The sequence below is a fragment of the Acomys minous genome, assembly GCF_964271855.1.
Source record: "Acomys minous genome assembly, chromosome: 13".
Lineage (NCBI taxonomy): Eukaryota > Metazoa > Chordata > Mammalia > Rodentia > Muridae > Acomys > Acomys minous.
In genome coordinates this window covers 56,862,202-56,984,097 of record NC_140495.1, presented here as the reverse complement: position 1 = coordinate 56,984,097, position 121,896 = coordinate 56,862,202, and the positions used below count along the sequence as shown (strand labels likewise).

General features: G+C 48.6%; 1 protein-coding gene across 6 annotated transcripts; it reads right to left on the bottom strand.

Moving 5' to 3' along the window:
- Positions 1 to 906: 906 nt before the first annotated feature.
- On the bottom strand, positions 907 to 118,803 carry CRACDL (CRACD like). Of its 6 annotated transcripts, none has more exons than XM_084753638.1 (10): positions 118,785 to 118,803; positions 44,096 to 44,175; positions 37,250 to 37,418; positions 31,517 to 31,652; positions 31,009 to 31,170; positions 27,738 to 27,950; positions 21,225 to 23,190; positions 3,739 to 3,908; positions 2,595 to 2,739; positions 907 to 1,700 (listed from the first exon to the last, which is right to left on the bottom strand). In XM_084753638.1, the coding sequence occupies exons 2-10, from the start codon at positions 44,163 to 44,165 to the stop codon at positions 1,558 to 1,560; spliced, it is 3,174 nt and encodes a 1,057-aa protein (XP_084609764.1). In that variant the 5' UTR covers positions 44,166 to 44,175; positions 118,785 to 118,803; the 3' UTR covers positions 907 to 1,557. The 6 variants fall into 6 exon arrangements, with proteins under 6 accessions (XP_084609764.1, XP_084609765.1, XP_084609763.1 ...); XM_084753639.1 differs by lacking the exon at positions 118,785 to 118,803 and adding an exon at positions 118,211 to 118,474; XM_084753637.1 differs by lacking the exon at positions 118,785 to 118,803 and adding an exon at positions 117,027 to 117,648.
- Between the last annotated feature and the right edge of the window lie 3,093 nt (positions 118,804 to 121,896).

Here is a 121,896-nt window from a genome sequence, read left to right as displayed (position 1 = left end):
AGGAGACATAAAATCAAGTTACAATACAACGTATCGTGATGTCGGACTAAGTTTGAGTCTAGCTGAACTAACTCCCATGGAGGATCTTGTGGAGAGAACAGACTGGAATTGTTTTAAAACAACTAAGGAACTTTGAGATCCCAGCTTTTTTGTTCTAGCCCAATTTTGCCACATTCTGCATTCCTTACTAATGTGCCAGTGAGCAATATGCAGGTTGGATTAATGAAATGCTATAAAAATATTGATTGCATCCTGCTTATATTTATTTATTTTTATTTACTTACTTTTAAATTTCTGTCAATTTGAAACAAGCCAGGGTTGCCTGGGAGGAGGAACCTTTAATTGAGAAAATGCCTCATTAGCTAGCACATCATCAAGCCTGTAAGGGAATATTCTCTTGCCCAGCTCACTTCCTAGTGGACATCCCTGGGCAGATGGCCCTGGGCTATAGAGGAAAGCAGGCTGAGGAGGAGCAAGCTGGAGAGCAGCATTTCCCCATGGCTGTGTTTCAGTTTCTTCTCCGAGTTCCAGCCTTGGCTTCCCTGAGTGGACCGTGACCTAGGGTGTCTAAGCCAAAATAAACCCCTTCCTCTCCAAGCTGCTTTTGGTCACGATGTTTATCACAGCAACTGAAAGCCAACGGAGACAGACAGCCTTTATGAATTTTATACTTGTACAAGGTTATGATGCACAGAGCAAACGAGGGCAAAAACCCTACATATTCTTCTTTCTTTCCAAAATGAACACCAATGTTTCGTTTAAACAGTAAAAACCAACAAACCAAACCCCCAAAACTCAAACTCCCAACCAAGCCAGGGTTTCCAGTGGAGTTGTAGGTTGTAGGTATTCCACTCAGTATTGGAAGATGTTCTCTGTGAGAAAAAATAACATTTACACACAAAGCAGTAACATCTTTGAAACCTTTTATTAAACAGGCAATGCAGTGTGCAGTGGTTCAGGACACAGGTGCCTAGTGGAAAAGTTTAAAAATTATTTTTGGAAAGGGTCTAGGAATTGACAGACCTTGCCACATCCCTCTCGGGGCGGGTTTCTTCAGGAACCTGGATCAGTAGCAGCTATTGTACCTTTGTAAAGGACATCCCTGTTTTACCACAAACATCATGCCTGTTAGTAAACGTGAAAGACGGGACAGTGGTCCATGGCAAGAAGGTGGCCAGAAGTGACAGCGCAGACCTGGAACTCAGGCAGTTCCTGCTCTCTTCTTAAAGGGCACTCAACATGGGCGTCTCTCTTCAGTTCCATTCACTGCCTGTCTGGGGCCTCTTTGCCACAGGGACCTTAAAGGCTCACACTGATACCTCAGCACAGGAGTGCGCCCCTGGATTTTTACAGCGTTCTTGCCGCAGACCCTCTGGCCTAGCACTGAGGCTGGTCCTCTCTGTTCCGCCCGGCTCCCCTCTCTTCCCGGAGCACATCATAATCCGTTGATAAAAATCAATCTTAAGTTTCATAGTCTGTGTGCCATGAGTTATTGGCAGTTTTAAAACTAAGTGGCCAATCAACGCAGTGGACATCCTTCATCAGCAGGCTGCCAATCTATTTTATGATTTGGGGCATGTCACTCCAAGCTTGCGATTTCTTTCTGGCGAGTTCCATCCAGGATGGCTGATCTGTGCTAGCGTAGCTGGCTCTCTTCAGCTGATGCAACTCCTTCTCTGCCGTGGCCACAGCCTGAGCTGCTGGAAGAGAGAGAAAACAAACAAAAGCAGGAGACGGGATGGGGATTTTCACTAAGTCTCTCGTGTAGCTTTAAATATATGCTACGGTCTCCACCGTGTTCCAGAACACACAGTCTGTTAATATGTAAATGTGCGAAGATTTTAAGCATCGAGTATGGAGCGTATATTATTAAGAGAGCCTTGCAGCAGGCTTAGATGGTTCTAGAGGCAAAGTGAGTGAAGAAATGTTCACTGTGGTCTAACCACAGGACTTGGAGGCGGGCTGCACATGGGAGGGAGCCTGACACCTTCACAGCCACCCACTTAAAGATGGCTAGGACAGTAAAATCTTTGTGTCACTAACTACAATGCAAAATAAATAAAAATTTAAAAAGATGCTACCTCTGGGGATGTCACTCAGTAACAGCATATTATCAGTGTGCAGGAGACCCTGGGCTCCATCCCCAGCATCACTGAGAGAGAAAACAGACACATGCTACCACAGCGAGCTCATGTTCAGAACCGGCAGAGAAAGGAGCCCGTATTTTATGATTTCATGTTCCCCAAAAAAGCAAATCTTAGAGAGACACCAAGTAGGTTAGTGCTAGGCTACAACAAGGGAAGGGTACGTGATAAGTAGGTGTGTGGCTTTTTTCGGTGGGAGGGGGATGCTCTATTCTTAGATGGCCACCATGGTGTCAGGACGCTACAAATCCACATGATCTACTGAAGCGCACTGAATTTCAAGTGGGCGAGCTACGTGATGAGTAAATTCCATCTCAATAAAAGCTGCATTAAAAAAAAAAAAGACAGCTCAACATCGCAAAGTGATTCACCAAAGCAAACTGCAATTGCAGGAAAAATCTGGTTCCTAACAATACCAAAGTGCTTGGAAATACAAGCCAAATCTCATACCCAAGTTCTGATGGGACAGTGAGATCCCTCTCTGCAGTCCCTCCTTGAGGCTCAGCTTTGACCCCTGCCTTGGGGTCACAGCAGGCTTGGCGGGAGTCATCAGGAAAGATTTACTTCGGACAAAGTCACCCTGCTTCACAGACTCCTATGGAGACACAAAAATGGCACATGCTGTCCAAGCGTACAGACTCAGAGGCGTAAACACCACAGTGACTAGATGTCCGTCCCGTCGCTGGCTTTCAAGATGTCTCTCCCAAGATGAACCGTGCTGCCGCTACTTTCTAGGAAGCGCTCTGAGCACCAGCTCACCGATGTCACCCGTCAAAATGACATGGAGCCTCCTCCCTTCTCCCTACAACACAGCCTCAGCCCCAGGTGGTTAGACAGCAAGGATTCTATGCGAAGGCCAAATGAATTTGGTTTGGAAATCGTTTTGTGGCGTTGTGATGACACACGGTATAACGGCACAAGCTGAAGTGGGCTAACACTTCCTTTTTTAATTTCCCTTCCTCTGTACGGCGTGAGGATACAACTGAGGATTGCACTAGCAGAAAGGGAGGCACATCCCAGCGCAGGGCAGGCTCCCTTTGCCACGCAGCAGGACCCCACTTACCATGCCGGGTACTAGAAGGACAGGGTCTGCTTCTAAGCACAGATGTTGGGGCTGGTGAAAGCTATTTTCAGTTGAATACAACACACAGCCCTGGATTCAGGCTGTGCAGTCCCAGGTGAGGACAAAGGGATGCCAGCAGGCAGTGCCTGGAACAGGGTTCATTTATCACCGCACAATGAGCTGACATGGAGCCAGTGACAGTGTTAACGCATCTAAGGGGAGACATTGTTTTAACTATCTTCAATTTTTCCAGAGGCTGAGCTGCTGTGTTGTTGCCTAGGAGCCCAGAGGAGAGGCCTGTCTCCACTGCATTCCTGACAGCCCACACAGGCAAGGAACAGGCAGATTGCTCCTCTGTGGGGCCTAGAATCTGGCATACTGCCTTTGCCTCATTGGTCGCCAAGCGCATGTCAGCAGTCACCATGTCAGCGCAGTCTCTGTGATGTTCACACAGGACCTCTGTGATCATAGCAGTACCTGACCCCACCACACCCTGAACAGCACAGAAAGGGTTAACTGAGCCCTTGGCACCTTGGCTTGCTTTCCGGTCTCTGTCTTCAGGACCCGTGCCCCAGGCTTCTCTTCCTGACTGACAGGCAGGTCTGGGGGGCCTCTTCGCTTCTGCCGGGCCATGGTGATCCAGGGTGGGGTGGCCTGCCCATCAGCCCCAGGGCCTGTAGCAGCAGGAGGCTGACCCTTCTCTGCGATAAAAGGGACAAGGTTAGATAGACCGTCCCTCGGCCTCTCTTAGGTCCCATGCCCAGCATCTCTCCCAGGCAAGGGGCGCTGTATTGCTTGAGGTGGGGCTGAGGAGCTGAGTCTAGGAGAGACCCCACATCCCCTTACCCCCGACCACAGCCTCTCTGATGCCCTTATTTCTCTTCTTCTGCAGACTTTAGTTTTTCTAAAGATGCCTTAAATAGGTTATCTCCTCAGGTCTGAGCCACCAAAAAATGAAATGTAACTGCCACCCCAACATGCATTTTAAAGCTAGGTTCTACCAGGGCATTCTTTCTGCATGGAGGGAGAACAAAGGTGTGAGCAAACACGGTGCCTTTGACAGAGTCTTCGTTTGGGACCAGCGCTGCTCCCCCACTCCTGATTTACTCGCTGTGCGCAGCCCATGCCAGTCCTAGCCACATTCCCTTTGTGAGATGTGATGCCATTTCTTTTTTAAAAAACTATATTTTATTAACTTATTCATATTACATCTCAGTTGTTATCCCATCCTGTGTATCCTCCCGTTCCTCCCTCTCCCCCATTTCCCCTTTCTCCCCTCCCCTATGATGCCATTTCTAAAGCCACTTCATGCTTCGTTCTGTCTTCACCTGACACAGGAAGTGCTGCGGGCCTGCATGTTTAATACAGACTATGTTTCTTTTCTCTTGCTGTCCACAAAATCTTTAGAGGCTCTCTCTGGGATTTCTTTTCTTTTCTTTTCTTTTTTAATTTAATTAAAACAGTTTAAAAAAATTTATTCACTTTGCATCCCAATTGTAGGCCCCTCCATTGTCTCCTCCCGGTCCTACCCTTCTTCCTCCTCCTTCCTCCCCCTCCCCTGGTCCTCAGGAAGGGGAGCCCTCCTCCCCTATCACCTGACCCCAGCCTCTCAAGTCTTATCCAATCTGCTTGTGTCTTCTTCCTCTGGAAGTGATCAACTAGTGAGCAACAGAGTCCATGTCAGAAGCAGCCCCGACTCCCCATATTAGGGGACCCGCAAGGAGACTGCTGCCAATCAGCTACATCCAAGCAGAGGGTCTAGATTTTTACCAAGCACAGTCCTTGGTTGGTGCATCAGTCTCTGAAGTACCCAACCCCCTCCTCCCAGATTTGTTGGCTCCATTGGGCCCCGTGTGGAGCTCCTGACCTCTCTAGGTCCTTCCATCCCCCAACTCTTGTACAAGACCCCTACACTTCACCCTAAAGTTTGGCTGTGAGTCTCAGCATCTGCTTCAATCCGTCCCTGGGTGGAGCCTTTCAGAGGAGCTCTACGGTAGGCTCCCGAGCCAAAGACCCAGAAATGAACCCACACACCTAGGGACACTTGGTTTTTGACAAACAAGCCAAAACCATACAGTGGGGAAAAAGATAGCATCTTCAACAAATGGTGCTGGACTAACTAAATGTCTGCACGTAGAAAAATGAAAATAGATCCCATATTTATCACCTGGCACAAAACTAAAGTCCAAGTGGATTAAAGACCTCAACATAAAACCAGACACACTAACTCTGTTAGAAGAAGTGGGGAAGAGCCTTGAACTCATCGGCACAGGAGACAACTTCCTGAACAGAACACCAACAGCTCAGGCTCTAAGATCAACAGTTAATAAATGGGACCTCAGGAAACTGAAAAGCTTCTGTAAGGCCAAGGGCGCTGTCAACAGAACAGACTGGGAAAAGGTCTTCACCAAGCCGGTTTCTTTTTTCTTAAAGGGTCCTCTTTGCCACCTCCTGTCATACCTTTACCCTTAGTGGACAGGGGTTCCCCCCAAGTTCTCATTTTGCTTGTCTCACCCCCCCATCCCCCCATCCTCCCACCCCCCCCCCATCCCACTGAGGCAGCTGCCTCACACGGGAACCAATGGGAGCTTCTCTCTGGGTTTCCACTTCATTCTCTCAGCTAACAACATATTCTGAAGAGTTCTGGTAAGACTAAATTCACAACCAGTCTCTCACCTCCTCACTTCTCAGTGTGAGGTAGCTAGCCCTCCAGCCACCTCTTAGGCCAAAGGCACAAAACAAGGTTCTGGTAAATTCTTAATGCCATACACTTGGATAATTTCATTTGAGCATGGAGGGGGATGGGAAGATAAGCTGTTAAGAGCACTGGCTGCTCTTCCAGAGGGCCCGGGTTTGAGTCCCACGTGTGGTTCACCACCACAGGGGTTATGTCACCTTCTTTGACCTCTGTAGGTACACACATGGTGTATAAACATGCAAGCAAAACACTTGTACGCATAAATTTTTAAAAATTAAAAGAAACAAGCAGAAAAGTTATATGGGACTGCACGGAAGAGGGATTGGTGTGAGGTCACTGAGGGAAGCAGGGGTCTGAGGCTGCCCAGAGGATGGACCAAACCCAAGGCTCATACCTCGGGGGGCACTGCTGTGACAACTTATGTTTTCTTTCCTGGTCTTTGCATGGAAACTGTGGCCTCGCACACAAAGCAACTATGTTAAGCTTGGCAGGAAGTAATTTTTTTTTCTTTCCCTGTATCAGGAGTGTGCCCCAGATTTCCATTCCAAGCAGAGGGGTCACCCCTGAGTTGCCCGTCTGTAGGGTGGCAATGTCTCCACCTGTACCAGTGTGTGCCCGTGTTTCCATGTCCACATGCTGACCCACAGGAGTAGGTGAACCCTGCAGCTGCGCCAGGCAGTGCCAGGATGAGACAGGGGACTTATGCCAGCAACTCCACTACGCACTGACCCAGGCTAAGCTCCCTCACCAGCCATTTCTTTCCTTCTTGTTTCCTATATGCGCCCCCCCCCCCCCGCAACTTGGACACTTCCCACAATACCAAGCCTTGGGGATGCCGCACCCTCTGCCCCAAGTAAGTATGGGCAGAGCTGGGTGACAGGTCTGTGACACAGGCCTGACTGACTATGATCTATGCCCTCACCCTCTGCTCTGAGTCTGTGCTCCACCTAGGCTAGGGAAGGCTAGAGAGGCAGTGGGAAGCATACGGCAGCCTTCAGGGGCCGAGGAGTTTGTAAGTGATCCCCCCCCCCCCCGCCCCCACCACTTAAAGCGTTAACTCTCAGGGTCAAGGTTGCACCATCAAATCTTTTCTGTGTTTAAATCTGCTCAGAAGGTCAGCCCCAGAACACTGAGCATGTGTCAATTCAAATAAAGCCAGAGGCGAACACTCCTTTATTTGTCATCCTTCCTCAATAGACAGACTTTAGTCTCCTGGGGATTTAGTTAAATACTTGTGACATTTTAGTTCCTCTTCCCTGAAGGACAAGGGCTTTAGGTTGCCAAGCATGCCTAGGTCTGTAACTGACACCCCCATAAACAGCCACGCATTTCTCTGACTGAACACCAGAAACCACTTGTTGGACCTTTGCTGAGGGCCGGGGAGGGGCTGACTCCCCAGAGAGCTGCCAGGGAACAAACAGCTGAACACTTCAGAGGGCAGGGGTGGGGAGTGGGGAGCTCACTCCCAAACAGCCCCACTGCGTGGTGGGGAAACAGCTTGTGAGCTGAGGAAGCCATCACTACGCTATAAGGACAGGACTCCACCAAGGAGCAGCTGATAAAATGGTTTGTTTGGTTTTTTTTTCCCTCAAAATTCCTTCCTTCCCTGTAACATTCTCTCTTCCCTCAAGATCTATTTGGGGAAAACAGACGTAAAAGTGTTAATCCTCAAGACAGCCTGTCCTGGGGCTGCGTTTACAGCCTCAGCCTAGCAATGTGCTAGCAATGTGCCCTGGGTGCACTGCTACACCCTGTACACCCTGAAAGAGGGTGTGTAGGTATGAGTGTAGAAACTCCACAAGATGACCCGCTTCTCTACCTCCCACATGTTTGTAAAGTCATCAAAGTAACCCTCCCCCTCCTCCAAACCCTAGCACGGAGCCTGTCCCCTGTCCCCTGTCCCATTCCTTGTCTCTGTCCCCCCCCCTGCCCCCCCCCCCCCGTCCTCCTTTCCATTGTGTGCTAAAGAGCCACAGGTTGCCACCACAGCTGCCATCATTGTTATTTTGTTGCCAATAAATAAATAAATAAATGTAAACACAACCACTTTATTGATTTCTGTCTCCCCATATCTTTTGAAACATGGGGAAACTAAAGCAGTGCGCTTATGACTTAGCTTATGGACGTCTGTGACTTAGCTATCTGTATTTAGAAACTCTACAAGGAGCCACCTCCCCCAAGTCCTAACCACTGAGCCATTCCGGGGACGTTCGGCCCACAGACGGCACACACTTTCCCTCATTTTGATTTACTCATTTTTTTTCTTGATTTTGGGGGCTTATTAAAATTCAAACTTAGCCGGGTGGTGGGTGGTGGCGCACACCTTTAATCCCAGCACTCGGGAGGCAGAGGCAGGTGGATCGCTGTGAGTTTGAGGCCAGCCTGGGGTATATAGTGAGTTACAGGGCAGCCAGGCCTACACAGAGAAACCCTGCCTCGGAAAAACAAAACAGAACAAACTGTACTGTTCAAATTGTACTGTTTGTTTGTTTTGTTTTGTTCCAGAAAGAATCCTAGAAGTGACCAGCTGAGGGCATGGGGGGGTGAAACGCAAATGCTGGGCCGCACCTCACATGACACCTGGCACAAAGCTGAGCCTGGAGGCTCAGAGCTGTCAATCACACAGCTGTGGGCGGGAGGCAGTGAGCTGCAGGACGTGAACACCAAGGGCCCCTGCTCTTTGGCTGAGAAATTTAAGCCGGTGTTTTGGTCCGGGCAAACTCGAACAGAGTTAGCACGATGTCTTCACTTCCTAAAATCTTGGTGTGTGTTGTCCTTCTTGAAGCAACAATTTGTATGTGTGTGCGCACATTCACGTGTGAGTGTGTGCCTACAAGTTCATGCCAGGCCAAAGGTTGACAGGAGTGTCTTCTTCAATCTCTATGATTTCTATGTGCCTTAGTTTCTGAGACAGCGTCACTCATCAGCCAGCCAGACTACGCTGGCCAGGGAGCCCCAGAGGGCCTCCTTTGCCCCACCCCCACCCCCAGTGCAGGGAGAGTAGGCTAAGGGGGAGGGGGAAGGGCGGGGTGGGCTCTGCGGAGTCAACTCAGGCCCTCATGCCAGTGAGGCAAAAATACTTTAGCTGACTGACATCATCTTCTCAGCGCCTAAACTGTCCTTGCAAGACTATCCACAGCTGCTTCCCAGGTATCGAAGGCTTCCCTAGGGAGGAAGAGGCCTGAGTGGGCGGACCAGCAATCACGTCTCCCAAGGGGGTGAAGACGGGGGGGGGGGGGGGGGGGACGGGACGGGACGGGGACGGACACACACCGTACCTCAATACTCCAGTAAACAGCGCACAGCCCTGTCTGCTTGTTTTAGGTCCCCAGCTACTGTTCTGATTTACATGTTGGGCGTGGGGACTACAAGCAGATGCAAAGGGGACTTCTGGGGCAGACATGGACAGATACATCGCCTCGTGTTTGCTTCCAGCACGAAGAACTTCAGCTCTGTTCTGAAAGCTTTCATTGATCTGTTTATCTGTCCTGGCTCACAGACAGATCCTGGTCAACACACTCTCTCGGTTTTCAGCAGCCACTGGGCAACCTAAAAACAGAACTCAGGCTTACAGTGCCTGCCGCAGCTTAATCTAAAAATCCTGAGCCTTCTGAAAGCGGCCAAGGGCTTTCCACAAAGCAGGCTCCCACGTAACACAGAACCCTGTGCTAGACTCCAGTGAAACCACCAGTCAATGCCCATTGCTCGCCAGTTCCCTGGATGAGGGCACTCTCCTTCCAGAATGCATTTGTAACCTCAGATCAGATGCTTCTGAGATTATCTGGACACACGCATTTGGCCGGGGGAAAAAATCTGAGTTCCTTCGTGCCCATGTTAACAGATGAGATACAACAGGAGGACATTCAATTCCTGCACTGTATACATTTCCTCTATGTGGTCTCTTTAGTGCCACACATTTGAGCTGTGTGTGTGCGCGTGTGCGTGTGCATGTGTGTGTATGTAGCCCAGGTGGGCCTCACACTCACTGAAATCCACCTGCTGCAGCCTTCCAAGTGCTAGAATTAAAGGTCCCACCTTGTATTTCCCCTAACTTTGAAATTCACTGCTCTGCCCAAAAAGTGTGTATGGATTTTCTACACCTATATTATTTTTCAATATAAAGTACGTACAAACAAGGGGATGTAGGCTCAGTTTTCTTAACAAATATATTTTATTACAAACTTATTAAACTAGAGTACATCACTTATAACCCGACTAGCCTAAACAAAAGGAAAAGGAGATTAAAGAATACAACAATGAAACTGTAAGGATATCAGTTCTGAGGAACGATTCTCCTGGTGTAATCACCAGGATTTCCTTTGCAGGAACCTGGAGCAACCAAAACCTGGAACCTCAGCCCTGAAGCCTTCCCTCAAGTGGTTCTCTCTAGGAGCATCTTGAAGTGGAGCAATGAACAGCCAAAACTATCCCAAGTCTCCAAAGGCCCCGCCTCCTGGTTTTGGCTCACATTTATATCTCCTATCAGAATTTGTTCAAGGATGTTTTTCAGTTGGTTAACAACCAATCTCCTCGACACGGTGGCTGACTTCTAAGGGAATAAACATCACCTGATCTCTCATAAGTCTTTTTCTCATCCTCCACTTGTGACCTAAACAAACAACATGTTTATCTTTCCTTCAAGGGGACTCCAGGGGCGGCCCAGGAGGTAAACTGTCTACTGTGCAAGCATGGGGACCTGAATTCAGATCCCTAGTTCCCACATGAAAAAGCCAGATATGGTGTCACGTGCTTAAAATCCTAGTGCTAGGCAGGCAGAGACCGGATGACCGCTGGAGCTGCTCACAGCTGGTCTTGACCAACTGGTCAGTTCCAGGGTCAGTGACAGACCCACTCTCAAAAAATAAAATGGAGAGCAACCAAGGGAGATGCCCAATATCTGCCTCTGACCTTCGAGTGCACACGCACACACGTGTACATACACAGTACACAGGGACACAAACACATGCATATGACACATAAACACACAAAAGTAAATAAAAACTGGGGGAAACAAGTAAGAGCCTCTGGACTCACTAGGTGCTAGACATGGGTCGGGAAGATTCTAGCTTCCTGTCCACATGGAGAGATAGGGTGGGCTCAGAGCTGCTTCCACAATGGAGCGAGGAAGGGCATCCGAGGACTCTGAAGGAAGTCTCCTCCCTCACTTTTCAATCTCTTTACCCCTCAGCCTCCAAGGCACCCTGGGGCCCCCCGTCCACTTGCCTTTCTGATGGCTGTCCCTTTGACTACTCCCTAGCTCCCAGGGAGATGGCTATCGTGTCTAAAATCTCTTTCCAAGCCTCAGGCAAGGCCACAGGGACCACATTGTCCTCCTCCGTCCCTTCCTCTCAGGCCAGGAGGCACAGCCAGGGGCCCCTTGCTTGACTGCTTCTTCAGTCTCAGGCTTCTTTTTTAAAAATATATTTATCATTTATTTTATATATATGAGTGCTCTGTACACACACACACACACACACACACACACACACACACACACACACACACACCAGAAGAGGGAATCAGATCCCATTACAGATACTTGTGAGCCACCATGTGGTTGCTGGGAATTGAACTCAGGACCTCTGGAAGAGCAGTGGGTGCTCTTAACCGCTGAGCCATCTCTCCAGCCCCGGCCTCAGACTTCTATTGTGGTTTTAATTCCCATCCACAACCCAAACTCACCTCTGCTTGACCTACACAGCTTCTCTAACAGTCTTCAAACCCAGAGACAGGGTGAAGGAAAGCCTCTGGATGTAGGTAGAGGCACTTGCTGCTAATCCTGAAGACCTGACTTAGACCCCGCCCCCACACACCTCAGGACCTAGATGCTGGAAAGAAAAAAACAGCTCCCAAAGTTGTCCTCGCTCCCCCCCCCCCACATATGCACCATGAGACACCTGCCTGTAAGTGTATATACACACACATCAAATAACTAAATTATCATGATTTCTAAACGCCTTTGTCACTCTCAATGGTCCTGGCTTATATATCCAGGATGTCAGAGAGCTGCAAGGACCCGACTAGTTCTCCGCCCTTTGTGTGGCCGCTGGTCTCTGTAAGGTACTCCGCACTTTTTCCTTTGCACAGGGCACACCTTCAAGCTGGAACCCACAGAAGGAATTTTCTGTCTTCACAGCGAAGGGCCTACTTTGTCCCAGTCTGTTGCATTTCAAAGTTCTCCTGCCCAGAGGTCAAACTTGCTGAGAAGGTGTTTACAAAACAACAAATGACTCATATCTGGGCAAGATACGTGGCGTGAAGCCAGGAACCTGGTCAGCCATGTGCGGGCACATTCTCCTGGGGCATCCTGAGGGCCAGGTGCCTTGTCAGGATCTCTTCCTCGCTCAAGGCAAGAGCTTGCTGCCCGATGGCTAGCCAGGCAAGACCGGCAAGCATCTCAGACTGGCCCAGCCCAATGTCTACACCTCACAGTGGGGCACCTGGGAGCCAAGATGTGTTGGGGTGTGTGTGTGTGGGGGGGGTGGCGGGGGTTGCTAGGCCCAAAGGACAATCTTTTTTTTTTTTTAACTGCCACCAACTAACTGTGCAATTAAAACTAGTCTCTCAGGCCCAAAGCAGCGTCCCAAGCCCAGCTCTCAGCCCAGAGCCAGCAGGTCCCTGTCACCTGCATCAGCTAGACTTGGGATCTTGTGAGAACGCATGATATGGGGGACAATTATTTGAAAATAATTTTGAATTGCAGCAGAATAATGGGAAGACGAAAACTACTGTGTTGTGTGACATCTTCTCCCTACAACCTGAAAGACACACAAACACCCTCTGTGAGAGAGAGAGAGCCTTGCCCTCCTGACCAGTAACAACGGGAACCCCATGAGAACTGCTGCCAGTGACCAAGAAGGAGATGAGTGACCACTTTCAGGGATGACCCTTGTCTGCAGAGTGAAGATCTCCCACCTGGCACACAACTGGGTCCTCCCTCACCAAGGCTTAGCGGGTGGGTAAGGCCTCCCGACCAAAGAGGTGGTAAGAACCGAGTTCCGCTCCCCTTTACTTCTCGGAAAGGCACTGTTAATCTTCTGTCACTACAACAAAGCACTGGCTGGACTTACTCTAACTAAGGAAATATTTATTTTGGCTCAAGGTGTGTCAGGGTGTCTACGCCCACTTGGCCCTGTTTCTTCGGGCCTGTGGCAGCAGAAGACATGATGGCAGAAACCTGGGGCCGAGGAAACCTGTTCACCTCTTGTGACCCAGGAAACAAAACAGGGACAGGAAGAGACTGTAGTCCTTTTCTTTCAAAGGTTCACCTAATCTCCTTCCTGCCAAAGGTTCCTTCTACTCCCAAAAGGCTTACGAGCTGGAACCAAGTCTTCAACACGTGACACGTGGGCCTTTGAGAGGCATTCAAAATTCAAACCCTGGCAGGCATGGTGCTCAGACATTCACAAGCCTCCTCAGCATGTATTTTTCAGACCCCGACCAAGAGGCTCATGGAATAAAGTCACTTACTTGCCAAGGATCACTTGTCTAGGCTGGTTGGTCTTATTTTATTTATTTAAAAAAAAATTGTTTTTCGAGACAGGGTTTCTCTGTGTAGCCTTGGCTGTCCTGGACTCCCTTTGTAGACCAGACTGGCCTCGAACTCACAGTGATCCACCTGCCTCTGCCTCCCAAGTGCTGGGATTAAAGGTGTGTGCCACCACAGCCCCGCATGGCTGGTTGGTTTTAAATGTCAACATGTCATGACTCAGTTGAAGGACTGTCTATGTCAGGTTGGCCTGTGGATGAGCCTGTATGGGTCTTATTTGCCTTAGTGGATGTAGCACCTTCTGGTATCAGCCCAGATAAAAAGGACACGGAAGGAGGAGGATTCTTTCATTTAATTACTGGTATCAGAAACCAGTTTGGTTTAATTTCTGTGTCTCCTCCCGCCTCCCCAGCTCATGTTCCCAGTATGGACAGAGGACAAGTAGCTCTTTCGGAACCTTCTAGGGCTTCAGTGCCAGGCTGGACTCACTACTGGGTCATGGCCTCTCTGGTGCGAGCCATTGCTGGACTATTCTAGCTGCTGATGCACCCAGCCTCAAGGCCTAGGCGATTAGTAGGTTCTTGGCCTTCCAAGGGCGCTACTGCTCTTGGTGGGCTCTTGTAACCATACTGAGTAAGCCCTTAATTCCTCTAGAGACTCCCAATGCCTATGGCCACTGTGTAACAAAGCTAAGATGCGAACACAGCCATTCTGACTTTTCATCTTCACTTAGAGTAGTAACATGCACACCATATTAAGGGGTGCAGTCCCATGAATTTCTGGTACACCCACTTCCTCCCCATTGAACTTTCACTCTGAGTGGCCAAGACAGAGTTACTCATCCTAGGCTCTGTAATTCTACGGCGTGGACGGGCTGCCCTGTGCCCTGGAGAACGTTCACCATCTTCTTCCCTCCGTTCTATCTGCTTCGTGATGATCCTATTTGTCTCTAGAGAGGTGCAAATGTCCCTCGGAAGCCAAAACTGCCCCAGGTGGAAATGGGAACTCACAGTCCCTGAACTGAGTCAAGGAGAGTTTCCTGTTCTCTGAAGGCAAGGCGTCTGAGCTGGGGCTCCCTTCTCAATGACTGCAAGGCCAGGAGGACACGTGGGTGTGGGAGAACAAGAGAGCTCTTTGATTGACACCTGCCACTCTCTTACTGAGCTTGTCCTATGCTTGACAGATGTCCAGAGGGATTCTGGAAAATTCCTGACAACTTTTAGGCCTCTTGGGTTTCAGCAGCTCCCTGGGAGTTCTCTTTTCCTCATAATAGCTCATCAGAGAAGGCATCGGGACGACAGTAGGTAACAGAGAAGCCTTCTCTGCCCAGTGTCCGTAAGTAGCTGGGATTAGCAACCAATCCCTCCAGGGTCCTCAACTACAGGAAACACATGGCCAGCATCCCGATGAGTATCTCCTAGGAGACTGAAGAGTATGTGAGGTGTTCATGCCTGCCCCAGTCCCCGCCCCGGGGGAGGGGGCAGTCCCAGAGCTGTGACTCTGCTTGTCATAGGAAGGCCTACAAGGCTCCACCATCACTACTTTGGGGCAGGTTGGTAAGCGGGTCCTGAACTTCTGTATCCTGCACACACACACACTGTCTGATGCTCTCCATCTGTGGACTGGCACCTTGGTCTGAGAAGAATCCTGGCCTCTGTGTGTTCTCTGCCACTCAGATGAGAAAACTGACACTTCCTTGGGAAAATAGTTGTGTACTGTGAAATAACGCCATGTGTCACAGAGAAAATGCCTTTGCTGTTCTGTGTTCCCATAACCCATATTGGCAACAACCTCATTTTACGTACAAAGAAATACACCCAGAGTTTGAGAAACTTAGCTGAGTCTGGAGAGCAAACCCAGCAAATCCATGTTGCTCAGGTTAGAGTTATGTGTGATTCCCACGCAGAGTGTGTAATGTGTGGGACGTGTCGGGGCAAGGTGTGCTTCCGTGTGTGTGTGTGTGTGTGTGTGTGTGTGTGTGTGTGTGTGTGTGTGGCTGGAGGGGAGCGCCCAGGGCCTGAGGGGAGGCAAATAGGTTTAGAATGCAGAATTGCTCACCCTGGCCCTAATCTAAAAAGCCTTTGAGTGCCTACAGGAGCTATAACTCTCCTCCACATGTTTGGAAGGCATGGAGACTTTTTAAAGGGGAACAGCCCATGGTGATTCTGGGCAGAGAACTGGACGGGGGTCAGGAAAGGGTCAGGTTACCCATGGGAGTTCTGTGCCAGGGGTCTATGGTGTGAGAACACCTGCCCAGTATTTACCCTGGCCTGGGTTCAGTTCCCGGTGCTGAAAAAAAACAACAATGTGAGACTGGTGTGGGCTGAGGGAAAGTAAGAGCGCCTTCTGTGGAGACGGTCGAAACTCACTGATCAAGTTGGACAACATGACTGACATTTTTCTTCCTTCCTGTCGGGTAGGGGTGGGGTGCAGGCTAACCAACACCACCTAATACCCAGGAGGCAGTGTGTGTGTGGAGAACAATCTCTACTGTGCTGGAAGACCCGTGCAGTTGTCACGGGAGACAATCTAGAGCCACCTAGTAAACAGCGCACCGGAGTCCACTTTTGGGGAGAGCCCACAGTGTGACTCAGAAGTGAGAGTGGCCAGAATGGTGACCACAGTATAGTAACAGTCTTTGTTAGAGTTTCTATTGCTGAGATAAAAACATCCAGGCCAAAACCAACTTGGGCAGGAGAGCATCTTACACATCTACACCACGGTCTATCACAGAAGGAAGCCAGTGCAGAAACTCAAGGCAGGAACCCAGAGGCAGGAAATAGTGCTGAGGACATGGAGGGTGCTGCTTACTGGTTTGCTCCTCATGGCTGCTCAGCCTGCTTGACTATATTTCCCAGGACCACCAGCCCAAGGCTGGCACTGGTAACGGTGAGTTGAGCCCTCCCAAGTCAAACGTCAATCAAGAAAACGCACCACAGGTTTGCCTGTAGGCCAGTCTGGTGGGGGTTATTTTCTCAATTGATGTTCCCTCTTATAAAAGGACTTTAGCTTGTGTCAAGGTGACATCACACTAGCCAGGACAGTGACCAAAGAGAAAAAAACAGACTCAAAACAAGCACAATGCCCTTCATCAGGTGGTACACATAGTAGGCAGTGCTTAAGATGACAGGGCCCGAGCCACTCAAACTGAAAATGAAAGAGGTGTTTGATTTACTGTGGACTCCAAATAGCAAATGGCAAGCCAATGTGGGTAGCATGTTGTGATGAGAAAAAAAGTCAATCATGTGCCTATCCCAGTATGTGAGAGGCAGGCCTGCAGCATGGCTCTTCCTGTAGGGCAGGGTTTAGATGACACTCAGAGAGAGGTAGGGAGGAGGTGTCTGTGTCTTGTATATTTAAAAAGTCTCCTAGAAACATTATTTGTTAACAACCCAGTACTAACAGTGCAGCTACATGATGAAATTGAGGTAAGTGTTAAGTGCAAAGCTCACTCAGAGAAAACCATGAAATCAGGGTAGAACTTGGCAGTTGAGGGCGTGCAAGGGCCTGGATTCGACCCCCCAGAACCATGAAAATTAAGCAACAGCAGCAGCAACAACAACAACAACAATAGGACAGTTGGGGTCAAGAAACGTTGAACAGTTAAGTTTGGCTTTGAAGACTAGAAAAATCAGAGAACTTACTGGAAGAACAATACATAGAATGCCAAGAAAACACTGTGCCTGCAACACAGGATAAAGAAAGGAGTGGAAACCTAGATGTGAAAGGCACCGGCTGCTTCTAAAAAAGAAGAATTTTGACTAGACAGTCCTTTGTGGCTTCTCTGAAAATGTGAACTGAAGTCTAGCTTACGTGTTTATCTTGTTACAGAAACCATTTTGTTTATCAGCGATAACGGAGCCTGGAACATGTTGAGATGTGTGTGTGTGCTTTCCGATAAATATAGAAATGCAAAGTCGCCTCTTGGGTTATTCTTACAATCACTTCATCTAAGCCAGTGATAGCCTTGCATCTCAAGACTAGCTGTGACTTCCAGTTTGCTGTCACTCTTCGTGTTATTTCTTAGAATCTACTCCCCCCCCACACACACATTCTAAACCCACTAGGGTCACTCTTGGTTGCACTCAATAAAATGAAAATTAGAATAAATTTTACGCACTGTGAAATTCTCCCTTTTTGTTGTTAAGTCCTGAGCTTTAACACATGCTTGGATTCTTGTGACTGTCACAGATAGGATACGGACTAGAGAGAGCTAACACGCTAAAAAATTCACTTGTCCTAGCCCTTCGTGACGGGCTTCCCAGCCACCTCTGGGAACTGCTGATCCGTCTCCTTCCAGATTTCACTTGGGAGAGGTCGCTGAGCTTGGAGGAGGTTGGGAGTCCCTGATCTGAACTCTTTCTCCGCAGCGAAAATGTCCCCATTTCTGAGAGAGTCAGACACTGAGGAGCACAGGAAAGGCCAGAAAACAAGGCCAGCAGCAGCAGCAGCAACAACAACCACCATCCTCAAGATACACATGGGTGTTCTTCCAAAAGAATCAGGCTAGGCCAGGGAGACTGAAGCGTGCGCGGCCTTGGCGTGTGTGAGGTGGGCTGTTAGGTTTTGTCAGCTGAGCCATCAAGGAAGGAGGAACCTCAGTAGAGAAAAATGCCTCCACCAGACTGACTGACAGGGGAGGAGGCAGCTCGCTGGAGGCAGCGCCACCCCTGGGCAGCTCCGAGGACAGGAGCCTGGAGGCAAGCCAATGAGCAGCTGTCTCTATGGCCTCTGCTCCAGTTTCCTACTCCCCACCCCCCAATTCCTGCCCTGCTTGAGTCTCTGTCTTGGCTTCCTTTGATGATGGACTGTGACCAGGGTGTGTCCGCTCAATAAGCCCTTTTCCCTACAAGTTGCTGTTGGTATTTTTATCACAACAATAAAAAGCAAATTAACACACAAGATAACCTCTCTACCTTCTTTTTTAAAAAAAAATTATTTTGAGATAGAATACTGCGAGGCTGCAGTGGCTGGCCTCAAATCAGCCTGCCTCTGCCTCCCAAGTGGCTAGAATTACAAGCGTGTGCCAAAATACCTTGTTCACAGCAAACTTTTCCTGCTTTACGTGTTTCAGAAATTTTCAAAACATGACACCACCTCCTTTTAAAAATAATTCCTACCATGTGTGCATAAAGCTGTTTCCTGACCTGTAATTTAGATTCTGAAATGGATTGGTCCGACAGGACGAAGGATAATGTCTGGGGAAATGAACAAGCTCGCTAACCATTGGCCATTTTCCTCTCAGGGCAGAGCAGCAAATTGTGGCTCAGGTCTATAAATAAGCCTCCTGGGCTCCTGTGCTTATTACAATTTCTGCGCCTTCTGTCCTCATCCCGTGCTGAAAGGTCTCTCCTTCCCTTCCAAGGGAACACATGGTTTATAAAGATGGACAAGGAAAGCATCAGCGCAGGGGACAGGGCAGCTGCAGTCACCTGAGCAGCGTGTACAGCTGTGTACCCAGCTGGGACACTCTTTCGACACTCGCACTTTATGACGCATGCCTAGGAGGAGGGTGGGACACACAGCAGCCTAACTGTGAACTCGGGCACCACAAGAAAAGAAAGCGCAGGAATTAATTACCGGGTGGAAACAGATGACCGGCGTCATTAAATCTTTCATTGGCTACATGTTTTATGTGAAGCAAATTGCCCCCAGCTGCTGTAGTTTGGGAGCGGTGAGAATGAGTGTAGACGTCCTTCTAATGAATGAAACCACGGACAGTGTGGGGACCATTCCACACGGGTGAGGCTTAACCACACAGACCCGAGCTCCGGCTCTGGCCGGTCCCAGGCAGCCTGCAGACCACAAGGTACGGTCGAGAAGACGGGGACCAGACAGCACTCACGGCCCTGGCATTTGTCTCTCATATCACACCCTCTGGGAGGATGGGCTCCTATCAGACTGTTAGGAAGGATGAGTCCTCTTCTTGTCCCTTCTCAGGAAAATATAAACCATTACCTGTGCCCAGGAGAGGAACCCAGATGCTTTCACTTTGGAAATCAGTTGCTATGGATTAAAAACTGTCAACGGGCAGATGGGTAAGATAACTTTCTACTTAAGCAAGGTCCTCACTAAATGAAAAAAGTCTCACCTTTTTGTAAAGCAGAGCAAAGCACAAAGCACACCATCCCAGGCGAATTCATTCATTCATTCATTCATTCATTCATTCATTCATTCGACCAGGGCTCCACAGTTAGGCCAACCTTGCTCCTGCCGCTGCTTCTCCAGGACATCTTATAGAGTTGAAAAGTTCATACGTAACTAAGGGGCCAAACGTCACCCCTGGGGTTTCTCCCTTTCCAGTTCTACCTGGGACCCTGAGCCCTGCTCAGTACCAGGCCCCTGAGAGACATTTCCAGTACCGGGCTATGAGCAAATGGTACTGAAATCAAGATTTCACCTACAAAGTGACTCTCTTTGCCATTAAAACAGCTTCCAAAATTGCTCTACAGCTGCCTCTGTAACACACTGAAAATGTGCAGAGCGGGCCACCGTCGGGGACTGGACCCGTCCCTCAAACTCCCTTGCTGATGTCGCGACTGAGCCAAGGGCTCTGGGACCAAGAAAGCTATCCACCCAAAGGGCTGGAACCTTCCACACCCCGAAGGAACTAACTCCATGCTTTCCTCACTTCCTAAGTGGACACAGAGAACACCAGCGTATCTTTGAACCTGCGTTGGTGATGTTTTCCCATGTCTGCATCTGCCTTCCCGGGTGCTGGATGTCTCAACAGAGCCACCAAACTTGGCCCCTTCTCTGTCCCACAGTGCTGTACTTAAGTGGACTCTTGGACTTATGGGAGCGACTTAAAAATAGCCTGGAACAATTTAAAATAAAATTTGCCATGGAAAAGACCAAATCTCTCCGTTACTGGCACAAATGTGCATGCACCCCCCCCCCCCCACACACACACACACACACACCAGTTGTACAGGGTTATTTCCCATTAACTGGATGAGCCAGCAGTGAGTGGCTTCTTTAATTGAGCTGCAGATACCCACTTCGAGCAGATTTCTTTTGATCCAGAACATCATAAATAAATCAAAGGGGGATAAAAACCACCTTATTTTGCCCCTGTTCGTCTTAAAGACAGTTCCCTTTAAAGGTTATTAAACAGTGTCCCAAACCTAACGCCTTCTCCCTTGGGGGACAGGAAGTAAAGGCTGACCTTCTTATGAATCGGGTCCTGCACAGTATGACTGCCATGTGAGGCTGTTCTGCAGAGGGGAAGACATTTTCACCTGGGGCATAAGGTCAGAAGAACCCTCACAACCCAGAAGGAGATTGGATCCAGGGAAAACCTGCATCAAAATTAGCACCCACAGTAGCAGAAGCATTTGCACCCCCATTTAGAGCCCAGGAATATTGCACAAAATCAGTTTTTAGATTTTCTCTATTATTTCTACATATGATTTCCTGTATGTATCTGTTTGTAGCATGTGCACGTCTGAGTCTGGGTGCCCTGCAAAGGCAAACAGGATGTCAGAACTCCCGATGTGGAGTTACAGGCAGTTAGCTGGGACCCAAACGCTAGTCTTCTTCTGGGGCAGCAACTGTGCTCTTAATCACTGAGCCATCGCTATAGCCCCATTTGGTTTTCCAGCGATAGTGATTGAACCCTGCGGGCCTGTGCAGGCACGAGCTAGTGTGAGCCTCAGCTCCTTAACTCTCAAAATGTCAGCGGTGCTACGAAATCTCTACCTTTTCTTCCAATTCTCTTTGTACTAAGGTCTATACCTGTTCTTACAGCCGTTGTGGTTACCCCAGCAACACGGTCCAGCAAACACAGCTTCCCTCTAGCCCGTCTATTAGAACGCGCCTTGCTCTTACCAGCTCCCTGGTGGGGTGCCTTCTCCTTCCGGGGCTCAGGAGGCAGGATGACTGGTATGAGTCTCTCGGACTCCTGAGGGCTGGCATCCAGGCCTGTGGGTGGGTATGGCAGGGTGAGGCTCGGCAGAAGCGGCTTCCTGGGTAGAGGTGGCTTGGTACCAGGCAGCTCGGGAGACCTAGTCTTCCCTTTGCCTTGCCCATTGGGGGACCTGGAACCTCGCAGTGCAGGGGCAGCTCCGGCATGGCTCTGTTCATCCTTGGGGAACAGAGTAAGGCCTCCTCTCTCCAGCCTGACTTCGGCGCTGTACCTCTTGATGGCTTTGGCCTCCTGAGCGGAGGCGTCTCTGTATTTGAGCGAGAGTGAGGTGGACCGCAGCTTGACTGGGAAGGGGTTCTGTTCCTCCTCAGGGGCTGGCTCCTGCACCGAGGAGGCACATGGCTCAGTATCCTGGAGGCTCTTGCCTGGTCCTGCCTGGCCGGCCCCCATGTCCCCTGAGTCTTGAGGGTCACCACCCATTGCTTTCTGGTCCTGGGGCTCTGGCAGCGCCTGGAGGTCATCAAGAGCTGCCTCACTCCTCCAGGCAAGGCCGCTCCGTAGCAAGGGCGCACGGCCCCCTGAGGGAACATGCCCAGAAGGTTCCAGAAGACGAGAGCTGTTGGCACGGGCACGGGCCCTGCTCGAGGTCACGGAGAACCTCTTAACGCTGCGCTGGGGTTCAGCGCTCCGCTCACCCTTCCTGGCCTGGGCTGTCCTCTCCGGACCTCCTGAGATCGCAGCCTGCGCAGGCCTGGGGCGGGCCGGGGGCACAACTGCTCTGTTCTGAACTACGGGGCGGGGCTCTTTCAGAGGAGACTCTCTGGGAGACCCACTGAGGACCGAGGCCTTGTGCTTCAGGCAGCTCTTGGGTCCCGGAGGGCTCCGGGCAGGGACTGTGGAGGACTCTGTCCCCGCTCCCTCAGGCCTGGGTACCACCAGGGTCAGCTCCTCCTCCTTTTGGGCACTTTGGTTCTGTCCTTCTGTATCTGAAGGTGCCTCCAAGTTGGTGTCTGCGATCGTCTCGGGAGGTGGTGTCTCTCTCTTTGGAGGTAATGGGTCCCTGTTAGGAGTCTCCATGCTCCCTTTGGACGGCGTCACATCCCCTTTAGAAGGTGACACGTCTCTCTCTGGGGGTGCCGTGATTCTCTCAGGAGGCACCACGTCTCCCTCAGAAGGTGACATGCCTCTCTCTGGAGGTGCCATGATCCTTTCGGGAGGTGCCATGTCGCTGTTGGAAGGTGACGTGTCTTTCTCTGGAGGTGCCATGTCGTCCTTGGAAGGTGGCATGCCTCTCTCAGGAGGTGCCATGACACCCTCAGGAGGTGGTGTGTCTCCCTCAGGAGGGACAGTATCCCCTCCGGGAAGTGTTGTGTCTCCTTCAGGAAATGCTGTGTCTCCCTCAGGAGGTGCAGAGTCCTCTTTGGAAGGTGCCATGTCCCCCTCAGGAACATCAGTAGATGGTGGGGTTTCCACATCTGCAGAAACACAAGCAACCTCCTCAGACGTGCTCTCCACTAGGGGACACAGGCCCCCGGGGGGCAGCGCTTCCTTCTGGATTTCACTGCGAGGAATAGGGTATGTGGATGTTTGTGGCAGAGAGGCGGACTCCGAGCATGGGACTGAGACTGCCATGGGCTCAGTGACCTCTGGCGTAGCTGGGCGGCTGGAGGGTTCGTCTCCAGGACCGCCTCCATCCTCCATGCTTGCGCTCACTGCTGTACTGTGCTGTAGGCGAGCACGCCTGGCACAGGCCCCGCCAGGGAGCAGCAAGATTGCAGGTCCACCGAGCTCAGGCCTTCTGCCCAGCATGAGATCCCGCTGCCCAGCACCAGGGTTCTCTGCTGTGCTGACCTGGAGTGACGGTTTCTCTTCATAGTCTTCCTCCTCCAGGGTCCATGACAGGTCACTCAGGGACTCAGACTGTGCCCTCTAAGAGAAACAGAGGTGACAAACAGACAAACATCACGGTGCCGCAGATATTTGACAGCCTACCCCTTCCTTGCTTCCTCCAGGGCTAAAAATGTGGTTTAGGAAACACAGTAGCTCTCTCAAAGGCTGGTGCTGAAGTAAATGTCCACACACAGGAATCTTCAGCTGCCCTTAGGGTTTTACATGGACACTTGGCTCATAAATCCAGCAGAACAATGGCAGTGAGGCCCTCAACACAAACGCCACTCCTGCAGCATGGGGGGGGGGGCGGTCATATAGCACACTTTTAATCCCAGCACCAGGCAGGCAGAGACAGGCAGATCTCTTTGAGTTTGAGGTCAGCCAGCCTGGTCTATATATCAAATACAATACCAGCTAGAGCTATATACAGTGAGATCCTGTCTTTAAAACAACAACAGCAACAACCCCAAGAAAAAAAAAAAAAACAAAACAAAAACCAGTAGCTCATGCATCCAAATGGGTGCCTGGCTAGGGCCAAGCAGAGGGAGTAGGAGCCACAAGGAACAACTGTCTCTCCTACTTTGCGGTCTCCGTTGATGTCATTTCGTCCTACACTTATCCGAGTCAGGTATGGGTTGCTGTTGTCTCTTTGCACTTGGGAATCCAAACCAAGGAAACCTTGGTCAAGACTGAACTAACTGGTGGTAGGTGACCAGCGTCCCAGGTGAGCAGGCACTCGCTGGTCCTAGGCTCAGCACCCAGGCATAGGACATGGCTCTCCAGGGATGTGCCCTCCTCGAAAAACCCAGATAAAATTCTTTACAGGTCATGTCTATCAGATCAAACATGGTAAACTGTGAGCCACAGAATAAAAATCCAAAACTTTCCGTCTTAAGCTCCCTGCTCTTAAACACTCCTGTCAAGCAGGGATCCCGCCACGGTGCCAGATGCTGCCTCCAGCTCTCTGCCTCCAGGACAGACTACCAGCTGCTGCCAGACTCCCTCAAGCTTTGCCTCCTGTGGAGAGACTCGCCCGAGCTTCTCTGGCTCTCTAATGCCCTTGTCACCTTACACAGCCTCCGGCATATTTTTTTCCTCTGAAAGATTGCTGGGATTTGGATATGGCCTGGCTTGCTCTTTGTTGAAACACACTCCTTTCAGGAAGAAAATGAAAATCAAGATTGACTCAGGCCATGCAAAAACACTCTGTGAAGATGAGTCAAAGGTTAAGGGTCCTGCAGTTGATTCTTAGACCCTTTGCGGCCTCAGACTTGGGCACTGTGCAGGTTGTTGCTTTAAGCACACCCTGCCCTTCTGGTTTCTAAGGTAGGCGATGTGGCCCTGGGTGCGTTAGAGCTGGTTCATGTGGCTGATGTTTTATTATTATCTTTGTGATGCGTGGGATCAAATCCAGGGAACTCTTCTAATCCTGAGCTACATCGCCAGCTGTGACTTTAACGTTTTTCCAGCTGACATCTCCTTGCTAAAGATCACGAAAAGTCTGGGGTGTTTGTGACCACACCTAAGCTAATTTTTCCCAAAAAATTCACAATTCTTTTCTTCTGGATTTCAAAAGAAGTTGAAGGAAGACATCTATACAAGATTTTTTTTTTTTACCCCCCAGAGCGGCAGGTTCTTGACGCGGTCATATCACTGGTCTTTTGCTTCTGTAGGAAATTAGTAATGTGGAGGCCTCCATGGGACATGAGGGCTCATGATTTCAGATGTCAAAGAACCTAAACCAATTCAGCTGACGCGTGGGGATCCAGCACGGCTAGAGCGCCTTCCCGATGAGCCACTGGCTGCTACAGGAGGTAACTATGGGAGACAGGGCAGGATGAAGGCTGGCATTGGGAGCACTTGGGTGCTGGGTGGAATCCAAAGGGTAGCTTCTGCATGACCTGGGACCTCTGGCTAGCTGCAGCAGAGAGGCGGTCAGCCTCCCCATCACTGCCAGGGTACACTGTGTCCACTCCATCTAGACAGTCTCCCTGGCATTTCCTCCTGTAAGACGTCAAGAACTTTGGCACTCTGGAACCAGAACTGCTCAGATGCACCAAAGATGTAGCATCAGTTAAGGCCAGCAGTATACCTGTGTCACCCTGCCAGGAAGTACACAGGACATTGTACAGTAATCCCTAGGCGGATGGTGCTGCCAACCCATGAGCAGTACAGCGGGCCCGACAGGAGGCACCAGTCTCTGTTTGAGCTCTGGATCCTAGGTTTGGCACCTCTTCCTGTCACCACACAGGACCTAGCCATCCAGTCTCAGTGCTCCTATTAAAATGTACTGTCAGCATTCCTTATTCTTGGCACTGCCTGGCTGGGCCGGAGGACCAAGTGGTATAAGGACCTTCACAGGCATCTTGCTCCAACTACACCTGGAATCGCAGGCAGAGTGTGGCTCTGTGTGGCAGGGTAAAACACTGAGGCAATAACCAGCAGCTAACCCCCCCAACTTGTGCTGGGGGTAGGGCCAGGGGCTCAACCAAGTGCACTCAGATGCGTTTCTACTTTGTAATAAGAATCAGTCTTGATAGCCAGGGTTCCCTTGTGGAAGACAGAGGTTTCTTCTTTTAGTAAAAATACTTTTTATTCTTTTTTCCCTTGTCTTTTTTTTAACGTGTGTATGTGTCTATGCTTGTATGCTGTGTGTACATGTGTGTATATGTATGTTTGTGCATATGTGGGTACACTGTATGGACGCATATGTTTATAGGTACCTGTGTACTCGATGCCTGGCATTATCCTTAAGCCATCTTCCACCTCATTTAGTGAGGCAGGGTCTCTCAATCAAACCCAGAGCTCATTGATATGGCCCGGTTCACACAAGTCAGACCCTTTGATGGTAGAATTAGAGGGACTGCCACATACACACAGCTCCAAACACTGCTTCTTCCATTTGCACGGTACCTGCTGAGCTACCTCCCCAGACCTTATTTTTTTTTCCCTTGTACTCTTAACACAGTAGATCTCAACCTTCCTCATACTGTGACCCTTTAATGCAAGTTACTCACGTTGTGCTGACTCTCTCAACCATAAAATTATTTCATTGCTACTTCATAACTGTAATTTTGTTACTGTTATGAATCATAATGTAAATATCTGATGTTCAGGATGTCTGATACGTGACCCCTGTGAAAGAGTCATTTGATGCCCCCCCCCCCAAAGGGTCATGACTCACAGGTTAAGAACCATCACTTTAGAGCTTATAAAGGATTCAGAGCCTTAATGCCATGGAGTGGAGAATTTACACCCTGGTGACACAGCCGAAAATACCCCAGCAAGGAAAGCTGCGTGGATTGGAAGGGGTTAATGTAGGAGCTCTGGGAGTGCCTGTGTGTTGGGGCTTGGGAAGATGAAGAAAGAGGTCTTGTGTGCTAAGGGGGACTGAAAGAGAAGGAAGGGTAGGATCCCGCTGTCCACTGGAGCCCAAAGAATCAGGTCTCTATAGAAGTGTCCTGTGGTTGGACGGTAGCCGAAGGGGCGGGATGCGGCCCTTTGCTACCACTGTACCACGGCAGTCAGCGTGGAAGCCTACAGAAGGCCATCAGGGCGGGAGGCAGGCCTCTGTGGCTGCATGTACTGACGGGCAGATGCCTCCAGTGCAGCTCCTGAAGCTGAGGGACGGTAGCGACCACTAGGAAAACAGAGCCACCTCTGAGAACTTGAGAGAGCCATGCCTGCTCTCTGTCAAATAGGGAAGGGGGAAAAAGAGAGGACAGAGAAGGAGTTTAAATTAAGGATCAACTGTGTTTTCAGGTTTTTCCCCAGGTTGACTTAGAATGGATTTTTTTTTTTTTTTACAAAATGGGATGAGAGCTGCAGCAATGCTGAGGGTGGGGAGCAAAGAGGGATGCTGCTGTCCGCTCCACAGCAGCTCCACGCCACAGGAGTTCAGGCATGTCTGGAGCGCATCAGGTTCCCACGGCATGTGGCTCTGTCTACACACTGGACACACAGAATGGATACAAGTTTCCCGGTAGCACTAATCTGAAGGTAGCCCCCGTACCCCAAAGTCTCCCTCCAGTACTGATTCCCGAAGCACCTCCCACATGCCAAACAGAAAACTCACTCTCTTCAGGAAGTCCCTGAAACCAAAGAGGGTCCCGCCATTTGTCTCTAGCTGAGATGTCTAACCTGTCAGGAAGTCTCCAGCACCTGTGATTGTGCCTTGAGGTCAGGACAGAGGAGATGCTACTCTTTCAAGTCCTTCTCAGTGTGAGTCATTCTCCCTGGCCATGCCTGCCCTGTCCCCTGCCCCCCACCTTCTCTAGAGCCGAGGCACCTAAGCCTGGTCAGGATAAGAGGAGTCCAGGAATGGAAGGTGTCAGGCTTGACACATGACACGGTGGATTCGTGGTGTTTGTGGAATGGACAAACCCACGCAGGTACTAATTAATGTCTGAGTGGGATGTTTATCCAAGGGAGAGATGTCCGATTCAAGGTTCAAAAGATGAGCAATACTGCCATTCCCAGTGTGACCTTATCTGCCATGGAGGTGCTCAGAAGGGACATGAGGCTAGGCAGTGGTGGGACTGTCACGCTGCCCATCTCACCCTACACAGAGGAGGAAGGACAATTACCGAAGACAGTCGCCTCATTTTACTTGACCGTTGGTTGCGGGGCTTAACCAGGAGCTTGTGTTTAGCGGCAGAGTTATCCAGGCAGGAGGAGAATTCTGGAGGTTGGCTGAAGTCAACTGAAGGTGTCTGGCTGACAAGCAAGGTCCGAGAGGAGACGGGGGCATTGCTGCTCGTGTGGTCAGGAGACTGCGGCCCGGATGAGGACACTAGGATCTTCATGGTAAAAGGAACAAACACACTAAGCATTAGTTTAGTGACAAGGGGCTGAGAATGCTGTTTTACCATCTCTCCTTTGGTGTGCTTCTGGGCTATATTTAGACTGTACCTGGGAAAGAATATTTTCAATTGGTGCTTGACAGGGAATGTTTTAGTTTTTGGTTTTTTGTTTCAGTTTTTGGAGACAGGGTTTCCCTGTGTAGCCCTGGCTGTCCTAGGCTCACTTTGTAGACCAGGCTGGCCTCGAACTTACAAAGTGATCCATCTGCCTCTGCCTCCTGAGTGCTGGGATTAAAGACATGCGCCACCACGCCTGGCCCCAGGGAATGTTTTAGAATGCCCCTTTAAAGCAAGTGACTAAGAGGTCAAAGGGCAAGGGCAACGCTAAGGCCATAAGATTTTCTTAACAACAAAACAGACTAGCCCAGTTGTCTCCAGGGGTAAAAGAAACTGCTGTTTTCTTCAAGCTGGAATGTGGCCCAGTAGTGAGATATCAGGGTGCAGGTCACAGGAAGCACCAGCCCCCTGAAAAGCTTTTCATTTGATAAGCTTTCTTTGTTCATTCTAAAAGGTCTTTACAGCCTCGCGGGGAGCCTGGCTTTCTACCACCATATGGTGAGCTCACCTCAGGGAGGAATGGCAGTAAGCAAATGTGCCACCAGTAGGGAAGTGGCTTCTGGCAACGTGGAAGAATGAGTAAAACACCCTAAGACACCTGCCCCACTGAACACAGCGAGGCTCTTCTTGGGAGTGCCCTATTGGTAGGCAGTCCTGCAAAGTTGCCTCACAACAAAGCGAAGATGCTATAGCACCTGCAGCCCAGATGTGTGTGGTGGGGTCTCAGTCAGGGTTTCTACTGCTGCAACAAAACCCCACAGCCAAAAGCAGATGTGGGGAGGAAAAGGTTTATTCTGTTTACACTTCCACATTGCTGTTCATTATGGAAGGACGTCAGGACAGGAAAACAAACAGGGCAGAGACCTGGAGGCAGGAGCTGATGCAGAGGCCGTGGAGAGATGCTGCTCACTGGCTTGCTCCCCGTGGCTTGCTCAGCCTGTTTTCCTGTTGAACTCAGGACCACCGGCCCAGAGATGGCACCACCCACCATGGGCTGGACCCTTCCCCACTGTTCACTAGTTGAGAACATGCCTTACAGCTGGATCTGTAAGGATCCACAACTGAGGCTCCTTCCTCTCTGATGACTCTAGTTGTGTCAAGTTGAGACAAAAATCAGCCAGTGCTAGGGCAAGAGAGAGAGACTCTCTGGGATGTGCTGGGTTTTGAGAACAACCCTGTCACCTTTCAACAAGCAGGGAAGCACAGACATATGAAAAACAAAACAAAACAAAAACCTGCACGATCCTATTGGAACACCTGACTAAATATTAGTGTTATATTTACATCATTTGTTTGCTTGTTGATGAGATAAGGTCTGTCACCGTAGTCCTGGCTGTCCTGGATCTCAATATACAGACCAGGCTGGCCTTGAACTCACAGAGATCTATCTGCCTCTGCCTCTCAAGTGCACTACCATCCCCAAATTTTGGTTTCCTGTGATGAAAGTAGACTGGGTATACTACCTAATAACTGACAAAAACCTCAGCATTTATTTTAAGATAAACAGTAATAACCACAGGAACAAAAGATTTGGTAAGTGCTGGCCCAGCATGGGTAGTCCCCATTCGGTTTATTAAAATTTGCACACTGCAGGGGAGATCAGGTTTGGAGCTGAGCTCTGTCTTCAATGAATGAAGCTGCGTCCCCATCCTGCCAGATCCAGCCAACTGCAGGTAAAAATGGCTGCCGCGCGAGTCGGAGGAGGGTCAGAGACTCAAGGGATAGAGGAAGGAGAGTAAAGTCAAAGATGAGTCGCAGGCGGCTCCCGACAGAGCTGACGTACACCATTTTACAATTCTGAAAAAGGGACATTGCAATTGCCCACCGGCGTGTTTTAAGTTGCTAAGAGGTGCAGTCTTACTCCACAGAGTAAGGCAACAGGGCAGACCAATTTCCTACCATCCAGCCCTTCCTTAAGTTGAAGAGCAGGGGTGCGTAGCCTACTGTCCCCAGACCCTACGCTTCTGTGAGCGAATTCGGGGAGTAATTCTCTAGGCAGCTCCACGGGGGGTTCCCAAGCCTAGAGCAGACTTAAAACCAGCCACATCACATGTCCTGACTTTTTATTAGTAATATTCTGGGAGCTCACAACTACAAAAATAACTAGTGCGCACTGCGTGTACACACACTTGTGTGTGTGTGTGTGTGTGTGTGTGTGTCTGCGTGGTGGGGTGGGGGTGGGGGTGGGCTTCTGCGGACCAAAGTTGAGTGGTAACTGAATATAGTTCCAAGCAAGCCAGAAGTGGTAATTCTATACTTTCATTGTAAGCAATGCCCTGGCCAGGCTAGTGGTAAGTGTGATCCAAGGATGCTCAAGACAGGCATGCTGCACAGCTACCAAACACTGCTCTTATTTGTTTCTCAAGGGCTAATATAGTTTGGATCATTCCAATTTCATCTGCACTCAGCAAGGCAAATTAATATGGAGAAAACAGCCATGCTTTCTCATCTAGGTATGAATATGTTATGGTGGTATTAATATTCTTACCATGAACGAAAATGGCACCATACTGGGGTGTTTATTCCTGAGAGAGAGTCTTTGGGGAGTGAAACCTTTAGGATCACTTCCTCCAGTGGCCAAGGGCAGACACTGCTGGTCAAACTTCCTGGCCTGCCTTTTCCCCAGAGGGCCTCATGTGACTCATGTGACCAAACCAACAGGTTCCTGGGGTCAAGACTCAGGCGCTGAGCTGAATGCTTCCCCCGTGTTTACTGTTCAGTTTGCTCTCTGGCCAATGCCATGAGAGCAGGGGAGGTGCTCAGCAGCTGGGTCTGGGCATCTGCTCAGCTAAGAACGACAAGGCACAGAGCTGACGTCATCAGACTGACCACACAGCCACACAAAATGACAGTACACAGTCTCCTTCTCTTGGAGAGACCTGGAGGGCCTCCAGAGATCTTGGGGCGCCTAGGGGCAGGCCTGGATGAAAACACTTGCCTTTATACTCGTGCCTGGACCCACATCGTGCAGCAGGGACGTCTCTGGGGGGCTCCGGGGCAGCCCGTCATCCTCAGAGCTCATGCCGGTTTCTTCTGTCCTCTTGATAGGAATGCCTCCTGGAGGCGGTGGCCCCATTTTCACATTACATTGTATCTTTAACTAGGTTGAAGGAACAGTAGCCATCCTTAGTATTTTTTTTTTTTTATCAATAACACCTTCCAACAAATTTTCCTGCTGACTCATTCATTCAGGAAATCACTTCAGCACCCCTGTGCAGCGCAGAACACCGACCCGCATGTCTGTCCCGCTGCTCCCTCACTGCCGTCCTTACTCATGAAGCAGTCACCAACAGTGAGTCACAAGGTGACTAACTTGCCTGACAGAACTGTAAAGAACCCAGTGAGTCTACTTTCAGTTGTATAAAGTGCTAAGTTGAAATCACATAGAAAATTCTGGAATTAACCCTGGACAGACACCCAAGTGACAGCGTAAAGCAAACCCTTACCTGCAGAGCCTTGATTCGGTCACACACATTTTCTTGGGAAAACACCCGCACAGGCCGAGCAGGGTCCTGTCCCGATTCAGGAAAGAAAATACTGTCGTGTGAGAGGGCACGGTTGCCCAGTGTGCCCCTGGACTCCCTAGGATAAAAAGAGCCACTGTGAGCTTTTGCCTGCCTCCATCTGTCCCTGATCCTAGGGACTCAGAGGGAGAAAGTGGATGAACGAATGGCATATCCCCCATAAGCCCTCTGTCACGCATAGTTAGCAGTGGCTCATTTGTCCCCGTTGCAGTCAATCACTAGTCATAACCTACAGAAGGGCATTTTCCTAAGAGACTTGAAGGTTGCAGGAGACTTTTTTGATTAGTGGAAAAGTCAAAGTTTGGAGGTGTGAAGTCCAAGGACAGCAACCCTGGAGGAGAGGTGTCTGGCGTAGGCGGGGTTCTGTGGGAATCTGCCTCAGATGTCCTGGGAGCGTGAGGTTGTGGGTTGTGAGCTAACCCCCATACGCTGGAGGCTGTCGGAGCAGCAGCATCTCCCCAAGATGGTCCAGACCACAGAAACAAGACCTGCAAGTCTGTAGAGCTGCTCCCTGCGTGGATGACCTGGCACCGTTTGTGTATCCTGCTGCTGTGCTTGTGACCCAAAGCATGGAAGGCCAGCTCTAAGCCCAGGGACCCGAACTCACAGGAGACTCATAAAATGCCCTCAGAGGATGTGGGAAGTAGCTGTCAGGCTTTCCTAGGCTGCTGAAGAATAGGTGGAAGGAGATGACTGAGGCCCTCCGTTAAGGAAGGAAAAGACGCCTCTGTGTGCACGGGACACCTTGTGCCCACCAGCCCCACTCTGTCCTCCTTCTGGCATCCCATCCTCTCTGAGGCATTAGGGACTCTGAGATGAGGCCCGCCTCGCTGTATATCCAACTGTGTTAGCAGTACTGTGGTGTGTGCGCATGCACACACACACACACACACACACACACACAAGGAAAGTGCGTTTTCACTTAGCACCCCAGCTGGATGGTGCTTCCTTCCTAGCCAGCCTGCAAGAGGAAATCCAGAGTGCTCAGAAAGGTGGCTCTCAGAAGTTACTCAGAAAGACTCAGCTCAGAGAGTACACACCGAGGACAGACAGCTCGGAATGCTAAGGCCCTACGCACACCTCGACTTTCCTCCTACAGTCCACAGCCTGGGGCCATCCTCCTGGAAACCATAACTACTGGACAAACACCTGCAGCCCGGGTGTAACTAGAAGGCAGCAGGAAGAGGCCTGGGAAAAGACAGGGAGGGAAAACCACGGAGAGGCCACAGGCACATGGTCATTCGTTATGCGGCGTCTATGTATTGGGAAACAACACACGTGGCCCTCAGCAGATGTCAAATCCAATGTTCATGATGCAGGGCTGGGCAGGTGACAGAAGGGGGTGAGGACTCTGCACTGGCACGGGCTTTCCAGAGGACAGGAAGTGACAACAAAACACACGGGACAGAAGAGTATGCTACTGCAGCTGTGTTTGAGTGGAGGGGTGTCGATATGTGCAAACATGTGTTGAGCGTGTGTGTGTGTGTGTGTGTGTGTGTGTGTGTGCTAATGATTTTTAAAATTAAAAAAATGGGTTCATGACAGATACACAAAAGTGGCTTCTTTATGTTGGACTGAAAGAACTAGACAGGGTTAAAGGTGGCAACACTTACAACTTTGTCGTTGGAAAGAGGCAATATGTTGTACAACAGACACAAGATCAATCAGAAAGGGAACTCTTTAAGACTAGCGGGGGGGGGGGCAGCACAGGGGCGGGGGGGGGGGGAAGCCTAATTTTAGGCAGACACGATGGCACATGCGTGTAATCCCAGCGTGGGGAGGCAGAGACAGGAGGAGCACTGTGGAAACAGGGAAAGAGAAGAAGCCGCTCAGCTGCAGGAGGGAAACAGAAAGCAATTTCATTAGAGGCCAAATTTCTCAGTGTAACAGAAAACAGAATACAAAGGGATAAGTTTCATCTGTCCTGCAATTGGAAGCGAATGAACTGCTCGGAATTCTCTCAAAAGTAAATCCACTTCCTAGCTCAACCCGGTAGTGGTCTCGAAGAGATGAAAGCCAAGCAGCAGTCACGGCCGCTGCAGCCACACTGCGACCTCTGAAACAGCTTTACCCTAAAAGGAAGGAAGCATGACTTGTGAAAAAGAGCCAAGACAGGAAACACACAGCTTTAACCTGGGACCTCTCACTGCGCAGGGCCGGCAGGGGACCTTTCAGAGAGGGCTGGGCTCCTGACCTGAAGAGCCAGAGGGCCACTCGGGAAGTGACTCTTCAGAGCCCAAGGTGAGACGATCAGCAGACACTGTTAGCGATTGATTAAAGCACTGATCGCTTTATATATTTGAAGGCAGTGTGTTTGGAGCCGATTTGTAGGTCAGTTGGTAGAGAGAGGGCATGCCAGCTTGCACAAAGCCCTGGGTTCATTCCGTGGTACCACGTGAGAACAGGCGTGGTGGCGGACACCTATAACCCCGGCACTCTGAAGATGGAGGCAAGATCAAAAGTTCAGTTGCCCTTGGTTACATGAAATTCTATCTAAAAAAAAAAAAAAAAAGAAGAAGAAGAAGAAGAAAAGAAAGAAAGGAAAAAAAAAAAAAAGAAACCACATGGTGTTCGTAATGATCCTTTAGGGGAAAAGAAAGAGAACCAATTTTGTGGTCACAATTAGAAGGTGGGAGGGTACTAGGCACTACTGTGGGAGCAGAGCAAGCAAGCGCCATTTTGTTTTCCCTGAACAGATTTTATTGCAGGCTGCCATGATGTTGACAAAGGGATGCTACTTTTTAAAAAAAAAAAATATTTATTTATTTTTTATGTATAGGAGTGCTCTTTTTTTTTGCATGTACACCTACATGCCAGAAGAAGACATCAGATCATATTATAGGTGGCTGTGAACCGGGAATTGAACTCAGAACCTCTGGAAGAGCAGTTAGTGCTCTTAACCCCTGAGCCATCTCTCCAGCCCCGGGAAGCTACTTTTTCAGTTTTTATTTTAGGCTTATTTAACTTAAACACATATGAGGGTTTGCCTGCATATATGCACAACACATGCATGCCTGGGGCCCGTGGAGGTCAGAGGACATCCGATGCCCTGGAACTGAACAGATGGTTGTAAGCCACCATGTAGGGGCTGGGAACGAAACCCAGGACTTCTACTAAGGGCAGCAAGTGCTCTTAACTGCTGAGCCGTCTCTCCAGCCCCTGATAAAGGAAATTTCTTCCTAGAAGACACTCAGCAAAATGCAGAATGAATAAAGAGATGAGAAACGGCACAGTTTTGCCCTGAGGAGTTAAACCATCCAAATGTTTGGAGCAGCGGGTAAGTGTTGGTGGAGTATTGACACTGACCACCCAGGATTAGTGCTCAATTGCGGTATCAATAGAGGTGAGTTATCCAAGAAGCGAATCAGGGTCAGACCACGCCCACACCGCTGCAAGCTCGAGCTCAGCACGCCTCCAGAACAGTGGTCCTCAACCCTGCGACCCTTTCATACAATCCCTCATGTTCTGGTGACCTCTCCCCACCATAAAATTATTTTGTTGCTTCCTCATAACTAATTTTGACATATGTGACATGCAGGGCCGGGAGAACACAGACTGTGGCTCAAGTGCACCAAGAGCAGATAGAGAGAGCAGGGCGTTCTATAGGCAAATGGACCAAGGGGGGCCATCACCCAATGAAGCCACTAGTGTCACCCAGCACAAGAAGTGGTCTGCCTGTGCCTTGTAGAAGCTGCTGCAGATACTGGTGGTAGATTCTCAGAGAGACTGAATACAGGGGGTCTTTTCCTCAGTGCTGGCCTTGAAAAATGTCATCGTTCCTTCCAGGATGCCATTGTACCCCATGGCTAATCACCCTTACGTTTTTCTTTTTATTTTATCTTTAATTACACACGTTCGGGGGTGGGGTGGGGTGGCATGTGAGTCCAGATGCCTGTAGTTACAGGTAGGTGCCCATGGAGGTCAGAGGGGTCGACTCTCCTGATGCTGGCACTGTGAACCACCCCATGTAGGTGCTGAGAACTGAACTCAGGTCCTCTGGATAAGCAGCATGCCACCTTAACTGCTAAGCAAACTCTCTACTGGTACCCTACCCTCTTTCTTTTCTTATTAACTGACGTCAGTCATGTTCCTACTGTGTGCTGGTCCTACACAAATATCGAGGGTCCTGCCTCACTTTCCCTGGGTTCCTACAAGGAACATGCCAGATATGCAGGTGGTTTCCTCAGAGCCTGGCCCTCTGGCTGTGCTTCTGTTTGTGGCTGGCTGGATTGCTCCTAAGAGATGGGGTGGGCATCAGAGTTCCTATGGAGCTAGCCAGGACTCCCAGCGCCCGTTTCCCCCAATGGTGCACAGTCTTACAAGGTACTCAAGTGGCCACTCTGCTTCTATCTCAGGGAGAAGGGGTGGGGAGGGAACGCAAACTGCTTTTCCATCTCCAGTCATCTAGCGCCACCAAGTGGCCAGTGTGATTTCTCCGCCTCTAGAGACAGGCTGCCGCGTCCCTGTCTCTGGAATGCCTCTCTCATTCTTGCTGGCACTTATCCTGAAATAAGAGTTGACGTTTAAAAGATATTACAAGCTGCATCCTCTTCTCTTTAGTCCAAAATATGACTGCGGCTGTAACTGGGGTCGATGCATGACTGTACTGGGATGAAACACAAGCCACGAAATCAAAGCTTTGTCCACCAGGGTTGCCTGAGTGTCCACCCCAGTGTCTGATTTTGTTGAGCCCAGATAAGAAGCCGGTTCCTCTCCACCTGCTGGCCTTGTTCTCTCGAATGGGCCCTCATTTGATCAGCCCGCGTCCAAGTTCAGGGAGATGCCTGTTTACGGTATTGTGTTCCAGGTCCTTAAACACTCTTGGTTAAATCAAGCCAGGGCGAGCATCCCAAGCCTGACCTTTCTGCTGTGAGATACTGGGCAGGTTCCCAAGTTGCTTATGGCTGGATTTTGCTCATTTCTGCTAAGTCTCATAGCATCATTTTATGCAGCTACTGTGCTCTTGGTGGGTAAGTGCACACATGCCACAGTGCCCAGGTACGTGTCATGGGGCAACCTCAGGTGGCAGTCCTTGCCTTCCGACTTGTTCGAGACAGGCACTTGGCTGCTTATCGCTGCCTCTAGCCCAGCTCACCCATGAGCTTCTGGACAGTGTCCTGTCTCTGCCTGCCATCTTGGCACAAGAGCCCTAGAATTACAGACCTCCATAGAACCCTCTCCCTGGGCACTGCTATAAAGCTATTTTTAAAAAGAGCTTTAGAATTTTTAGTTTATGCTTGTGAGCGATTCTCCTGCATGTATATATGTGTACCACACACTTGCTCGGCACCCTTAGGGGAGATCAGAGCTGGAGTTACAGGTGGTTGTGAGCCATAATATGGGGGCTGGGAACCAGACCCAGGCCTCTGCAAGAGCAGCAAGTGCTCCACACCCCTGAACCATCCCTCCAAACCCGATTACTATGAGCTTTTAAATACTTACAGCACCCAGCAGGTCTCAACCACACAGTCAGGTACCCCCGACCTTTTTCCTCCCCTGTGTTTGAAAAGTGAATGGACGTGCCGTGTACTGAGAATTCCTGAGGGGATCCCCCAGGATGGGAGGGGGTTGCTGAGGCACTGAGGTAAGAGTGCTGGACACCCCCTGTGCCCGGTGCCCCCCTCCTCAAGCCAGACACACGTGAAAGCGACTTACTCCAGCTCGTCTTCAGAGTCATAGCCCACCGGCCCTGACTCGATGGGGATGACCTCGCTCTTGGCTGGATTCTGCTTCCAGGAAGTGTTTCCTGTGGACGAGGGGGATTCCTTCCTCTTCTTCTTCCCAAACAACTTCTTGAAAGTTTTAAATTTGGATTTTTTCTTTCCTATACAGATGAAAAAAAAAAAAAAGACCAGGAGTGTATTAGAGTACAGGTGTGTGATGGGCACAGATGACAAGAAAGGAGGGACTCGATGTACTTCAGACACACACGACACGTAAGGCCTGCACCCCTAAAACAAATACTGATTTCTATCTTTAAAAAAAAAAGCTGGTCCAGTGCTCATGCTGGTGAAGACAAGTGCCCTTCTGACTGAGGCCTCCATCCCAATAGCCACTGGGCTTCCTACCCACAGGCCACAGGCCACCAAGCTCATGTCCCTGTTATCCGCTGCACTGGTCACAAAGCCACTGGCCACTGCCACGCGTGTTGCACACGTGCCACCGTGCCCTTCCTGATGAACACCCTGAAGGAACACCCAACTGTTTCTCAGTCCCAGGGCCGATGAAGGGTTTTGGATTTGTGTTGACGGTTGATACTTATTTTACTGTATAAATATAATTTATCATTTGTATCAAAAATTAAACTTTCCTGTATATAGATGTTTTGGCTTGCATGCATGTCTGTACACCGCGGGCATGAACTGCCCAAAGAGATGCAAAGAAAGCATCGGCTTCCCAGAGGCTGGAGAGATATATATATATAGTTATGAACTGCCACGTGGGTGCTGGGAGCCGAAGGTGGGAGAATGGCCCATGCTCCTAACCTCTGAGCCATCTCTCCAATTAGTAAATGAGCCAAGAACTCTGGACCTGATCAAAGACTCAAACCCAAGTGGCCTTCATCTCACTTGACACCGTGTTCTTTAAATCTCCAGAACATGCATAATAAATATTTCACACACAATGTACATATAGCCAGTTGGGTGAGCTGAAGGCTGAGTGATAACCCAAGCTGTTTTTAAAGGATATTTTTATTTTGAAAATTGTGTTTTGGGGTGGGTATGCAAGAAAAATTTGTGGCTATTCCTACAGTGGAAAGGCTGTGTGGCCCAACTGAGCTCCCCAGGTGTCCCTCTTATTCCTACCCCCAGGTGTATCAGACCCAGGAGCCCATGGTTCCGCCTGGGCAGCTCAGCCATGTTCACGCCTTCCCTCCCGAGTATCTGTAAGCCAGGATGGTGGAAGGAAGCAGAACCAGAGAGCACAAGCATGCTGTGTGACACGGCAGAAGTTTGCTAAGTTTGTAAGTAAGTCTCAAACAGAACTGATTAAAAATACATGAATAATAAGGAGAGGATCCTCCTAATTGTCTTTGTGCTAGACTCCCCTTGGGAATGTCACATGACTTCTCGCCTTCACGTGGGGAACAACCTGAGACTCTGCCAGCAAGAGCAAACGTCCCTCCAGAGAAGACAAACGCTCTACGGCAGTTTTCTCAACGTCCGGTGGAAAGTTCCCTTCACATCACAAAATGTTTATCTTGTGTGCAGATGGCTCCTGGTCCACAGTTCGTGCCGCAAGACTCTCAGGAGACCTCTGCATTTGATAGGAGGGCCACCTGGCCTTCGAGCAGTCAACAAATTATTAGGTGTCCCTGGAGACCTGCACAAGCAAACAGCTTTGCTGCCTTGATACGCAGGTGCTGCTCAGGGCACGAACAGTGGGGCTAGGAGCACGGCTACAAATAGCAGAGCGAGATGGCCGTGCACTTTTATGCCAGTGGAAAAAAATCCATCTTCGGGCGACCTGGCGCCCTCATCTGGCCTCCCCAGGCACTGCGTATGGGTATAAACATCACACGTAGCTTAGGAGTTAATCCGCCATCTCCTTCCTGTTTATTCCTTCCTCTCCTAGGCTTTGTGACCCAGGTTCTTAAATGGTTACAGGACTGATCCCCTTTCCTGCTTCTGCAGTCTGTTTTATTGTTTCACATGTGTAGGGACTTATCTAAATCTTAACATTTCAAATTTACTGGCAAAAAAGCTCCCGCCGCCGAGACACACTGTCGGGCATCGGTAGTGTCTGTAGCGGTGCCTCCTCCTCTTCCCTTGGTCAGCTGCGCCAATGGCTTGTGACAAGGGTTAGGCACTTCCGGAGCTCCTGCACACGAGGTGAGAGCTCCACCACTGAGGGGCACAAGCCTACACTTCAGGAAACACAGGTCCCTCTAGACCGGCTATGCCCTACACATTATAAAAGTTTGCATTGTCATTATTATTTGGTTAGACGTATTTTCTGATTCCGTGATCATCCCTTTTTAGATCTGTGTGTTATACAGAAAGGCATGCCTTTGTTTCCAAGTCCCTGGCAAGCTTCTATCTCTTTGTTATCAGTTTCATTGTGGTGAGATGAATGTGCTCTGAATTTTGTTCTATTCAAATCTGTTGAGACTTACTTTATGGTTTGCCATGTTGACAGTTTCCACAGATTTCCCATAATGCATCTTCCATAAGAAAACGATGCATTTTCTTTCTTGTTTTAGAGATGCCCATTTGGGCACTACCGTTTTCATTTTGAGTTTATATTTTATACCTCTACTAATTTTCAAAATAAATTTGTCCTAACAATTTCAGAAAGGGGGGGGGCGGGTGTTATTCTCTTTCTTTAGTTGTCAATTTCTATGTCACAGCTTTTAAGGGGCAAACGCAGGTCTTTGTCAACGTCTCTGCTCTCTTCGGTCCTGGCATCCATCCACCTCAGGTTTGGCCTTCCCAGCTTGGTAGTTACTTTTTCTGTGATTCACAGTTGTGTGGGTCCTACTGTGCTGTTAAGGAATCAGCCCTGACTCTTCTTTTTGCTCCTGCGAAGGCAGCTCGCTCTTCCTTGGACCTAAGACTCTTAATTTTAACATTGGCTTTCTACATATTTCCCACTGTATTTTTACTGCTTTTTATTTATTCCTCTTAGGAGTCATTGGGTTTCTTTTATTTAGCTAGTTACTTTTTACTTAGGTATGTATGTCTATACACATGTGGTACCTGCAGAGGCCAGAAGAGGGTGCCAGGCGGACTGAGGCTGGAGTTTCAGGTGGCGTCCTTGGGAACTGAACTCTGATCCTATGCTAGTAGCGAGCGCTCTTAGCCACTGAACCGTCTCTCTGCCCCTCACTGGGCAACTTAAATCTGAGGGCTAAGCTATTCTCTTGTTTTTGTTTGTTTGTTTGTTTGTTTGTTTGTTTTAACAATTCTAGAAAATTTCCGGACATCCTCCTCTCTGAGCCCCTGTGGACAATGCTGAGGTTGCCACTCAGCGCTCTCTCTCTCTCTCTCTCTCTCTCTCTCTCTCTCTCTTTTTGTGGTTTCTCTTCTTTTTATCTGTCCACTCTGCACTCTGTATGGTTCCCTGTGCTCTTGAGCTGGTGCAATCTGCTCTTACATGGAACATTGAAGTTTTACTAATTATATTTACTTTTTAAAAATCCATGTTTTAAAAATCTGCAATATCATTTATTTTGGGTTTTTTTTGTTGTTGTTGTTTGTTTGTTTGTTTTGAGACAGGGTTTCTCTGTGTAGCCTTGGCTGTCCTGGACTCGCTTTGTAGACCAGGCTGGCCTCGAACTCACAGCAATCAGCCTGCCTCTGCCTCCCGAGTGCTGGGATTAAAGGTGTGTGCTACCACCAAGCTACAGCAAACATCTACAGACCAGCACAATTACTTCCTCAACCAAGATGCGGAACACACGTCCGTCCCATTTCCTCGTGCTTCCCGTTCCTAACAAGCAGCAGCCCCAGATCTGCTTCCTTTAGTGGGGTCACCGCGTACACATCAGGTCATGGAATGCAGCCTTTCGGTTCTGGCTTCCTTCACTTAGAAACTCAATCACATTGCTATTAAACACCAAGTCTGTTCTCTTTTTACTGTGAGTACCATGCCATTATATAGGTATATTTGTTGGTTGAACCATGGGGCTGACTGAAGGCCATTTGACAATCACAAATAAAGTCACTTTCAGTTTTTATGTAAATCCTAGACTTCATTGCCCTTAGATTAATACTTCAGTGTACGGGTGTGTGTGTGTCTAACTTCATAAGAAACTGCTAAAATGTCTTTCAAACTGGCTATGCCATTTTTGTATTTTACAAGGAAAAGCATCATGACCAGCACTCGTCAGGATTATTATAAATGTTTTAATTTAGTTCAAAGCTATAGTATTTAATTTGTATCACCTAATGAATACAGATGCTGCCGTTTGTCCACATTCTTAGGCAAGTCATGTTTAAAAGCCCCTGGCCAATTTTAAATTAGGCTAGTTTATTATTATTTATTATTAATTGTTATTTTGCTTTGGATAGTTTAAAATATATGCTGGATATAAGTTGTTGTTGCTTTTTTTTAAAGCCAGTGTGATTTTCCCAATCTGTGACTTATATTTTTGTTTTCTAAATAGAGTTTTTGCAGAGAAAGGTTTTAAATTTTGATGAAGTTTCATTCATAAGATTATCTTTTATGGATTAAGGTCTTGTTTTAAGAACCCTGGCCTAGCTGTAGGTAATAAATGTTTTATCTTACCATTCTTATAAGAGGCTGCAAGGCTTTTTTTTTTTTAAAGTTTTTTCGAGACAAGGCTTCTCTGTGTAACATCCCTGGCTGTCCTGGACTTGGTTTGTAGACCAGGCTGGCCTCGAACTCACAGTGATGCGCCTGCCTCTGCTTCCCGAGTGCTGGGATTAAAGGCGTGCGCCACCATACCGGGCTTGAGGATGCAAGTCTTTACCATTCATCTCTGTCACACTCTGAGCTGTTCCGGGTCACCTGTGAGGTGTAGAGTGGTGATGCTCTTCCTTTCCTTCTCTCTCTGTCTCTTTCCTTCCTGCTGTGCCTTCTCTTGCTTCTGTTTCTAATCTTAGTTTATCTTACGTTTACAAATGTTTTGCCTGTGTGTGTGTGTGTGTGTGTGTGTGTGTGTGTGTGTGTGTGTGTACCATGTGACACATCAGATCCCCTAGAACTGGAGTTACAGATGGTTTTGAGTCACCATGTGGGTGCTGGGACTTGAACCCGAGTCCTCTGCAGAGCAACAAGTGCTCTTAACTGCTGAGCCATCTCTCCAGCCCCATCCTTCTGGGTTTGTTTGAAAAGGGGTCACACTACATCCCAAAGTGGTCCTAAACTGCCTATGTAGCTGAGGATGACCTTGAACATCTGATGTCCTGTTTCCATCTCCCAAGCCATTGTAGGTAAGGCAGTGCGAAGGTCTTTCAAGGAGGCAGTTTGCTTCTGCACTGCACCTGGGGTCACGTCTGACCTGGGAGCATTACTGACCCTAGAATCAAGGGTTGGGTTCCCTGGATTATCCAAGTGAGACAAAGAAGCTACAGATGAACAGAAGGGCTCGGTTATCTGTGGGCCGCACCCACTGCAACCCTGTAGCTCGTCAAAGGGAAAGCCTTCTGTCAGCCGAGTCTCCTCAGATCCCATATCTTGCCTTCAATTCCCACCCACCCCACATCCTACCCAACAAGAAAGTAAGATTCAAACTGTCAGGGTAAAAGGCGAAAGGAAAATGTGCTCACTTATCCCTCTAAGCTACCAATTTCCTTTCAACTCATGTCCCCTTCTAGAATTTTCAAATTTTAAGAAGGAAATAAGTTCACTATTATTTGAAACAAAAATACAATAAGTTGATTCTCTCATTTTCTAAAGCAGATTCCTCGTGGTGACCTATGCAGGCCAAACAGACATCTGCTGAAGCTAGTTTGTGGGACACAAAATACTTGTTTATGTTTTTGTATTTCAAAAATAATAATTCAGTGTTCCATGACATGATACAGTTTAAATGACCATTTTCCCGCCTTGGGGGTTAGTCTTCAAATACCCTCAGCTCACATTTGGATTTATTTGGTACCTACTCAAATTTGACAGCAAAATGGCCCCACTATAAACTGAGCATTCCATCTTCATATACGAAACAGTGTTTACTGAAAGAAGTGTCTGAAGGTAGCACCTGGTTGTAAGGTTTATTATCATGGGAAGTTATTCTTCCTGACCGAAGTCAAAGAAAATCACTCCTGAGATTTTTTTTATTTAAGCAACAGAAGGTTGGAGACCTTTGTTAAGTCTGGTCTATAAAGCGAGTCCAGGACAGCCAGGACTACAAGAGAAACCCTGTCTCGAAAAAACAAACAAACAAAAATAAGGTGAGTAAAATAGCTGAGATGGATGAGAATGTGCACCGAGGGAGATCAGCGTTTTTCACAACTGTATCAAGACATAAAGAGCAATCCCATGACCAGACCATTCTTGGAATGTGTTCTGAAGCGATGACTCGGAAGCCTGGACGTTGACCTGGCAAAGGCTAAGATAAAGGTCTTATAAAAGTCGTAAGAGAAAGGTCAAAGGCCCTTTCGGTGGAATGACTTTCTCTGGAGTGTCAGCTCATCCTATATTTTACAAAAGCTCCTATGCATGCCTTTGGGAATCGTTGGATGATAAATGTCGCCATTTAGCCTTGGCCTATATATGTAGCCCAACCTGGCCTTGAACTCGTGACCTTCCTGCCTCTGACACCAAAGTGCAGATATTCCGGGTTTAGCCCCTGATCCTTTGCTTTCAAGTCAAACACAGTGCCATATTTACCTCTAGGAAAAGGAAACATTTAAACCTCATGCTTAGGCAGAGCAACAGGAGAGCAGTTCTACCAAAGGGCATTAAGTGGTAAGGCTGTTGTTCTCCCAGAGACAGCGAGGGGCTGAGGACGGCTGAGCAGCCAAGAAAGCCACAAAGCACAGCTCCATGCAACCAGACAGAGCTCTTTGCAGAGCGAGGAAGTTGGGGCCTCACCTGTGCCGTCCTCCCCGAGGCCTTCAGCCGCCTCCCGGAGCTTCATGTCCGTCATCCTTGTGGAAATCATGTCCAGCTCACTAAAACCAGAGGGAAATCCATGTTAGAGAAACATGCTGAGCAGATGTGACTGGCAAGTGCCATGGTGGGGGGGCCTGCGTCTGCCTGTCACCTCACCTGCACAGAACTCTGAAAACTTGGAGTCCAGGGCAGAGAGGAGGGCAGGACAGGCGCAGACCATGACCAAAGCCCCATGGGAGCAGCCACAGAAGCGTCTTTCTAAATGCTGGTGTCAGCAATTTCACAGAAAACATAACAGCAATGGAGGTCAGAGAGTGTCACAGTTCCCCTCAAATTATAAGAAACTGTTTGTTTTTCCTGGAGCAAGTTTGGAAAATGTGGAGAGTAAAATAAAACAAAAAACCAAATCACTCATAATCCCACTGACTAAAGATAATCTTAAGTGTGTTTTAGTATCTTTCCACCCCACCTTTCTACAGACACGTGTTACCCACACACACCCCGAGGACCTTGGTTTTCGGAGCATACTGCTTGGTTAAAATTCCTTCTGAGTGTCAACATGAAAGGCTGCACAATATGTTAATATGATTTACATGGAGTCTTCTGGTTTTGAACTTGGGAAAAAATTCCAAGCAAACAGAACTACGGTGAACATCTGGTGAACCCCATATAAAATTACCCTCCCTCACTGTACCCCACGCTCACTAGAGCATTTCCAAGTAAACCACCCTAGTTACTATATCCGTTTCATCCATATGGATTTACCTTCTTCCTAAATAAAAGTATCTGACTGACTCACCCGTAGTCCTGCTACCTGTGTTTCTGCCCCCCATGCCCAATCCAAGACAGCACACTCTCCCTCCGTGTATAGCACACTCTATCTGGAAAGGCATTTTGACTGGGAGCGGCTATGGATCCTCATACTGAAAAGACACCTTCAAATGTTTGATTAACCGATTCATAGCTCTGCTTTCACAGGAGGTGAAAATGATGAGAGGATAGAACACATTTAACAGAAGGAATGGAACGTGCACAGCGTTCTGTGCTGGAGTTGGCACTAATATTTAGATGGCCTTTAATATAAATGTTAGTGTTTGCCTCCCACCAGGCTGGTTTCTTTTAAAGTTCTTCTTCTTCTTCTTCTTCTTCTTCTTCTTCTTCTTCTTCTTCTTCTTCTTCTTCTTCTTCTTCTTCTTCACCATCATCATCTGAGACAGGGTCTCACTAAGTAGCACTAGCTGGCCTGGAATTTGCCATGTACATAAGGCTGGCTTCAAACCCACAGAGATCTGCTTGCCTCTTTTTCCCTGTCTTAATTACGGTTTCTATGGCTGTGATAAAAGACCACGGCCAAAAGCAACTTGGGGAGGAAAGGGTTTATTTCGGTTTACAGTTCAACAACACAGTCTGTCACTGAGAGAAGTCAGGACAGAAACTCAAACAGGGCAGGAACCTGGAGGCAGGAGCTGATGCAGAGGCCATGGAGGGGTGCTGCTTACTGGCTTGCTCCCCATAAATTGTTCAACCTATTAGCATATAGCACCCAGGACAACCAGCTCAGGGGTAGCACAGAACACAACTGAGGTGAGCTCTCCCACACCAATCATCAAGCGAGAAAAGGCCACGGGCTTGCCCGCAGGCTAATCTGGTAGGCATATTTTCTCAGTTGAGGTTCCCTCTTCCAAAGCTATTCTAGTTCATGTCAAGTTTACATAAAACTAGCCAGCACATTCCTGGCTGCTGGGATTAAAAGCGTGTGCCACTCACCCTTATTATTATTTTTTTCATGTGTGTGTGTGTGTGTGTGTGTGTGTGTGTGTGTGTGTGAGAGAGAGAGAGAGAGAGAGAGAGAGAGAGAGAGAGAGAGAGAGAGAGAGAAAGAGAGACAGAGACAGAGACAGAGACAGAGACAGACAGACAGAGAAAGACAGAGAGAGAGAAAGAGAGAGACAGAGACAGAGACAGAGAGAGACACAGACAGACACAGACAGACAAACAGACAGACAGACAGACAATGTGTGCAGGTGTCTTTAGAGGCCAAGAGAGAGTGCTGGGTCCTCTGGTGCTGGATACAGGCTGCTGTGAGCCATCTGCCATGGGTTTTGGGAACAGAACTTGAGCCCTGGGCAAGAGCAGTACATGCTCTTAGTTAATCTCACCACTCCAGCTCCCTGGATGATTTCTTAAAGGAGCAAAGAAAGCTCTTTTCTTTTAAATTTAGCCTCTCAATTTTCATGTACTTTGGCTTTGTGTAAACATCTGGCCTCATATCAGTTCAGTCAAAAACCTTTTGATAGGACCTCACACTCCTGGTCAGTCACCTATCATAAAGCAAAGGTGAGGTAGGCACAGCGCTTGCTCACATCATTGAAGGCCACTCCCTGTGTTATCACTCCCTGTGTTCGCGAAGCAACAGATGCTGCACTCAAAGAGGTGAATGCTCGTGACATGCCTTCTGCCAGCCAAAGGCCTCCAAGACGCCAGCTACCTCTGACTGTCTGTGTGGCTTGTACAGTGATAGTATGGAGGCCAAGAAGCTACCAGGGAACTTGGGGTGATGGGCGATGGAGGAAGAACCAGGGAACTTGGGGTGATGGGTGATAAAAGAACCCAAAGGCAGCAGGGAGAGTGAACCTGGTGATGTTAAGAGTCGTCAACTGTTAATTAACCTGGGTGATCACCTGCCTGGGCTGTCACTGAGGTAGAAAGATGGAAGGATAGGGGGTTTCCATCCCTTGAACTTGTCATCAGTCACAATGACACAAATTACATACAAATTAGATACATAACATCAGTTATCTCCTGTAGCCCTGCAATGCTCTGTTTCGCCAGTCTGGAGTTGAGAAAGCACATCATGTTAGCTGACTTATTAGCTTGCCTGAGGGGGTGAAGCAGACTTCATTCTGAATGCTCACACGGACTGTGCTTCGGAGTTGCTGGGATACAGTGACAGATGAGAGCTACAGCATCCCTGCCTCTTTCAGGTGTTGCCCTGGCGACGGGGAGAGCCCTAGGTGGTTCTGTTTATGCACTCTGAGATGTTCTGGACAGAGGGAAGCCAGGGAGTTGTAAGCATGGACTCTCCCACTGACATGGCCCTGCCCACTGAGCAACCCTTGCCTGAGCCCAGGGCTGAGGGAGCAGGAGTCAGGCTGAGGGAAGGAGTTTGAGAGGATGTGTCTGCTAACTGAGAAGGTACAACTCTACACAAACCACGGTGTCACCGCTGGCAGGTGAAGAGTGTCATTGGCGGAAAGTATGGGGGTTATGTCTGAGCGTGTGCATAAGCATCCATGGGTAGGTGTGTACCGGGGGGTGGGGAGGCACCCTCTTTTCATCCTATGATCCCAGAGGAGCCCAAAGGCTCAGATCTATTTCTCCAGGGTTGACTGATGGGGCTGTGATAAAGCTGCCTAGGGCAGTGGGTTCAGGAGCAGGTAGAGGCACTGGGGAGCAAGAAGGGGCCTAGTCCTTCTATCCTCCCTAAGAGTTCATGCAGAGGTACCATGAGATGCAGAAACATCCAGGAGACTCGAGAAAACAAATGGTGCCCATTGATAAAGGAGCTACACACAGCTGCCTTCCTACTCCAACTGCCTTCCTACTGATACATGTGTAAGGCAGTTGAAAAGTAAAGAGCAACAACCTGGATATTGGTGTGTCTTGGGGTTGTGTCTTAATTCTAAAATAACCAGCACTGGGCTCATAAAGGGGCTCCCCATTTACAAAAGACAGACAGTAATACTTTTAATCCAGGAAGACTGTGTTAATTGCTTTCTTCACTGCTCTGACAAAATACCTGACATTAAGGAAGGCAGAAGGGAAGGTTTGTCCATCACTGTGCGGTAACCATGGCAACAGGAGTGTCAGGAAGCAGCTCACACCATGCTCACAGTCAGGAAGTAGACAGAGGTGGATGCTAGCACTGAGCCCACTCTCTTCTTTCTGTTTAACCTAGGACCAAAGTCCACAGGATGGGGCCACTCACATTTAGGGTGGGTCTTCTCCCGTTTTGTTAAAACCGCTTTTGAAAGCATACTCATAGACTCACTCCGAGGTGTGTCTCCATGGTGATTCTAAACCCATCAGGATGACAGTGAAGAGCAGAAGCCATCACAGGACCAGAAGCCAGCACAGGACCAGTAGCCAGCACAGGACCAGTTACCAGCACAGGACCAGAAGCTATCACAGGACCAGAAGACAGCACAGGACTAGTTACCAGCACAGCACCAGTAGCTAGCACAGGACCAGTTGCCAGCACAGCATCAGTAGCCAGCACAGGACCAGAAGCCAGCACAGCATCAGTAGCCAGCACAGGACCAGAAACCAGCACGTACAAGAGCTTACTGAGCACTGCTGTGGGTACCACCACAACTCATTTGTCACCAGGTAATTCTTCTCTGTACAACTATGCCCCCAGCATACATAACTGCTGTATCTTAGTATGGGTGTCAACTTTATCTCACGAAAACCTAGCAAATGGCTCGCTTTAGGGTCGCCACTATCAGTCATGGGATGGCTGACACTTGACCTTCCTAGTCCTCACTCAAGTTGCAACAGGGCAACAGATTACATGCACCCATCATCTCAGAGGAGTGGCTGCCGAGAGCCCACCGCAGACCACACAAGTGGAGAGAAGCCTCTATCACATGGCCATTCTAGGGGGAAACATCACAGCTCTAACAATAGACCACCTCCGTTGGGCCTCGTGAGGACTGTGCCCGCCTCTGGAAAGCCAAGTGCAAGTCCACAGTAAGCAAGCTCATCTTTGGCTCTCTACGGGAAAACATGCTCGCCTCAGGAACTCACAGTCCAATCTACCTTTACCACCGGCCCACAGCAGGCAGCTGTGCTGCCCAACCCCTGCCTTTGTTTTTCTGACAGCTGTTAAATCCCAATCAAAGAAAACCACCCCTTTAGACTAAATCTGGACTTCAAGGGCCTCTTCAAGGGTTCTGATTAACTCACAAGGGTGCTGTACTCCTCCAGCCCCCCCTGCAGTGTGTAGTACTTAATGTGTTTGTGGGTACCCCCAGACTCCAGGGGAGTCCCGTTTCCAAAAGAAATTTCAGCGTGGGGGGCTTGTCTCCACTCTGTGGCCACAGGCTCCTCCCCGGCTAACAGCTGAGCTCTACCAGTAGCTGCAAGTTCTACTAAAAATCCTATAGATTTAGCCACGTGAAGCACAGGTTCTAATGTGTTATCTTAAATGTTCCAATTCACTAAACTTACATACACAATGGAAAAAACATTTGTGCACTAAAGACACACATCTAAGCATGCAATTAATTATGAATGAAAGTTTTGGTGTTCGCCCTGCGGAGCAAGTCTACCCCCTGTGGATGCTTTCAGTCACCTGGACCTTTTACAATGCACCCCGAGGATGGCAGCAGGCACCGGCCAGCCTTAGGGGAGGCTAGTCTAAAACAAAACAATGAAACAACTTTAATCTGGTCTCCTTCCATCTCTGTTTCCAGCACTCCTCCTCCTACTAACTCCTCTCATCCACAGCAAGGCTCTCTGGTTATCGAGCTCTCTGTGCCCAAAAAGCTTCATGCCGTTATCTGAAATAGCATTATTCTCTGAGAAGCAACAGCATTTTAAGTGGAAAGATCACGGACAGCAAGTAACTGCCAACCTCAATTCTTTTTTTTTTTTTTTAATATTTATTTATTTTATATGAGTGCTTTATCTGCTGAAGAGGGCATCAGATCACATTATAGATGGTTGTGAGCCACCATGTGGTTGCTGGGAATTGAACTCAGGACCTCTGGAAGAGCAGGTGGCGCTCTTAACCACTGAGCCATCTCTCCAGCCCCCAACCCCCAATTCTTTTTTTTTTCTTTTTCTTTTTCTTTTTAAATTAATTTATTCTTGTTACAAACCCTCAATTCTTAACTGTGAAAACTGATACCTTTTAGTTTTAAAGGTGGGTTAGGCCGCCGGTAATGTGGTTTGGCCTGGACAAAAAAAATCCCAAAATTGGTAAAAGAAAGTAGATAGGGTTCTTTTTTTCCCACTTATCCCCTTTAAAAAACAGGACTCTTTGTTATAATTGTTAGGTATAAAATAAATACAGATGCAATACCTACAGCAAAGACAGCATAACAAAGAGAGATGGCCTGAACTGTGAGAGTGAGGCTGGCGGGCCGCAGAGGTGGCTCAGGGAATAGCTCACTGTGTATGTAAGCGGGAAGATGGAGCTCAGAGCCCTGCGGTCTGCAGACTCCGTCTACGTGCTGACTGTGTGTGGAGCCTGCCTGCCTGTAGCTCCAGTGTTCTGAAGGCAGAGGCAGGGGATCTCCAGAACAAACTGCTGGGTGCACCAGTTGTACAGAGGAGCTCTGGGATTAACTAAGACCTGTGTAGACGAGCACCGTAAAGAGTGATGGAGGAAGGCTTCCACTGTCAAACTCAGGCCTCCATATGCACATTGCACATATGTGTTTCCACACACACATGAACATGAATACACACCCATAGACACATGCAAAAAAAAAAAAAAAGAATTAAGACACTATCAATTTAAAGCTGATTTAGATATGTTAGGATAAGTGTTGTAAGGCCTAGATGAACCACTAAAAATAACTGAAAATGTAGGTGAAAATCAGTACAGAAGTCACATGCATGCTAGACAGCACCCACTTCATAGGAAAGCAAAGGTGAAGACGCTACAGAGGAACAAGGCGCTTATTACATGACCTGGAGCAAAGGAGAGGCAAAGCAGCACAGATGAAATGCCAGGAGGATGCTCAATGCAAATGCACTTAGTCACTCAAGAAGGAGAAAGTATCAGACATATTTAGGGCCTGGGGAGGTGGTTCAGTGGTTTAAGAGCCCTGGCTGCTCTTCCGAAGGATCCACAGGGAGGCTCACAAACATCTGTAACTCCAGTTCCAGGGGATCTGATGCCCTCTTGTGGCCTCTGCAGGCACCAGGTACCCAAGTGGTACAGAGACATTCATCAAGACAAGATAGCAATATACATAAAATAAAAATTAAACTAAAAAAGAAACAAGTTTAGTCTCACAAATACAAGTAAGTTAAAAATAAAATGCCATATTATACAATCAGCAGGATGGCTATATTAATGATAGACAAAATAAACCTCAAAACAAAAGCATTCTTAAAGATAGGAGGGCCGATTTATGACGCTGGAATTGTGCTATCAAGAAAACATAGAAAATATATATGACCTAATACAGCCTTACATGACATGATGCCCAAATTGACAGGAGTCACAAAAAAAATAAAAAAGCAACAGTCATAGTTAGGGACTTCAATAATCTGATTATTTATCACTTTTATTAGTATATATTAGTTGTACAAAGCAACTGGTTTCCTAGGATACTTCACACGTGGACATAGGACATTGTGATCATCACTGCCCTGCCACTCGCCACACGCCCTTGCCAACTCTGTCCTCCCACTAGCTCTCCTTTGTTCCCATGTCTTTAAAGAAAGACCTACAAACACAAAAAAACACATGCTTATCTTGTGAGTGTGTGTGTGTGTGTGTGTGTGTGTGTGTGTTGGGGTTGGGAAAGGGTTTCTTGTAGCCTGAGCTGGCATCAAATTTGCACATACTTGAGGTTGGCCTTAAATTCCTGATCTTCCTGCCTCCACTTCCCAAGGGCTAATAATACAGACACGCATCACCACACAGGCAGCACAATCAGCTTCAGTTACGTCAATTTTATGCAAACAATGTGACTTTGCTCTTTTAAATATACGTCACACACACCGTTAAAATCTCTCTCCCTCTCTCTCCCTCTCTCCCCCTCCTCTCTCTCTCTCTCTCTCCCTTCCCCCCTCTCTCTCCCTCCCCCTCCCCCACCTCTCTCTCTCTCTCTCACACACACACACACACACACACACACCAACACATCTGCTGATTGGCACCCAGGTTGACTCAGTGACTTATAAAAGTGCTACAATAAACGTGGATGTGCAGGCCAGTACCTGACTTTTAATAATTGATAGAACAAACAGGCAGTGTGTCAACAGGATATAAAAGCCTTAAAGAACAACACTAACTAGACTGATCAGGAATCTACACCTCACCCCACCTGGCAACAGAAAACATAGCAACAGAGTACACAACCTCCTGAAGATCACAGCAAAGACTCCAGAACACACAACACTAGGTCCTAACAAGTCCACACACAATGAAAGGGGTTAAAGCGGGCTGGAGAGATGGCTCAGCAGTTGAGAGCACTGGCTGCTCTTCCAAAGGAACCAGCACCCACATGGCAGCTCTGTCTGTAACTCCAGTTCCAGGGGATCTGGCACCCTCATACAGACATACATGCAGGCAGACCACCAACGTCCATATGTTATTTTAAAAAAGGGTTAAAGTGGAATAAAGTATGTTTTCTAATAAAAATTAAGGAAATCAGATATAAAAACATACGTAGGAATTAAACAATATTCTGGACTGACTAAGATAATGACTCTATATTAATACCTGAAAAACTGGTTTTAGAAGAAAATTTCAGAGATTAATGTGCCATTTAGTAATAAAACTATCAATCTACAAAGAAAATACATTTATTATAAACATGAAGGTTAAGCCATATAAAAAGAGAATCCATATATTCCTGAAGCAAAAATTGATGAAGTGGAGAAATAATTGAATTATAACAGTTACTTCCATAACTAGGATTCTCTTTCAATAATTGATAGACCAAATATTGAAAATTCACAATATACAAGTTTTTAAAAAAAATAATGTATTTTTATTTTAGGTACATTGGTATTTTGCCTGCATGTATGTCTGTGTGAGGGTGTCAGATCTTGGAGTTGAAGACAGTTGTGAGCTGCCATGTGTGTGCCAAAAACTGAACCTGGGTCCTTTGGAAGAACACTCAGTGCTCTTAACCGCTGAGCCACCTCTCCAGCCCATTTTTTTTTTAACTTTCAAAACCCTTATTTATTTATTTATTTTTATTTATTTATTTATTTATTGGTTTTTTGAGACAGGGTTTCTCTGTGTGGCCTTGGCTGTCCTAGACTTTGTAGACCAGGTTGGCCTTGAACCCCCAGAGATCTGCCTGCCTCTGCCTCCCTGAGTGCTGGGACTAAAGACATGTGCCACCACACCTGACTCATACAACTATTATTATTCAATTATCTAATGCCATTTAAAAAAATGTTTTAAGCCTAGAAGTGTTAAAAAAAAAAAGTCTTGAAAAATAAGAATAAAAATTAAACACCCACTCTTCACTCTCAACTCTTATCCGAGGGGCTGCAAAGATGGCACACAGGCTGAGAGCTCTCACTGTCACCAGAAATGCCTGTGACTGCAGCTCTGGTCTCCACATGCAAAGGCATAGGCAGCACAGACACCCTACACACACACACACACACACACACACACACACACACACACAAATCTTCAGCTACAAATAGATCTCACTGAACTAACAGACATAAGTTCAGAGATTAGAAACAGAAACCAAATGTAAATACCTACTGTGATAGCCAACTATTTTTTACAAGGATTGCCAAGATAATTCGAGGTGGAAAGGCAATCTTTTCAACAATTTGTATGGGGCAAGTAGACACCTACACGCAGAAATGTACCCGCAGTCCCACCTCACCACATGCGTGTCACACAGACGCAGATGGGACGTCCAGCACACAGAAAGGGGGACTGGTAAGTTCTGACTTCATCAACATGATATGCTTTTGGTCTCAAAGGACTATGAATGTGTAAAGACAACTGAGAAAGTGAGAAAAAGACTTTGCCAATCATATATCTGATAAGGGGATCATTCTATTTAAAAACAGAAGCGTTGAATGGGAGCTTGAGCAAAGGAAGGCACATGAAATATTCTTCTTCTTTTTTTGTTTTCATATTAGAGTTTCTCTGTGTAGCCCTGGCTGTCCTGGACTCACTTTGGAGACCAGGTTGGTCTCAGACTCACAGCAATCCGCCTACCTCTGCCTCCTGAGTGCTGGGACCAAAGGCATGTGCCACCAGAAATATTCTTAATGACACTAATTATTAGGCACATGACAAGTCAGAACCACAGCAAGCCGCTGCCTCCTCACTAGAACAGCTGTACTCAAAGACACGGACATTATGTGTGTGAGAGTATGTGAAGAAACGAGAACATGAATTCATTGCAGGTCAACATGTTAAATGTCGTGGCCACTTTGGAAAAGTTTGGCAGCTCCTCAAAACGTCAAGCATAAATTAGCATGTGGTCACAACTCTGATCCTAGGCACCAAGTAGAAGAGAAATAACACTATATAGCCATAGAGGATTCTGGGAAGATGGCAGAGGAAAAAGAAAGCAATTACAATAGGCAGAACCTGTCTGGTGTAACTATTTTGGATCTGCATTCTAGTAAAGGCTTATGACCTCCAAGAGGGATTGTGGATGGCTAACCGGTTCATTCCAATCATGGCTTGCTCTAGGCATTAGCAACAGCTGCTCATGTGCCAGGTTCCCGGCCCCACGGCAGACAATGCATGTGTTCCGGGAGCATCTTGCAAACAGCTGGTAAGAGCCAGAAAGGGCAGAGAGGCCTCCACTCTTCACCCTGAGGATGTTTGCTTTGGGTCACAATGCGACAGAGGAAGAGGTAGAGGCCACTTCCCGCCTCTTTTCCTACTTCCTGTACTTTTGCAAGACTCCTTCCAGCAACCAGGTAAATCCCCCAAGGACTGAAAGAGCCCGCGCCCTTTTCCAGTCCTTTTCTTTGTGTTGTTCCTTGTAAGAGCTGGAAAATTAGGGCTGGGCCCTTCAATCCAGATGTGGTGGTGCATGCCTTTAATCCCAGCCCTAGGGAGGCAGAGGCAGGCAAATCTCTTTGAGTTCCGGGCCAGCCTAGTCTACAAAGAGAGTTCCAGGACAGACAGGGCTGTTAAACAGAGAAACCCTGTCTCGAAAAACAAAAACAAACAAAACAAAACAAAACAAAGACTCGGTCCTTTAAAACCATCCGCCTATCAGTGAAATTCGTCACTGTGCATGCCCAGGGAAAGGTGCACGCACACTGCACGCTGATCACCAGCACAGGACAGCCTCCAGCAATCAACCAAATGGCTATTGTAGAAACAAAACAAAACCTAAAACAACAACAACAACAACACCTCAAAGAAATACTACATTATGGGACTGCAATGCCCAGTTGTCAGTAATAACAAGATCACACAGGATGAGGAACAGAAAAATATGGCTCAGAGGGTAAAAAATAAACCAATTGAAAATGCCTCTGAAAAAGACTCGATGTTGGCTACCCCAGACAAAGATTTTAAACAATTGTCTTAATGAGGCTTAAAGGCTAACAAAAGACGTGGAGAATATTAAGAAAACAGTGTACAAACAATATTGAAATATCAACAGGAAACCTAAAGAGGGAGACAAAGAGAAATTCTGGAAATGAAAAGTACAAGGAACGAAGCAAAAAACTGACCAGAAGTCTTTGAAGGCATAATTGAGCAAGCAGAAGAAGCAACAAGCTTGAAATTAGGATAAGGCAAATTAGTGAATCTAAAGAAAAGAAAGAAAAAAGATGGAATAAGAATGAACATAGTATAGAGGACTCGATGAAACTCCCCAAATTTGGTAAAATAAATAAATATAAAAGTCTAAAAAGCCAAATTAAATCCACAAAGGCTGAACTCAGTCCAAAAACAAGACATACATTGTTACCAAACTATTGGAAGACAAAGATAAAATGTCTTCAAATCAGTAAGAGACCTGAGAGGGGCCACCTTCCCCTGTGACACTGGAATAGGAGTGACATTATTGGGACATTATTAAATTCTATTAGAGTTAGTCACAAGTCTTTATCACAAGTATCCCTTTGAACATTGTACAAGAAACACAAAGTAGACCAAAGTAGACCCAGAGAGAGGAGACTGTGGGACTGTGGGCAGCAGAGGTAATGGTAGGTCACTGCTAATGGGCATACGATTTCTTCGGGGGAATTTAAAATGTTCTAACATCAGATTATGTTCACATAAGCACAACTGTTGAAACCCCCAGACTGTACTGTGTAAAAGGCTACACAGGATGGTATGCCGGTTACGTCAACAAAGCTGTTGCCAGGAGGCGAAAAGGACGAAAAGAGAACCTGACACAGTTTGTTGCCAACAAACTCATGCTAAAACAAGACGGGGCTGGAGAGATGGCTCAGTGCTTAGAGTGTCTCCTGCTCTGAATGAGGACGCCATGCCCTTATCAGACAATTGAGAACCATCTACAACTCCAGGCCTGGGGATCTGACACATCTTCTGGTCTCCAGGGGCACTACACAAACATGCATAAAACACACACACACACACTGATACACACACACACACACACACACACATATATGTATATATATACATATATATATAAACTCATATATACACACTTGCACAATGAACTCACACATATGCACTCACACTCATACACATTCCTATATAAACACTCAAACACATGCGCTCACACTCATACGCACACTCACATACATTTGCATACACTCATACACTCACTTGCACATATTCATACTCATACATAGTCACACACTCTCATTCATTTATACACACTCACATAAGTGCACTCACATTCATACACATGTTCACACACTTATACACATTCACACACATTCACTTGCACTCATACACACAAGCTCACACACACTCATGCATGCTCACACACATTCACTCACATGCATCCATATATGCACACACCTATATACACACATTCATATATACACACACTCACACACATATACACACTCATATGCGCCCACTCACACTCACAAGCAGTCATTCACACTCATATGTATACACTCATACATACAAGCTCATACACATGCACACACTGAGTCACACTCATACACACCGACATACACACAAATTTAAAAACAGCTCCTAGAGGAAAGACGATGGATGTGAAACAGATGGGGATGCAGTCAGGAACAGAGAGCGATGCAAACGTCGGGTGGTGGCAGGATGGATTCGAACCAGAGGCCCCTACACAAACAGCACAAGTCCACACCCAGCCCTGCTCCTCGTCGCCAGCTACCCACACGCTCCCAGCCCAGAATCTTCGCAGATGTTGTTCCCTCTGGCCTCGCTGACTCTCCTGATCCCCAGACCTCAGCTTTGACCTCCTCTCCCTTGGCAGGCTCATAGGCTCCTCAGGGTGAGCCAGAGTCTCCTCCAACAGACTGCAAGCGCCCCTGCACCTCTCCGCCCACAAAGCAGACCTGTTGTCTGTGTGTGTGCTGGCGTGACTATCTGACCAGGTGCCTGCTTGCAGATGTACACCTGCTCCCAGTGCGGGTACACTTCACCAGTCTCTCCTTCTCTTGGGGGAAGGAGACAAAAATAAATTATGACTTAAACTATTGTTCTCTGGTGAGTCATGGGAGGAACTGCCTGCTCCTTTTTATAGAAAAATAACTTTCACATTATCGAGGCAAATGGAATGTGCAATTCTCACAAAGTTCTTGCGAGAAATCTTTGCTGAGAAACAGTGCCAGCTTGCTGCTTAATGATATTATTATCCCCAGGAACAGAGGACCTGGACAGCTGTACCCATGGAGCAGAGGCAACGACACTGGGACTGGATGTCACTACAGCCTACGTCTAAGGGCGACAGATGCCTGCCTGTTCTGAAGAGGAAACCTGGCTGTCTGTGACCCTTCCCTATCTGTGTGTCAGGAAGTGGAGGAGGCGGTGACAGACCTACACCAACAGGGGGTCCAAAGCAAGGGGTTGAAATGGGAGGACACCAGCTGCTGCTGATAAAGCTTGCACTATGCAGGGAAGGGAAAGTAAAGGAACCAGATGCTCATCTTAAAAAATAATAATAATGAAGGTTGCCTGGAGATACAGCACACCTTTCTTTCTAAGTATGTAAATTTGAAGGTAACTCTATGGACGGGGGAGGAGGGCAGACCTAGGTTAGGGACAGAACACTGCTCAATGAATGAACAAACAAACCACTTCTTAGTAACATTCAACAGAGGAAAGGTAATTTCCTATTAAAAATGCCATGGCATGTGCATACCAGTCCCAATTCAACCGCCATGGCCACCTAGCATTCCCGGATTTGAGGGATAGACTTTCAAATCTGTGACTGACCGTGCCTGACCATGCCATAGTAAGTTCATTAGCCCGAGAGGCTCTCCTGTTTCCCCCACACCACAGTCGCAGGGAGCCGCAGCCTGATGGGCGCCCAGGGCCTGCTGTGCGAGAGTAAAGGAAGATTGGGGTGGGGAGAGCCTGGTTTAGAGCCTCTGCCTCTGTCCCTCCCTAGGCTTCCTTTCAGCTGTGGGCAGGGGAGGGACAGCAAAGGCACAGAGAAGAGAATGAGGCATCAGGCCACAACCCTTGGGAGTGTTTCTTTGCAAAGAAAACAGGAGAGCTCAACCATCCACAGAATAAACAGCAGCGCGTATGAGCACACAAATAGGAGCTTACGTAAGACAGATGACTATTTTCTGAAAATTGCGTAACAACTGATTTGGTGGGATTCAGAGACCCTATAAACAGATGAATTAAGTTCCTTAGTGGGATCCACATGGCTCTCCAGCCTCGCACACACACATATACACAAGAGTCCACGTGTGCCAGCAACCTTTACCACGCAAACACACCCCAGTGAAGTTCAATTCTCAGATGACAATGCATGGCAGCTTCCACAAGACCAGGGGCTGAAACATTAGTTTAGACATTTTCAGGTTATTAGCATAGGAAATATATATTTCTGACCAAGCCATTACTTCAAAAATAGCTAGGCACAAAGGCTCCAAACTTTACAATCTTACTTTAGAAATTTTATTTGCATAAATCTTAATGGGAACTATAATATGAGCGCATGGTAATGTTGGGGTGTGTCTTGCAAAGATGCCTTTAACATGAAAACTTCCTGTCTCCAGATGTGAGCCATACCAAGGGCTGACTGCTGAACATCTGTATGATGGATAGGACCCCGGAATCCAGGCACAAGGAACATTTCTGCAAGCTGGCTTATTTTGAACTTTCTGTGTATATTAAGGCAATACACCCCTTACTCCACACATACACATGTGCTGAAATTAACACTTGAGTTTTCCAGAATATTGCATATATGACTGGCATTCCTACAGTCTAGCAGATGCACAACTGAGGAGATTTATAAATAGGAAGACACGATCCACAGCCTATTAACAAGACAAGCCACCTTGGCTATCCCGGAACATTCAAAACAGGCAGACTCAGACATTAAGTTTACTATGTAACTAAGTAACAAAAAGTCGCTATCAGTAAACTCCCTATGAAACAGCAGCAAAGATGAAGGTCCATATACACACAGCTTTTCACAGTATAAGACAATATTCATGTAACCAGGCATGATGGCCCACACTTTTGATCCCAACACTCAGGAGACAGAGGCAGGTGGGTCGCTGTGAGTTCGAGGCCAGCCTGGTCCACAAAGTGAGTCCAGGACAACCAAGGCTACACAGACAAACCCTGTATTGAAAAAACAAAAAAGAAACAAAAAACTCCAACAAAACAAGAGACAGTATTCATAAGAGATCCCTGAGTTGATGGCTCATTATTCCTGTATTTCCTATAGAAAAAAAAATGAGTCCTAAGGGGTAGACTGTCTAAAACATCCAAGCACTATCCACTGCCAGGACGGCAAGCAGGTCCCTTGCAAAAACCAACTTCTCAAGGCCACCCACCCAGCCTGAGGGATGGCAGATGTACAGTCTCCTGGACATGACTGGAGGCTGCCATACTAGGAACTTTCCAACTGGGGTATGAGAATACAATGTATTTACTTATTCTAAGCAAGTGAATTTAAATCAGCCATAGCTAGGTTTCCCTCTGCACCCAGGGCACAGAATTACAATGTGCTGAGAGACTACCCTTCAGGGACAAGGTCAGCGGCCTGGGGGAGGTGGCCATGTGCACAGGGGCTCAGGGTATCTTCCACGGCTGCAACTGTCAGCTAGGAGCCAGCCCTTTAAGGATGAGCTTCAACTCATAACTGCAACGTCTTTTCATCTTGCCCTCTGGCTGCCATCTCTCCAATCCAAGGATATCAACTACGCCATGTAGACCCACAGTAGAAGCGTGAAATGTTACGAATCGAGCGCTGTGTTTACCCAGTCTTCCAGGTCTGTCCTGTTCCCTCCTTCCCCTTTTTCTCTCTTGAATGTGAATGTGTGCTAAAGGAAACACAGATAATTATGATTTTGCTCCAAAATTCACACAACTGAAGAAGACAGGATAACGTCCCTAAGGCAGGAGATCACAGGTATTCTAGAACACAGGACACTAGGTGCTGAAGGTCTGGTCTCAGTGTCAGGGATGGTAAGCACACAGGCCCTGGCAATGACCAAGCGGCCTGCCTCTCCAGACTCACCCCACCTCACCACCTTGCTCTCAGGGGCCCACCTGGGGTCAGGCTTGACGCACTGGTAAAAGGCAGCCATCTTCTTGAGTGTACTGCAAGCCTCTGGCTCTCTCATCCTTCTGGAAATTAGCAGCAGGAAGAAGAGTGGGCCTCCCTGGGCACCAGCCAGGGGTGAGGGGCTGTAGGGACAGCACCGGGCACTGGGCCCAAGTTCTTGTCCCCGTTCCCCCAGCAACTCATCTGAGCCATGAGGAAGCGAGGTGTCTGCCAAGCACGGCGCGCTCCGGAGCTCCTTGGGCAGGTGTGCAGGCACAGGGCAGTTACAGCTCTCTGAGAAGCACACGGACTTCCTTCTCCGGAGGGCCAGGAGTGGGGGTGGCCTGGCTCCTTGGGGAGTTGGTCTAGAGTGCTTGTCACCTGGCTCACTGTGACTAGAGTCGCCAGCAGAGAACAAAACACAACCGACTGGGTAATCGCCTGCCTCACGTGCTCACCAGGGAAGTGGCAAAGGCGGAGGGCAGGACTGTAACCTCCAACAGACACTTGGCCCCTCCCTTTGGCTGTTGGACTATTGAAATAATGCTCCCCAGGAAACCAGAATGCCTCCGGGAATCTCACAGGGGTGGGGTGGGGAGAGCCCAGGCTGTGTCAATCAGAGGAGGAATTTGTCTCCCATGGGGAGACCGCAGCTCTGCAGGTCACTTTGCAGGAGAGGCTGAACCTGAGACAATTATGGCCCAACAATGGTTGGCCATGGACCCTGGCCACGGCTGCTTACTTATGCGTAACCGTGGGCCACTAGTTAAACCTAAATCTCCTATCGGGACCCTAAAGAGGGACTCTGGGAAGAGCTAGATTATTGGATCTCTGTGTTTTTCCCAGCGTGGCCACAATAAACAAATCTCCTCTCCCTATTTTCCTTCATTAATTTATCTCTTCAACGGGCTGACTTGAGGACAGGGTGTTCCAGCCAGCTTGTCAGGGCTAATGGCCCAGGCTCTGACCCTAACAATCCTCATCTGAAGAAGGTCAGAGCCTGGGAGGAGATCTAATGTGAAGAAAATCTAAGCACATACTCTAAGTGGAACCACTCCCATTCTTATACAGTGAAGCCACTGGGGGCCCCCAGGTCCACTCTGCAGAATGGGGGGCGTGGTGTGGGGCGGGGACATGCTAATCTCCGCCCCTACACTCTGCTCTCCGGCTTCCCCTTTCTTTTTAGTTAGTCTTCGAAGCTTATCACGCTTCCTTGGGCCCTACACATTCTCAAACTGCTTTCTCCCAGCCTTCCCAATGCTGCACGTAGCTAGGTACAGGTTGTCACAGAAAACATTCCTCTCTCCCTTCCTCCTCCCGCCCCGGGCGGGGCGGGCGGCGGGGGGGGGGGGCGGCGGGGAGAGGGCGGGCACGCTGCTGAGACCTCCAGCCTACACCTGGCAGGTGCAAGACCACACCCACTCAAGAAGTCACCAATACCAGCCTCTCTGGCTGAGAACTCTGCCCCTCCCTGTGACAAAGCCAAGAACTTAGTGACATCCTCTTTGCTTACCTACACCTGCCACTTCAAAATAATAGACTCCAGCAACCAGCCTGGCAAGGCCACTGGACTGAGTCCAGCAAAGCCCGACTGCTGCGGGCTGCTACAGTCAGCAGTTTCTAAGCAACATCTCAAGTGTTGACAGAAGGTGCTAGGCAACTAATGAGCGTGGGGTGTGACTACATTATTAAAATCCAGGGCAGCACTATGACTTCTGAGGGTGGTTCTAAAAAAGACTTTTTTTTTCTTGTTTTCCAAAATTGCATGATACAGAACTCTAGCCCAGAAGTTTACAATCTAAAGAGAAAATTGTGGCAAGAATAGCTAGTGATGGCAAAAAAGCAGTGGACATGAAGGACACCTATACCCTCTTCTCTTTATGGGAGGTTGGAGTTTGCAGGCTCATGGTACTACCTGTCCTGTCTTCTCTTAGGGAAAAGGAAAACAAGCTGATGGACAGTCCCCTGTCTCCGGGGGGGCAACTCAGGAGCCTGTGTAGCCAAGTGAAATACTAAAGTGACAGGGACAGGACCTCAGGGCCGCTGCCCCTAAGGAGGGGTGTGAGTTAGCAGCACTCGGCCCAGTGGTACAAGGAGACCAAAGCACATGACACCTACAGCAGCAGTTCTGTCCTGTGGCGCCAAGCAGATCAGGGGCTGCTGTGCTTGCCAGCTCTCGGGTGTGATGTGCCCTCTCCCAGGCAGCTCCACAGTGCCTTGTGACTACAGGGGCTCAGCGTCCAGAGTGGAGCCCAGCACAGGATGGCGCCCATCTTGTGTTTGCACCTCTGCATGTCTAAGGACCAAGATTGCCTGCAGAGCAGGAAGGCAGATGAGAGAGGTAGGTCCTGCCCCAGGCCTCACAAGCTTCCACACACATCTGTACCTCCCAGCATGCTCTCTGTGGCACAGGGTCCACATTTTACATGGCTGCTCGGTTTTTTAACCAAAGCATTCAAGAACTACTCTTGTTGTTGCTGTTGTCCCAATGTTTAAACTATGTATCTCTGGGATGTAAATATGTCATACCCATATTTGTCTTATAAATGTAACTTATATAAACTACAACAGAAAATCTTTTATGGAAAAATGTTTTCATAATAGGACCTCTGTCTTGGTCCATTTTCTAGTTCTTTTTTGTTGTTGTTTGTTTGTTTTTGTTTTTGTTTTTGTTTCGAGACAGGGTTTCTCTGTGTAGCCTTGGCTGTCCTGGACTCAACTCTGTAGACCAGGCTGGCTTCAAACTCACAGCGATCCACCTGCCTCTGCCTCTGCCTCCCGAGTGCTGGGATTACAGACAAGCACCACCTTGCCCAGCTCCATTTTCTATTTCTATAACTGAATAATACTACACATTGTTTAACTTATAAGGAATAAAGGTTTATATAGCTCATAGCTCTACTGGGAAGTCCATGCAGAAGGAGCTGCATGCGGAAGGGGGCCTTGCTGTTGGTAGAGACTCTGAAGAGTTTTGAACTCTCCTAGGAAAGCACACTGTCAGAGGAACACACATGAAACAGAACCAATCTGGTTTTTATAACAGACCCACTGGAGGTAACTCACGAATCCATGGATTGGCCAATCCCTTCTTAAAGAGCTTGCATTCCCATCTCTTTCTCTATGTCTTTTATTTTACAAGTGCCTCTGTGTTGGTGTGTATGTGTGTATGTGTACATGTGTGCGTGCATGTGCGTGCACATGTGTGCAAACATGGAGGCCAGAAGTCTGGCCTTGCAGATTCAGTTAATTTAGTTCTCCAGCTTGACAACTTTCCTGAGGCTCCCCTTTTTCTGTCTCCAGAGTGCTGGGATGACAGGCAGGCTGCCACGCCCACCTGGCACTTATGTGGGTTTCCGAGGCTCATAACTCCGCTCCCCATGTTTTTGAGGTAGGTGCTTTGCCCACTAAGCCCGCTCAACTCTTAGTGCCTCATAACGGAGATTCAATGTCAACCTGGAGTTTTGGTGAGGACATCAAACCACAGTGACACTCTAGGTCGCCAGGAACCATTCCACTCAGAAGGATTTGTACAAGTGAAGCAGGCTCTGGATAGCTTCTAGCCCCTTTGAGCGAATGCTCACACCCACCAGGGGCTCAGCGCTATGGCTCAGTATTACAAGAGCAGAGACACAGGATCTTCGAGGATGAACAACTAGTACAAGATCACTGATGCAGCAACTGAAAATCTGACGCTCAACCAAAGCTTGTGCATCATCATCCAAGCGTGGGTCTGTCCTACGACAGTGGCTAGTGGGTAAGAGTCACTAGCCAAGAGGTTAAGTTCCATGCCTTTGGGGCTGGTATTCTGGGAGTCTGTTATCAAAAGCCTTTCCGAGCCTCATCCTGCTGTGTTAGTCGTTTCTCTTCTGGGGAACTTTCCCTAAGGGGGTAAATCAAGGGTCCCTTGTAACACCACAATGAGAACATCCTAGGGACTCACCCATGTGAAACATAAGGGCACGACCAGTGAGAGTCATGCTGAACACAGGGGAATGTCCACAGTGAAGGCAGGGAGGCATCAACACGAGCCTCATCACCCAAGAAAGACACTGACGAGCAAGTACTCTGCTCTTGTCAAGCTGGGTGGGGGGGGGCCTGGGAGTCTTGATTTCTGAGATGCTGATGACACTGTCCACATACTTCCTCCAAGGACAATGTGCTATAAGGCGGTGCCCGAGAACCTAGTTTTATGACAAAGAAAATTCTCCTGGGTGGAGGTGTAGCTTAGTGGTAGAACCTAGCGCGCATGCAGACTCTGGGTTCAGCACCCAGCTCTGAGAAAAGAATAGCTTGTACAAGAAGGAACAAAGAGAAGATCATAAACAGATGAGGCTTAAAGTCACATCTGGGTCAGGGACTCGGCATTGGACATGTTTAAAATGTGTTTCACTGGGTTGTGCCAATTTTCTCACTGAATGTATATTTTGTTCATAATTAGAATATGCTGCAACAGTTCCTTGTAAAGATGAGTCAGACGTGATTTTGGAGCGGGACTACTTTCCCTCTCCAGAGCTCTGTTCCCTCCCTCAGAAGTGTTCAGGAGGCAGGTCCTGCATCCGAGTTTCCACCCTGTGCCTGGCACAGAACAGGACTGTCAGTCTTAGCCCGTACCCCTCCACTGTTGGAGATCACAAGCAAAGTGCTTCTGTCCTGGCTTCCCCGTCTGTCTTCGTACTGTCTGTGCCACAGAGCTGAAGGGGAAGCTGTCCTGGGAGAGGCCTAGCGCACTCTGCTGCAAAGGAGGCGGCCAGGTACTGTGGATTTTGAACCCACCCGGAACTTTTTTGCTCTGTTCTCCACAGCCCCTCTTGTACACACCACACAGCGGCTGTGCTCTCTGACCAGAGGGCAGAAACAGGACCTAAACTAGAATGGTCCAGGGCAGGAATGCACCCCTGGGGTCCAGCCATCTGGAGAACAAGCAGAAGGAGCCTCACCCTTCTAGGGCAACCCGCAGTCGTGCGTGAATTTCTCGACATTGCAACGTGCTTTTCCTCATGTGGAATTCTGAACATTCAAGCTGTTTAAACAACTCCTGTCATGTTTGTTATGTATCCTTTTCTTGTTTCTTATCTCAAAAAATGCTGTCACAAAGAACCCAAAATCTGCCATGGACCACCCGGATATTGAGCTAAGCACCCCAAATGGAAAGAGTTCCCACAGGCACTGCCCCATGGACAGCTTCCACTGTTCTTTCCAAGAGAGCACACCCTGGACGGAGAGACCTGAGGGTAAGGCTGGAGAAACGGCTCCGAGATTAAGAGCCCTTGCTGCTCCTGAAGGGGACTAGGTTCTGTTCCTAGCACCCATGTGGCGGTTCAGAACCCCCAGTTCTAGGAGATCCAATGCCCTTTTAAGGACCCCCATGGACACTGAGGAACTCACATAGTACACATACATACGTGCAGGCAAAATACTAACGCTTGAAAGATAAGATAGATCAAAAAAGAAAGGAAGAGGAAGAACAGGAAAAGGAGGAGGAAAAGGAAGAGAAGAAAAAAGGAAAGAAGATGAGGAGAAAAAGACAAAAGGAAGAGGAGGGGGAAGTGGGGGAGGTGTGGAAGGAGGAAGAGGAGAAGAGTAGGAGGAGGAAGAGGAGGAGGAGGAGGAGGAGGAGGAGGAGGAGGAGGCTCCATAGTAGCTCCGTCCTGGAAAAAAGCAGACAGCAGAAGTTGCTCCATCTCAGGCCACACGGCGTCAGTCACCCTCAACACACCCAGTGCACTTCTACCCTCTTCCAGAATGGAAAGAAAACCATTTGAGAACTTCTTAAAGAGGGGACCAAGTGCTGTGGCCTCTTCTCGGGCCACTGAGAAATCCATGCTGCAGAAATGAGGGGGAGTGGGGGCGGAGGGTGCTTGGGAGATCCCTGGGCATGAGTAGAGGCAGCCAGCAGTGTCTTTCTGCTTCAGTCTGAGGCCCGCTCCCCATGTCACTGGATGTCACCCACCGTCCCACCTCAGAGGCAGCCCAAGTACAGGCGACAGACATGGGTATTTTCTACAAAGAAAGGTGCATCTTCGCTGATAGCCACAGTGCTGCTTCCGGCTGGAGCCACGGACTGAGGAACCATGACCACCCCAACTCTGTCCCTCAGATCACATGAGGGGAAGAAAAAAGCATTCTCATGACACCCCGACTCCTGGTACCCTATCTTGGGCCTGGCTCCCCTCCATTTCACTCTCCCTGGGCACATGTAACACAGGGCGGTCCTGGCTGTGTAGTCACCATGTAGACCACACACATGCAACAAAGCCATAGCAGTCTCCTTTCCCACTCTGCACTGTCCCTCTACACAGCTGCCACAGTAAAGCACTGGGCCGTGGACAGAATGTGACCCAGCCCCCCTCACCCAGCAGACAGAGGCACAGCTACACGGGAAGATATTTGCTCAGGCTTGTGGTGAGTCACTGGCAAAGGCACAGGTAGATATCCGGCTACCTAAGTCCCAGCTCTCTGCTCCTCTTCCTGATGCCGCTGCCGTGGAGCTCAGCAAATTAAAAGCCCCAGCTTTATCTTCCCAGACTTTGTGTTCTTGGGCGACAGCTGCCGGGCCTGTCAGTCACTCTGTAGAGTGTGAGGAGGCGGGTCTTATCTCTGACAGGGAAAAGGGAAAGGCCCAGCTGACAGCGCAGGAGAGAACAGAACAAGCCTGGGACAGCAGAGCTGTTATCCAGTGTCCTTGTGTCTGCAGGAAGTTTGGTTCAGAACTACCCTGAGGGTACAACATGTGAGCACAGAGCTCAACAGGGAGCATCAGGAATCACTGGAAACAATGGGTAGCAAGACACTGAAAAACCAGGCTTTAGCACTAAGGACAGAAAGAAAGGGTAACAGTGACACGCACCAGCTGGCTAGCGGATCCATGTTTGCCCTGGTGGGTGGGCAGGCTGGGAGGCTGCGGGTTGGAGGGTGGCCACTGGTACCAACAATTTACTCTCACAGACAACACTGAGCACTGTTGCCAATAGATGTGATCTATCTGTTGACTTGCACTTTGTCAACTCCCAAGTTTTGTTCCAACGAGCTTGATCCCAGGGTAAGACACACACACCTGCAACCTGGCTTGTCACACTTGGGGACATTCCAGGGATCATCTTGGAAGGACACTTGAGTTCAGAGCTGATGTGAAGATTTTAAGGAATAATAAAATTATCAAACCCCAACCTGTACGTCTTCATTTGCCTGTATTTTTAAACTCAGCAAAAATGGAGGTAGTAGTTTAATGCCTTTATAAGTCTAAAATCACCTTGGTGGGTTAGCAACTAAAAAGCTATTAAATTAGCTTCTATTTTAACTTGATCTAAAAATAGCTTAGCCAGCCAGTACAAATGCACCACACAGCTTCTGTTAAGCATGTTCACATTTTCCCATGCTGTTACAAGCTGCTGGTGTTTAAGGTAGGTTCATTACTTACTGACAGAGTTTTTTCTCAAAGAGCTAGAACTTAGTAAGGGTCAGCTTTGTATTCACAACACGGGGTGCATGTGTTAGACTACAGTAAATGGTTATAAATTTAAATGAATGTATTGGGTGTTTCATTTTAAAGTCACCACTAACCACAGCTTTGGCTTTAGGAGATGCCCCATTTTTACCATAAGGAAAGATGAGACAAAAGGGTAACATCTGGCACCACTCTCCCATTGCCTGTCCTTGGCAGACATCAACAATCAATCACAGCATCATTCTCAGGACTGCTCACAGCACAATACTCCAGATAGCTACTTATTGAAAGCTGCTCAAGTCCACACATGGCTAGATATCTGCGACCAGTAACAATAAATCTGTAGAAGTTGGTTCTAGCCTTCTTATATCACTTGGAAGTTGAGTGACCAGAGACAAATGGTGTGCCTATGTGCGTGTGGTACATGCTGCTTGGACTCTGTTACGCTGCTTTTGAAAACTAAAGGACTATAAAAATTGGCAGAAATTTCATTGTATGTGTGTGCACACACATGTGCACATGTGCACAAGTGTATGCATGAATACACATAGGTGCATGTATGTGTGGAGTTGGCATATATGTGTGCTTATGTACATGTGGAGCCCAGAGGACAATCTCAGGCGAGGCTCCTCAGGTGCCATCCACTTTGTTTTTCTAATGACAGAGTCTCTCACTAGTCCAGAACTTACCAAGTCGGCTAAAATGGTTGCTCAGCAAACAATGGGGGGTCCACCGGCACACAATGGAGTTCAGGCTGTCTCTATCTCTTCGGTTATTACTATAAGCATGTAACAGCACACATGGCTTTTTACATGTGGGTTCTGGTGATCAATTCCTCATGTTTGTTTTACCGACTGAGCTATCTCTCCATGCCAGCATAAACTTCTTTTTATGTTAAGACGTTCTACTTGGACAACACATGACAAGTGTTTGAGCTGAGGCCAACATTGATTTAAAAATTATTTGCTGTCCGGAAAAAGGAAGCCATGGTAGTACCACAAAGCCCCCCTACCATCCTTGCTGCATGCTGCAATGGCCACAGCGAATGTTTTACACAGTCTCCAGGGGAAATGTGAGCCCTCTGCCTTGCCCCCACACACGTGCACCAGCAGCCTTCACCAGCACCTTGGCCATAAGCAATCTTTCCTCTCCCTGGGCAACCAGCAAGCTTCCGTACCTACTCACAGCTTGGTTTACACACATCACTCTCCTGGACTTTGAGTTTGTTGGGGGCACCTGGTTCTTTTACCTTTGATGTCCTAATCTCTACACGCAGTAGAGGCTTGGTAAATACTTCACCATTCAGGAAGCCTCATCGCCCAGGTTTAGAAAACCCAAGGACAGCGTTTGGCTGAGAGCAAACCTGCACTCATTAAAAACAAACAAGCTGTAACTCTTTGGAAACTTCAGACATGGAACAAAATATCTTGATCATATCCGCCCTTCGCTCATTTCCAAATGTCCCCAAGACCACACAGCCCATCTTCCTTTCTTCTCTAAACATTTTATTGTCAACCAAGTCTACTTCCCGTGGCCTTTATGTACATGGAGATGAATTCATCCACCAGGCCATGGAGAACCTACCAGTGGCCAGACATTTAAATCAGCAGCCATCATGTGACCATAGCCTGGCACCCAGGGAGCCCCTCCCTTCTCCGTGCTGGAAGTCTTAACTGTCCTGGCCTTGTGCTGGGGGCCACTGCTGTTGAGAGTTCTTGTGTGCGACAGCCACGTCCAGAGGACAGCACCACATGGCACCCTTCTACGTTTTTCTGCTCCTTCTTCTGGGATGTTCCCTAGCCTGGCAGTGGGTGTGGGAAGTATGAGATACGTGTTCCATCTATAGCTACACACGCACAGTCTTTTGAACAGTAAAGGGTCTCTGCATTAGCTGCCACCCACTGCAATCAGATGCTTCTCTGACCAAGGCTGGGAGCAGCCCAGATACACAGACATACATGGAAAAACTCAGAAGCTCGTTTGACAACGTGACCATTTAGAAAAGCAACATTGAGACCTATGCCTTCTCTAGCCATGGGTTTGGGTCACATTTACATTACCAGACATGAAACCCCTTCTGTGGAGGGAGCCTCAAACCCAGTCAAGACAGCAGTTGGTTGCCACCATACACGGTCTTAGCCACTATGAAACTGGTGGGCACAACTGTAGCATGTAGGCTCAGTGCAAGGAAGACCATTGATGTCAGTCCTACCTGTGCAGCCTACACAGCACCTCCCGGCACTGTAAGAGTTGGACGGCATGGAGAGTGTCTTGGTCTGTTTGACGTTGACTTCTCTATGCCCTATAACCAAAGTGTGTGGAATATTCAGCAATAATATCTTTCCATCTGATTGGAGTGGGAAACCAAGAGCAATAAGCAGCCCGTGTTGTCTTGCATGCCCTGGAACCCCTGGACCACTTAACTTGTGAGGAGGCTGCCTGACACTGAGATTTCCACTTAGTGGCCTGCGTCTTGGGAGAAGCATCGTCTTCCTTTATGAGGTACTTCTGTTAAAACTTCATTAGAATATTTTTAGTAGGCTTACAAACTAGTGGGGTTCCATAGGCTCCTTCATAACTCTTAGTTTTGTTGATGCTCCTCTTTCTTCCACGCTCTGCCCCCCCTCCCCCTCCCACAGCTTTAACACGTAACACTCGCTTTTAGAAGTCTTCATCGCGTTAACTTTCTTCTAAATTGCTACGACAAATATTATTCCCAAACAGTTCATTTTGTTTGAGCCATTTGGTAGGCTCCTCTGACAAAGTGCCCCTGTGTGATTCAGATGCGGGGGCATGTTTGGTTTGACACAAATATCTCCCTCTTCTATAATTCTGAAGTGTCACATTTGGAGAGTGGGGACATGGAGCAATATGGAGACACACTTGGCTCATTATGTGCAAACACCTAATATTCCAAATCATTGCAGCCTCTGTATTTCAAAGGCCTAAAAAAGGAGCAACCCTCCCCCCAGCCTGCTGTTTCAACGGGGCTGGGCACAGGATGTCAATGCCCCACACTGCTTAGCACTTAATGTCTCTTGGCTCCAGCCGGCTTCCTCAATTAGACTGGAAGTCTTTGAGGATGGTACCCACAAGCTTCCTCATGTGCCATGGTGCCAAGTGGGTGCTTAGTAGACACAGTTACTAATATAGAATATACAGCGCATAACTGCACTGGCAAGGGTCATCTGCATCACTGCAGTGGGCGTGACGCTGCCTAGTGAAGACTACCACACCCCTCCATTGACTGACGCACAGGAAATGGCCAAGGAGGGTGGGCAGGTCCCATTAACAATCAAGGACACCGGGGATTCTTCAAACTGTCCCCTTCCAGTAAGCCAAAGTGTGATGGTCACACGGTTTATCGTGTACTGCAATTCTCCTTAAATGGAAGCCGGAGTAAACATCAGTAGCATCTCACCTGAGCTATGTGACAGAGTCCTTCATCACCAGGCCAACTAAAGATTGGGGTGTGGCTCAGGGGCTGAGTGCTTGCCTGGCACAAATTCAGACTTGGGTTTGATTTCCACCTGGCACAAGGTAAGCACACACACACACACACACACACACACACACACACACACACACACACACACACGCAGAGTCAGGTCATCAGGTGGCAAGTAGAAAAGACAGGAAGTACAAAAGAGTGGCGGGAGCACCAAGTCCCATGGGCAATGGGACTCATTTCTCTTTGAGGGTGCCTGCTCCTGGAGCACAGCATTTCCTGCCCCCTGATGAGGTCAACAGAGAAGAGGGGACCTGGAGGTTCTCCTCCGATACCTCCATTTTACTACAAGAGCTCTGCTATAGCAAACGGCTGCAAGGAACACTGGACAAACATCTGAGGTCTGGGCTCCAAGGGAAGAGAGGGGGCCAGGAAAGCCCCCAGGTGGAACCCCACCTGGACATTAAAACAGAGACCTGTCCAGTCCCCTTTGACACCTCACCTGCCTTCAAAGGAGGAAGCTCCTGCCCAAGGACTCCGCCCCCTAGGGGTGCTAAGGGGTCTTACTGAGTTCCTTTTCCTAGTTTCAGGCTCAGAGAGGGGGCCTTCCTCTTTACAAAATCTGCCCTAGAGTCCATTGATCACCCTGTCTGTTTCTGTGCCAATGCTATGCAGTTTTTACTACTATTGCTCTGTAGTAGAGCTTGAAACCAGGTGTGGTGACACCTCCACAAGTTCCTTTAGTGTATAGGATTGTTTTAGCTATCCTGTTTTCTTTTTAATTTTTTCCATATGAAGTAGAAAATGGCTCTTTCAAGGTCTATAAAGAATTGTGGTGGAATTCTGACAGGGATTGCATTGAATCTGTGTATTTCTTTGGTAAGATAGCCATGTTGGTGCTACAGGTCCTTGAGCATGGGAGATCTTTCCATCTTCTAAAATCTTCCATTTCGTCCTGCAAAGACTTGAAGGTCTCGTCATCCAGGTCTTTCACTTGCTTGGTCAGAGTCACACTAAGCTATTTTATGTTAGCTGTGGCTCCTGTGAAGGGTGTTATTTCCCTAATTTCTTTCTCAGCCCATTTATTGCGCTGACACTGTTGATGGTACTTGACTATGCTCGCAGACGGCAGCCTGGCAGAGCTGTCCTCTGAGAGAAGCTCCACCCAGCAGAAGATCAAAACAGCTGCTGAGACCCACAGCCAAACATTAGGTGGAGCTTGGGGAGTCTTGTGGGAGAGTCGGGAGTGGGGAGGGAGAGAAGGACCTGGAAGGGACAAGAACGCCACAAGACCATCAGAGTCAACTAACCTGGGCCTGTGGGGCTTAGAGAACCGGAAGCACCAACCAAGGAGCAGGCGTGGACTGGACCTAGCTGACCACACATATGCACTAGATGGGCAGCTAGGACTTCATGTGGGTCCGCTAGCAAGTGGAAAGGGGGCTGTCTCTGACATGGACTCTGTTGCCTGCTTTTGCTTCCCTTTCCCCTAGCTGGGCTGCCTTGTCTGGCCTCGGGGGAAGAGGATGCACTTAGTCCTGATGAGACTTGATGTGCTGGGGTGGGTTGGTATGGGGAGGGGCTCCACTTTTCTGAAGAGAAGGAGAAGGGGAAAAGGAGAAGAGGATAGGAGGATGAGATCAGGAGGAGAGGAGGGAGGAGGCTTCAATCAGGATGTAAAGTAAAAAAAAAAAATCAATAAAAAAAAAAAAAAAAAGAAAGCCTTCCCCCCGCCCCGACAGATGGTGGTAAGTGCTCTCTTGCGAGGGGAACGGAGGGGAGGGGGTCCCACTGGCTTCCTAGCTGACAGGTCAGATCAGCTACTTGCCTGAAACCAAGTAAAGAACTCCAGGAATAGGCAGCCACGGATCCTGTTTCAGTTTCCACCCAGAGCCAACCCCATGGGCTGGAGCCCATGATGGTGGGACCTGGCACAGGCTGATGCACACACCCACCAGGAGAGAGATTCTGAGGCCTCACCGAGGGGATTCCAGTGTCCCTGACACAGAGGAGCCTGGAGTGCAGCAACTCAGCCTACTTGGGAGCTGGTCAGACCTCTACACACCCTCAGCCTCCACCCACATAACCAACAGCCAAACCCTAACAGGGCCCTCAGGAGATCCAGATGTGAGAAGCGTGGCTTTAAACCAACTGGCTCGCGTGGGGACTCGGGTGTCAGGTCAGTTTTTAAGCTCTCAGGTGATTTCTGGTGGCAGCCGTGGTGGAGCAACTACTCTAGAGGTGTGCCAAGAGCTCTGGGTGTGGCTTTCTCTGCATGAGGTGAGCCGAAGCTGAGGTGCCAGGGGATACACCCCAGGTATAAACATGCAGTGGTCACCTGTAAGACAAGCAAGCAACTGCTGCAAGCTCAGGGCTGCCTCCTGTAGACACAGGAGCCAGTCTCGTCCAGCAGGTGTTTCTCTGGTGGTAGAAGCAGGGAACAGCATCTTTGGGGAAGAAATAGAGGCCCTTCAGAACTGACTCAGTCCATTCTGAGAGTTGCTTTCTTACAGTACAGGCTCTGAGTAGTCTTGGAAACCTCACGTTCCACACCGAACTGGTCAATTAAGAGTGCAGAGATGGGCAGGACGCGTTCTAAAGCAGGAAGGGAACGGTAAGGGTGATGGATCTAGGACTCAAGGTGGGACCAGGTGTGTGCTCAGTCCGATGTCCGAGGCTCCCACAGACAAGGCTTTCCCTGAGAGCTGCAGGTGGTCAAGTATAGGCCGGCTAAGGTGGAATTTCAGCCCCCACCCAGCACACAGTGGGCAGCATCTAGAGAGGAAGGCCCACTGGTGATGGATTTATGATCATTTAGGCTTCCCTCACTCAACAGGAGTTTTTTGTTTGTTTGTTTGTTTTTGTTTTTTCATCAGCAGGAGTTCTATGTCTGGACATCAGGAATCACCAGCGGTCCAGAGCTGGGTAAGTCACCAGTTCCGGAGGGACTGAAACAAGAGGGGACTCAGTGCTACCCTACAGAGTGTGCCGGAGAGCCGGGAGGATGAGGTTTGGATGGACTGGACTGATGGTACCGGGGGCCATCGGTACTTCTTTTACAGAGACTCCCAAACTCTGCATCCACCTCCCAGGACTCAGGCACTACCCATTGTGTGCTCAGCACTGGCCCAAATTACCCCTGGAAGGCAGTCACTGCTGGGACTCGGTACAAAAATAGAGGTGTGGGGTTGTGCTTCCCCGGCACCTGCTGATCCCAGTCGGGGCCTCTGTACATGACAGGAGTGCAACAAGGGGGCAGCAGTGACTTGCTCCCACCAGCTCTGTACAAAACTAATACAAAGTACAGCCAGTACAATCAGCCAGCTGAGGCAACTTTCCACCTTGCACACAGAATGGCACACCCGGGTCTGAGTGGAGCCAAGAGAATTCTACCTTGCTGTCCTCGCTGTAGCCGTGGTGTCACTCACCAGCCGGGGCCTGTCACAAGAGGATGACAAGGTCTGTCACACAGACTGTTGTTCTAGGCCCAATGAGATGACGTCACTGCAGAAAGGAGGCGAGGAGCTAATGGAAGGGACTATTGCTCACCGGTATTTTTGGCAGCTCTCAAAACGCAGCACATGGAGACCCACCCACGCCACCTCCAGGCAAGCCTGCTCCGGCTGTCCGTCTTCACTCATTGGGATTCAGAAATAGTGCCGCCCACGTGAGATGATTTGAGCCTGGGAAACAAGCAGCCTGTGCTGGGAAAAGACAGGAACCACAGGTGTCGCTCGGCTACCAGCACGGCCAGCAGAGGGCAGCAGAGGGATGTTGGGTCTTGCTACCAGGGATAAGCAGTGCAAGAGGCAGCCAGGGTGAGCGCCAAAACCTCTATCATCAAACATCACCCAAATGGTGCCTTCCAGGTGTATATGCTGATGCTCCAGTCCCTGAGGTATCAGTACCACCGAGCGGTGGGGCCACTGGCAGAGGACTTGATTGTGAATGTGGAGGCAGGAACCAATGCATGTATGAAAGATGCCCCAGTGAGCTCTCTTACCGCGTCTTCCATGTAAATATAAGGTAAAGAAGGTACCACCCGTGAGCCAGGGAGTGGATCCTCCCCAGACACTGAAGCCAGTGCTGTGTTCAGCGAGGAATGGGTTTCTATTGTCCCAAAGTCACCCAGTCCCTGCTACTCTCTTACAGAGGCCCATGTTGACTAAGACCAAGGCCTTCAAGAGGATGAACTCTGATCCTGGGATCCCTGCCTCAAACCTTGAAACAAACGCACTGGATAGTGGGGATAGCGAGAGGGTACCCGGCACGGGCAGATGAGCGTGTCTGCAGCAATCAGGTACCTGGAAGATGCCAGGCATCCAAAGGAGCCCAAGTTCAAGTACATGAGCTACAGTTTACATAGAAGATCCAGTCAAGGCGATGACTGAAGCCGGTAGCTGAAATCCCCCTTTATCCACGATGAAGGGTGCAGCAGGCACACGGCTTGGAGAATAGATATTAACCGTTGGACTTCAGACTTAACACTAACACCCCAAGTGAAGACAGACTTGGAAGTTGCTCCTTGAACTTCAGGCCAAGAAGCTGCTAAGCCAGAAGAGGGAAGGATGCTGCTGGAAAAAGAAGCAACTGCATTTTCTTCTACCATTTTTTAAAATGGAGATTAAATACATGGTAACTGTATATTAAAAGTTCTTGGCAGAAATAAATCATACCTATAAAGCATACTGGTGCTTCCAGTAGAGAGAACGCTTACAGTCTAGGGTGAGATAATTATTGCAAAGCTATGCCTGGGAAGTGTGGCACACATTAGATGAATAAACTTGGTGAAACTGTATAAGGAAGAGTAGAAAACACAGGTGACAAGTGGCCATCAGAGGCTGAGAATCGCCAAGCTGGGTTCTCACCCGGCTGCCAGCCACAACTTCTTGGAGCAACAGAGTTGATTTTGATGTATAACTTGCCTTGGGACAGAGGGAACAAGTGACCAATCGGAACTGGGCTAGCAAACATTCCATGGGGGTACATATCATTGTTACTGATAAAAGTAAAGCAACTGAGATTAGTAAAATGTCTTAATAAGGACCTCCTAAAGTTCACTCCTCTATGGAACCCATGAGAAAACCCGTCAAAACCAACAAGAATTAACCACCACCACCGCCATCATTACCACCATCACCACCACCACCACCACCACCACCATCACCACCACCACCACCACCACCATCACCACCACCACCACCACCACCACCACCACCATCACCACCACCACCACCATCACCACCACCACCACCATCACCATCACCACCACCACCACCATCATCATCAGGGAATGGAACTTTAAAGAAGCCCAACTTCACTTCCCTCCAACAGTGACTTCCAGGATGTCAATTCATCCAGTAGTTGTGACACTGCTAGTTTTCAAGGCTGTCATGGAGCTATAGAGTGGAGGGAGTGCCTGGGGTGTAATGCAGCTCACTGTTTTACTGAGCGCTGGCTGTTTCTCTTGAATAAATTCCTTGAATTCTTTTATCAATTTCTAGGGTTAATTGTGGTGGTAGTGATGATGATGATAATGGTGGTGATGATGATGATGATGGTGATAATGATAATGGTGGTGGTGGTCATGATGGTGGTGATGGTAAATGGTGATACTGGTGATGCTGGTGATGGTGATGGTGGTGGTAGTGGTGATGGTGATGGTGGTGATAATGATGGTGGTGGTGGTGATAATGATGGTGGTGGTGGTGGTGATGATGTTGATGGTAATGGTGACACTGGTGATGCTGGTGATGGTGATGGTGATGGTGGTGGTGGTGATGATGGTGGTGGTGGTGGTGATGGTGGTGGTTATGGTGATAGTAGTGATGGTGGTGATGGTGGTGGTGGTGGTGATGACTATCTGTGTGATCATTTTCTCACTTTTGAAAGGGAAACACCTCTGTAACTTAAGATGGTACTTACCCAGTGTGAAAAGCATCTTTCCTCCCAAGTAAAGTGTTTGTTGAGTCAAGTACAGGCAAATACTTACTTCACAGATGCCCAAGGCAGTTGATAACTGTGGGGAAACAGCAGACTAGCTCCAAAGCTTTGTTAAAGGGACATTCAGCATATTCTTGGGAACCCAGAAGGCCACATGCAGGCCTGGGCACACACTCAGACCTGAGGTGACCAGATCTCTTACCTCTGATTAACCTTGACGCTTTGTAAAAACAAAGTGAGGATTTACAGAGGTGTGGACAGCCTGGCTGTGTGAGGAGAGGAGCCCTCCAGCAGGGACACATGGAGGCTCGCTTCAGGGGTGGTCCCAAATGTTTTTAAAATATCCATCTAATCATTACCTGACTGACCACTAGGATAGCCATGTAAAAGTTTTTTTAGTAGCCGTATATGACAAAAACACAAGCCATATAGAACTGGCTCACAAAAGTAAATAACCAATAACAAAAGGCAACAAAAAACTCTGAGGCAGATATCCCAAGCTGTCATTATGTTTTTTAAAATTTCAACTAAAGATTATAGGGCACTGAAAGAAACAAAATATGGTCCACACATATGAAGTACAGATGTTGGGTTTACTAGATTAAAAACACAGATTAACTGTTTTAATTAAGTTCAAAGATGTAAGAAAATAAGTACAAGGGAAAACGGTGAGAAAGAAAGGACACGGAGTTGGCTGGGGAGGTGGGAAGGGGGAAAATGTAATCCAAACATATTGCGCGCCTTTAATCCCAGACTTGAGAGGCAGAGGCAGGTGGATCGCTGTGAGTTTGAGATCAGCCTGGTCTACAAAGTTAGTCTAGGACAGCCAAGGCTACACAGAGAAACCCTGTCTCGAAAAACAAACAAACAAAAAAATTTAATAAAAAAAAAAAGTTGTTCTCTAACCTCCACAATCAGGCCCTGGCACTTGTGCCCCCACAATAAACAAACAAATTAAAAAAATAAAAAGAACAAAGCAAAGACAAAATTTAAAAGAGAATCACAAAAATTCTTGAGTTGAAAAATATGGTAACTGAAATTTTATATATTTTCGTTGAGAGAGGGCCTAGAGTAGCTCAGGCTGGCCTTGAACTCACCATGCCACGGTTCTACTCTCATTCTGAGGCTGTGATAAACCACTCTGACCAAAAGCAACTTGGGAAGGTAAGAATGTGTTTGACTTCTAGGTCAAGATCTATCACTGAGGGACGGTATTTTAGTTCCGATTTTATTGCTGTAAAGAGACAGCATGACCAAGGCAACTCTTATAAAAGAAACCATTCAACTGGGGCTGGCTTATAATTTCCAAGGTTCGGTCCACTATCATCATGGCAGGAAGCGTGGCGGCGTGCAGGTAGACTTGATGCTGGAGAAAGCCAAAGTTCTACATCTTGAACCCAAGGCAGCAGAAGGAGACTGCCTCCCCCAGGCAGCCAGGAAGAGACTGGAATTCCACAACGGGTAACCTCAAAGTCCAGCTCCACAGGGGCATACGTCCCCCAACAAAGCCACACCCACTCCAACAAAGCCACACCCGCTCCACAAAGACCGCACCTCCTCCAACAAGGCCACACCTCCTCCAACAAGGCCACACCTCCTCCAACAAGGCCACACCTCCTCCAACAAGGCCACACCTCCTAAAAGTGCCACTCCCTATGGCCAAGCGTTCAAACACATGCGTCTATGGGGGCCATTCTCATCGCCACAGACAGGAACTCAATGGAGGCAAGAACCACGGAGGCATGCTGCTTGCTGTCTTGTTCTCTGACTCACACAGGCTTGTGCTTAGCCAGCACGTTAGCCTCTACTCTCCTACACAGAGAAAGGTGCCCTTCCTGGATCGCCTATCAAGACAAACCCTCGCGGGCACGCCCTTAGACCAACCAGACAAAAGCAACTGCTCAATCACCCTCCTCTCAAACCAGTTTGAAAAGAGACAACCAGAGCAGCAGCCAAGGGTGACCTTGAACTCCTGATACTCCTGCCTCCAGAGTGCTGGTACTCTAGACCTGTGCCGTCACGCCTGGCCTCTGAAACTTGAATATCACTAAAGAGCTCAGTGGTAAGTGTGAACCTACAGAAGGAAGAGTTTGTTCAGCTATGTCTAATAATACCAACCAATCTCAGGATTAAAAAAAAAAAAGTGGGAAAAAATGAACAGAGCATCAAAAGTGTGGGAGACACACATCCTATGTATGCACATAAGAAGCTCGAGACGAGACCAAAAGGTGCAGAAAGAATAGTTGAAGCCAAAGCCAGGCGCAGTGGGGGCACACTTGTCATCCCAGCACCCAGGGAGGCTGAGGCAGGTGGATATCTGTGAGTTCGAGGCCAGCCTGGTCTACAGGCTGGACTAGCTGAAGGATTTAGGGCTAAACACTTCGAGTTTAAGGTCGATGATGCACTGGTCCAAGAAGGCCCATGAACTGCAACACAGAGCCACATAAACCTTGACCCCTGAGACCCACACTGTCAAAGTGAGAGAGGGAGAGAAAGTTGTAAGGGAGAGGCAAGGTGTCACACACAAGGGAGGCTCAGTAACTCTAGCAAAGCCATGGAGGACAGAAGCCATGAAGGAAAAGATTGTGGGTGAAAAGCACTAAACATTAGTTTCTAAAAACATGGGGCGGTGCTTCTGAGCTACAGGCGGTATCAGCATTGCACACGCTGGAAATATGCCGAACGCCACTGAACTGTTCACTGCAAAATGGCTAATAACCGGCTAGATGAATCTTTCACTAATTTAAAAAAGAAGGGAAAATTAAGACATTCCCAGATAAACACAAACTGTAAAGAAATTATTATTAGATCACCAGGTTACAGGAAACAATGGGCATTAGACAGCTACTCAAACCCACACCGGAAAAAAAAAATAGCACCAAGAAAGGTAATTATACAGACAATTAAAGAGAAAATATAATTGTATTCTCATTTGTAAATTCCTTTTTTCCTTCTAATTTAAAAGACACTTATGTAAATCTATAACTGCAAACTTGTCCTAGTGAACACACAGTGTATGAAGATATGGTTTGCATAATACTAGCACAGAAAGTGACAGTGGGAATGAGGCTACAAAAGAGCAGAGACCTTTTATATATTTTTGAAATTATACTGGTATTAATCCAAACTAGACTGCTATAAATTAATATACAAATTGAACCCCCCAGGAAAACTGCTAAGAAAATACATTAAAAAACCACAGAAGAAATGGCAAAGGAATTAAAATGGTGCCTAGAAAACATCTATTTAACACAGCAGGAGGCAGCAATGCAGAGACAAAACAGATATAAGATACACAGAAACCAAAAGGTAGCTGGCATCTATCAATGCTTTCTTCATAATTACAGCAAAATGATAAATACTCCAATTAAAAGCTAGAGGTTGACAGAAAATAGAACACAAAATGATATAACAAGACACTATCTACGAAGGGATGTGTGTTACAGTCAAAGAAATTAACTGAAATTAAATGGAAGAATAAAACCATGAAACTGTCAATCAAATCATGGCTAGCGTAGTCATGCTGCTATAATATGAAATATTGTCCTAGGCAAAAATTACAAGGAGAAGAACTGTATCATGACCAAACACTTACATGGAAAGTACTAATAACAGACTCTCAAAATACCCGACAGAACTGAAGAGAAAAACTGACGATCCAGCAGTAGTAGTTGAAAATGTTAAAATCTCATTTCAATAATTAGTAGAAAAAACAACACAGAAGAAGCAGGAGGAGGAGGAGAGGAGGAGGAGGAGGAGGAGGAGGAAGAGAAGAAGAAGAAGAAGAAGAAGAAGAAGAAGAAGAAGAAGAAGAAGAAGAAGAAGAAGAAGAAGAAGAAGAAGAAGAAGAAGAAGAGATAGTCACTTGAACACTGATGGACAGGGACCTGGAGAAGCAGCTGCCACAGGACGCAGGCCCCGCTCAAGGGTACAAGCAACAGTTTCAGGGTAGACCATCTGTTAGCAGTAAGAGAGCCAATGCTTTAAAAAGATTTAAGCCACACAAAGGTCCCTCAAACCACAACATAATTACATTAAAAAACGGATAGAAGGGAATTGAGGAAAGTCAAATATATGTGGAAACTAAATGACAAATTACCAAGTAATCAACAGGTCAAAGAAAAGGTCCTAATCGAAATTAGAAAATACTTTGAGATTAATCAAAGCAAAGATACAACATATCAAAATGTATGAGACATACCAAGAAACAAAACCAAACAACAAACCAAACAACCAACCAAACAAAAACAACAGTGCTTAAGAGGAGGTTTCTGGCTGTAAATTCTTAAAGAAAAAAAATCCTGAATCAGCATCTTTCTAGCTTAAAATTTGAGATAGAAAAAGACAGAACAAGCTATACTGAAAGCAAGCAGAAGGAAAATACTGAACAGAAAAATTGAAAATAAAAAAGGAATAGAGAAAACCAACAAAACAAACTAAAAGGATAACAAATCCATAACTAATTTCTAAGGAAGAAAGTATAGGAAATTTTAAATGTTAAAAATCAACAATAAGCTGGACACAATGGCAGAGGCAGGTGGATACGCATGTGTGTGGGTGTGCATAGGTGGAGGTGTGGCTACAGGTGTAAGTGTGTGTGTGTAAGTGTGTGTGTGTAAATGTGTGTGTGTGTAAATGTGTGTGTGTAGGCCAGAGGCCGGGGCTGAGATGTCATTCCGATTGCTCTCCACCTTGTTTCTGAGACAAAGCCTTTCCCTGAAGTTAGAGCTTGCTGATTTGGCTGGACCGATTGAGCGGTGTGCCCCAGGCCCTGCCTGTCTCTGACTTGCTGGTGCTGGGATTACAGTGCACACTGTTGTGTCCACTTTCACATAAGTGCTGAGACCAGAGCTTTACATTTGTACAACAACCACTTTACTGGCTCAGCCATCTACCCCTTCCCTCCTTGTTTTTATTCTAAAAACAAGCGGCTTCATATTTCATCTCTCCCAAACCTACTCTATGCAGGGAAAGCTTTAAGTGCAGTTTAAAGGTATACGTTACACTAGGAAGAAGTATCTACAATATGTTCAATAAAGGTATGTGCATGCGGCGTGTGCATGCACACGCACACACACACATTTGTATTTCCATCTTTCATTTATAATGCGTTCCTAAAGAGTAATACGAGAGATCAGGTGATTCAACAGAAAAGTGGGCAAATGGTATGTAAAATTCACTTGCATGAGAAGAGAATAAACGTGGAGACTGGGGAAGGCCATCCTGTAGGCCGTCAGTAAGAATTTAAAAGTGACATACCTTTATTGGACTGTAATTTGGCAGTTCATACTCAAATATTAATTGCACTTTTTCTTTAACTCAATAATTCCACTTCTGGAGGTTCCTTCTATGGCAATATTCAGAGAGGTGAATACACAGAAGTGAGCAAAGATGCCGGCCGTGGTGGCGCACGCCTTTAACCCCAGCACTTGGGAGGCAGAGGCAGGCGGATCGCTGTGAGTTCAAGGCCAGCCTGGTCTACAAAGTGAGTCCAGGACAGTCAAGGCCACACAGAGAGACCCTGTTTCAAAAAACCGAGAGAGAGAGAGAGAGAGAGAGAGAGAGAGAGAGAGAGAGAGAGAGAAATGAGCAAAGAAGATCATGGCAATCATATTTCTACTAATAACTAGACCTATCTGTCATAAATACCCCTCAGTATACGGCAATGAAACCCATTACCTTTCAGGTTAATTTTTAAAAAAATAACATAAAATACATAAAACTCCTTGGTATGGACATGGCTAACTACTGGAAAACAGTTAACACAATGAAATGGGGGGGCTGGAAAGATGGCTCAGCAGTTAAGAGCACTTGCTGTTTTTCCAGAGGAAATAGGGCATCTTTGCTCACTTCTGTGTATCCACTTCTCTGAATATGGCCATAGAAGGAACCTCCAGAAGCGCTTAAAAAGAATTTTGGAGCACCTTGGGCTTTGGATTTGGGGATTACGAGAGGATTCAACCTTGTAATTTTACTTTTTGCAAAATAATGCAAACCTCACTGATGCACATACACTTTCCTGTAAACTGTAGCCAGTTACAGGTCAGCTGGCCTCCCCAGAGCGAGAACAGAAAGCCAAGAGCATTCCTCCTCACACTCAGCAAGCTCACCTCAGAGGCCGATCTTCTCTAGCTACCTGTTGAATCTCTGCCATCATTTCTTGGTCTATCAGAGACCTGGGCCTGGTCTCCCTGCTGCCTGCTCTCAAACCTCTACCCTCTGGCCTATTCCCTTCTGAGGTTCACTGACCCTGACACCATTCCAGAGTCCGGGAGCCCCCTCCCCAGACACTATCCATGATGTCCTTTCGGATCCGGAAGAAAGCAGGCTCTCTGTAGCATGCTGCACACAAATCCATCCACCAGAACTGCACCCGCTGAGCAGATAGGGGAGCTGGGCCAACAGTCCTTCACCACGACTGACCTGGGTCTCCACAGAGCTCTTACTGGGCCTGACGGCAAGCACAGGGAAGCCACACTTGACATTCTACGGTGCAAAGGACACACTTTAGCTTCTCTGTGGAAGGAACTACCTGTTCAGGATCTGTGTACTTCCCTCCTATTACTCATGTTATTAAAAAAAAAAAAAAGTAAAACACGTTAGGAGTCTCTCTGCATCCTCCTTGTTTAACAGAGAATCTTCAGCCAGAAGACTCAGGCTACCGGGGGACAGAGGCAAGAAAGCTGAGACAGCAGCCTGGGATCAGCGAGAGGGCAATTTAGAAGTCAGAACACACAGGACAGGGTACCACCTGGAACAGAACTGGACAGGGAGGAGAAGTGACACCGAAGATGTACCCTAGGTTCAGATGTAAGTAACCGTGTAGAAGGCAGGGCACTGAAGTGGTGGAGGTGTGCTCAGGGCAGTCACAGTGTCGGTTACCGCAATGGCCCCGGAGAAGAAGATAGTTTGAAATAGTAAAGAGGGCTGAAGGGTAACGGCTCTGGGTTGGCAAACTTCACACATCAAACACACCTGAAGAAAGAAATCCTGAGACAGGCACCCAAATTCTACCCCAGTAAGACTCCCCTATACATATGTGTTCGGGGCCAAGTCTGAAATGGAGGTGTCACTCTGCGGTCTATTTTTGTACAGCAGAGGAGACCAGCTCACAATCCTGAGTGAACCACAAGGCTCTGACAAAATGATGGCGTAAGCTGTGAGTTGAAAGTGGCTTCCAAGAAGGTGACACGTGGGGTGAGGGGCTCATTGTCAGAGGTGACTTCACTCGGGCAACGCTCACCCCTCTGATACTTGCTTCCAAATGACCATGATGTACATACGGCTCCACGAGTTTTGACACATGTAGAGTCACGTGGCCACCACCTGGCTGCTTGGTGCTGGGTACATAAGCGTCCCATCACTCCCAAACACTTCCCCCGTCTGTTCATTCAGGGTTGCACACCACCCGCTTACACCCCTGGCAACCACAGATCTGTTCTCTGTCACTCACATTCTGTCTCCTCGAGAATGTCACAGGAATGGAATGGTACACCGTGGAACATTCCGGCACTCAGTTCTCTCACCAATGCATCCTCCTGACACTCCTCCAAGCTGCTGCGTGTACCATGGCTCTGCCCCCTACCTGCTGCCATTAACTGTGAACGCTGACAGCTGCTAAGCTGTGACAGCCTCTACTCCTTTTAGCACCCACATTTCGTCTCACAGGGACCCTAGCCACTGCGCTCTGAGTTTGTAGCATGGCACATGACATGCAGGAAATCTGCGACTCTTATTGAAACCAAATACAAAACATGAAGGCTCAGGAGGCCTTGCATGGTGCATGCACCCCGCTCAACCAGGCTCACTCGGACTCAAGAGTCTGAGCCCGAGGCTGTACTCTGCCTTCCTCCCGCTACCTGCCTAGATCTCCCCTCATGAGTTAGAAGCCAGTGAGGCCACCAGGCTTCTGTTGCCTTCCCAAGTGGCCTTACTGGCATCCCCAACAATACAGGATGAAGTCAGAGCCTTCAAGAATATACGGCGGGGGTCATGTCTCGCAAAAGCTGAACAGCATAACAGCAATACCACCACTGGGCTCCGAGGGCACAAAAGTGCATTGTTCTCCACACCCAGAACTGCACAAGTCTATGCAGAAGAACTAAGCCTTTGTTCTTTCCTAAGGAGAAGGAGGAAGTTCTCACTTTCACCTTCTTCCAAAAGGAGGAAGGCAGAGGCTGACGCAGAGAGGAGTCTCAGTAAACAGTCCACTCCAGGATGACCAGGAGAAACCCTGTGACCCGTTCACGGCTACTGGGTCCCCCAGAGTGGAGACACCAGAAACACCTATTCCTTCTCTCTGAACCTCAGGAGGACCTCCCACCCCACCCTGAGACAGGGCAGAGAACATGAAATTCACCTGTTGCCATGTGAGCTAGCTCAGTCAGCCCCAGCCCCCACCCTCCCACAGACAGGAAGCCAGAGAGGGAGCAGGAGCCAGGCGTGCTCTCTCACGATGTCCCGTTCTGGGGCAAACTAACAAGACGGACGCACTCGCTTCAAAGGCAAGGCAGCGGCCCCAATGACTTGCCCATCTCTTCAAAGTTTCCAGTACCTTCCAACAGCACCTCCCCAAGGGCCAAGCTGCCAGTACACGAACCCTTGGGAATCACAGCCGACCACAGCGAGACTGATAAGAGGAGAAGCGGAGTGGACTCAGGATGCCACTACTGACCGCCTCCTGACCACGCACTGGGAGGCTGAGAGACCAGCCATCCTGAACCTGCCATGGGCTTGCTTGTAGGACACAAGAACTCCCTGGTTTTAAAACCTGTTCCGCGGGCTGGAGAGATTGCTCTGAGGCTGAGTGTGCTCTGCTCTTACAGTAGACCCAAGTTAGGTCCCCAACATCTGTGTAACTCAAGCACCAGAAGATGAGAAATCACCTTTGACTTCTGTACACACACACACACACACACACACACACACACACACACACACACACACACAAGCACAATTAAAAATAAAATAGGTTTTAAAAATAAAAATCTATGTTGTTTTCCACCCCCACTTTTAAAAATCTGATGTAGGAAAAACAACAGAGCAGTCTTTTTTTTTTTTTCCAGTGAGATATAACAGGGGACATCATGATTCATTCTGTTAAATAATTCTACCAGTGGGAAGAAGGAACATCTCAGTGGACACATTTTAAACGACTGCAAGCATGCACATTGAAGACCAAGTTTTTCGTCCCCAAACACAAATTCAGCAACTATGAAAGACAATTGCATCAGGCCAGGCCTCACACTCTAGCAGTCTCAGCTGGGCTCCAGCTGTTTTGCACCTCCCTGTGTCTTTGTGTCATCTCTGGCACGGCCCCTAGCCGCTCTGCACCTAGAATGACAGCTGTAAAACAGAGACAGCCTCGTAGTGGGAGAGAGCCTGCAGCCCCTCCCCTTCCAGGTGCTAAGTGATCTCCATGGCTCCTGTCAGCATGAGCTGCTGTGAGGACCAGGAAAGGCGATGCCCAAAGAGACAGTCATAAAGACACAGCCCCGCCCCCAACATGGAAAACAGAACAGTGCGAACGCATGCCCACTTCTTCTCACGCACATCTCACAGGAGATCGTTTTTTTTTAGTCCCCATTCTTGTTTGAGGGCCACTCTCACTCGTCCTTGCCTTGGAGCGCGTCTGAGGGAACCCTCCAACCAGAGTTATTATGCAATCGCATTGTTCTACCATTCTCTCTGCCTGTCAGTCCCCTAGGTGATTTGTTTCACATAAGATGCATCTCAGCCGGGGCCTCCTAAACAGCTTTTGCTTTGGAGGTCTGGATGGTTTTTTTCAATGCTGGTGATCAAACCTGGGCCCCCACACATGCCAGGCAAATGTTCTACCACCAAGCTAGGCCCCCATCCACGCCAGGCTTAGAAGGTTCTAAGACCTGGAAACTTTGCCAGGCTTACCACCTGATGTGGGAAGAAACTTGGAAACTCACACGTTCTTTCTCTGCCTGTTCCTCCATTGGAACAGATGGAGGAGGGTTTGTTTTTTTTTTTTTTTTTCCTGCCTGTTTTGAGACTCCAGTGAGATCCTGCACACAAAAGCCCTGTCTTTCTTCTGGCAATGGATCCACAAGTGTTATTGACATGAAATTCTATTGGAGATAGAGAAAGCTGCCTTTATGTCTCCAGATGGACCCCCGGGGCCTCTCTAACTGGCTTATGCTACGTAAGCTGGACCTTAGCGGCTCAAAAATCAGTCATGCCCATGGTGCCTGCATGGCCGTGTACTTTAAATTCCTGCTCATATGTCTGTGTCTGTCAGGTTCCTAGTCCTAGGACTGGAAGGGCTCTCCCTTAGCTTTTCCCTACATTTCAAAACATCTCAGGCATGACTGAGGCTAGCCTGGTCCCAATATCTATCCCCATCGGCCTTGCCTCCTTAACAGACCTTGAACACCTAGATAATTCTTTCCTAACCTGTCAACTCACATGTATACATACATGCAAAGGGTGGATAGAAACGCATTTCACTTTATAAACACCAGACTCCAAGGACTGCCTTGCCATGGGACCCACGTACAGACTTCCTAATGGGACCTACTTCTCATTACACAATAGACTGGCAAGCCGGAATTCCTGGCTTCAGCTTCTCTGTGTAGCTTTGCACAGGGAACTAATGTCACCAGGCTATGTACAGATTCCATGCGGCAAGGCCTAGGAAGGTACTTTGTAAAAGATGGCATGCCCTGCTGTCCAGCCAACACTGGGCACCTGTGTGACAATCTAACAAACATGCCTTGCACTGCCCTAGCAGTTCAACAGAATATCAAATTCATTTATTTACTTTTGGAATCTGTGGGTCAGCCCAAGAGACTTGCATATATTAAGCAAGCACTATACCACTAACCTCAACTATACCACTTATCTCACTAACAATTCCAACATTGAAAAGTTATGTGCCTATGTGCATGTGAGTGCAGGTGGCCATGGAGACCAGAAGAGGGCACCAGATCCCCTGGAGCCAACATTACAAATGGTTCTAAGACGCTCAACATGGGATCCAGGAACCAAACTTGGGTTCTTCTGCAAGAGTAATATAAGCTCTTCATCTCTGAGCTATCTCTTCAGCCCCTCAAAACTTTTTAACTGAAAATTTTCTTTCACAGTAAAATTACACAGATTTTCAAAGCAGGATAAAGCAAATGCAAAGCCCCATGGGCACTACATTTTAGTTTCAACCATTCATGAAATAAGTATTTATTAGCCACCATTAAGTTCCAGTCATAGCCACAGGCAATGAAGGTCCAGTGGTGATTAACAACCAAAGACGGAACCTAGTTCTCATGTTCCAAAGACAGAGAGGGACAAAAACAGACTTTAAGATCAACAATTAATAAATGGTACCGCATGAAACTGAAAGGCTTCTGTAAGGTAAAGGACACTGTCAACAAAACAAAATGACAGCCTACAGACTGGGCAAAGATCTTCACCAACCCTACCTCTGACAAAGGGCTAATATACAAAATATATAAAGAACTCAAGAAATTAAATAGCGCCAAACCAAATAACCAATTTTAAATATGGAGCATAGAGCTAAAGAGAAAATTCTCAACAGAGGACTATGGAATGGCTAAGAAACACTCAAAGAAATGCTCAACATCCTTAGTCTTCAGGGAAATGCAAATCAATATGACTCTGAGATTCCATCTTACACCTATCAGAATGGCTAAGATAAAAAACTCAAGTGACAGCAGCTGTTGGCAAGGATGTGGATAAAGGAGAACACTCCTCCATTGCTGGTGGGAGTGCAGATTTATACAACCACTTTGGAAATCAACCTGGTACTTTCTCAGAAAATTAGGAATAGTTCTACCTCAAGACCCAGCCATACCACTACTGGGCATATACCTGAAAAATGTTCTACCATACAACAAAGACATTTGCTCAACTATGTTCATAGAATCATTATTCATAATAGCCGGAATATTCGAATCTGGAAACAACCTAGATGTCCCTCAACTGAAGAATGGACAAAGAAACTGTGGTACATTTACACAATGGAATACTATTCAGCTATTAAAAACAAGGAGATCTTGAAATTTGCAGGCAAATGGATGAAACTAGAAACAATCGTCTTGAGTGAGGTAACCCGGACCCATAAAGATATGCCTGGTATATATTCACTTCTAAGTGGATATAAGCTCAACACAGATGTCGTCTGAGAGACTCCACCCAGCTGGGGGATCAGGACAGATACTGGGACTTGAAGGCAGACTCTGGGTGGAGCGCTGAGAGCTGAAGGGAAGGGTGAGTGGGTGGTGGTGGTGGTGGAAGACCAGGTGGGGTCAGGAGCTGTACAGGGAGACCGTAAAGGCTGGTGGGTCTGGACACCGTTGTGCATCTGCACAAACTGATGCACCAAGCAAGGACAATACGTGCAGAGAACCCAGATGCCCTGTTCAGACGTAGCAGCTGATGGACGGCTCCTTCTCCAAGGGGGAGGGGAGGCAATGCCAACGAACCTCTGACATGCACTCTGGTGCCCACGATTTCATCCCTGCCCCTTGGCAGGATGGCCTTGCGGGGCACGCAGAGGGAGGGGATGCAGGCTATCCTGATGAGACCTGCTAGGCTGTGGCCAGAGAGTAGAGTAGGGGAATAGGGCGGAGAGGGAGGGAAGGTGAGAATGGGAAGATAAGAGTGAGGGGATAAGAATTGGGATGTGATATGTGAGTAAATTATAATAATGTTAAAAATGTTATATATATATATATTTAAAGACCACACATTTAAAACAAACGGTGAAGAAATTTTCTGGAAGCAGAAAATGCTGATATTGTGACACCGGCTAACAATCTCTGCCAACAAGGCAAGCTCTGGGAGTAAAACGTGTGCTTTCAGATAACACCCATGGAATACAAGGCCTGCTTGCCTCTGTGATGGCAGGCAAGACAGGCGGCTTTGAACACTCAGATGCAAACCCTAGCAGACACACCCCCTAAACCTCTTTCCATGTTCAAAGCTGTGACCATTGCGCTTGACTGGCCATGTCATTTGGGACAGGCCATAGGACAGACAGGCACAAATGTGTGCTTGGAGGGACCACCCTCAGGCCTTCAGTCCCCTTGAGATGACTGTCCTCAGCCATGGGCCAGGAATGGGTCTACACTGCCAGCAGATGCAGAGACCTAAGTTGCTACGGTTTAGATAGTAAACACCTCCTTAAGACAACCACGACCTCCGTGTTAAAGGCTTATTCCACAGCTGGGCACTAGGACACTGTAAATGGTGACGCCTAAGGGTAGGTCATTAGAGGGACCATGGGACTCCACCCAGCCATGAGATGGGCTTTCTCTGCCTTGCATATATGTGCACCACTGTGTGCTGCCTTGCCGCTGGCCCAGAAACAGCGAAACCTCAAAAGGCGAGTCAAAAGAAACATTTCCACAGGCCGATGGTCTCAGGAAAGCTGCCGCACACACAAGTTGACCTCCCGATGGAAGTGACTTTTCAGGCAATGCTCGCCCTTGGCACACACGATGCGGTCTGGACAGGAAAGAGGCAAGCAGTCCATCTTGGGTACCCATCTCCCACGGCGCTGCTTACCCCACAACATGCGGGTTGCTTGCAAACAAGTTTTATCAGGCCCAATAAAAAGTCAAAGCTAAACTGAACCCTGTCACTGTGAAGGTTTATCAGGCAGATAAGGGCCTCAAAGGGCTGACCCTTCCGAGCCCTGGTACAAGCTGCCACCTGTCCTGCACAGGAGACCAGGGCTCAGGTTTCTCGGACAGCTTACATTCCATGACCTTCCTCTGCCTGTTGTGGCCTCCATCCACAGCACGGTGACATTTGGAATGTACAAATGTCACTCTTCTACAGTGGAGAAGCTGAGTGAGCCTCTAGTTTTCCATGGATGAATTTCATCAAGGCTTTGCCACCTTCTCTTAGCCCAGACAAAGGTCCTGGCTTAATTATACTAACTATTCAGAACAATCCTAGAGGTTCAGAGAGAACCGGTAAGAAAGTCCTGGGCTCGAATGGCTTCGTGCAAACACAAGCAGTGTGGGGTGTGTGAACAGACCCTATTTAAAGACTCGTGCCATGAGTCGGTCTCTCAGAAGCTCCCAGAAGGCCTCGGGTAAAGACGCAGAGAGCTTGCAGGCAGCTTTCGGGCAGGCTGCGTGAGATCTGTATGAACGCTGTGAAATTCATGAGGCCGGGACAGCAGCTACAGACTCTTGAGTTTCCACTGCTGTTTGCATTAGAGTCCCTGGGTTCGTGGAGGGTTATTTGCTTATGGAGATTATTTCATTTCGGTTTGTTTCCCTTCTGGTTTCAGGTACCAGCGTTGCAGAGTAACTGCCCTAATGTGGAAGAAGTGAGCAAGGGTGGAACAATCCTGTTATGTGACCAAGAAGGCGGCCGTGGTTATTTTGAAGAATCCCAGAGGAGGTTCTAACTGTTTCCGTGTCATGAGGACCTAAGTAACCGCTGCTGTCGACAAACATGAGACAATGGGAGTGTCAGGTGCAGGGCTGAAGCCAACACTGGCCAGGGGCTTGCCATTCCCCCCCTCTGCCACATTCGTGCCTGACCTACCTGCCTGCTGCCAGGCATCTGGAGACCTGACTCCAGCCGGCCAGCCTTCCTGGGGACCATGGGCCCTGAACACTCCATCTGTGTGCACGCCCCGGGCCACCTGCCACGTTGCTCTCAGTCTGGTTCCCTCTCTCCACCTGTAAACTCAGAGCGTGTCCCCAAGCTCACCAGAGGGAGAGAAGGGCAAAGGGCCAGCGAGAAGGCCGGGGAAGCCAGCAGTAAAACGGGTGCGTGGCACGGCTAAGCAGTGTAGGCGAGGGGACAACGGGGTCCTGGAGGACGGACAGGGACTGCCATGTTTTGTCTGCATTCTCAACCGTCTGCTTCACCAAACACCATGAGCAGGCAGCGACACCGTCCCCTTCTCTGGCATTTTCTATTGTACCGAATAGCCTAGCGCAGCAGCTCTCAGCCTTCCTAACACTGGTTCTTCATGTTGTGGTGACACCCCCCCACCACCCGCAAATGTAAAATTATTTTCATTGTTACTTCAAAACTGCAAATTTGCTACTCTTGTGAATCCTAATATAAAATCTCTGATATTTCTAATGGTCTTAGGTGACCCTGTGAAGGTCTGGAGGCTAAACCACTGGCCTGGAGGCTAAACAGGACAGAGTTGAGGAGTCTTCTTCCTCCACGCACACTTGCTGCCTGATTACCTGTTGGGTGGCTTCAACAAGCGTCTACAAAGGGCAGCTGCACACTAACCAATGTCCCCGCTCTCACAAGTGCCTGGCGGATGCATAAACAGCGCAGTGCAGATGAAGCACTTAGCTCAAAGTTCCCTCAAAATTATCTAGTTCTGATGAGCTTGTTGATCCAAGAGAAGAGAAAACTGAAGCCGAAAACGGTTGAGTATGGAACTCAGCGGTCACCATTTCAGTGGCATGTGCCAGGCCCCGAGTTTAATCCCCAGCACAGCAAATAATAGTAATGATAATAATACAGTTATAATTATTATTATATAATACATCAGTGCAAAATAAAGGGGCAAAGAAAATGCTAAGACACCTTTGATTTTGAAAGAAAGGCTGCGAGGGGGTGGGCAGCACCCACTGATAGGACAATGACAGGCAGCAGGCCCCTGAGCAGAGCACAGAAGCAAGAGGCAGGAGACCCAGCATCCCTACGGCCTGGCTCACGTTCATGGGGCTTGCAAGTGCCTCCCACTCCCTGAGCCTCGGGGCCCTGCCCACCTCACCGCACAGCCGCAGGCCCAGCGAGGCTGTTGAGTACACCCTGTCTTTTGAAAAGAACCAAATCTGAACAAAGGAAGGCAGTTAATCATGCAACTCTTGACACAAAGGTACCCAGCGCCTAGCCCAGGTACCAGGCGAGCAGTGCAAAGAGGGCAGAAGGCCCTGGTGCTTAGCAAAAGCCTGCGTGTGCAAAGCCTGCACCCCGTACTGAAGGGACGAGGCTGACATCCTGATCCAAGTCTCATGGATGGGGAAAAAAAATTCCCATTTCGTGTGCTAGGTCCAGATACTATCTGACCACTACTCCTGACACTCTCTGACACCCTCGGATCTAATCTGGGGTACCAGTACCCCAGTAGGAAGACAAAGCACCTACAGCATAGGCCCTTTCAAGTCCTCTACAGCTCACTCAGAGATAACAGAGCCAGCTTGTGTGGCCTCTGGAAACCAGATAATGGTCACCACAACCAGCTGGTGTGGGAAGCCACAAGGTGTTGCCACAGAGCTGAATAGCAAAGACCCTCGGGGTCCTGTCTTCCCTGACTGTTTTGTTCAGATGACTAATCACACAGAAACACTCATCACTCTGTTCCCGTGTGAGTTTCACCTGGGAAGGCCCACAAAGGTAACGCCATGTGGCCATGTGACCATCCTGCATACGAGGATCTTACGGATTGCCTTGTTTTCTAGATCAACGCTAACATGCCTGCAAGTCAACATCTTACTGCTCCTTCCAGCTGACTCAGCTGGTGGCTTCGTGAGAGCCCAAATCCCCCATTCCCCTGAAGGCATGGAACCACCATTTTGTCCGGATGACTGGCAGATTGTCAGGTTCAGTTTTCCTGGTGACAACCACTGGCACCTACAGCAACCCGCACACAAGCAGGAAAAGGCACGAGGACAGATAAGCATTCTGTGATGCAGTAAGGTCACGTGCTAACAATCATCTCATTTTAGCAAAGTGGCAGTTTATAAAGAGCATTATAAAGAAGATTGCCAGACAGAGGGGACTCCCCAGCCGTCTGTCTGTCTCAGGTGTGTTTCTACCTGCCTAGTGTGCTATGCCTAGGTAAACACACTGAGCTGCCTGCCCTACCTGGCCAGATTGTGGCCATCACGTGTGATCATCACGTGATCATCACGTGTGATCATCACGTCTGTCTGCCACGCATCCTGGAAGTGACATAGACATGTCTGTCCGGCACTCACGTTCATCTTCAGTGTGCCAGTCACACTAGCCATGGGCACAGAAAACCCACTCTTCACCCAGCTGCTCATCTACAGCTGGGCATGGGCAGGTGCCAGGCTCCAACGGGCTACCTCCTCACGCTGAAGCCCATCGTGAGCATGGGCAGGTGCCAGGCTCCAACGGGCTACCTCCTCACGCTGAAGGTAGTGGTTCCTGAGATGTGTACCCCCTCTGCGGTTTGTGGCTGCAGCCTGCCATAGGCTTACCCTCCCCTCCACAGCCCTCCTAAAGCACAGTCGAGCTAATTCTGGGCTCCCTGCCACCCTTGCAAGCCCACGCTGCACACACTCTGACTCATGCTGAGGTGCCCAGAAGCAAGGCTAGGAGAGAGGCTGCAAGGCACCTGCTGGGCACTGGGCAGCAGCTGAGGCTCCAACCTCAGGCACACAAGGGCTCCAGAGATCGTTCTGAGGTCTCCCAACTGCCTCCATCGAATCTCTCTGGAAGATGAGCCCAAATGTTCCATTCCATAAGCTGCGTAGACACCAGCTTCACAATACAAATCCATCGAATGAGACCCTGGAGTTAAATGGTTTTTGTTTTGTTTTGTTTTTTGTTGGTTTTTGTTTTGGATTTTTGAGACAGTGTTTCTCTGTGTAGCCTTGGCTGTCCTAGATTCACTTTGTAGATCAGGCTGGTCTCGAACTCACAGAGATCTGCCTGCCTCTGCCTCCCCAGTGCTGGGATTAAAGGTGTGTGCCACCACACTCAACTCTGGAGTTAAATGTTAAACCCATGACTACTCTTTAAAATCAAGACCCACTTCAGTGTGTGATAAAATCTATTATTGACAGAGCTCTCAAACACTAAAAGCATTTCACCAAAAATGAAGATTACAGGCATCTAACAGGTCCAGGCATCCTGGCTCAAACACTACCGTAGGGACACCTATTGCATGCTATTATTCCAATGTCTTTAGAATGAATCCAAGTCATCAATGGCAAGACCCTCAGCCTGTCGGGAGCAGAGGCCGGGGTGGTGCAGACATCTCCTAACCCTCCTGTAATACGTAAGCACGGAGCGCTAGAGGAGATCAAAGCAGAAACTGTCACTTCTGTCCGGGAGGTGACAGAGGGAAGAGAGCCCAGAGGAGTTGCCTCAAGGTGGCTTGTGGGCAGTCAGGCAGGTAAGCAGACCCTCTGGAGAGAGAGGACACCATTGTGAGGCCTGTGGTTGGATAACGGGGGACTCAAGGCTGGACCTGTGGGGGGGGCATGCAGGAAGGAGGGTATCGGAGGTGGCCAGGCTCTGAAGGGTTCAGGGAGCTGCCTCTGAGTGGGCAGGGATAAAGAAAGGGCACAGGTAAGGGCCACATAGCCAGATTAGTGTTATCTTACCAGCTAGTCCTTTGGTCCTTTGGCCCCTAAAGACCACACCTCCACCCAAGGGGCCATGGATAGACACTTGTTCAGAGCTGACAGCCTTAATAAACATACCAAGTTGTTTATGTACACCAAGCCTCCATGACAATTCCAGTAAACCACCAGGTAATGCTTACAATGATGGCTGTTGTGAAAAAAGTAAATAGGCTAAGTTACGGAGAAGCCCTGGCCCTCAACCACTGAGCCCGTGTAAACACAGTAACACAGCAGGAGAGGAGAGAGACTGGGGCCTAGGAGAAGCACTTTAGACTTCTGAGCTTGCTTTTCACTAAGAAAGGCACAACATGCCAGAGGTCATCTCTGTAGCGTAGTCTTTCATCACTATGTGACCCATGAGCTCCGCTCACAATTGGGAGCCAGGCCACAGGGGAGAAAAGAGAGCCCCGAGACCCCAGGTAGAATGTTGGTGACGGCCCTCACTTCAAAAATAGCAGGTTTTCTCACATGCCTCCACCACCAGGCTGCAGCCTAGCCTGTGCAAACAACGTCAAAGTCCACAGAGCCAGTCTCTGTGCCTGCACCCAAGGCTAAGCATCCCAGAGCAGGTTTCCAGAGAGATGGAGATGCTGCGCCAACGTGTAGTACGGAGGTGCTGTGGATAAACGTGTATAACTGCACCCTGAGCATCTTCAACTGCAGGAAAGGGCCTCTGAGAAACCTGGACTCCCACCCCCGGGGACTCCACCAAGTTCAAGAGCAGTCTCCATCCCAGCTCGCATCCTGCGCTCTACCCACCCGTGAGGCGGGCAAAGGGGCAGCATCGCCCCATGGGAAGCAGGTGGACAGAGCCCCCCAGGAGCTTCCTGAACTGCACAGACCCCACTCCTCAGCTTCTCAGCTCTTCTCACTACAGCCTACAGGTTACATAAGCTGCACCCTGTCACTGCCAACAGTGGTTCTAAGGTTACACGGCTGGGTAGGGGCCAGGCAGGCTTACTGTTCGCTGCCATCCTCTGTAAGGAGGCTCGTCCGAGAAGACTTCCCTCAAACTAGAGCCTCTGGGGCAAAGGGAGGAGGCGCACTGGCCCCAGCCATCCCTCTCCTGGCACAGCCTGACTCTTCACTCTTGTAACAGCCCCAACACCACCCGCAGGTTCCTCTCTCAATGTTTCTCCCAAAACTAGGGTCCAAGGAGCAGAGCCTGAGCAGGGAGGCACTGGAGCCCGCGCTGTCAGCAGCCAGGCCCCCCTTTTTCCTGTGTCTGCTTCCCACAGCATCACCACGACTCGGTCCCTTAAGCTCTCAGAGGGCAGCGTTCCAAGTCAGTAGGAGTCCCAGCGAGCGGAGGCAGAGAGTCTGGAGCAGGCGGCCCAGAGGGCCATCAGCAAGTTTTTACCACTATGCATCCCTGCTCACATGAGCAGGTTGGGTAAAAAGGCAGCATGATGTGTTCAGTATAGAACGTGGGGTAACAAAGATGGACAGAGAAGACATCAGGTGCCAGGGCTCAGGATGCCTGGGCCCTGAGACAAGGGGGCACAGAGGACTGGAGAAGATCCACCCTGCTGCCCTTTCTCAGCACTAGCTAACTCCCCTCTCTGGGCCCTGGTAGCAATGTCTGACTGACAGCCAACACAGAGTTTCATGGTGGGATCATTTCTGAGGATTCAAGGGGTACCTTTAGGATCCCCTCCCCATAGAAACGAGGAACATGTGAGTGGGAGCATGCCACAGCCAGCTGTTCTGGTCACAGTACCAGGATGTCTAGGGGTGGGTCTCAGGACCCTGGAGCTGCTGCCTAGATTCCTGCTATTCAAAAAGATAGGGAGACCTCATGGAAATCACCAGAGCTCACGGGAGGTGGACCATCTGCTCTGACAGGTGAAGGACAGAGCTGCTGGTATCAGGGACGGAGAGCAGGAGGACCACTCTGCACAGAGATGGTGCCTGAGGGCTTCTATCCCTGTGATGGGACAATGTGACCATGGTGACGCTTAATAAGGGAAACATTTAGCAGGGGCTGGCTTTCAGGCTCAGAGGTCCAGTCCACTATCCTCATGGTGGGAAGCATGGTAGTGTGTAGGCAGACATGGCGCTGAGAGCCCTACATCAGGATCTGCAGGCAGCAGGAAGACAGAGTGACAGTGGGTCTGGCTTGAGCATTTGAAACCTCCAAGTACATCCCCAGTGATGGTCTTCATCCAACAAGGCCACACCCACTCCAACAAGGCCACGCCTCCTAGTAGTGCCTCTCCTTATGGGCCCATGAGAGCCGTTTTCACTCAAACCACCATAGATCCACAGGTAGGTAAGGAGAAAAACTGTCACAGCCCCTCGGGGGTGCTGGGCAAGGACTGGAGCGATATACGAAAGTCAGCACCATGCCAAGGTGAGCGGCTCAGCTCTTTTTCAGCAAAGCTTTCTTTAACCCTGACAGGGCCAAGCATAAGTGTTTCCTGAAAATGCTTCTGACTAGCACTGGGCTGTCACCCAATCAAAACTCTCATTCAGACTACATCACATCGCAAACATTAAAGCTTGGTAGGACTGTGTGAGCCAACGTAGTGTGAATGCATTAAATGGCCTGCCGTGTGGAAATCTCTGTCAGGCCAGTAGAACTGGCCCCCAAACTTCTAAAGAGGGAAAGTGAATGGAACAAATTCCCAGGACACCAGCCATTCCTAGAGTGTGTGTTTAAAAACAGGAATTTTCCTAATTATCAAGCCATTTGTTGGACTGAAAATATTCACATATATATAACTCACAATATAACATATATAACATAATATATATAACATATATATATATATATATATATATATATATATATATGCTATTCACTTTTTTAAAGTTTTATGTCCTGAATTTTCTTTTAAGATTTTGTTTGTTTGTTTTTGGAGACATGGTTTCTTTGTGCAGCCCTGGCTATCCTGGGACTCTAGACCAGGCGGGCCTCAAACTCCCAGAGATCCACCTGCCTCTGCCTTCTAAGTGCTGGGATTAAAGGCATGCACTACCAATACCTAGCCTTTTAAGATTTTTTAGAAAGCATGTATGTGTGTGTGCTTGAATGAGCATTATACCATATGTGTGTAGGTGCCTGAAGAGGCGCTATTCCCTGGAAGTTGAGTTACGGACACTTGTGAGCCTCTGTGGGGACTGACACCCGAACTCAGGTCCTCTGCAAGAGCAGTAAGTGCTCCCAACTTCTGAGCCATCTCTCCAGACCCCAGTCCTGAACTTTTTAATTTTTAAAAGTATTCTGTATTTTTTAATTTGATTTTTTAGAATTCCCTAATCCATCATGCACACTGGGAACAGAGGGCGGGCAGCAGCTCTTTGGAAGTGGCTGTAGCCAAGAAAAGAGAGGAGTCTCTATGGGCCCACGGCAGAGCGTGAAGACCACTACCCTCAGCAGAGCCTGGAGGTGTGAGATTCCACCCTTCTGTTGTGGCATATAGCTCAGCATGGTGGCCTGAATAAGAACAGCTCCCATAGCCTGGCATGGTGGCACACACCTTTAATCCCAGCACTCGGGAGGCAGAGGCAGGAGGTGAGTTCGAGGCCAGCCTGGTCTACAAAGTGAGTCCAGGAGAGCCAAGGCTGTTTACACAGAGGAACCCTGTCTCAAAAAAAAAAAAAAAAAAAAAAGAGGAATGGTCCCCATACGCTCAAATACTTGAATACTTGGTCCTTAGTTGGTGAAAATGTCTGGGAAGGATTAGGAGGTGTGGCCTTGTTGGAGGAAGCATTTCATTGGCCCGCGACATTCCCAGTCTCTTGTCTCTCCATGTGTCCCCACACCCCGCCTCCTGGCTGTGGGTCAGGATGAGGGCTCTCAGCTGTAACTGTCCCAATGCCTTTGCTCCACCATCACAGACCCTAACCGTCTGTAGACACAAGCTCCAAATTAAATGCTTTCGTTTATAAGTTGCCTCCCCTCCTGGCGTTCTATCATAGAGAGAGAAAAGTAACTAAAGAACCTACACAAAGTATCTCCTTAAGTAGAACCACAGCGCCTCTCACAGACTCCCTGCTCAGCAAAAAGTAACTAACTGACACTCTGTAACCTGCAGAACATCAGGGGGCAGGCCAGGCGTGGTGGCCAGGCATGGCGGTGCCCACTTTTAATCTGACACTCTGTGAGCAGAGGCAGGGGGATCCCTGTGAGCTCACGGACATTCTAGGCAGCCAGGGTTATGTGGCGAGACCCTGCTTCAAAATAAAACAACAAAAACTACACTAAAACAGGAGGAGCAGCCAGCCCTCCCCTAACTTTAACACATTGTGTGCTGGTCGGCCTCTGCCTCTTCCCGCGGGTCAGGCCCATCCGCCTCCCCATCTTAGGTCCTGGCATTCCCTTGCAACTCTGCATTTTTCAGGAGTATTCCTAAGGGCTTGACGGCATCTAACATAGGAATGACTCACAGCCCAAGACTGGACACTCCAGCGGTTTCCAAATGTTCCCTTTTATAAATAACCCTGGGATGAACATTCTTGCTGAGGACTCTCTACCTGCAGATTTAATCGTTTCCCCAGGATAAATCCCTAGCAATGGAACCAGCAGGATAAAGGAGAGAAATCTTTTGGAGGTCTGGGGACAGGCTGCCAAATTGCTTGGTAGGAGTTCCAGGAGAGTTCTTGCCATACACCGCTCACCTGCAAGGAACACCATCATCCACACAAGCAAATACAAAAACACCAGAACTTTGGTAGTTGGACAGCAAAGCTGGTATCTGATTTTACAAGCACCTATGCCACTAAGACTGGCTTCCTCACAAGGCATCATTTCTCCTGTGGTCAACCAATCCTACCCTGCACCCTAATCTTAGTTGGGAGTTCCTTCAAAGTAACAGGCTGGGAATGCACCTTTAATCTCAGTTCTTGGGAGGCTGAAGCTCCCAAAGCTGTGGGTTCAAGGCCAGCCTTGGCTACACAGCAAGACCCTGCTCAAATCAACAATAACCACCACCCCTGGTCTGTTGATTATTATTTGTCTTACACATTGTGAGAACATTTCCTGGTTTACCATCTACCTGCTGATTTCCTGTCACATTTTATTTCCCTGTGCAGACTGAGGTATACACATGCGCACAACCTTCAAATAAAACATCTGTAGCCCTGAGGCTTCTGTCTCAAGTGCTATGGTATAAAAAAGACAATTCTCATCTCATAATTGATTCCTTACCGAAATTTCTTTTAGTACTTTAATGTTCTTTTTTTTTAACATTTAAATTTTAATCCATGTAGATGTTTTCTCTAAGTGAGTAAATAAAGTAAAAAAAAAAACCTAGGCTGCAACCAAACTAGGAAAGGGCTTGGGATTAAATTTTAATAATAGTTATGGTTAATTATCAACAATATATCAAACTACAATTTCCAGGGTTTTTAGTATTCCCATAAAAATGCTATCTTCATCCCAATGTCAAAATGTTAAAATTATTATAACTATATATTTCAACATCTGGTTATCTCCCCAGGTTCTGGCTGGAAATTATATTAAGTCTACAATTTAATTTGGGGACATCTGAAACATTGACCGTATTGGTCTCTCCCTCGATGGAATGTGTAGGACTGCTATTTTGCTCGCAGTACGATCATATGGCGCCCTTCACACAGGCTCCACAGATTCCCTATACGCCCCATTTCTAGAGGTTCCAGCTTTGATCTCATCACGAGGAGAAGCATTTCCCTGGCTCACTTCCTGAGTATTTCCTAGGTCCAGGGCTGTGCCAGACGACTCTGCAGCTCCCACCAAGCCATCCCCGGCTGGTCAGAAAAACTTCCCTTAGTGGGTTACCTCCTGCCCTTCCCTAGTTTGGCTGCAGCCTGGTGTCTGCCTTTTACCTACTTAGAGACAGAGCTTTGTCCAGGCTGGTTCAAAGCCCCTTCTGCCTTAGATGCCTGAGCGGTGAGTGAGAAGGATACAGGCACTGACCACCAGGCCCCACCCAGGGTGGGGCTCCCCAGGTGACCAACCCTCAGTCCTCAGACATCGCCCTGCTCTGCAGCCAGACCTTCTCCCCAGATGCAGCTCTCTCCTGGTCTTCCTTACTTGGAAAATGATCCCCTTTACTGAGTCTATGTATCCCACCGGGTTTGCCCCTTGTGAACAGTAGATGAAAGCGTCCCCGTGCAGTGCCATTGTGGAGGTGTGACTCTCGCCCTCAGCACTATGTTATGGCTGCAACAGTGTGCAGGAAACTGATTGGGGCAGCAGCAATGTGCACCTCGTTGCTCCCCAAACTCACTCCATGAGTCAAAACGAAGGAGGCCAGGGAGATGGGCACCGAGCACGGAGAACCTATGTTTCTGTTCAGTGAGCCAATGGGAGTGTCTGTCAGGCAGGCCACTCACGTTTCTAGGCTCTCCTGACAAGGCCTCAGGCTGGAGGCTGCACTTGGAAACCAAGTCTACCTGACCATGGCCCAGACTTGTACCGCTCACCCTAACTGCTCAACAAATTTGCCTGCAAAGCTTGCTGGACTCAGATAGTCCTACACAGATCTCCTGAGTCAGCCAGCAGGGTGAGGCCTGGGAAGCGACAGGGCTGCTAACACAGACCTAACAAGCAGAGGGCCAGGAAAGTCACCTTCCCCCAGTCCTGAGGCCCAGTCCTCATGACCGGTGTCAGTGTCATGTGACTCCCTTCTGCAGACCAGTGTGAGTGGCTGCCACACTGACAGATAAGAGAGCAGAGATGGGAGTCTCATGCCCATGGGACAAGGCAGGGAAGACTTCAAATGGTCCATGAATACCATGGACCCATTCTTTTCTGGCCTATCTCCAACGCCAAAGGTCCTGTGATGCCAAGGCATCCATTTCTCATAGATGTTTAAGTTGGTCCTGAGCCTGCAGAGGCATCTTCGCTGACAGAATGGGTGCTGGTTTGTGGGGGAGGGGTCTGTCCCTACAGCCTCTCCTGTCCCATCCTGCATCCCACTGAGCCAGGTTCACCAGCTGAACCCCACTGTACTGGGTCATTCATAGCTTTGTGATCTGGGGTCACAAGGACCACCCATCACATTTCTACCTACGCTGGCATTCTGGCTTTCTTGGGCCAACATATTTTTGTCTTTAAGACCCCCCTTCCTCCATCAAAATAACAACAGACTAAGCTTATTTTACTATTGAGTCATGAATATATTAACATTGTAGATTATATTAATGTCAATGAATATTAACATTGTAGATTAAAACAGTTTCACTAACCCAAAGGTCATATTTTCCTTCTGATTTGAAAAAAGTCAGAAATTAAAACCCTCAGATGAGCCCCTAAAACTATGGTGGTGCTTTGACACTGTGCCTCCCTGTGCATAGCTAGTCCTTTCTGGCCATGTGTCCCTACAGGGTCCTACAGACATCCCAAGCAGAAGGCCAAGCTAAGCAAGGTTTATATGCCTACATCTCAGACCCCATGCCTCCCTCAGAGCCCTCGCTACTCTCTCCCAGGATCTCAGTGCACATAAGCGACAGATTTCCTGAGTGCACCCCAGGGTCCTCAATGGCTGGGCACTGAGGGAGTCCTGGACAGAGTGAGGGGACTTAATTTTTCCCATAGGTCCTCACGTATCAGTTGAGATTTGCTTAGAGGATTTTGTATGAATTGGTTTTCTTTACTATAACAAATACTTGGCATAAGTCAACTCAAAAGCAAAGGTTTAAACTCACATGCCACCATGATGACTGACCCCAGGGCTCTGGGGCATGGTGGCACTGTGCTGTCTGGGACAATGTTTACTTCACAGTGTATCAGAGGAAGGCACCAGGGTCTGATGGCCCCTTCAAGGCCACACCCTGCCCACTTGGCCACACCTCTGAAGTATCCAAACCAAGAAAAAATTCCTGCCTGACTTTCTGGTGACTGTGGTTTGTATTTAAATTTTCTTGACACCCAGTTGTGTTTCCGGTCTCAATGAGAAGCCAGGACAAGACATACCTAGCAATAAAAGACCCAGACCTTCATAAGAGGGTTCAATGGGAAAGAGGGGTTTAGGATACCCCTCTGTCCCTGAGGGGGCGATGCAGACAGCCTTTCAGCTTCGGTTGCTAACATTCCATGTGGCTAGCCACTTAAGGCTCTTTGGTAGCGTGTATTTGCTCAATGCTTGGGATTGTTTTTAATGCAGGAAAACTAAAAATAAATGAGACCGAACAGTGACTAGTTAATGGAATTTAACTGCCTTCTTGGCCTTGCTGCTTCCTTTACATTTGAGTTCATGTTTGGTTACCTCTTTGAGACATTAGTCTGCTCAGTCTCACAGAAGTGGCATGACTATAGCACCCCCTGATGGAAATGACTGAAATTACAGGCAAAATACACAGGAGGAAAAAATGACCATGGAAGGTCCACCTGCCCTATCTGCTTCTCTGGAAGCCTGCAAATATGAAATTTCCAAACACGAACCTTAGTTATTTATACCCGAGTTTCTTATATACAAGTCCTGTCTTGAAATAACATCAAAATTATGTCATACATGCATGTAAGTGATTTTTCAAATAAATGTTGATGTAGAAAAGATTAATAAAATACAGTATCACCTAAGCAACCCTCAATATTTGGTAGTTTTTTTAATGGTGCCTTTCATAATGATGGATTGTGAAACTGTAGTCACTGTCGTGTAAAGGTTTTTCCAAATTGTCAAATGTCACATACACAGAAACCTGGGAATTGTTGCCAGCTTCTAAGGAACTAAACACGAGGGCTAGAGAGAGGCTGAGAAGATAAACAGCTTCCAAGCTTGAAGACCACGTTCTGAACCTTTGTCGAAGCTGAGCACACAGAATGGCCTTCTCTCATCTCAGCAACCAGGAGACTGGCTAAACAGACTAGCTAGAACAGTTGGACTTGGCGAGCTTGGGTTCAGCAAGAGACCTTTTCTTAGTAAATTAAGTGATAGAGGAAAACATTTGAGGCTAACCTGAGGCCTCTACATGTGTCTACACTAGTAAACCCACAGACATGTACACACACACACACATATACACACATACACACACATATACACATACACACATACACACATACATACACATACACAGCACAAAACTATGGTATATTGTATATTGATCCTTTGTCACTTTTAGACCATTGTTCTCCATATGTTAAAGACTTGGTCCCCCCTAAAAAAAATTTTTTTAATTAAAAAAAAAAAAAAAGACTTGGTCCCCACAGAGAAGGTGGTGGTACAGGGAGGTAGTGGAACATTTAAGATGAGACACCCAGTGGGAGGTCTTCAGGTTACCCTCAGAGGGGATTTGGGGACTCCTGTTCCCTTTTCTTTCTAGCCATGATGTGGCCAGGTCAGTCCAGCCACAGGCTCCTTGCCTGTCTGTGCACCATATATGCGCCTGCAAGTAGGTGTCGGATGCCCTGGAGCTGGAGTCAGAGGAGGTTGGGAGCTGCCATGTGGGTGATGGAAGTCAACCCAGGTCCTCCGGAAGAGTAGCCACTGCTCCTAACCTCTGGGCCAGCATCTCTCCAGCCCCTACCATTTCAATCTTTAATTAAAGGGATAGCACATCAGCTCTAACTACTCCCTAAGTACCTAACCATGGAGCACAGTACCCACTCACCAGCAGCGTGCCCTCGAAGGACTCAACAGAGCTAACCATGTGCTGCTGCAGCTGGGGTGTACTTTGTGTCCCCAAAGCATCATGTGTGAGCATCTTCCGCTCAGCGCAGTGCTATGGAGGTAGGAGGGGCCTTTAGGGAGTGGAGTCTACTAGAAAATGGGGAAGATTAAGGTGATTCTCAGGGGATCCTAGTTAGTTCCCATTGGAGTTGATTATCAAACAAACAAACAAACAAACAAACAAGCCAGGCTCCCACATCTCTTTCACATCCTGCCTTGCCATAAAATTTCTCTCTGATGACAAATTTTCCCACTATTCAAGGCCTAGCATGACAAGCCAAACAAATCTCTTTTCTTTAGGGAGTGGCTGGCCTTGGTTAGTTTGTTACATTCAGAAAGTGGGCTCATGCACATGCCCACTCTGCGTTTGGCATGGGGTGACCACCTCACTGGCACTAGAGTCCTAGGGCTCCACAACAACCCTATGAGTCAACACTAGTCCCTTCCCAACTTCCAGGCAGAGGGCAGACGCAAGGAGACTCATCACACCCAGAGAATGAATGAGCCAGATTTTGCACCCAGAGATCTTCTTGGAGAAGGGCTGTCGAGTACCCCTCAATCTGCAGCAAAGAGCCTCGCCTGCCACCCAGCCCAGGCACAGCCTGTCATCTGTGGAACTCTCACCAACGGTCCAGCAACCCTAACAGCCATGTCCCTCTCACTGACATTTGTCACCCTAACAGCCATGTCCCCCTCACTGACATTGTCACCCTAACAGCCATGCCTCCCTTGCTGACATTGTCACCCTAACAGCCATGTCTCCCTCACTGACATTTGTCACCCTAACAGCCATGATCCCCTCACTGACATTGTCACCCTAACAGCCATGTCTCCCTCACTGACATTGTCACCTTAACAGCCATGACCCCCTCATTGACATTTGTCACCCTAAACAGCCATGTCCCCCTCACTGACATTGTCACCCTAACAGCCATGACCTCCTCACTGACATTTGTCACCCTAGCAGCCATGACCCCCTCACTGACATTTGTCACCCTAACAGCCATGTCCCCATCACTAACATTTGTCACCCTAGCAGCCATGTCCCCATCACTGACATTTGTCACCCTAGCAGCCATGACCCCCTCACTGACATTTGTCACCCTAGCAGCCATGACCCCCTCACTGACATTTGTCACCCTAACAGCCATGACCCCCTCACTGACATTTGTCACCCTAACAGCCATGTCCCCATCACTAACATTTGTCACCCTAGCAGCCATGTCCCCATCACTGACATTTGTCACCCTAACAGCCATGACCCCCTCACTGACATTTGTCACCCTAACAGCCATGTCCCCATCACTGACATTTGTCACCCTAACAGCCATGTCCCCACTGACATTTGTCACCCTAACAGCTATGTCCCCACTGACATTGTCACCCTAACAGCCATGTACCCCTCACTGACATTTGTCACCCTAACAGCCATGTCCCCATCACTAACATTTGTCACCCTAGCAGCCATGTCCCCATCACTGACATTTGTCACCCTAACAGCCATGACCCCCTCACTGACATTTGTCACCCTAACAGCCATGTTCCCATCACTGACATTTGTCACCCTAACAGCCATGTCCCCATCACTGACATTTGTCACCCTAACAGCCATGTCCCCATCACTGACATTTGTCACCCTAACAGCCATGTCCCCACTGACATTGTCACCCTAACAGCCATGTACCCCTCACTGACATTTATCACCCTAACAGCCATGTACCCCTCACTGACATTGTCACCCTAACAGCCATGACCCCCTCACTGACATTTATCACCCTAACAGCCATGACCCCCTCACTGACATTTGTCACCCTAACAGCCATGTTCCCATCACTGACATTTGTCACCCTAACAGCCATGTCCCCATCACTGACATTTGTCACCCTAACAGCCATGTCCCCATCACTGACATTTGTCACCCTAACAGCTATGTCCCCACTGACATTGTCACCCTAACAGCCATGTACCCCTCACTGACATTTATCACCCTAACAGCCATGACCCCCTCACTGACATCTGTCACCCTAACAGCCATGACCCCCTCACTGACATTTGTCACCCTAACAGCCATGACCCCCTCACTAACATTTGTCACCTACACAAGGTCCAGCCTCCACTTCTCCAAGCATCACAGCTCTCACAGTGTGAGGAAGACGGTGAGACCAAGGCTTCACCAAACAGCACCCAGCTAGACTATGGACCGGGTCCAGTCAGTCCTCACTGGTGAGCTTCCAGGTCCTGCCCTCCTGCTGAGAGAGGGGGCAGGGAGAGGGAGGAGGGAGTCTTTGACACCACTACAGTCTGGGGCTTTGGGACAGGGTGGACTACACAGAACAGCTGTGACAGGGACCAGAGCATAAGGAGCCCTTCCCCAAGTCCACCTCCAGCCCTGTGCACACCCAGCAGGCCATTGCTTATATGAACGGAACACTGAGGAGTTCACAGAGACACTCCTCCAGGGATGGGCATTTCCAAGTTCAGAGCTCAAGACAAAACAAGAATATGGGGGTGGGGGGTGGGGGGGCTGGAGAGATGGCTCAGTGGATAAGAGCCCCTGCTGACCTTCCTGAGGACCCACGTTTGGTTTCCCTGCACTTAATGTCAGATGGTTCAAACTGCCTGAAATGGCAGCTTTAAGGGGATCTGATGCCCTCTTCTGGTCTCTACAGGTACCCGCACTCATATGATATTCACTCTTACACAAAGAAGCACATAAATTTTAAAATAAAACTAAACTAAAAAAAAACAAAAACAAAACCCTGAAGTGATGAAGAAAGGTCCTGCTCTTCATGACAGTGTGGACAAGTCCTATGGCTATGCTGTGTTTCGTTCGCTTCTCTCGGCCAAGGAGAAAACTACCCCGATGCTGTTTGCCAGCTACACGGCCTCAGTGGTGATAACGTGAACACCCACAGGGCATGTGGCAAACGAGAGGGCAGAGGAGTCACCGAGGGAAACAGGCAGTGTGCCACCCTCTGCCTCTGGCTTGTCACCTAAGCAACCCTGGCCAAGGTTCTTCCCCCCACCCCCCACCCATCAGTCCCAGTTTCCTTCCTTCTAAACTCACAGAATGACTGTAAGGACCAAATGAGGTGGTCAAGCTGAGGGATTTTGAAATAAGGACAAGCCATACTCCAATGATTAATTATTTGAAAGCAGAAGGCAGTGAGGGTTTGTACCAGCTATCCTGAATAGCCGGTATTCACCCCTGTCTCTTCCTCTCCTCACTCCTGCTCCATCCTCCGCTCCCCCCCCCCACACACACAAACACACACACACATGCACACCTATAAGGTTCATTCTACATAAGAATTGAGAGAAAAGCAGCTGCTGGTGGTAAGATAATTATCATGGTTTACTTCACACAACACAATCAGTACATGCCCCCAAATTAAAAGAAAATGACTGTTATATAGAAATCAAATCCTACTTTAAATTTGTAACGAGAAGGTGCCATAGAAACCTGAGGTGAGAGCCTGCTTGTGGGAGAGCAAAAGAATGAGAAGAAAAGAAAGGGAGAAAAGAGAGGGAGGCGGGAGGAAGAGGAAAGGAAGGAGGGAGGGACAGAGGGAAGGCCAGCCATTTAGTGACTGTCCAATCACAAGTTTCCCTTTTGTCAAAACCTACCGGTTTCCTGGACAGACCTAGTAAAAGCCCGACCTGCTGGGGCGCCCAGGGCTTATCCAAAGAGCAGGAGCTCCTCCTTCCAGCACCTTCTCACCAGCAAGAGGGGGCACCAGGTCATTTAAATAGAATAATGTGTGTTTGCTGTTGGGGGTCGAAGGGCCCCATCATCAGGTCTGTGGCAATCCATCTCCCTCCAATGTCTCCCGCATTCCTTGGCCCCCAACAGTGCTCTGAGCTGCTGAAAGCATGGTCTCTCATGAACCGCCTTCTCAGAATGCTGTCCCTTATCAACAGAAAATACAATCCCCCACATAGGGGGTTCCTGAGAACCACAGGGAGACCCCAATTCAGAATGATTGCATACAAAAAGCCTATATGAACAGAGGAAAGGAAAATAAGCTTAACCTGCTGATCAATTATGACTCATGAAAAAATAATCAGCTATTTACATAGCACCAAATTAAGTGCCGCTCCCAGCCCACGCCTGGCCACGGGGGCCTCCTCAGTACCCAACCAGCTCTGAGAAAGTGTGAGAACACTCACCCCACATCTCACGTGCCCTCTCCTTGGAGGCAGCTCTCCTGGGGACCTGATTTTTCAACTCTTGCAGGCACCCCACACCCCCGGTCTGAAAGACTTATTTGCAAGTCACCCCTTGTCTCCCCAGCTGTTCTGATGTTGGGGCTGGAAGCATCTGTCTGATTTCTCTAAGAGAACAGAGCTGGGACTTGGGGCTCCTGTCACGAGGCTCCTGCATCAAAGCATCCCGTCTTCCTGTGGACGCTGGCCGAGGTCCTAGATCCTAGCCCACGTCTCCATGGACTCCGAACAGCAGGCAGACCCTCCATGAGTGTAGATGGCTAAAGGCATATGGCCGGGAGCCACCAAAACTCCCAGAGGGCCAGATCGGCACTGTGGCTGATACTGCACCTGGCCGTCTAGCCAAGGGCCAGGCTTCTGCCAATCTGTCAGCTCTGCGTTTCCTGCCTTCAGTCCTCTTCTGCTTAGACTAATTAAGACTGAATCCCAAATATCACAGATGTACGAAATCTCAGTACCAATTCATCTCGTGGGAAAGAGTCCCGGTGTGGGGAAAAAAAAAAATTAATCCAGGCAGGACACATCAGAGAAGTCTTGTAAAAACACAGGAAGTCTACATCAGGGTTAAGTACTCAGAGGTAGACAATTGGGAAGAAGAAAAACACAGAGAAGGACGCGCACAGCTGTACTGTTACCAAGGGGTGAAGGGTTGGAAACGACCTAATGATCTATCTGTCCAAGACAAGGCTTAGATGGTGAAATTAAGGCCTATCCATGGAGTGGCATTTCTCCCTGCCATGCAACTGCTGCAAGGAAGAAGTGTCTAATAACCCAGTAATGCGGAAAAGAAACTCCATACAGGCATCCCTCCTGAAAAGGCAGTCCACAGAACAATATGCATGTTGCCTCTGCTTAGTAAACATTTTTGTGACACTGGATTTGCAAAAGACTGGGGTCCCAGGACCCTGACCAGACAACCCAAGTCTGCAGACACTCAAGTCTCTTTGTTATGCCCCTCTGGTAAAACTTCTCCCGAATGTTCATTGGTATGAGTATTTGGTCCCTAGCGATGGAACCGCTTGGGCCGGTCGTGAGATCTTAGCACATGGGACCTAGCTGAAGAGGGATGCTGCAGCACAGACCTTGGTGGGGGATTACAGCTTGGCTTTGCTTCCAGCATAATCTCTCTCACTTGCTTCCTGGTTGGCTGAGGAGTCTCCGCAGGCAAAGTCCCGCCACCACACCCACTCTGAACTCCCTCCTGCCTACTTTGCTACAGTGAGCTGTCCTTCCTCTCTTAACTTGCTTTCCTGGTAACTAGTTGATCACATCACGGATAGAAACAACCGATACACCCTCAAAGAAAATGTCAGGGCTGGAGAGATCGCTCAGCTGTTAGCACTTGCTGGATCTGAGTTTGGTTCCCAGCACCCACATCACCTAGCTCATGCGACTCCAGCTCCAGGGGATCTGGGCGCTCTCTTCTGCCCTCCAAGGGCACCCGCACGCACGTGCCAAACACTCACATAGACACACACACACACACAAACAAAACCATTCTTTTTAAATGGCATAGTATTTGCATAGAAACTACATACTTCAAATCACCTCTAGATTATGTGTAATGCCTACCGCAATGCAAATGCTATGCAAATAGCTGATAAGCCGCATCCTTAGAGAGCAGGGACAAGCGCTGGGGTGGAGGGGGGTGAGGGTGGCAGTGCATATTCCAGAACAATCTTTTCAATTTGCTGTTGGTTAGACCCACGGCTGCAGAATCCTCAGCCACCAAGGGGTGACTGCATATTCTTACACACGCACTCATGCATGGGCCGTCCGTGTGGCGCAGACAGCTGTTTGGAAGAATGTGCCCCGAGTGATACGGAGATTACTTAACTCCTTTTCCACCCCTGGGTTTGTTTGGTGGTGGAAGCCACTGAATCTGCCAGCATCTGGCTTGGTACCACACACAAGAGCAGCCGAAGAGCAGCCCCATGGCCGTGCGCCAAATCACAAGTCTGGGCCCAACCCGGACTGTCTGACCAGCCTGCTCGCTGCCATTTGTTCCTCTCTACCCTTCTCTGCTCGCCCGGCCAGCTCCTGCGACCTAAAGCCTCCTGGTGCCTCTCTGTTCTAGAACGTGATACCACGTAAGACTCATTTACCGCAGCACCTCAACTCACGGGCCATGCCTCAGGAAATGGTAACTCACCCCTCAAAATGCTTGTGCGTGTATCAAGAGCTCACCTGCACCCCAAGAGTGTGCTGGGGACATAAGGGTACAAAGGTCTAAGAGGGGACAGGGAACTGAAGTCCAACCGAAGTCCTGGCTGATGCCTGAGTTACCCAAAGCTACATGGGACAGGATCACCAGCTCTGGGAAGAGGGGAGGCATGGGAATTCAGGCTTTGGGGGGGTGAGGCTGGCCCACCAGCACGTCTGTCCTTCAGCCTCCTCGCCTCCAGTGCAGTTACATGCAGCTTCCGAGTCACAGGCTTAGGAGAGATCAGCAGGAGTTTCCTGGGGGATGGGACATCCAGGGCTCGGCAGCTAAGGGCACAGACTGCAGATATCACTTTGTCAGCTCCCAGCAGCCCACGGCATTCCCAGAGTTCACTCCTCCTGGCCCTGGATGGGACTCTATAAGAAAGCAGGCTGAGGAAGGCATGGGGAGCAAGCCAGTGAGCAGCATCTCTCCACGGCCTCTGCATCAGCTCCTGCCTCCAGGTCCCTGCCCTGTTTGTTTTCCTGTCCTGACTTCCTTCCGTGATGAACAGCAATGTGGAAGTGTAAGCAGAAGAAACCCTTTCTTCCCCACAACTGCTTTTTGGCTGTGGTGTTTTGTCACAGCAATAGAAATCATAACTAAAACAGTATGTACGTATGTATGTATGTATGTTTGTATGTATGTATGTACTATGTATGTGGGTGTTTGTGGGTGTGTTTGTATGTATGTATATATGTATGTGTTTATGTGTATATATGTATATATGTATGTATGTATGTATTGTGTATGTGGGTGTGTTTGTGTGTGCCTCCCAGCAGTACACGTGACAGTGAACCTCCTGCCCCGGTCACTTCTCTCTCCTAAGCAGCAAGAGCCAAAGCCAGCCCTAGGCAGAAAGGTCAACACTCAGACCTGAGACAGGCACGGCCAAGCATCACTGACCAACGTAGATCCGTCCCTGCTCCCAGAAGGCTCCCAGACACCTCCACTCAGCTATATCAATAAGAGGAAGATTTCACAACAATATATCCTAATCCAGAAAACAATAATGAGAAATCAATTTGAGGCCAGTCTTTTATACCCCTTTGTTTGACTGTTTGAAAACTTTGAGTTGAGAGGAAAAGATTGCAAATGCATTACACGATTCCTGTAAGATATATTTAATACAAAGAAATACTAAATAGAATGTATGTGTATTAAACACAGATAAGAAGATTTGGGAAGCCCAAAGGCTGCCTAATATTCACAAAATCCTAATTATAAAGACAGCTGGACACCAGATATTGAGACACTCTAAATACAGAAAAGACACTCGATATTCATATGCGTGTGACTATACACACAGAGGAACCTAATACCCAGAATGAGCCTTGGGTGGCCCCTGTTCTGGTCATCTGGGTCCAGGTTCGGAGCACAGAGCAGGCCCATGTTCCCCCAGTAGAAAGTGTACATCCTTGGCTCGGGGCACCTACAATATGTACGCCTCACAGCCAGTATTCAAGCCTGGTCCCAGAATCATATGTTAGCGAAGGAAGCAAGATACTGCAGAGAGACGGGAAACGGGTGCTTGCGATACGGGATGCAGGTGCCACTAGCTTCTCACTGCATGTTTAAAAGTGCAGCAAGGTCACCGCCCATGTGGCACCTCATGGCCTCTCATCAGTTCTGGAGCGCTATGGACCACAGAAATGCCTATTTTTCTTAAATAATATCAGATCCCAAATGCTGAGGAACCCTTTAAAACTTTGTGTTACTTCACAAGGGGATTCTAATTGGGAATTCTAGTAAAGTGCCCTCACACGTTTTTTAAAAAATGTAAACATTCTGTTTATTCTGTAAGCACGCACACGTGTGTGTGTGTGTGTGTGTGTGTGTGTGTGTGTGTGTGTGTGTGTGCATGGAGAGACCAGAAGAACAAGCAGGAGTCAGTTCTCTATTTAACTGAGATCATCAGCCCCGGGGGTAGATGCCTCTACACTGTGCCATCTCACTGGCCCCTTGGCAGTCTATACTTACAAATATTTAATAAGCCATTCTTTACATCACTCAACACCTAGCATAACGTGTGTGTGTGTGTGTGTGTGTGTGTGCCACCATTCCTATCCCATGGGGGAACCTGAAGTCACAAGCTTCTAAGCAGTGGTGCAGGAACGAAAGCCTACTCTCCTCACTGGACTGAACTTCCTGCTTTGAGGAAGTAAAGTCCCTTTGACATTTTCATGTCCCATATTGACGCTACATCTTTCCACCTGTTTCTTGGAGACTGCGCATGCCACAGCTAATGGGCCTGGGGCCTCCCACAAACATGAGAATTTGGGAGCAGAGCCATGAGGGATTTGGGTGTGGACTTCAGAGGTAAGAGCAAATATTTCTGGAAGTTCTTCCACAGCATACATTTAAAAGTTAGTCCTACACACCACAGCTTGGCAGAAGCCTGAGGAACTGGTAACCTTGGTGCCTCCCCTCCCCAAAGGCTCTTGCCTAGCTACTTTTCACAGAAAAGTTAATCACAAAACCCTGGAGATTGCTTCCGCCCAGAATCTCTTCAGGAATGCTGTCGTAACTTCCGAGGTTGGTGGTTGATGCTGACACACCCGAGCCTTCATCTCCTGTCAGTCACTAAGGCTGCGGAGCACAGACGTGGCAGCCAGAGCTCAGGATGGTGCACTAGATCGTGCTTAAAGCAATACAAAGAGACTGGGGATAAGTTCTTGGAATCACAAGTGTGTTCTCAGGAACATTTCCTGACTCAAAGCTTCAAAATGGTTTTCTGGACTTGATGCGAACCGTGAACAGGACTCGGTGAGAAGCCACTCTTTCCGTTCAGCTTGGGAACAACAAGGAGAGCATAGCATGGTGGGTACTCTTGTTGTCCTACTGCAGGTGACACTGCTGGTACCAGGTCTCCCAACAGCGAAAAAGCTGTGTACAGTGGCCAGGCAGATGCAGTGGATGCTCTGAGCAGGTCTCTGGCTCCTTCTCACATTCATGTAGCTAAGTCTATTTGAAGGCTCAGCTCTTCCAAGAGGCCTCACCTTCAACACCCAGAATAAACCCAGTGCGAACAAAGCCAGGGCTCAGGCACGCAGCAGCAGCAGCCTTCCTAGGGGCCCGCCTTGTTCCCTAGGTGACTCTTAAGCCCTCAGAAGAGGCAACTGTGACGGGCTTTTCTGTCATTCTGCCATCTCATCATCAATGCCAAGCACGCCCTGTATCGCTGTTAAGATGAAGCAGGCCCAGAAACAAGAATCCACGTTAATCACAGAAAGTAAGAAGTCCGGGGTGTATAACCCAGGCCAGCCGACCCAGAAACACAAAAACAGGAGGAGGAGAAGGCACTTTCTTGCCCTGTTATCTCAGTTTTTCCCCTCCATCTTTTCTCCCTCCCACTTCAGTGGGATGCCCAGTTTCTCCAAGGACAGTGGGGCAGAATGATTAATGTAAAATTGTGTTTTAAATTGCAGGGGGGGGGGGAGATATTGTGGTGTCTTCATCCGTGTACCACAAAGTGTGATGATCAAATCAGGCCAATTGGCATAACCGGCTCCCCCAAGAACTTTATTATGTCTTCCAATTGGGAGCATTCAAATTTTTTTCTTTTTGAATTTGAAATGTATAGTAAGTGATTTTTTTTGCCTACAGTTGCCTCGCTGTGTCAAAACATGCTGCTCTCATATAAAAAACTTTTTTCATGTTTATGTTCCCTCCACAGATCAGTGGCAAGGCCTAGCTGTTTCAGCCTAAAGCTCTGCTCTAAGCCCTGTGTTCAACTACAAAAGAAAGAACCTAAGAAACAAGTATTGAAAAGGCTCTTCTGTTCCTGGGAGGAGGAAGATTGGGAAAGACCTTCCCTCCCCGCCCTCAGAAGCTATGAAAGGTTGAAGGGGGTGATGTCGAGCCTGGGGAGCCTTGGCCCAGCTTCCCGTGTGTAATGTTGGGAAAAGGCTGCCCAGAAAATGCAAAAATGGCAGCCTGGTGCGGCAGCACCACACTCGGCAGTGCCCAGGCAGGTTATCAGGGACCTTGATGACGCCTTAGTGGGAGAAGAGACTCAGCTACGTAAGGCTCAGTAGAAACCCTAGCCAGGAGACCACCAGGGGTTAGGGTTTGGGGTGAGGTGGAAGGCTTCCCGAAGAACAGCCAGGAGACCACCATGCCAGAGGCAACCGCCTCATGTCCAGATGCCACTGAGGCTTCTTCCTGGTACCCAGCCACCACCTCAGCAAGAAGGATCCTAAAGAAAGACTTGGGGGAAGGGGGAGGGCGGTGCGAGCTGCTTGAAGTTACACAGTGATTGAAATATCCCCTTGAATTAGGCCCAAGAAAAACAGAATCCTGAGCTAGGACTGAGTATACGAAAAAGGAAGCCAAGGCACTCTGTCTGGGCAGCAAAATTAAGTCCACATAAAAAAAAAGTTGCACCCCTCCATGATCAACCAGGAGCAAGAGATCTATCTATTCCGACCCAGATGCTTCTGTTGGGTCCCTGTACAACACAACAATATTTATAAGACTATCTGCCTTGGCTAACTTTCAGCGGGGGGTGGGGGAGCTGGGAGCTGGGGGGGGACAGGGACACATAGTCTCCTACCAGGCCATTCCAGAAAACTTAGCCAACAGGAGGGGCCCTCAGGCCTTTGCACATAGTCTGTCACTGTAGCTGAGAGCTGGCTGCTATATAACATTCAGGCTGCCGTAACAAAATACTACAGACTGCGTGGCTTATAAACAACAGGAGTTTGCTGCTCGCAGTTCTGGAAGTCTACGATCCAAGCATCTGGTAAGTGGTGAGGGCTGTTTCCTGACTCACAGATGGTAGCTCGCTGTGTTCTTGCACAGCCAAAGGAGGGCAGAGACACTCTCTGGAGTCTCTAATGCCATGTAGGGGAGCACCATCTCATAGAAGCATCACCACAGAGCCTAGGCCTTCAGTATAGGAATCTGGAGGTGAGCACACAAGTGCAGACCGAGTACTCTCATTTCCCTCCATCTCCATGAGGGCAAACTGAGACTGCTTCAGAGCAAGATTCTAAGGCCCAGAGATCCGCGCTGAGTGGTGATGGGCCGAGGGTGACTATCCTAGCAGATAGCCCACTGTACGCCAGATCTCAGCCACATGCCAGCAGCTGCAGCCGATGGCCACTCACTGGCTACTACACTGATTCTACACATGGGGATGAGCTGCTGGAAAGGCAGAGCAAATGCAGAACGTCAGTGAGCCAAAGACAAATGCCTCCGGGGTTACAAAAAAAGAAAAAAAATCAGTAATGTGACTAGAAATGTTTCATGCAACATTTTGAAGCATTAATACGAAAGCCCATGATGTACAAAATACCTTAATTTTAAGTAAAGGACCGGCTCTGTCTCCCTGATGTCTCAGTCGTGTCTCGTCCTCCAGTGTGGAAGTGCACAGCACTAGGACAGAGCCTGGGATCCAGCCTGGCTCAACCAACACAGGGTGGGCATCTTCATGTCACCTCCCAGAGCTGTCTCTCCACCATCTTGAGGTCGTGTGTGTGTGTGTGTGTGTGTGTGTGTGTGTGTGTGTGTGTGTGTGTGTGTCTGCACGACTGAGCTCCCATGGAACACCAGGCCCGAGGAGATTCTATTTCGTGTGGTTGCTATGTATTTAGGTAAATAGAACGAAGCTCCAGCCCCCACCAAAAGGAGGGGCCATACTTTAAAATAGTTCTGGAAGGTGTGAGGTGGGCTCCCAACAGAGAGGCAAACACAGGTGCTTGTCTCCCACTTGGATTTTCTGGTTTTTCGGATTGGATGTTTCAGTTTCATGGTTTCTGACACCACGCCAATTGTTCACCTGCAGTCCACAAGTCCTGTCACACCGCAGTCGGTCTTCTTCCTCTTTCCTCGCATTTCAAAAGCTCGTGTGGATAACTACTTAGGCTCTCAGCACACGTGCACCCCTCACACTGAAAATGAGGGCCTGCCTGTTAGTAAATGACTACTCAACAAATAATTGTTTAATTTTGAATATGTCTAAGATTAAACTCAGAATCCTTTCTGGTAGTTTGTAACCTAAGCCCCAAAACCTGTTAAATAAACCATGACCTGACGCAGAAGGAAGACGGTGGCCTTTAGAGGCAGACAGACACGATTATGCCCAGTCCTAAGAATTGAACCACACTGCACTGAGCAAGCCCTTCTCTCCCCCTTCCTCTGTTTTCTTAGTGTTAAAACTGGTTCAACTGCTCCGCTCTGCCTCACATTTCAAAGTTAAGTCCAGCAAAGTGCTCAGAGGAAAACTTTGGGCACTTGCGCGTCTGGCTTCTCTCGGCCCCACCGGTGTTGTGGACGTGGCCCCCACAGGGATGGCTTGGGCCCCCCGCGTCCAAAGAGCCTCGGGCTGCCTAGGCTCTGCTCGCCACCATCTACCCAGCTCCTTGTAGGGACGCGACTTCGGGAACGCGGCAGACTCCCAGCCCCGGCTCCCTCCAACCCCGCGGGGTCTGCGCCCCACGCCCGCTGCGTGGCCACGCCATTTCAGACCGTCCCAGGTACCTGGCACCGGAGCGTGGCCGTGCTTGGCGAGCGCGCAGGGAAGGGTTCAGTCCGCGGGGACACGCAGAGCTGTGCGCTGACCCCGGCCGGCCGCAGCGTCGAGGGCCGGCGGCGCCACGCAGCAGGTGGCGGTAGGGCGCGTGGAGCTCCGGGTCTGCGGCCGGGGGATGGACGCGGACGCGGGCGCGACCCTCGAGCGGCCGCTCTGGCCCTGAGCTGGGCGCGCGCTCGCCGCTCCCGGCTCGGCTGCGCGCGGCCCGGCGGGGGCGGACGCGGCAGCTCCGCTCGCTCTGCTCTGCTCTGCGCCTCCCAGGCCCGCGCGCCTCCCCCGCGCCGCTCCCGCCCGGCACGCGGGACCCTGGCCACCCCACGCGGCGGCGCTGCGGAGCTGGGAGCTTGGCTGGCTCCTGCCTGTGAGAGGACTCAGGGCCCAGGGACCCCGCGGGGACCGGGACGCCCACGATCGCGGCTCCTGCGCGCCACCTCCCTGTCACCTGGGCCTCGGAGAGTAGGTGCCGGGTGGAAGGGAGGGACGTGCGCATACGAATAAAAGTAAAAGTTGTTGTTTCATAACCTTGTGTGTCCGAGCGTCTGAAGGCTAATGAGAGAAGTTGGCGCCCTGTCTCTAGGTGAATCATTGCTGTGACACTGGCAAGCGTGGGAAGAAAAGCTGGAGATGTCTAAGCCTCGCCCCCCCTTTCTCTTCCCTACCCGCACCCCCAATTTGAAACGGGCTTGCTTTGAATACCTATCTGCTTAGCTAATCAGCTACCTGCAGAGAGAGAGAGAGAGAGAGAGAGAGAGAGAGAGAGAGAGAGAGAGAGAGAGAGAGAGAGAGAGAGAGAGAGAGAGAGCCCATCCACTGCCCCCCCCTCCCGCCCCCAAGCTTGGTCTTCTGACACTGTCCATGTCAGGGAGGAAGTACAAGAATGTCAACTGAGCCCCAGCAGGACGCTGAGGCTGCAGTAGCAGAGCCCCAGATGGAAAAGAGAATTCTACCATCAGACAGTGGCACCTGGATGCCCTCTGAGTTCTGACTTCCCAGCGATGCTAATGCTATTGGGAGATCTAGAGGAATCCATAAGTCACCTTTGAGCCATGGCCTAATGGCTTGGGACGAGGGACATGGATATCCCAAGGAGAGCACACTTGTAGCGCTATCTTGAAAAGTCTCTCCCCCGCTGCTGCCTTTAAAATGAGACCAAAGTCCCAAACCGGGAAAGAAGCCGGCAACGGACCTCGTTTAGTTGGATATATAAAAGAAAGTTGGTTGTCTTTTTAACTTTGTGATGTAACCAATCCCTTAGGGTCAAGCTAGTCACTTAAAAGTCCCCTTTGATGGATAAATGCATTAAAGACCCTCTATTAAAAGAACATAAACAAGTCATGAATCAGTTTCCCAGGTCCCAAATTAACAACCATTCACAACGACGAGCAGTTGACTCACGGAGGAGAAAATGAACTGCTCAGGTGTGTGTGTTTGCCTTATTTGAGATCCTCAAACTAAACTGAACAGCTGCAGGCGAACCTGTGCCCTCACCCACCTTGAGCCTGCTGCTGCTTGCCGTTCAGAGCCACACGCATTCTGCACGGCTGTAACCGCTAACTAACTGTTGATTGACTCCGTAAATTACCTTTCTAACCTAAGAATTTTGTTTCCAGAATATCAGAAGCCTCTGGCTTTATTTGTGTGTGTTTGTGGGTGGCTTTTGAAGTTCATGGAGGGTTTGTGGGGGGGGGAGAGAACCAACCAGAGGATCTTGGTAATTAGCTAAGCTGGGAACACGGTGTCAACACCCAAAATAGAAAGTGGTTGGGAACTTGGTGACTAGGTTGGCAACATGGAAAATTAAGGAAGAAATGTGAGAAGGAAGGGCTGCCGCACCTCCCACTCCCAGGGGCTTTCACCTTCACGGACAGCTCTGGTTCTCAGAGCTTCTGTCACCAAGCCTTCAAAAGAGCATAGGATTGGTGGCTTTCCAGGACTAGAAAGTCTCTTTTAAACACCCCCTTCCGAGGGAAGAGGCCCTACTGCCAAGACCAAGGAGGCAATGGTACTCTCGAGTTCATCATTGTCTCTCGAGGAACACATCTTTGTCAGAAGTTAGATGCTCCTCCAAGCCGTGGTCCAGCAGCCACTCAGTGAGATGCTTTAGTCCCTAGTAGAAGCCTGAGCAAAGATCCACCGCTACTGCCGTGTTACAAGTGAGGGACCGGTGTTTTCTTCATACTGTGGACAAATGAGCAGCGGCTGTGGCCACACTCAATGCCCATACTAAGTGGCACAGCCAGCGTTTGAACCCGCAATCCGTGCTCTTACTGAAGAGCAAGGCTGCCTGTCTCAAAGTGGCCTCTAACCCTGACAGGCAAAGGAAAGGGTTTTGAGTTTAGAAGGAGAACCTACACACCCAGAAAGAAACCTCCTTCAGGGCATGAGAAAGCAACACTAAAAAAAAAAAAAAAAAAAAAAAAAAGCCTTTGCTGTCTACATTTTAAAGTATTTCTATTTCTTTTCATTCAAGGTTCCCTGTGTTGGTTAGTTTTTGGTCCACTTGACACAAGCTGGAGCCATCAGGGAAGAGGGAACCTTGAGTGAGGGGAAGGTCCTTTAGATGGGCCTGTAAGCATGCCTGAGGGGCATTTTCTTGATTGATGACTGATGTGGGAGGGCCCAGCCCAGTAAGGGTGGTGCCACCCCCGGCAGGTGGTCCTGGCTTATTGAAAGAAAGAAAGAAAGAAAGAAAGAAAGAAAGAAAGAAAGAGGAAAGAAGGAAGGACAGCCATGAAACAACGTTCCTGCGCGTTTTCTGCTTCAGTTGCGGCCTCCCAGTTCCTGCTGGAGGTCCTGCCCTGCCCTCTCTAAACCATGGACTGTGATGTGTGTAAGCCAAACCCCACACCCACCCCACCCCAACTCCCACCCTCACCCCCACCCCCAACCCCACTTCCACCCCCACCCCCAACCCCACCCCCACCGCCACTCACTCCACCGCCACCCAGTTGCTTTTGGTCAGAGCTTTCTGTCACAGCAAAGCAGAACAAGTGCTGGAACCACTGTCACCAAGAAGATTTAGCTAGAAATGTGTCTCCTTTGCCCTGCAGCTCCTTTTGGTTAAATGAGAGGCTTACCGTAAAGCGAAGAAAGTTAGGCTAAAGGCATAAGCGAGTGAGCCGTAGGGACCTTGTACTCTTCAGGATGGTTCATCTCTGGCCTCTGCTTGTGGGTCTCTGGAATACAGCCATTTTCTTTGGTTTTGCTTAGATTCAGAAAGCAGAGACCCCCACAGATGAGGATATCTCTCGGGGTGGAGCTCCAGATTAAGGAGCCAGCTGCGTGCCATCCTCCAGGCCATGGGCCTATTGCCCAGGGAAGCCTTGGTGGCAGTGGTCAAACTAACGCCTCACTGTATGAGCAGAAGAACTGGAGTTTGAATCACTAGCACCTACGAAAATGCAGGTTGGTGAGATACGGCCTTCTCACCCGAAGTTCCAGCCCTTGCTCAGAGAGCAGAGATAAGGGATCCCCCAAGGTGGGCCTGGCTGGCCCAGCTCTGAGCTCAGCTGATCCCCCAAGGTGGGCCTGGCTGGCCTAGCCCATATAGTGAGCTCTGGCCTCAGCTGACAGACTGTGCCTCCCCAAGTCAACCACACACTTCTACAGACACACACATGCATGTGGACCTCTA

Excerpts from the sequence above, each read along its gene's own strand:
- CRACDL (XM_084753635.1), bottom strand. The coding sequence starts at position 60,589 with ATGAGAGAGCCAGAGGCTTGCAGTACACTCAAGAAGATGGCTGCCTTT. Across the intron at positions 31,653-37,249 it reads GACTCTGAAGACGAGCTGGA|GGAGTCCAGGGGCACACTGG; the intron begins GTAAGTCGCTTT and ends TTTTTATCCTAG. Across the intron at positions 31,171-31,516 it reads ACCGAATCAAGGCTCTGCAG|TTAAAGATACAATGTAATGT; the intron begins GTAAGGGTTTGC and ends CCTTCAACCTAG.